The 144,179-nt window shown below is 37.1% G+C and overlaps 1 protein-coding gene across 2 annotated transcripts; it reads right to left on the bottom strand.

The window, feature by feature from the left end:
• Positions 1-23,795: 23,795 nt before the first annotated feature.
• On the bottom strand, positions 23,796-115,793 carry LOC131028947 (syntaxin-71). 2 transcript variants are annotated; one of them, XM_057959330.2, is made up of 9 exons: positions 115,284-115,793; positions 115,068-115,193; positions 98,108-98,276; positions 97,798-97,883; positions 96,638-96,706; positions 96,500-96,544; positions 96,333-96,395; positions 96,012-96,088; positions 23,796-24,060 (listed from the first exon to the last, which is right to left on the bottom strand). In XM_057959330.2, exons 1-9 carry the CDS (start codon positions 115,437-115,439, stop codon positions 24,045-24,047), a joined length of 807 nt encoding a protein of 268 aa, XP_057815313.2. In that variant the 5' UTR covers positions 115,440-115,793; the 3' UTR covers positions 23,796-24,044. The 2 variants fall into 2 exon arrangements, with proteins under 2 accessions (XP_057815313.2, XP_057815314.2); XM_057959331.2 differs by having other exon boundaries at positions 97,798-97,880; positions 115,284-115,789.
• Positions 115,794-144,179: the final 28,386 nt, after the last annotated feature.

The following is a 144,179-nucleotide window of genomic DNA, read 5'->3' as shown; positions in this document are numbered from 1 at the left end:
CATGGAAAGTGTTTGACAATATATCAACTAGTTGTATGAGTTAATTCCAGTCACTTATATGCATGTGAAAGGTCAAGAACAGATAGTGTATTATCTCTATTACATTGTCAATCTATCCTGCATCATTAGAAGCATTCAAAAATTCCATTTGCAGCATACAAACTCATCACAAGGCAAATGGAAACTAAAATCAGTAAGATCAAACATTGTGTGCAAAGTGTTTGGTGGTATTCATCGAGCCTCTAATAAAAAAACTTGGATCAAAATTAGCAGGGGATATCATAGTGGTGTCAGAGTGGTTTCCTGTCATCCTATTGGGGTTTGAATTAAATATTCAAAGAGCTCACATTGCACCATTTGAATGACCAATGCTCATAAGTTTTTAGTTATGCGTTATTATAGTATTGTAGGAAAATCAAGAGAAGAGATTAACTGTGATGCCATCAAGATAAGGGAAAGATGTGAACGAGAAGCTCTTTGACACTTTGAGGACTATCAAAGTTTGCCGGATAAATTTAAAGGACAATACGCTCTTCATGATTATCTGAACTTATTTGTCACCTGGAGGTCTGGAAAGATTGAGTTGGTAAAGTATATTAGGAGGGTGTATAAGGAGAAAATTTCATCTAAAGGGACACAATTCACTCATGGGCACAGTGTGAGTAGATATGGTAGAACTACTAAATCATCTTATGAGGATGGTTCTACATCTAAACTCAATGACTAGGTTACATGAACTCCCATCATGACAAAGAATGAAATGAGAAGACAAGGTCTATGCTTCACTTGTAAAATTTATCGAGGGCCTAACCACGAATGCACAGATAATGAGGTAAAGAAGCTCGAGGAAGACCTCGTTTTGACACATGGATGCATTGAAGAAGTGGCCACAAAGGAGGCAAATTTGGAGATGCACATGTTGCATGAAGATTTTGGGGTTCATGAGTCACATCATTTGGAGGGACAAAGAAGATACCATGATGAAGTCATTGAGATTAAGGAGATTTATACACATGCAGATTTACCTTGCAGCCATGGGGCAGAAACTATGGCACATGATATTGTAGACACCTAAAATTGTCATGTCTAATTAAATAAATATCTCTATTTATTTAATTACTTGAGCCTAATTCTTCTATTAATTAAATGACTATTTATTTATTTAATTAATTCATTTATCCTCTTCTAGCCTTATTTCTCATTTAAATAAATACTTTTATTTATTTAAATTTCCCTTTTCCTAAATTAAATAAATACTTTTATTTATTTAATTGATCCCACTTCTTCTATTAATTAATTAAATTTTTATTTATTTAATTAATTCATTAACCATTTCTACCTATGACACATGTCATTCATCTCTTAATTCCTACACTACCTACCCTCTCATTATTTTCTTATTTTCTCTACCTACCCTCTAATCATAGCCGACCATTTATATTTTACACCTCTTAATCTTATCCCTCCATTTCTTATTGTGTCTTCTATATAAGGAGATGCTTCCTTCATTATAAACCGGACTACTCTAGCATTTGAACTTTCATATGCGATCAAGCCTACCTGCAACCACATTTCCGTTCTTTGTTGAGCTCTTGTGCACACATAAAATCTGAGAGCAAATATATCAAGCAAGATCAATGGAGATAGAAAGAATGGAGATCCAAACCCTATTGGACATGTGATGGTATAATCTTTGTGATTTTATTTGATTTGCATTGTCTTAGGTAATCTTCATATGTTATGGTGGATCTTTGTTGTTGTTAGGCTAGGGTTTTGTGGTTTAATCTATTTAGTCTTTCAATATTGTTGTTTCCATTTTCACCATAAACATTTTGGCACGCCCGATGGGACATGGATTTTTGTTAGATATGTGTTTTTTGCAGGTTTTTCTAACCCTATATTGCTATTTTGTAAAACAATTTGGAGAATAACCTTGTGCAGCTAGGGTTTTGGATGCATGATCAAGATCTTGGAGAGATTTGATCCGATCTCACAAACAACTTGGAACATTTGCATCAATTTTTTTTTGCAGGTTTGGGACAGTATCAAGAGCTCACAATCCAAAATTCAGATTTTTTGGAGCACATTTGAATTTTCTATGAATTCTTTATGAATTTTCATTAAAAAATAATTTTGAGAGAAAATGAGTGAATTTTTTGGGTTTTCTTATATTTTTGGAAATCTCTCTGATTTATACACATGACCTGTTCTTTGTGATTTTAATTTTGATACAAAAATGTCCTAAAAAATTGGATTTTTAAAAATTAGGAGTTTTCATTATTTTGATCAGATCTCACAAACTGGTTTGAATTTTGACATAAAAAATGTTTTGCTGGTCAAAAACAGTATCATAAATTCTCAGTAAAAAAATCATATTTTTTGGAGCATATTTGAATTTTCTATGAATTTGTTATGATTTTTTGTAAAAAATTAATTTTGAGAGCAAATGAGAGAATGTTTCGGATTTTCTTACATTTTTGGAAATCTCTTAGAATTATACATAGTATATGTTCTTTGTGATTTTAATTTTGATGCAAAGTCATTCTTAAAAAATCAAATCTTTGAAAATTAGGTTTTTGCATTATTTTGCTCATATATCACAAACTGCTTGGAAATTTTGCAGGAAGTTTTTTACGCAGGTTGGGAAGTCTATCAGAAGTGACCAATAAAAATTTTAGATTTTTTGAATATTTTCTATGAATTTTTTATGATTTTTCATAAAAAAATAATTTTTGGAGCAAATTAGTAAATTTTTTTGATTTTCTTACATTTCTTGAAATGTCTTGAAATTTTACAGGTGGTATATTTTTTATGATGCAAAATAACGCATGGAAAATCAGATCTTTGAATCTATCAAAAAAACGTCTTGTCGAAGGCCCCTATTTCACAAAGTCTTTTGGATCTAAAATTTACCTAACTTGTGTGCTTGCAGGAAGGGGTAATCATTTGAAACAACCCAAACTACTAACAAATCTTTGTTGCGGAACCTTGGCAAGGGTTTTTTGATCTTCATTTGTGTGCCTTATTTTCATAGACTAGCAAACACTTCAATTGGTGCACTAAAATTGAACTAGTGCCTTTTGTGTCTTGAGCAATAGACTCTTTTTGTTTAATATCTAGAGGGCCTGTCTCCGCATGTGGTCATTAGGACTACTAGTGAGGAGAGAATGACCCAAGTGGTAGCGAAGAAAAGCTATCCTTTTTCGAACCACTATAAATAACTGTATCCTTGGTGAAAGCCATGGGTAACGTGTGGTGATTAGTTCATACCGACACTATGTCTCCCCATAAACCCGTTTGATCAAATTTATTTGATCAGTTGTAGGGTGTAACCCCTACCGGCTGGGAGCCTTCTGTATTTACAGAGCTGAAAGTGCCGCATGTATGGCCACATGAGTGGATGCCCTTACTAGCACCTTTTTGTTTTAGAAAGCCAAAATCCTTCTAGTTGTTGGGCAGGAGGTCAGACCTCTGGAGCGGCCCACACACATACAGTTCTCAGTAGAGATACAAAGTTCGCCACAGGGAGTTTTCGTGGGGACTAATGCTTGGCTGCCCCAGAGAAATGAGTGCCGAGGGTGGAGCCAGTGGGGTCAAGCATCTAAGTATCTGCTTTGAATAGCATAGCCTTGGGGGAAATCCCATGTGGGATCAACAACTACTGTCCTGGACAACCATAAGAATTGTGCTTGTCTTATTTTAAACAATCAAACATTCAAGATCAAACATAAAAACATTGTGTCTTTTGTGTCTTCAAGTGTATGCCAAACATTTTTACATCAAACAACACACTTTCTTTTGAGTCATTTTGAGTCTAAGCACTTACAAACATTGAGTCCTCATCAACATTGTGTCCTCTTGTCATGAAAAATAGTAAAAAAATCAGATTTGGTCACAACAAACAACTTCACAAATTGGAAAAATTTACAGTCCAACAAACAAGAGAAATCAGTTTCAGAATTCTTGAGCTTCCTAAGTTATTTCTCTAGATTTTCATCTAGCATTCAGCCTATTTTTGGGTCTCACAAAGTCCATCATTTCTTTACACCTTACATTGCATTCACATTGTTCTAAACTTGAGTCAAAAGGTCACTTTCTTGTCCTCATCTTACTCTGTCAACACACTACATACAACAACATTTTTCTAAGTGATCCCTCATCAAGGTCTATCACCTTTGGGTCTCATTTGGTCTTACTTAGAGTCAAGGCCAACTTACCTCATCAAGAGAAACTATCATCTCTTTGGAAGCCACACCTACTCTACTACATACATACTTGGTCTTACAATTTAGACATTGCAAGTACACCTCAGATTCATTTACATTACATCCAACTCATGGTCTTCCATACTCTTCCCATTTTCATCTAGTCTCACACATCTTGGTCAAGACCTAGTTCGTGGTTGAAACCCGTTCCCAAAAATCTAGGAGAGAAGCTAAAGAGGCTCAAGAGTCCGCAAACATGAGTGCCTATGAGTATGATAATGATGTCTTTTTCAATTATGATCATACCACATTACCTGACATGGAAGCCTATAGAAACATTCCAAATGTTGAGAACATGGACACTACAAACAACAATGATACACACAATGACAATATGGACAATTTTTCCGTACATTTGACAGAAGTAGAAGACTCTATTATGGATCCCTGTTTCAATAGATTGGTTGAGGAAATAATGAGGAGAGATAGACAATATTTCTTACAAGTGATGGCACAAAGTGGAGCCAAGATACCTCATGATTTTGATATGTCTCAAATAATGGAAAATCAACCTTTGCAACAACCTCACCTCAACATGGATCAAAGGAGGCCTAATAGTGGAGAAAATAGAGGACCACATCTTGTGCCTGAATCACCATCATCTTTATTTCAAAAACCTGAGGTCCCACATACACATGGTCAAGCATATGATACTCACCTTCATAGACCATTATAGAAGTCTTATGCAAAAAAATATACTCAATCACATACCAGTGCTAAGGACCAACCACAAAAGCAATTGTATATCCAAAGGCATGTTCAAAATTTGGACACAAGAAAACCCTGTGTCAAATTTTGGGGCAACACATTAGAAAAAACTCATGACATGCCTGTAGAGTATGGTATACATGGACAAAACAGATATTCCATTCCTCATCATGACTCTATACCAAGTGGTCCATATACACAACATCATTATAAACCTCCTCCATATGAACATGTGTATGATATGTATCATCCATGTATGCAACATGCTCCTCCTCCACCCGATGGCTCAGGGATGGGATATGGTCTAAGAAGTCGATCTCCACCTAAGAACAATTTGGAACAACAAATTAAGGACTTACAAAAAGAAAATGGAGGACATAAATACACCGAAGCCAACTTACACAATGAGAGACATATGTCCCTATCCATTTGACAAAAGCATTCCAATGCCTCCATTTCCTACACACTTTGTGACACCTAAGTTTGATAAGTACAAAGGCAAATGAGACCCTAAGGCACATATAAGACAATTTTTCACAGCTTACATTGAGGTAGCATCAGAAGAGACGTATTTGATGAGATTATTCCCACATAGCTTAGGTGATCAAGCTATGGAATGGTTCTCCCAACTCCCATTTGGAATTAAGTCATGGGGTGACTTAGCAGAGGCATTTATCCAACATTTCTCATACAACATAGAGACAGATATATCAGTCACTACTTTGTGCAAGACCAAACAAAAGGATGGAGAATCTTTTTCATCATTTTTACAAAGATGGAGGAATCTAGCCAGCAGATGCTCTTGTAAAATTCCACAAAAACAAATTGTAGAGATGTTCACCCCGAATGTCAACAAAGACATTGGTTATGACTTGAGGAAAGCTTGTTTGTCCACCTTCAAGGACATCATTGAAAAAGGATTAGCAATAGAGAAGGTCCTAATTGAGAAAGGCATTGTCAAAATATTCAAAGAAAACAAAGAGGACTTTAAAGGAAAAGACAAGCCAAGATTTTGGAATAAAAACAAAAATACAGTCAATGATGGTGTTGTTGATGCTAATACAGTATGACCCAAAATCATTTTTTCCGGATCAAGCTCTACAAACAATCAAGTGAATACTCAAACAACTTCAAAATCACGAAGGAAGTACACCCCATTGGGAGAACCACTAGAGTCGGTTTTCAAAAAACTAGTGGCAAACAAAATAATAACAATCCTAGATCTACCTCCATATGAGCCAAAGGTTAAACCAAATTGGTGGAATGATGATGAGTATTGTGAATTTCATAAGAGCAAGGGTCATAAAATAGGAAATTGTCATCGGCTGAAGAACATCATACAAGATCTTATTGATAGAGGGGACAAGAAATTTTAGGGAGGGCAGACTATAATGTCCCAATTTTTCGTGAGCATCAGAGTTTGAAGGATTAGCCTATCGTTTGACCTTTGTAGGCTAGTATGGTGGATTAGAGGGTCTAGTTTGGGTGTTATGGAGCTCTTCAAGTGGCAGATGGCAGTGCATTCCTCTCCAGATTGTCGGTATATTTTGAGGCTAGGCTATTCAGAGGTTTTTAGTTCCATTTTGAGGGACTTACTATTTATAGTAAGTCATTGGTTGTTGGAGAGGAATCCTTACAATTTTTAGTAAGGCAGTTGGATGCACAGTGGATATATTGGTTAACTCCCAGGTTAAGACGAAATTGGGAAATAATGATTAGTGATGAACTTCTTATGTTATAATTATTAAGTACATATCATTAATAAATTAAGTGGACTTTATTTAAAAAGGGAGTTATAAGTGAATAATAAAGTATACTTTATATTTTAATATTGTGCACCAAAAAGGAGGGAAAAGAAATGTAATTAAAGTTAATTAAAGGAGATGAAGACAAATGCAAATTAAACATTATAAAAGGGCATTTGGATTTCATTTCATTTATTTTTTGAATCATTTCAACATTTTTCTTTTCTGAAGAAGCTTTGGCTTTGAAGAAGAAACCTAGGGTTTCACTGTAAATTCAATCTTGGATAATGTAGCCTCTCTTCGATTGTGCAAATACTGGTGACTTTATTCAGAGGTCACGTTTGTGCATTATTGGTGAAGAAGTTCAGAAATTTATAAAGGTTTAATTGAAGATCGAAATATTAAAGAGTTAATCATTTGCATATCAAAATTTGTGCATGCTGCTACAGTGGCGTGAACAGTGTCGTGCTACAGTAAAAACTACAGTACTAAGGTATTTTAGTGGAGCTTATCATAAGAATTTACAAGGGTTTGATTTCATGAGCAAGTGGGCAATAATCTGCTACTACGCATTTCTAAGTGTAGATTCTTCATAAGAAAATCCTTACAGCTCTTGTTATTAGGTTCTCACTATCATAAATTCATATCTTATGTAATGTTTTCAATTTGATTCTAGTCGTAGCCATTAAGACAATACTCTATCATGTTAGGAGAGGCTATGCAATGAGTATCAGTTAATAATTTGAGAATTGTAATCTAATTTCTCAGAACTTGTAATCAGTCCATTACATATAAGTATTTCAGTTTGAATAAGAAGGTTTGAAACTAAGTTTGCATGCCAAGTGTTTACATTAATGCCTAGTTGTTGTGGGTGCACATTGACTATCTTAGGATGCATGGAAAGTGTTTGACAATATGTCAACTAGCTATACAAGTTAATTCCAGTCACTTATATACATGTGAAAGGTCAAGAACAATTAGCATGTTATCTCTATTACATTGTCAATCTATTTTACATCATTAGAAGCATTCAAAAACTCCATTTGCAGAATACAAACTCATAACAAGGCAAACGAAAACTCAAATCAGTAAGATCAGACATTCTGTGCAAAGTGTTTGATGATATTCCTCGAGCCTCTAATCAACAATCTTGGATTAGAATTAGCAAGGGATATCATAGTGTGGTGCAAGACCCAACATGAAAGAGAAGATCTGGAGACAGACATGTATAATGTACCAAAAGGCTAATCACACCTATTGAACCACTTTCTTTTCTCAACAATAGTTGTAGGCTCAACTTTTGTATCCATGGTCACTTTATATAACCCTCGTTTCTTCAGTTGAATCTTGATTTTATTTTTCAAACCATCGTATTTGAATGGAGTAAAGGGATAAATATGATTTGGATCCATGATAAACTATGAAAATAAGTATAAAAATGGATTGATATAACAATATATATCCTCTCAATGCCAAAAAATTCACTTGAATCACAAAAAAATCAATTAATTTGCATGTTTTCCAATAAGAGAACCCAAAAGGACAACATTGATATATTTGAGTATCTGATGAATATTATGCAAAAAAGGCCCTGATATTTAGATAGAAGACTCTGAGATCTTTTTGACGATATCCATTTTTTGAAAAACGAAGTCTAGATGTGCAAGATATGGCCCAGAAGCACAAAATTGAAGGTTGACTTTGGAGACCTGGTACAATAAATTGGTGAATAATTTGACAAAACCACCTACAGATTTGCAGCCGCTTCAGAAGTAGCTTCTTGATGTTATCTTGTTTGCGTGATTTCAAACACGTATGCTTAAGTTATGGCCAAAAAACCCATATCCCCTTTTTTGCAATTTTTTTTTAAACTTCCAAAAAACCTTTCAATTTTTGAAAAAAAAGTTTAATAAAAACTTTAGCAAACAATTTAGGGAAAATTAAAAAAAATCTACTTGATTTTTTTAAATTTGTTTTGCTGATTGTTTTTTGACATAGTGCTAGTACGACCATATGGATGTACGGATTTTTGTGCCTCATAAAGCATGGCAAAAGAAAATTTGCCCAACTCGGAATTTGACAATTTTGCATGTGTTTGTATGGTTTTTGGGCCTTTGTGTGTGATGGTGACCTCTATTTAATGCCAAAGTGCTAAGCTTTTTTAGCTAAACCTATATTTTGCCTCAATTGTTTTGCACTCAGCCAAATCGACCCAAAAATTTAACTGCTTAGATTTTGACAAAACGATAGTCGATCTTAAGGTTTTGAGACATTGCAAACACAATGGTAACCTCTATTTGAATCCAATGTGCACAAAAAAAATCACTCAAGGTTGGATCCCTCAAACATGTGGACAAGAAATTAACTAATCTGATGCCCTGATACCATGTAGAAGTTGATGATACAACCACAAGAGCCAAGAATCATCTCCAAGCAAAACACCTATTAGACAAGAGATCAAGCAAAGATAATATGCTCAATAACAACTTGAGAATTTTGCAATGTTTGCACACAATATTAGAGATACAATTATAATGAATGAATGAATCCTTATAAAAGGATGAATGAAACCTTAGTTGCAAAACCCTAATGAAAGATTAGATTAGCTAGTGCCAATTGTCACAATCATAATGAATGAGACAACTTAAGTTGTTATTAGCCTAATTAAATAAAAGGAAAAAGCAGCTAAATTTTTAGCTTAAGTGAAAAAATAATTAAATGACCTAATTAATTAAATAATTAGATAATTGTTCTAATTACTCTAACACCATTTTCATTCTAAAAGAATGTCCAATATCTTCATTAATACATAATACAAACTTTGAAAATCTGCCACTTTATAAATAGTTATCATTAAATAATCATTTTTTTATAGAAAAAGAAAGTGATCTCTATCGAATGACCATAATCTAACAAATCTTTAGATTAATTTTCTAGATGGATTGTACTACACTCTTATATGAAAAGTAGATAATATAATAATTCATTATACTTAAAACACTCCATGACATGTATTATAAATGTTAAGAAGTGTCCAATAAAAGAGCTTATGAGATCAAAATGATATTTGTAAGAGTATCAAACCTCAATGTGTCTCAAAAAAAAATTTGTACAATATTTTTTAGATACATTCTAGGTAATGATACTGAGTTCTTGATTACTGAGTTCTAATATTAAAACATATTTTTACATTAGGTGATACTCTAGTCTTAAATGACAATTGTTTAATTAAATCATTTATAGTATCAACTAAATTCCTATAGAATCGAGAAAGCCTACCACTAAAATACCACCATTTAAGTAAAACCATGTTTTCCTTAAAAATCAAAACATTGTTGAGAACTTACTATTGAGGTTGTTTTTAATCCTAGTTACTCTTTTATATTTATCCTTAGTAGTCTTTTTAATAGAAATGAGTAAATTTATAACATTAATTTCATCAAAATCAAATCAAATACTTTATTTATCTTAATATTTAATTTTTTAGTACGTCTCCTTCTGTTCATTTTAAGCAATCATACACAATTTTAGTAATTTTTAGTTAACTTTTTATGTACAAAGTGTTCATTGAAAGTTTTAAAATCTAGCAACTAAATAATATGCAATAACTATTTTGGGGGGTTTTTGTGTGTTTTGCAATTCCATTGGATTAATTCAAATATGATGGACATTGGCTAATTTTATTTTTGACAAAGGTTCTCCCTTATGTTGAAGTAGACCACCAAGATCAATAGATCTACAATACCAAATAACCTTCCCCTAATAAGAGAGAAGTAAGATCAAAATATATTATACCGGTCAAGAATACAATCATAAACACAATATACAAAAGATGCTCAAGATGCCTATTGTACACGAGAAGTCTTGCTTATAAAGGCAAGGTGAGACCTAGGAATGCATATGATTAAGACGAGTATCATGATCATATGCAATGAGACACAAAGAGATGAGTATGCCAAGTGTACTCTAAAAGATACCCAAGTAAACTTAAGAACTGTGTAAATAGGTCCTAGAAGTAAATTTGTTAGGGAATAACCCTTTTCACACTAACAATCCCTCTTAAGTGAAAATTAGGGAGGAAAGGAAAAGGAAAGAATATAAAAATTGGTCTTGACAACAAGGCCTATGAGGTACCCATGTACAAACAAACTCTCACATATAGAGAAAATGAGAAAAAGACTATGAAAAACAAAACCTCCAAAAGAGAGAGAACATGTAAACAAAACATGAAAAGTGAAAGATGACTCAAGAAGACTCCCTAAGGAAAATTTTCTTCACCCCAAGCATCAATCACAACTAAAAATAATTAGGTGATGCCAAAGGTTTAGTGAGGATGTCCACAAATCGCTCCTCAATGGACAAACAATTCAAGTTGAGCATGCAATCTTAGATGAGCTACACAATTAAGTACATATGGATCTTGATATGCTTAGTTTGTTGATGCTTTATTGGGTTCCATATTATATGAATTATACTAGGATCATATATCACTAGAGAGTAGCATAGGTTGATTAGGAGGAAATATAAACTCAAATATCAATTGATGAAGCCAAAGAATGTCCCGATTAGGCAAGATTACACCTTGATACTCAACCTTTGTTGATGAAAATGCAAAAGTTGTTTCTCATATGAAAGATCTTAAATATATCCATTATCTTTTCCCTAATATGGTACAAAGGCCATTTGATACATCATCATCTTCTAAATGCTCAAGATAAAGTAGCTTATTTTCCTAACCTGAAACTCATCTAACCAATTTTCTCATGTGTTTTGATCTTGATTTTGAGATCATTAAATTATCACCTCTTAGCAGGTGCATATACTAAGGATGGCATCATATAGAACACCTTTGATTCAATAATATTAATTAGTTGCTCATACAACTTGCCACTAATCAAGGACCAATCAATATGGTATTTTCTTACAAGAATCTTTACCACATAGTAGAACATCCATTTTTGATATTCTTAAGCATTATCCTACCTTATAACTATGTTTCAAAAATGTTATGATATCATTTGTTTCTATAAGAAACTCATTATTGTGAAGCTTCTTAGGGAGCCTTGTTGCAAATGTTCTAGACTTTTCAAAATCACTCTTAAAATAATATTTGTAAACTTATTGACATCTTCATCATAATACATTGTAAAGGAGGCCATGGTAATGTCTTTATATGCTTCCCTAATTGGGATATCCAACATTTTCCCTGTGTTGCAGTTGGATCTACAACAATGCATTACCATTTGTATTTCTAATCTCTCTTTTGTCTTTATTGAAAAAATAAGCGCAAGTCATATCAATTGATTGCAAGGAGATGTGAATGAAAACTACTTGAATTAGACTATTTACTTTCAAATCTCGTGTCATCATCAAATTTTTCCCATGAGCCTTATTCATCCTCTAATGGAACTCTTGCAATCCTATATCACCAAAGACTATCTATTATGTTAATTAATTCAATCACGATCTTTGATGTTGGAATGAAACCCTTGAATTTGTATTTCAATTTGGTTAGTAAATTCATATTTCTTTCAAATATTTGGCCAAAGATGAACAAAAATGGTTTAAAGTCTTATGAACATTCCAAAAGTTTTCAAAAACATTGCAAAATTTAACCTTTTCTATCAATACAATATTTCAAAGTTAAAACTATATTTTTTTTTATAATCCATTTTTTGAATAAATTTAGAGTTGTCGGTCAAAAAGCATACTTTCCAAGCATTCGTTGTTTGGCAAGTATGCAAATCAGGCTTAGAAGTTTGAAATGCATGTTTGCATATGTATGAAATTTGAGATATAAGTTCTACTTTACATGTATCTTGAGGTTCTAAGCCTTGAACAATCTTCAACTAAGATAAGTTGTTCAATTTATGTGCATCTCAAGGTTTGGGTTTCGATGAAAACTTTCATTAGAATAATATTTGAGTTCTAACTTATCTTATACTTTTCATGTGCGTGTAGTTTACGTTTACAGTCATGAAAAATATGAGATTTAGGATTTGAAATGGAACAATGCAATTTTATTCTTGTGATAGGAAATTTTGGACTTGTAAATTTTGGGTTTGCACTTCAATGACAACTTTTCAATAATGAAAATTTAGCTTGAAAGTCTAATTTAACAAAAAATTGAAGGTCAAAGCCTTAGTGTACATTTGCACACTCGTGAAACATGGACATGAATGTCTAGCATAAAAGAACTTTAGGTTTAAAATGTTAATTCAAATGGTCATTTATGTGATTTTATTTTAAGAACCCTAATTCAATATTACCTCAAGGTTTCAATGTCAACCAATATGTTCTTAGTATTCTATCAACTCACAAGTTTAAAGTGCCAATTATTTAAGATCTTCAAGGATGATTTATGTTTTTTCAAACATGCAAACAAGATTTGGACTCTTGATATTGATCTTACTACGAGAACAAGTTTATCCTTTCAACTAATCATGATTTTCTAGATGACCAAACATCACTAACCACTTATATATGCAAAACTATGGTTTTTGATGTCATCTAGTGCATAAAATAAATTTAATCTCTTATCTTAAACATGAAATTAGAAGATCTACTAGACGATCTAGTGCAATCAACAATTTCACAACCCCTTAGTGCAAGCATAGAAATAAAATAAAAGAAGTGTGCAAAGAGAATCTCAAAAAACCAAAGGAATAATTGTTCAAATTCCAAAAATACTCAAGTTCTTGACTCAAGTCAAAACCCCAAAGGTCACAATGAAGTCAAACATAATGTAATGAAGCTTCTAGACTTCAACTACTATGTATAAAAAAAATTCATCAATGCCTCAGATCATAGTGAATAATCTATCATTAGGACGAATTAATATTGTCACGTCAAACATACTCAAACAAATGCACACATGTATGCAAAAAAAAATTCCAAATGCAAAAGGAAAAGTGAAGGAATTTGAGGGATTGTATTGTTTTGAGCTATTTTGCATGTGCAAGCATTAATGCTACCAAACTCGGACTTCAAGATCTTGTTGCGGACTTGCATATGCATGCAAACTAAGGTAAGAAGTACAATTTGGATTCAAGGTACCATGTGCCTAATGTTCAACAGTCAAGGTACAAATATTTACATGTGCATGCAATTTGACAAACCACGTCCAACATAGTGGAACTTCAATGTATAGACCTCAATTGCATAAATGCTTGAGCATGCAAACTGATCAATAAATTCCAAGACATGCAATTCAAGTTTCAAACTCTATTTTATATTTTAACTCCAAAATTTCACACAAACAAATTTTGATCATTGAACTTTGGATAATTTGATCAAATTATGTATTTTCCACTAATTTTACAAATATTAAAGCATCTTAACAAAACCACTTTGACATACCTAGACAAATGATACTAACACCAATCAATACACCCCCAAAGTGTGCCCTCCTAGAACAAGAACACAAAAGTAAAAATGATTGATAAAATATAAATAAGAAACAAATAAGGTTCCCACTTTTGAGAAAACAGGGGCGCTTAATGGAGGCCACAACAAGACCACCTATGAGGAGCTTTTTCCATCCAAAACCCTTGGTATGTTGTCTAAGGTACCTACAACAAAATCCCATCCTAAAATCAACCTTTTTTAGTGAAGGTACAAGATCATATAGTACATACAATATAATAGTACAACAAAGTAATATGAATGTCATCACACAAATGCCACCTTTGTAGATTGGAAATTCCAACCTCAATTCCTCCTAATCTAGAATAGACAATAGTGTTGCATCTACATCAAACACAAAGTAAACTTCACCTTCTATCTTTTTTTCTTTGTTGCACATAGCATTTAAAAATCAAAGTTTTCTATTTTAAATTTACAACCATCTTAAATGACTTAACTCATGAATGTAATATCTACTTAGATTATTTTGAAATGACTTTAAATATACACTCATCAAACCCTTCTATTCACCCAACCAATCATATCAAAGAATTAAAAAAAAAAAGAGTGAATTTTCTATTGTTAATATTTATTTTTTATTTTACATAATTATATAAATATCATTTATCTTTCTTTTTATTTGTTACAATGTGTAGAATTCAATTTTTTATTTATTTTTATATTACATATTTCAATTCATATGTTAGGTGAAGCTAATTAAACATGTTGATTTCATAATTTTAAGAGAATATGGTCTGACAAAAGAATAGGCTATCACACAACTAAGTGTTGCGACATGTCAATCTTATGGCAAGAAATAGGGTTTGTTCACAATGAGGCACACATTCTAGAAGTATCAATCATCCCTATCCGTTGAGAAACAAGACATTACTTTTCATCATCTTTGTCATGTTGCTTTGATTTTTTTTTGTAAGTGTAATCCATCATGCTACTAAGCAATAAAGAGTAAAAAATCAATAGAACAAATGAATAACTATCATTTTAATAGATTGGATTATAATTTTTTTTCATAAAGGTGTGATTATAAGTTTGTTTTTTAATATATATATATATATATATATATATATATATATATATATATATATATATATATATATATATATATATATATATATATATATATATATAATGAGTGTATTATTCTAATGTTTGATTTAATAGTTAGATTTTATAAATTGATCACATTTAATTTTAACCTTTTTATTCTTAATATTTAAGAATTAGTTATGATATTAGTTTTTCATTATCGTGAATATTATTGTTTTTGTCGTTCCACCCACTTCAAATATATTAATTTTTCCCCTTAAATTTTGCACACATTAATATCAATATCATTATTTTCATCACCATTTTAAACCATTTCACATGATTATGTATATTTTTTACATATGTTTAATAAATAATTTTAAAGAAGTATTTTTTCTTTATTTTTCTTTCAAATTTTGTCTAACATTATTAGTTTTGACAACATTAATAATATTATCATCATTGTAAAAAATTTGATTAGTTCCTTAATTTGATTTCCAATTTTTTTTTTTGTATTAAGTATCATAGAACAACATTACAAACTCAAAGGTCTTGGCTAGAAAACACACAACCGTCTAACAGATAGGACTCATAGTATTAATAAAACCATGGCTGGAAAGCCCGTAGGCCATATCATGTGACCATTACATACAGGTTACAGATGAAGCATAGGAATAATACATATTATAACCCCAAATTTACAAAATTACAGAATTGGAAGTCCCATATACGCAGCATCTCATAAAAGAAACATCTTATCAACTAGCTAAAGAGGAAGGAGTCGTCAGGATCAATATTATCTCCCAAAGGGGGGAGCCATGCAGTCCATCCCAATTCGCCCTCGCACCACACCTGTACATGTCCCTCGATGAACTAGTCTCTATAGGGATGGGTAGGCAGTCCTTCCAGCTCCATCTGAATGAAGTCCTCTCTCTGTTGTCTTGCCTCCATTTCCTACATAAATTTCATTAGTGCCTGCTCAAAGTGTGTCTTATTACTTCCCATTCGGTCCCAGGTAAAGCCACATGACAACTCCCAAATGAAGACATATGTTGCGCCATCGTTCAACCATCTGTCAAATTTGCCCTCATCAAGACAGAGAACCATTGTGACCTGCATAGCAACAAGGTAAAGAATGAGTCTCCTAAGAGACTCAGTGAGGTATCTATCCTTGCCAACAAACACATCATCATTCCTAGATTTCCAAATGATCCAAAGAATTTCCAAGGAGAGAACATACCAAAAGAGATTAGCACATTTCTTGCCACCTTTAATATAACCAAGTACCACCTCATCAATAGTAAGACATTTAGTATCAATTGAAAGACCAAACAATTTCCACACCTCTTTGGCGAAATGACACTCAAAAAAATATGTAGCACAAATTCAAGGAGACGATACAATTTACACAATAGGGGGTTGCCATTATTGTCTTTAAGAGGGAGCTTGTGAAGCAGAAGTTTCCAGGCAAAGAACTTTTTTGGTTCAGTCGGAGCGAACCAGAATCTCAAGAGAGCAATATGCCACTTTTTAGAATCCCAGGTGAGGTTCCAAACATTATTGAAATGAGTTAGGATATCTTCGGAATTAGCAAGGGAGGAGTAGACAAGTTTGGCTTTCATTAGAGGGAGGGGAGAGCTGTCAACCCAACAAAGGGAAGAAATTGGGGAGAGCGCAGGAGGGGAAGATGAGGAGAGGATGGGATTGAGTGCATTCTTGAGGACATTGTAGGTTCTGGCTTGGGAGATGGGGAGGTTGAAGGCCGAACTAAGAGCATCTCAAGAAATCAGAGAACCGTCTTTCAAGATGTGTTCAAAAGTAACAAGACCTAAGTTGTGCCATTTCAAGGCAGAACACCCTTGAAGGCAGGCCAGTTGCTTCCCATTATACAGAATATTCCACCATATAGATTTGCCCAAGTTAAGAGTACCCTTATTATCAACAATGCCACTGTTACTGATGAATTGTTTGACATGGTTCCAAGCCCTCCATATGGACTTAAAGACCTCTGAGCCCGCAGGAGAGATCTCAAAATTGCCAGCAATCAAGTCCCACATGGGCAAGTACCTCCATTTCTTTGCCTTTTTAGGGAGGGAGCACTGTATATTGTGTCTAATCAGAATTTGCCAAGGTTCATTGCCATCAAGGGCTTTAAAAATCCACTTGGCAGCCAAGGCAATGCCCTGAATTTTGAGGTCTTTGAGGCCCATGCCCCCCTGCATCTTAGATCTAACACACCAATCCCATTTTATAGCATATTGTTTTGTGTTCCCCTTCCCATTTGACCATAGGAATTCCCTAATTTGTTTTTGAAGATAATTGAACTAGTAATTACTGAATAGCCAAGTTGAGGAGCAATAGATGTTGTATGAAGACAATATTTTTTGATAGACTTGAAATCACCTGCCAGGGAGAGGAAGTTTCTGTTCCATTTATTCAGTTTTTTATCCACCTTATTCCTGAACCACTCCCACATTTCTTTCAGATTCGGGGAGACAAAGAAAGGGATACCCAAATATCTAGTGATTAGGTTCGATCCCCCCCATTCCAAGTCAAATTTAGACAACCAGTTGGGTGGGAGTCAATCCATCCTAGCAAGGTTGATTTATGGAGAGCAATTTTGCTGCCTGAAGCCTTGCAAAAGATTTCAATGTTGTGCAACAGAGAGGATAGGTTCTCCTCTTCCAAGACAAGCAGGATAGCTGTATCATCAGCAAATTGAACATTGATAATTTCCTCTTTATTAGGGAGAGAGATGCCTTTGACCCTGGGGGTCATATTGTGATCCTTAAGAACATAGTACATAGCATCAACAACCAACACAAATAAGGTCGGGGCAAGTGGGCAACCCTGTCTTATTGACCTAGAAAGAACAATATTATCAGATTTGATTCCATTTACATCAACAACAACATTGGCCTCACAGAGTAAAGTTTGAACTATCCTACAGAACGTCTCTGAGAACCCCAGACTCACCAACATCTGAATTATGAAACTCCACTCTATCCTATCATATGCCTTTTCAAAATCAATCAACAACATGGCCCCGTTCTGCCCTGACTCCTTAGCCCACTTGAGTGATTCCCAACAGGCGATCAAATTTTCCAAGATATATCTATCTTTAACAAAGCCAGTTTGGGTAGGAATGATTATCTTTGGAAGGATTTTAACCAGCCTATTAGCCACCACTTTGGCCAAGATCTTATAGGAGACATTTAATAGTGTGATAGGCCTCCAGTTCTTTAGCAATGTCTTGAACCCTCCTTAGGGATGAGCTTGATCACCCCTTGGTTGATTTCTTTGCGCAGAGTTCCTTTACTAATAGCTTCCAGATATAGGCTATGTAGGTCGCCAACAATCCACCTGATATTCTTCTTGTAAAATTCCATCGACAAGTCATCCGATCCAAGGGATCTGTCATTGCCCATTGAGGAGATGGCCTTTTCAATTTCCTCTTTTGAGATGGGACTCCCTACAAACTCAATGTCCTCCTCAAGAAGCTTAGGTGGGATCAACTCCTTAATGAGCACCCTGGCAGCCCTATGTTCATCATTTACATTTGCTGCAGTGAATAAGTTTTGGTAGAACTGAGTGAAGCACTTAGGGATCTCCTTTGTGTCAGTAATGTGGGTATTGTTTTCCCAAATAGCATTGATGCTCTCTTTTGCCTCTTTGAAAAAAATTTGAGCCCTTGTCCCTCGAATCCAACCAATTCATTTTGGCCCTGGTTTTCAACCCTCTAACCTTCTCATTCTGAATTTTCCTCAGTTGGTTCTTGATTGACACCAAGGTGTTAGAAAGGCTTTCATCATTGGGTGAGTCCTGAAGATTCATCTTTGCATTACAAAGATCTTCCTGAAGAAGCCTCTCAACCCTCCTGGCATCCTTGGCTTTCTTTTTCCCTACTGTTTGGCAGAGGGTGGTCCAACTTTTAATGTTCAGATTCCATTTGTCAATATTAGATAGTCGGTGTTGCTCTTTCATGTTAAACAATCTGATGAAGGCCAGGGCAGGGCAGAGATCCTCATCCTCCAAGAGCCTAGTATTTAAAGTGAAGGAGACAAGTCTTGTAGAAGGAGGGCGACAAGAGGAGGAGAGATCAATACCGATTAGTATGGGATGATGGTCTGACAGTGTGTATGGGGAGACAGAGTATTGATCCCCATTAGATCCTTTGCCAATGTCAAAGTGATTTTTATTGAAGTAGAGTTTATCCAGCCTGCAATAGATTCTCTTATTCAGCTGCTCGTAGTTACACCAAGTATACCACACGGTGTTCAGATGGCCTTTCCTTCTAGCAATAGGGTCTACAAGATGTAGTTTATTAATCATTATGTCCCACTGCAACCTTTCCATACCCTTCCATTCAAACTTGTTGCCTCTTTTTTTGTCATTTGCATGTTCAATCATATTGAAATCACCCCCCACAATCCAAGGGATGTCCTCCAAACCTGCTAGCCAATTCCAAAGCTCCCCCCTCTCTCTATATTCATTAGGGGCATATACAGAGCAGATTCCAAACTTTTGGTCATCCAGCTGAATAGAAACCCAGATAGCCCTAGCATAGGGGGACTAATGCCAGTTAATCACTTTGTTAGCCCATCCAAGGCTAAGTAGTATGGTTGTACCACCTTTACCCTTGGAATGGTTAGTGCAAAAGGATGTAGCCTCCCTCCAAATACATTTGAGGCCGATTTGCAAAGTGAAGCCAACCGCCTTTAGCTCTTGAAGAAGGAGACAATCCCTGTCTTTATGTCCATTAAGGAATCTCTTAATGATATATTTCCTATCAGGAGCCTCAAGGCCCCTGATATTCCAAGAGATTGTTTTCAGCATGGCTGACTTTATTGGGAGGGGTCCATTTGGGATTTAAATCCCTCAAAGCATTTGGGTCATTCCTCTTTATTTGTGATATTGCTAGCATCAAATGCAATGGAGGAACAAGGTCTACCTCTCTTTTTCCTTGCCTCAGATATTTGTTCGGGGCCAAGGGATTCCTTCCTAGAGGAGCTATCTTTGCTATATTTGAGTGATCTCTTCCTTCTGGTCTTCCTGTATTTGACCATAGTGAACCCCTCTGGTGCTTCTACTGAGCCTTGCTCAAAATTGGTGCACCCAGGGGTAAGGGGATCCATGTTGATCTCATTGCCTCGTGCCACAGTTTGCTTTGCATTCAGGGCATCAATAGGGGTGCTAGAAGTACAATAGGTACTACTACCAGGGTCTCGCACAGAGGCCTCTGTCCCATTGGATGCACCTAAAGGATCTACCAAGATTTCACCCATAGTAGAATTGTATCCACAATCCTTCAAATCTAGGATAGGAGGATTAATCTCATCTATTTTAATTTCTTCAGTAGGTCCCCTACATGCAGCCAATTCTAGGCCCTGTCCAGAGGCACTGCTAGGGGTATCTAATATAGGTGATGCACCCCTATCCAAGCCCTCAAGGCCAAGCATCTGCCATGAGGAGGCTTCAATTTCCAATTTCTGCTTGTGAAGATCTTGCTCAAGAATCTTCCTAGCCTCAGCAGCTCTTCTCAATTTTTCCAACACAAGTTGTGCATTCTGGGATCTCGGGCCCGAGTGAAATTTGGGGTTATCAGCAAGCTCAGAGGGTTCAAAGGGGGGGATTGAGCAATGGATAGGGCATCTTTAATAGCATTACTATAATTCAGAATAGAAGCAGCCATCGAGGGAGCCGAAGAGGAAGGGGGGGGGATCATGAGGGTGGGGGATAGTCAGAGATGGGGGAGGAGTGGGGGGATGAGAGTGGGTAGAGGCAGTCGGAGGAGGTTCGAAGGGAGCATACGGGGGCTCGGAGGGTGGAGGACTAGAGGAGGCATTTTTGGCCCTGATATTTTTCTTAGAAAGTAATGGGCATTTGCTTCTGAAATGACCATTCACTTTACAATAATGGCAGACATTTATACCACCCATGTACTCAATTGGGCAACAAAAGGTTTTATTATCAAAGCAAATAGCAATTTCGGCGAGGTATACAAAGACCCGGTTCACATCTTGCAGCCATTTGTTCATATATTGATGAGATGGTAACTTATTTACATCAAACGTGGCAAAAAAAAAAGCTGAGTCCCTAAGCCTAAAAATCTCAGAGGAAATAGCAGAAAGCATTGAACCATTGGGTTTAATGATGATGTGATTGGAGGGAGAAACCTCGCCTTCTCGCGTGATATGGGTTGCATCTTCATGCTGTGTCGCGGCCTCAAATCTGGCATCAACAGGGAAAAGAAGTCATTTGCCCTCCACCACCTGACTGAAGGTCTTCCATTTCGAGTGCTCGTTCTCGGTGACATGAAGATTGTGGGGTGTATCATTGCTTTGGACTCCTTTATTCACCTCCATTAATTGTGGTAGGCCTGCAATTACTGCTCGAGGGCTGCCTAGCGAAGCCAAGGAGCCCTCGCATGCGGTGGCGGTCTGCAACCAACGACACCCTCGAAAAATGTGCCCTAGTTGCAGAGCGCTCTAATTTCCAAATTTTAAATTATTGCACACTAATATATACTAATGATATTTTCCACATGTTAAAATAATTTAGTATTCTAGCTAAGGAGAATTTACAAAAGAATCAAATTTAATATAATATAACAATTTTACTTTATTATTTTTGAATATTTATTTGTTCATCTTCAGCTCATTTTTTATGCAAATTTCTACAATGTCACTATATATTTCAAATTATTTTATTACTAATAATAATTCTAGATTTTTACATGAAAGTAAATGGGTTTTCTATCAAAAACATTCTTCTTTATACAAATATCTACAATGTCACAATATATTTCAAATTGTTTTATTACTAATAATAATTCTAGATTTTTACATAAAAGTAAATTGATTTTCTATCAAAAACAGCATACCAAATGCTTTTCTGATTTCTACTCTAAACTAACAACACTATGTTTGCTAAATTTTGAACCTTTAAAGTGTTTTAATTTTCCTTAAATATATTGAAAGTTTATTTTCAAAGAAAAAAACTATGTAATCATTGTTCATCAGTTGTTCTGGTCATCATATCTGTAATTAATGCTTGAGTTGTGTGTCTAATCATTTTCCACAGTACTCATGTATCCATGAACGAACAAAGCATTAGTGTCTCTCTGTATATATCAAGCACCATTACACTGCAGAGGCAAAAGGATGAACATATACTGTTGTAAGCCTTCAAATTTCTCACAGGGGTGGCATACACAGAGACATGTCCACTAGCCTTTTGGGCATCCACGTCCCCATAACATTTCAGTGACGCGGGACATCTCAAAACATTCCCTAGCACCATCTTTAACCCCCCAAGTCGGACCAAGTACATCCCGAAAATAGCTGGAGAAAGCGTAAAAACATCCAAGGGATGGTAGGATGACAAGTCATCCACAAACGTCTACAGCCCCAAAACAAAACAAAACGAAAAAAACAGAAAACTAATAACATCTTTGCAAGCGTTTTCTGTGATAGAAAACTGATAACCGTTAAAACATATTGGCTAAACAAACAATTGAACATCAAGAATTTCTTAGGTCTGAGTCATAAGATGATGCAACTTTATAAAGCGTAGTTCTGTACAATTGTGAAAGTTAATTGCATTTTGATTTCAAAAAAATGGCTTAAGTAATCAATAGAGACAAAAAAAATAATATAGAGCATTAAGCTATGGGGGGTTTATTGGCAAATTTTCAGCTTTAGGTCAAAGGATGAAGTTGATGAACTCTATCTAGCAATTACGTGCAGAACTAAAAACGCTGCATAATTGCTCTATCGCCAGCTTCTTAATTAACTTTCACCATCTTGTTAGGAATTGGCTCCTTAACGATATCTGCATATCATGGAAAATACAGAGGCACAAGCAAGGTATTATTAAAAATTTATGTTGCAGGAAATGTCATAGAGAGTTTCCCACTTCCCCATTTTTCTTTTTTAATTGAGCTTTTGTCTTATATAAATGTCAGATTGTCATAAAAATGTCCAGAAAATTTCAATACTTAAAATTTATTATACATCTTTTTCATGTGAATTTTAGGCATGTATTTATGTGCGTGCATATATTTGTACGTACAAAAACACATTATTTTGATTTTTCAGCCTTTGTGCATAAAAAAGATTTAAAAAACTATCGTGTTAGTTTGTATGTCAACTCTCAGTTTAGCTCTAGTATTATGTGATATGGTTATCTAATCAATATGGTAATTTCCTTATCATGTGAATGATTGAAATTTCCTATTTATTTTCAAAAATCTGTTTTTTTTAATTGTCATCTTCTATAATCCTCTAATCACCTGCCATCCCCGTCCCAGAAGCATTGTCAAACAAAGATAAATTCATATGCATTAATGAGACTAATTAATTGGGTTTCAAGAGTGCTTAAGAGAAATGCATGTACCAGCGCATATTAAACATAGTTAAGAAAAACAAAAAATATCTGGAAATACTCAGGTAGATGATCAATCAATCAATACAGGCAAATTTCAAAAAGAGGATTATATTTTCTGGACTCAGATCTATTAAGTCTTTGATATACAAAAACCGGTTCGCAGACACTATTAAAAGATATACATAACTTAAAAATGAAATTTGAGGAGCAATTGTAAGATTTGCATTTGCTCAGTAAAGAAAGAAAGATACAGTTTTCTATTTCATCTCAAACCTAACTGTTGGTAAATAAGCTCACTCAAGGTAAAATGTTGAAAACAGGAAAATGTCAGAATAAAAAAGGCCGTCAATACATATACAGAGACAGAAAATATAGGAGGAAATGAAAATCTCTGGATGCTATCAGTACAATTAAAACACCTTATGTCACAAGAAGTCTGATTGATACATGTATGCTCTCTCCAAATATCACTTACTGCATTCTGGCTCTACTTCTTCAAGACACTGCAAAAAATAAGCCAGTATTACTCCTATTTTTATGTGGATTGCTAATACGGTGAATAAATTGAATTTAATCTCAAAAAATTACCTAAAAATCACTAATAAACACTACAACTAAAAAGTGAATTTTCCATGCAGCCAGCAAATAACAATCCCAGAAAATAATCCATGAAGGAACTTCTTACTAGTGATCTTCGGAAATCTGTATAAGAATATTTCTAGAGCAATGAAGCAATGAACACAATTAATCCAAACACAATAATTATGGATATAAGCATTATCATAACTACACGGTTGCAAGATTTATCACCATTCTTGATTGAATCATTTTTAAGTTCTAAGGCTTGAATGTTTAAAGCTGATGACTGATTATTCTTAAATAGCAAAAGGCTTGATAATGCTACTTTCAAATGCTTGTGAAATTTCAATAACTAATATCTTTCAGTTTACCCAACAAGACATACAAGCATATATCAACGAGAAAATCATGCATGCTGAATTTGTTTAACAGAAAGAGCAGAATAAATCAAGTGGTCGTAAACTACTGAAGTGTAACTTATTTTGGGGAAAACAGTTGCTTTGAAAACATACATCTGTAATTGATTAGAAATCCTTGCAGGCCTGTTCGATACAAGTCATGGTAAAATTATTCAAGAAATATTTGAAAATGATCTATAGAAAGCGAGGGGAGATATTACTTACCTTCATAAGATATACAATTTTCTTGAAAAAAGAAAATATCTTCTTATGACTGATTTAAAATGATAGTAATATAACCAACTACTTAGGTTACATCTTTATGAAATAATCCTCGGATAGCATTAAACTTCAAATGTCATGGCTAAATCAAACCTTTCAGATCAATAATAATCAAGGTAATTTTGAACTTTTAACATCTGAAAACTCAATTTAACTCAATTTGTCGTTTTACTGACTCTATCCATTCTTTGTAAAAAAATATCACTCCCTTGTCAAAAAAATATCAAACAACCGATCCAATCATGTATTTTGTATTTGAGGCAACCTTTAAAGGCTTCCTCAAAGAAGTCCTTGGCACAGCCTTTTCTTCATCTCTTTCCTCAGTTTACGATAGGTTAATAGAGTTGTTGAACTCATCTACTCAAAACATGAATTTCTTTGGCCTTCACATATTCTTAACCTTTCTTACTGGGTCTCTCCAATCTCAAATTCAATGGTATACTTATTTCTTTCAAACTCCACATTACTAACTTGGAATTCATAGCTTCAAACTACTCTAATTAGGGCTTCATCTGTGGTTTCTCCTGGTAGGGGTAGGCCTCCAAAGAATCGAAAGACTCAATTGGAAATTGATGCTGGGATTCAGCAGACTTTGTCTCTTTCTCCTGGTGTTGGGAAAGGGAAGCATTCGGTTTCTCTTGGTGACGCTATGAAAGGAAGTGGTACTCCTAAGGGTAAGAGGAGTAAGAGGTCTATTATCAGTCCTCCTGTGACTAGGTCGGGGGCTGTGAAGTGTAATCTTCAAAGTAGTTTTGGAGAAGGGAAGTCTTCTCCGTCTAAAGGAAAGAGGGGAGCCTCGGTCTCCCCTCGAGAGCAATGAGAATTATATCTTGGAATGTTAGGGGCTTAAATGCCCCTAACAAGAGGCGCTTAATTAAGTCCCAGATGGACTTAGTTAAGTGTGATATTTTCATGTTGCAAGAGACAAAATTGTCAAAGGAGTCTGCTGATTTGGTTTTTTCTTCTTGGAGAAAGTGAGAATTCCTCTCCTCTCCAGCTTGTGGTGCATCAGGGGGTTTGGCATTGCTTTGGAATAACTATAACATTGACGTTGAGCTAGTTGCTTCTACTGTAAACTGGATGTTGGCCTTAGTTAAAAGCAAGCTTTCGAAGGTTAAGTTTTGGCTTTTTAATATTTATGCTCCTTCTGGTATTCAAAGGAAGACTAAATTATGGGGAGATCTTAAGAGAATTTCCTCCCCTTTAAGGCATGGTCCCTTTATAATCTTTGTGGGGGATTTTAATGCTATCACTGACTTGGGAGAAAAGAAAGGAGGTATTCTTCCTAATAAAAAAATTATGGAAGACTTTGGGATGTTCATTAAGGACATGGGTCTTTTTGATTGTCAGTTTCAGAATGGGATTTTCACATGGACAAATATGCGAAGAGATTTTTCTCAGATTGCGGAAAGGTTAGACCGGTTTTTGTTATCAGATGTTTGGATTGATTCAGAGTTCGAATTTTTTTCCTCTATTCTTCCAGTTTCGGGGTTAGATCATTTTCCAATTTCCCTATCAATTCTGGAAGATAAAGCTCCTTTTAAGTCACCCTTTAAATTTGAACCTGTGGTTTAGAGATTCTTCCTTTTTGCCTTTGCTCAAAAAATGGTGGAGTTCTGCTCCTTATTGCTCTGGATCCTGAATGTTTCAGATTGCTAAGAAGTTGAGATTTTTGAAATTTAATATTAGAGAATGGAATATCTTGCAATTTAAGAACATCTTTCAAGAAAAACAGAGGATTCAAGATATGATTGAATGTCTTAATTCACATGTGATTCAACATGGTATGGTGCTCGAAGAAGTTTTGTCCAGAGAAGAACTATATTGGAGACAGAAATCGAGGGAGATCTGACTTTCAGATGGTGATAGAAATACAAAAAAATTTCACTCTTCAACAAAAATTAAGAGAAGTAAAAATAGGATATCTTGTATTGAGTGTCCAAATGGCAGACTTTTAACAGAATAGGAGGATATTGCTTCAGAGGCAATTAGGTTTTTTAAGTCACTATTGTCTTCGGAGCATGGAGATCTTCATAATAACATTCTTCTAATATTCCTTCTTTGGCATCTTCGGAAGATAATAAAATGTTGATGTCTCCTTTTTCTTTGGATGAAGTTAAGAATGTTGTTTTTGCAATGAACCCTGATAAGGCTCCAGGACCGGATGGCTTTACTCTTTTATTTTTTTAGAAATGCTGGGATTTTGTAGGAAATGATGTTTTATTGGCCCTTGAGGAAGCTAGAAGGAATAGGTCTGTTTTGAAAGAGCTTAATAATACAATGATTGCAATTATTCCTAAAAAAGAGGTTACCAAGACATTTGCTGATTTTTGCCCTATTGCTTTATGTAATACTTTGTACAAGATTTTTACCAAAGCTATTTCTTTAAGGTTGGCTAAAATTTTACCTAAGATCATTTCTTTAGAACAAGGTGGCTTTGTTCCAGGAAGGGAGACGGTAGAGGGAGCTATAGTGGCACATGAGGTTCTGCATTCTATTTCTACTCAGAGAATCCCGGCCATGATCCTCAAATTAGATATGATGAAAGCATATGATAGAGTAGAATGGGGGGCGTTGTGTGTTGTTCTACTTAAATTGGGCTTTTCCAAGGCATGGGTCAAATGGATTCGTGCTTGTATTTCTTCTGCAAGTTTCTCGGTTCTAATTAATGGCTCCCCTTGTGGTTTTTTCTCCTCTTCTAGGGGTTTGAGGCAGGGGGATCCCCTGTCTCTTTTCTTGTTCATTCTTCTAGCTGAAACGTTCAATTGGGCTATAAGAGCCGCTACGCTGGGAGGGCTTTGGAAGGGAATTAGGATTCAGAATGTTCCACAAAGCATTTTGCATTGCTTGTTTGCAGATGATACCTTGTTATTTGGTCAGGCCTCTTTGGGTGAGGCAAGAGTGATAAAGGGGATAATACAGAATTATGCATCATTTTCTGGTCAGAGAATCAATGTTGATAAGTCAAAGATTTTTTTCCTTCATGCTTCAAAATTGGTTCAGGATAGATTGAATATTTTTTGGGGATTTGCATCTGTAAATCTTCCTTGTTCTTATCTTGGTATACCTTTCTTCATTAAGCAAGATAGAGTTGAGTTTTGGGATAAGATCATTTCAGTTATCTCTAGAAGGATCCTATCCTGGAATCATAGATGATTATCTTTGGCTGGTAAGATTGTTCTTATTAAGTCTGTCCTAAATGTTGTTCCTACTTATCTCATGTCTGTTTTGCAGTCTGCGAAAGCGGCTCTTGTTAGTTTGCAAGATACTCTTAGGTCCTTCCTTTGGAGTAATAATAAAGATGGTAAGAAGAAACTCCCTTTGGTAGCATGGGATAAAGTTTGTTTGCCTAAAAACCTTGGGGGCACAGGCATTAGGAGTCTGGAAAGTCAAAATTTAGCCTTAGGTGCTAAGTTGGTTTGGAAATTGTATGAGAGACCATTCTCCTTTTGGGCACAAATTATGTTTGCTAAATATTTAAATAACGGACCAAGAGAATATGTTTTTCAAGTTTCTAATTTACCATCTGGTTCAACTATTTGGAATTTTCTATGTAAATGTAGATTAGTGATTTTGCCTCATCTCTCATGGATTGTTCATAATGGTAGAAAGGTCAGGTTTTGGGAGGAAGTTTGGAATGGACATCCCCCTCTGGTGAACTCGAGGGATTAGTCTCCTTTAATTTCCACTCTTTCTTCCCTTTGGGGTGTCTTTGTGGCTGATTATTTTGAAATTGAGTATAGTGGGAATCTTAAGGTGGCAAAATGGAAATCAATGAGTTTTTAGATATTGATCAAAATGTGAAATTGGAATATGAAAAGATGTTGGCGGAGAGAGTGTTATCACTTGAACCTGCACCCCTGTTTGCTAAGCTATCAACTCAGCAGGCTTGTGACACATGGGAACCCTCCTAGGCCTGTGGGTTGCCTAAAAAATGGAGTGAACCTCCAGAGTAAGCTGGTTCTTTTCAGATTCTGCACCTAAACTAACAATTTCTTCAGGGAAAAGAGTAAGGAGGAGAACATGTAAAACTAAAATTTAAATCTAAGGTGATTGCACCAGATGATATTTTTGAAATCTAACTAAGCAAAAGACACACAGTACAACAGTGATAATAAACCTCTTTTACAGTAACCAACAACCCATGATCTTTGCATCAATGCTTCATAAGAAGGCTGGATAATCACAGTCCTAAGAGGAAAAATCCTTTTCACAACCTAAGACTATTAATCACTAAAACATAGCTTATGACCTGCAAGTAGTATATATGTTTCTGCATAAGGCATCAAAAGGAAATGTAAATTTTAAGGGGGGCAAAAGCCAACCACCAAAGAACTGACTAACCTTGAAGATGCAATAACAGAGAAAGATGAGAAGTAGAGAAGTAAACCAAGCTATTATCCTTGCCAAACAGGTATCACCAAGCTTTATAACTCCTGAAAATGTGTTACAAAGACATCCCTTCCTGCAGAGAGAACTAAAAAATTACAGTCTGCTCCAAGATGAATGAATCAGAACCCTTACCAAAATGAAGGCTTGCAGTATATATGCCTTTTTCCAAAGTTATCAAGAAGACTCCACCTCCTCATTTTAGGTCGAGCAAACTCAAAAAACCTACTTTTTGGGCCTCAAAAATATCTGAAAAGGGATAAACCTGAGCCAAAAGGTCAAGTCATCCATTCTGCAACCATAAAACCTCATAAATGCATCATAAATGACCCTGAAATGTCTCTGACAGGCCTGCAAGCCCTCATAAATGCAAAAATATCCCTCCCTTTGTCCAAACAAAATATCTGATAAAGTGATTTTTAAAAAAATTTATTATTATCTGGTCAGACATTTGTTTGATTTTATTTTTATTTTTATTTAAAGGTTTTAATAACATAAAAATAATAGAATTATTTTATCTAAAGTGATAAATAAAATAAATCACCTTAATAAGATAATTTTATTATTTTTATTTATTAAATAATAAAATGTAATAAAAATATATTTAATAAAAGTGTTTGATTTACACTTTAATAAATAAATTTTTTTATTATATTTTATTAATTTTTTAAATATAAAATAAAAATAAAGTAAAACCTATGTTTGATCAGATAATGATAAATAATAATAAAAAGAAAACTTTAAAAAAAATATTTGCTTACATTTATTGGAGGGCGTATTTTTGAGTTTTTAAAATTACTTGCTAAGCAATTTGCAAGTGGGGACATTAAGTGATATAAGATCACTTAGGAAGCAAAAAGAGTTACAAAATTTTAAAGTGATTTAAAATCACTTAGAAGACATGGCGAACTCTACCATGTGGCCTCCATACATCTTGCGTGGCATAGAAGAGAAGGGAATAGAAATGATTTTTTATGAAGACATTTTAAGGGAAACATAACCCTAAAAGCTCATTTTGCCTCTTCACTTTTGATATGCGACACTTCTGGAAACTTCGCTCTGCATCTGGGCGCCGCTAGGGTTCGAACTGGGCGTGGAAAGAAGAAAAATCTCGGTCTCTTCACTGTTCTGGGTGCCGAAATGAGTGCTGGGCCTCTGTTTCTCCTTACGGCCTGCTCTTTGTCTGCGTTTTTGCTAGTTTCGGGCCTATTTATGGAGCCGCCGTGGAAATTTTCCTGTGTTTTTGAGCATTTTCTGGGCGTTCGAACCTGGTTTCCTTGCTGGGCGCGATCTTTTCTCCCTGCATCCTTCATTCTTCACAGGTTCGCTATCTTTTACTGATTATGCTGTTTGAAAATCGCTTTTCTGGATATTACGAAAAACCTTGAAGAAATAGATAAACAATAAATGCATGCTGTTTGAGCTTCAAATTCAACCTTGTACCACCATACCCTGTGCAACAACATCAGTTGCAACTAGAACATTGATCTTGCCAGCAGAAAAAAGGTCTAAAGTCTTTTGCTGCTTTTTTCTACCCAATACTGGAGTTGCGCTAGATAAATAATCATTGATGACAAATGAGAGACAATCAATTTGCTGCATCAAACTTGACATTACTGCAGCCACAATCACTCGTTCCACAAAAATTATACAGTGCATCTCTTCAGCATTCTTATGTTGAAGAAGAAGTTGCACTAATCGTTGCACTTTCTGAGATAAAATCCTTCTTTCAACAGCAACAGTAATGCCTGCAGGCTCTTTAAATAATTTATCTACATCAGCTGGAAGTGCCTCCTCTAGAAGCTCCAAGACATCATATAGAAATGCATCCCTCGATTCTTGCACATTTTCTACTGCTATTATATCTATATCACATACATTGTGTCTGCTGTCTTTAGCAAGGTATAGTTGAGTAGCCTTATAAGCACCATACAATCCCAAATTCTCAAGACAATATTCAATATTTCCATGGAGATTCCAAATTCTTTTCCTCATTTTCTTCATAAAATTTTCTTCATCCTTGAACTGATAAGGAAACAATTCACTTTGAATATTCTTTTCTCTCAGAGAAGCCAGTTTTAGTCGCAGGGAATCATCCTACAAATGATGCTTACGATAAAATTTAGTTACTTGTTTTGGAGTGGGCACAAACAAATCAAGTTCGGCCCTATCCTTCAATGTATATACCTTTGAATCCAGGATGTCTTCAAGTCTAGCAATTTGGTCCTCACAATCCACACTTGAAGAAACACCCTTCCGCATGACAGGTGATGCAGTCATTCCAAATATTTTTGGTTTGTGCTGAGATCCATAATAAGACTCTTTCATTATTTTCGCATATGGATGGTGCCCACATGCATGATGGCACTCATCAAAGATTAGCAAGTGAACCATGTCTAGCTTTAATAAATTGAGACGCAGGCCATCCAATAAAATTTGAGGAGTCATCACAAGTACCTTGCAATCCAATCTGATATGTCCAATCATTTGTGGACAAGTCTATTGATCCATCTCGAAAGCCTTCTAATTTGACCTTGGAAATGCCTGCTCCCACAAAATCATAATGTGGTCCACCATTCTGTAAACCCACTGTCATGCTCAAGAAAACAATGTCAATTTTTCCTGCCCTTAAATGAATAGCTTTTTCATACTTGAATGTGATATCACCCCCATTCCCTGATGCACTTCCTATAAATTCATTATTGATGAAGAGGTGCATTGCATGTCCCCTCGACTCAACTATTAGCACTGGCAGCAACCCATTACTAAAAAATGGTTCCTTTTCATCAACCTGCAGACTTGTTGTGTACCACAAATAATCAGTGGTGTCTTTTGTTGTATTAATTTGGTCTATAAGAGTGTTAGTAGTAAAAACATCATTTCCCCAAACTCCAACTTTTTCCTTGAATGTCTCCCAATGTATTGCTGCATTTGGCTCTTCTTCTAGCAAGGAATTTGCGGACATCATATCTATAGACTGCATTTCTACAATAGAAGTCTGCACTCCAATCTTGCAATCCAATCTGATATGTCCGTTGCCACATTGAAAGATCTTGTGTACCACTTTTCAAGCCTTTCAAAGTAATTGGGCCTGTAATTCCTGCACCTTCTGTATCATAATATGGGCCAATATTCTTTAGGCCCACAGTCATACTTAATAGGTCCAATGTATTCTTTCTTGGTTTTACAAATATTGGCTTATACATTGTAAATTTTGGATCTGAATTACTACCAGTCCCAGTACCTATGTACTGTTTGTTGATAAAAATATGCAGTGCATGTCCCAATGTCTTGACATTTAGAAATGGCCAGGTGCCATCAGCAAGTTCATCGCTGGTAACTTCAAAACTTATTGAGTACCATAAGTAATCACTTGAGTCGCCTGTCATATTTATTTGGTCCACTAGACCATTTTTTGTAAATGCATTAGGCCTCCATATTCCTATAGGCTCTTTGTACCACTTCCATGTTGGGCCTACTGTCCCACTAGTGCTCTCCACAAATTCCAATTGTGCAGAAGTGGTGAATGTGGTAACCTTTGCTGTATTGAAGACAACATTTTTACAATCCGGAAGGATGCTCACAGACCATGCAGGCAAGCTATAAGTGTTTCCATTAAATGTTGTAGTTAAATCTTTTGTCTTATCGGTATTGGCAATGAATGCTGAACATGTTCCTGAGTCTGTGTAGTAAAGGTGTGCCTCTAAACCAGGTCCAAGATAGCGTTATTCAGGCTCTGAGCTTATCATAGCTGGTTCACAAAGTTTAATAGCTCTATGTAGATCTTTAATGTGCCCCCATTTTGGTTGCCTCGCCATTCTAAAAGCTGATTGCCATTGACACTCACAGCTGATTCAAGTACATCCTTGTTTGATTCTGGAACAACATCACTCCAAGATTCTGGGTACCTCATGTCCACTCGGACCAATTTATACCTTGGAGCATTTTTATTTGTCCGGAATGTGAACTCAGTATCATCATTTGCAACAAGGGCATATTCTGCTTCAAAATTATCAATGAGCTTCTGGAATGGAAGCATCTCCTCCTTGCCTTTGAAACTCTCAATACCTTGAGGAAGGGTATCGAGATCACAATAATAGAGCCTATTCACAGGATCACAACCCTCTGTAATATGTAAAAGAATATACTTTCCATCCTCAGATGCATCGGCCCCAACTAACCACTCAGGATTTTCTGGATCTTTCCAATCATAAAATATCTTCAGATTGCTCCGTACCCAAGAAATGATAAAACAATTGATAATTAAGGTTGACATTAATTTCTGTTCCTGCATCTAGCTCTCCATCTGGAACAAAACAAAATGGGTCAACAAGACTTGTCTGATCATGACCACTGTGTACTCCTTTGATAACTTCACTGCTGTGTGCATCTCTGAATGACTGTTTGGACTGAAAATGGTGAAAAACAACATTAAAAACCCTCCCTTTGTCATCTGCCACTTAATGCTGTGCATTAAAAATAGATATTTTACGAAAACTGTAGCTGCCATTTTAACATTATTCTCTTAAAATCTGAATATTATTTCCAAGGACGCAGCTGTCTTGAATTTGTCGAAATGTCTGATCAATCACGCTTGCGTTTTTGTTACTCTTCTTCCTTTTATCACCAGCTCTGACATGATTTGATTGTATGAAACCTTGCCATTCTTCACATGAGCTGGGCTCAACCCTTGTGGGAGCCGCATTTATCTCCACTCATCTTAGTGAACTTCACGACCAGCAAGCTTTCCTTTTTCCATTCCCTACACATGAAACAAACCTGTTAGCAAAATATGCATATGTATGGTGATTTTCCTTTGATCTGATATTTGCCTTTCGAGATTCCTTTGTGATTCGAGTTATATGCATCTGATGCATGTAGGGATCATATATATATATATATGCGTGCATTAGTACACATGTTAGAAATGCAGTCAGCCATTGCTTAGAACAAAATGTTCTAACGCATTGCTTGTTTCAACTTTTTTGCAGATATCAGAAGGAAAACATCAACGAACCAGGGTGGGGCAGCAAGACAAAGGCGACAACGAGCGTACCTCAACTGTTCCAGTCATTCAGGCAATGATTGGTTCCATTCTTGACATGCCTTTCCTCATTTTTATTTTTTTCTGTACTTGTGCATACATATATGTATATTTCCTTTCTGCACTGGATGCACGTAGCTAGTCCCACGGCTCTTTGTGTGGGACGCATGTTTGAATATGAATAAAATACTTCTCCTTTTCAATGAGATGTTTCTCTCTTTGTTGTTACAGACTAGAAGTACTTAGAAATACCATCTTTAAAACACAAAAATAGAGAATTAGTATACACTAGCTTTCTTTTGTTCATGCTAGCCTCTCTTAACCTATTTTTCAGCCAGGAGCGAAAAATAGGTAACAGAGAGTAATAATTCTTTCTGATGCTGACGATGAGTTAAGGATGGCTATCTCTCTTGGTTGCTAAAGATTTATCTACTTGGCCATACAAGCTGTTTTGGCATATGGCTTGCCTCCCAAAGGTTGGTGCTTTTGCTTGGTTAGCAGTGCAGGACAGGGTCCTTACAAGAATGAGGTTGGACAGGTTGGGTATTACTGCAGTATTTTCTTGTGTCTTTTGTAATAAAAATTTAGAATCCTCTGCACACTTGTTTCTTCACTGTGATTTTGCCTATGCTTGCTGGCAGTGGTTATTTGAAAAGCTTAATCTTTCCTTTGTTATTGGTAACGATCTCCTTTCCCACTTTAGAGCCTGGCCTCTCCTGTTTGCCTCATCTTTCTATGCATGTCTTTGGATTATTTCTCCATCTATTGTGATTTGGAATATTTGGTTAGAGCGTAATAATAGGATTTTTAAACAAACAAGTTCTTCCTTGGCTGAGGTTTTATTGAGGATTGAATCTTCCATCTCTGAAGTTGCTTTGTCTTTTATCTATAAGAATTTGGAAACCTTTACCTCTTTTTCTCATTGGGATGGTAGGGTAACTCGAGTTTGGAGAATGTTATCAATCTTACCTTCTCATGGATCTATTTTAAATAAGACTAATGCTATAAGTAAGAAATTTTGCTTGCTGGAAACCTCCTCCACAAGGGCACTTTAAATTGAATTTTGATGGTGCTTCTCGTGGGAACCCTGGCCTGGCAGGGCCAGGTATGGTAATTTATGATCATAAGGTAAGATTTATTCAGGCTCATTGTCATGCGATTGGTTTCAAGTCTAACAATTGTGCAGAATTCTTTGCTTTGTCTTTTGGTTTGGATATTGCTATATCTTGGGGAATTAAGGACTTGATAATTGAGGGTGATTCTATGGTTATTATTCAAAGTGTCATGAAAAAGAAGTCGAATTGTTGGCAATTATAATATATACTTGATCATATTTTACAAAAATTAGACCTTTTTGATTCCTTCTTGATTTCTCACTGTTATAGGGAAGTGAATAAGATTGCAAATTTCTTCGCTAATTTAGCCATTGACAGTGATGCTAATATGCAGGAGGTAAGTGTGGATGAGATTCCTTCCTCGGTTTTGGAATGTTTGAAGTAAAGAAGGGCATAGTTGTTGTCTTCATCAACCTCCTTATTTGGTGTGGCTTTTCTTTGGTGTGGGTTCTGCTATGCTTGATCACAATTTTGACAGGGTGTCTGATTATGGTTTCATTTCTGCTATGTGGTATCATTCTAAATAGTGGTTGGAGAATTGTGTTTCATAGACAGAGGTGGTTCAAACTGGTGTTTTTTGGCAGCAATAGATATGCATCCTTCAGTGATCATACTTTAATCTTCCTTCTATATGCTTCTATTGACGGCTTCCTTTATATCTAATGCGACTTATGTAATTGGGATGGGTTTTTTTGATGTATTATGCCAATGGGCATTTGGTATTGGGTAGAATAGGCTTGTGTTACTTAAGCAATACTAAAGGGTTTCCTTATTGGTTCTTTCCCTTCAGTGTTTTTTGAACCAGACACTGTAAAAACACTTTTAAAATTTAATATAGTTCAGTGGTTCTATCCACTTTTATCAAAAAAAAATAAATATTACAAACTAAACCTTTAGAAAGAAAGAAAAGATTTACAAGACAACAGTAGACTATAGTACAACTTCAAAGAATCAAAATCAGTTCCTAGGGTAAAGTAGTGATACAAGAGATATTCTAAAAACACTGCCCTTAAGGACCCACTGAAATTGATCATGTATAAATATTCCCTGCAAACCAAACAATATGGCTTCTTTGCCTTTCATAAGACTCTACCCTAACATTATGAATCACTTTCAAAAAATTGACATATGAAGAGATAAAGTGAAGTTATAGGGTTCATGTTCCATGCATGCCTACTTAGTCAAGTAAGGGAATATGTGATCATGTTCCATGCATGCCTACTTAGTCAAGTAAGGGAATATGTGATTATGTACTGCATTGTTTAGACACTATACTATGTCTTCACCTTCCAGAAAAACAACCATCCAACCCTCCTCTAATGATCAGCGTCACACGATCCATTTCATCACATATTTATGTGCATAGATGACCATTTATCACACTACTCAAAAACATGAATTTTCTATGGACTTTATATGTTAACTTTTCTTACTGGGCCTCTCCAATCTCAAATTCAATGGTGTCCTTGTTTCTTTCAATTTCCACATTACTAACTTGGAATTAATAGCTTCAGTATGGGAAATTTGCCAACAAGTCAAACTAATAAATTACAAACTAATCCTTTAGAAAGAAAGAAAAGATTCATAAGACAATAGTAGACTTTAGTAGAACTTCCAAGAATCAATATCAGTTCCTAGGGTAAGGTAGTGATACAAGAGAAATTCTAAAAAACGCTGCACTTGAGGACCTACTGAAATTGATCATGGATAAATATCCCCTGCAAACCCAACAACATGGCTTCTTGTCTTTAATAAGGCTCTACCCTAACATTATGAATCATTTTAAAAAATCTGACATATGAAGAGATAAATTCAAGTTATAGGGTTCATGTTCCATGCATGCCTACTAAGACAAGCAAGGGAATATGTGATTATTTACTGCATTGTTTAGAAACTATACTATGCCTTCATCTTCCAGACAAACAACCATCCAACCCTCCTCTAATGATCAGTGTCACACAATCAATTCCATCACATATTTATGTGCATAGATGACCATTGATCATGCTACTCAAAAGCATGAATTTTCTTTGGACTTAACACGTTCTTAACTTTTCTTACTGGGCCTCTCCAATCTCAAATTCAATGGTATCCTCATTTCTTTCAATTTTCACATTACTAACTTGAAATTCATAGCTTCAGTATGGGAAATTTGCCGGCCATTCAAATTAATATTACAAACCAATCCTTTAGAAAGAAAGAAAAAATTCACAAGACAACAGTAGACTTTATTACAACTTCAAAGAATCAAAATCAGTTCCTAGTGTAAAGTAGTAATACAAGAGAAATTCTAAAAACACTGCACTTAAGGACCCACTGAAATTGATCATGTATAAATATCCCCTGCAAACCCAACAATATGGCTTCTTGCCTTCATAAAGCTCTACCCTAACATCATGAATCACTTTGTAATGTCCCCTATTAGGAGACTACCTGTTTCCCATTAATTAACATACATCATTAAGCATTAGTCTGTCTTAAATTAGGTTATTGGGGTTAGAAATTGTAATATCCACAATCAAGACCTAAACTAGGTCATGGGTAAATCGCAAAAGCAACAAGAGTTGATAAACAATTAAATAAGTTTTAATTAAAGATTTAAACTCATGATGACAGTGCTTGATGAAGCGATGATAGCTGTTCACGTTAATAAGATATGCAATGATTAAGAGTACAAAAGAAACAGTAAGTACGTGAAAGATCAACAGAAGACTTTGATGTTAACTATCCTTTATCAACAACCAAGTTTATTCAAAAGACAAAGCAATCATGAGTGAAATACAACGATTTATTACAGTCACTAATGTGCAACGATAAGTAAATGAAGTTGGCCAAACTTAAAGAAAGATAAAGCAGCGATTCATTGTATTATAAAACAAATTAATGTTAAGTAGTTTGTGTCATGATAAAGTAGTGGTTTGCATTTACATAGTGGCTAAAGGAGATGATTTTATGTCAATACAATCAAACAATAAGTATATCACAGGTTAAAGCAATGTCATGGTTGCCAATCAGTGTCAAAGACTAAGGTGACTTGTTAAGTATGGATCATTAAAGACTTGGATCAAATTAATAGGATTGGATCTAGGTTACCGGGTTCAGTCCCCTAGACCCCTACTACTGGTTCGGACAGGGTTTGTGGTTCACAAGCCTGGTTTGGACCAGGTCGAACCCAAGAGGACCCAAGGTCGAACCCAAGAGAACCCAAGTCGAACCCGAGGGTCTGATGGCCCAAAAATGGTGTTTTGTTTTGCAAAATTTAATTTCTTTTGAAATCCACCACATAAAAAAATTAAAATATAACCCTAAAAGTGAGTGTTAAACATTAACTTGGCTCATTTCAAACAAGCAACATGACTACAAGCAAGGGGAAATGAAGATGTTGGATATAGAGCCAAAGCATACTGATTTGGGTGCTTTCACTTCTCAGCTTGTTGCATTTGATGACTCAGATAGCGAGCAAACTTATAGAGCAAGTGCAAGTGCAAGTGCAAGTGTAAGTGGCATTGGCATTGGTTCATCTAATGTCAATGTCAATGATGAGGAGGAGAATGAGGATGATGAATTAGAGAATCCATTTGATGATTAAAATTTAAATTGTTAAAAGTTGAAACAATGATACTTGAATATTTTGTCATTTTGATATTAAAATTGATGTAAATGATGTTGTTATGGTATGATCATGATGCTATGATTACAAGTTTATGTTGCTTTTGTTGTTTATATGATGCTATGTGACATGCTAATCTTAATTCATGCTTATAGTCTATATATATAAAAAAATTACATGTTTTTGTACTAACGAACCCAAACCCCTTTTCAAAATTTTGCCGTACCAATGTACCGGTTCTTCGAACCCGAACCGGTGCCCGAACCCGAACCGGCAAGCTAGGATTGGATTAATCAGTAATGAGCAGTGAGTAATAACAATCTAGACAATGATACTTAAAGAAAGGGTGCAATTTGATTAAATAAACCGATCTGTTTAGATTATGAAGAGACGTGTAACTTCCAAAAGATGTTACCCTTTAACCTTGCAAGATATATATAATGGATATCGGTCTTCATTCCAGAATGTTGAGGAATTTGTTTGTTTTCTTATTTGTATCCTAATTGGATCTGCTCATTCGAGCATTCTTTGCCTTTGGCATAAGAGGTTGCATACTTCAAAGTTTACATCAGAAATAGCACCAAGACAATTGCATATTTATCAAATATAAATCTGAGAGAGCAATTCATCCTTCATCAATATAGGTGAAAGGGAAAGTTTATTAGCATAATACCATTGTCAAATCAGACACAGCTTGCAAACATTATTGCTAATTTGCTATGATTCAAGAAGGAGATTCAAAGCATATATTCAACAATTGCCATACCAGAAAGAGCAGAAATCTCATCTAAATCTGCAGATTGAAATATCTAAATTACAGCATATTCTACACTGTCATATCAGATATAGCGGAGTTGCAGATCAGTCATCACAGATCATCCTTGCATAAGTATCATCAAACATATTAAGAGGAGCAGAGATAATCCATCTACACATAACATTGGTTGCATTGCACCTAGTGCATATATATATATATGATCAAGATCATTTTGCATAGGCCTAATTGTCAAATCAGAAATAGCAGTGATATTGACTTCATATCATCATATTACTAGTGGAAATCATTGTGTATCAAATCATTCTTGCATTGATTATCATTATTTATAAGTAATAAGTATCAAGAGTGAGATTGAGGAAAGAAGCCTCTTGCAATTGATTCTTATAAGTTAAATGTTCCTACTTCATGAATACTAAAATAGTAGGACATTACAAGTCGTAGCAGAGCATTGCATTTTGTGGTTATGTTACATTGTTCCTAAAACAGGACATTAAAAAAATATATATAATGCAATAAATAGCTAATTAAATTTAGGGTTTGCCCTCACTTCTTCCCTAACTCTAACAGAAGAAGGTGAAATTACTGTGCTAGGGCGCATGAAACAGTCTACAAGCAGGCTCCCTCAAGGTTTCTTAGGAACCTATGTATCCATGACCCATCTTGGGAACATCCCCTCAAGGTTTCAGGAATACATGACCTTACCCATCTTGTGACCAAATTACTCTGCCTCTCCCTACACAAACCCCCTATCCCAGTGTAGGCATTAGCATAAGACTAAGGACTGGGCTATATATGATAGTCTTTAATGTACTATGAATGTATATGAAATTAAGTATGACTCATACATATTGCAGTCTATATTAATATTACTATTAAATTCTGCATACATATTAAAAACATCCCCATGCATACCACCAAGAACAAGGATGTTACCGTCTGTAACTTAATAACAGTTTAGAACTGATCTGATCGATAGTGATGTCACTGGATGCTTTTGATTCCTATCCTTTATATCTCTCAATGTGAGGGAGAGGTCACACCTCTTCATCATGTATGCCCTTTGGCAAGAGACACACTCGTTCACTGTTGGCACCCTTTGAAAGAGTACAACTCCTCATTATTTCTGCCCTTTGAAAGAGTACAACTCCTCATTATTTCTGCCCTTTGAAAGGGACATGTTGACGTGTTTTTTAGGACAGCGTCTAACACAGAATAAAGTTCCCCGACGGTCACTTCACTCTCTCTTGATCAAAGTTAAACTGTATGCTAAGATTGCAATAAGATCAAACAGCTAGCTCCAAGGTTCCTTTGTGCAACGGATGTGACTTAGTCGATAGATGTGATATATTGGTAATCCAAGGGGCCTTACGTATTCTCAAAGAAGATTTGACAGTTTTGCAATTTCAAAGAATTGACCCGTGAATGATTTAACTTTGAATGGCTCGTTTTTTAGATTTTTTGGGTTTAAAATGCAGAAAGTAAAGAGGAAGGGTTAAGAGATGCTATTCTAATCTAATCTAAACCTACGAACAAGGACACATGGATTTGCTTAGGTGAAACCCAAATCACACTCTGCTTCGCCACTAGGAGACAACTACACAGAGGCAGTGCAATCTTCAAAGTTTGTGAAATAGTTTTTCATATCACTAGTGAAAGCCATCAATTCGAACAACATTCACCCAATGATCGAAGTTAAGTATCCACGTAGAAAAGCTCAGACTAACCTTGCACAGTTGATAACAATCAGCTACCAACCAAAGGTATGACCAAGGTCATGCACCATAAACAATCTCATCAATCCTGTTCATCTAATGACTCGAAAGCAAATCTAATCTAATGAAGAGAGTGAGACCATGCAAGTCTTAAAACAAGACAAGAATAAACCAACAACTTGAAAGATGTATTAAGTGGGTTGCTTCAAAACTTATAGCAACAATCTTTGAATACAATCTCTCCTCCTTTTACAAATGAGGGGGGTCACCCCTTTATATAGGCCTCAAACCAAGAAGGCATGCAAACCCTAATTAGGGTTTTCCCCCAAAAGATTCCCCACACATGATGCAACAAGGTGGGAATCTACAATAAATGCCCATGAAACCCATGTACAATCAATTGAAACATGCCCAAAATGGCATCCATTTGTGCATTAAATGCACCACTTTATCAAGCTTGTCCATCATACAATGAATATTCCCCGTTCATAAATGTCCACCATTCCATGTGACAGCAACATACAAAAAGGAATATGTCATAAAATCATAAATATGGCGGCTACATGCAAAGGATGCTCCATAAATTCACCATGCATTGACTGGACCACCACTTGGTCAAAATACTCTTGTAATAAGTGCGCCACCACTATTCGGTCAAAAGATTCTTGTCCAGGAATGGACGACCATTGTAGCGCTCATTAATTGCATACGTGATGAATTTGAAGATGACGGCTTCCAATTCACCCACATCGACACTTTGCGCAATCTCAATCTGGGATTCCATCAAGGTGATTTCCTCTTCGCTTTTGGAGAAAAAGTTCTCCCATTCCACCATCGTTTCCTACGTCTTCTTCATTGTGCTGGAAAATGAAGAAACATTTCCAAAATTTTCCTTGGAAAATGATCCTACAAAGAAGAATTCATGCAACTAGGACCTCAGGAAGTTCAATGTCACTCCATTCTCATTCAACTTCATTGAGAATAAAGCTTCAATTGTGCTGATAATCTCTTCTTGTACCCTTCTAATTGAGTCTTTTAAAGTTAAAGACTCCATGTTGAATCGTTCAAATATATCCTTTCCAAAGCAAACAGCAAAACCACCACGGGAAGTCGTAAATTTCATTTTTCCTAGATTATCTTCCTATCAATCAATGTCTGCTTCGGAATTTTCATCAAAGCTCTAAGTTGCGGAATGGTCAGGTCTTGGTAAATGTGAACATCCTCCTAGAGACCATCCGCTACTTCTAATCTGTTCAGAAGGGTAACAAGCTTGGAATGAAGATGAGCCAAGTCATCAATGAATTTCCCAGTCGTAGCAAAGACATCTTCCACCCATTCTTTAGCATCTTGGGCTATTCTCTTGATTGTTTCAGCTTCATCAACATCCTCTTGAGGAAGAAAGGAGGAATGAATGAAGGATCAACTTCCCTGAGCGGATGCTTAAAGCTCTTGACATAGTTGCTCGAGGCCTTGTTTTCACCTTTCAACTTTTTGCATTTTTCCTTCAGTTTCTACATTTTCTCCCTGATTGCCAAGGAAGACCCTTCGAAATCCTCCACAACCTGCATCGTGGAAGCGCGCCCCAAATAGATTTCCTTGATCACATAATCACTCGACGCGATTTCATTCCTATCTTTATCTGCCACGGGCTTAGCTAAATGTAGAGTCCTGGATCCGAACTCATTCCTCGTGACTATGGAAAATTTCCGAGAAGCCTTCTTCTCTATTGGCTGATCCATCCTCTTTAGGAGTTTCTCCAGTTCTCGTGCTGGATCAGTTTCTCTTTCTGTTTCCTTCCTCAGCCTATCCATCAGCCAATCTGGAGTAGTTGCCGGTGGATCCTGTATTTTCATATACACGTGCTCCTGTGTAAACATTTCCACCTCCTGCACACTGAAAGAGCTAACCGTAGATTGAGTCTCTTCCACTCTTGTCCTCTTCTGTGGTGGCTCTTCTTGCTGGACCTCCTGCTGAATTTTCGGCTGGGTATCATTTTTCCTTATTGTTCTTGGCCTTTTTGGAGAACTCTTTCCTTTACTAGGCTAAACTTCTTTTTGTCGAACTTCTCCTTCCTTAGCCTAAGCCTGTGAAGATCCTTCAATAGCTTCACTATGGGAATCTAGACTTCCCATCAGCTGGTAGGTCAGGTGGACATTTCCTTCTCTCAAACTCCCGATATGCCGATCTACCCAATGTTTGGTGAATTTCAGAACCAGTCTGGCCAAAATGTCTAGATCATCAATTTCTGGTTCCGACCAATCTGGAAGCTAGATGGGTTGATCCTTCACCTTTTCAAATTCAAGTTGCACTAAGTCTGAATCCTCCTTTACTTGATCTGGCACCTGCATTATTTCACCTATCCTGATCGTATCAAGGGGCAGTCCGGAGAACATTTTCTTTCTGACCTCAAGGTCATCCTTGGCACCTGCCCAATAGTCTTCTAGGTGAAACTTGTGTACAAATTTCAATCCAGCAACCTTTCTGATCTTACGATATGGATCATAGTGAGATCTGGATGTGTAGAACGCTAGGCGGTAGAATGCCAATTCCTCTGCTGCCTTCTCAGTTGTTGCTAGGTTCGAGCACACTTCCATATAATCACCAAGGACAACTGGGAATTCTATAGATAGCTTTCTTTTCTTCTTCTGCATTTGATCATACGTCGTCAATTGTCTCATGAGTTCCAGCAACACCAATTTGTCGAACGGATACCTTGGCAATTTATATGCCTAGTACGAGAATCCCTACATCCTAATATAAGTGAACTTTGGAAATTGCAGGAACATGGCCCCAAATTTCTGAACCAAAGCCTTAGCACCTGTGGTGACACTCTTGTGTGGAGCTCATTCTGCACAAGTCTAGTCAAGTACATGGTAAAAGTATCATTCACCAGTTTGAAAGAATTAGTGTTGTAGAGGTGCAGTTGAGGATAACATTCATGAACTTTTAGCTATGCTGGTCCGTAGCCCATAACTCCTTTTCTCAGAAAACCGTTGAAGCCACCCATCCTTGCAAGTGAATAAATCATGTAAGAGCTCATATAAAAGGATTGGGTCTTTTTCTCCTTCAAATCTTTCAACTGTTCATGAACATAATGGCTGATTAGCGAGGCCCAGTCCACTAATCCATTGGCATTGATGACTTCACCAATGTAGAAAAATATCCATGGTTTGAAATTTATGGCATGTGGACATCCCATTATTCTGCTTAACATCATGATCAGATCCACATATTCCTTCTTGAATTCAAAAATGGTGAGCGTCTTAGGCATTTTGGAGATGTGCGGCCTAGGCTTCTGCAACCAGCTCTTGTTGATGATCTTCGCACATCTGTCGGGACCTGCATCGTATACTTCTTTAGCTCCATTCATAGTCCTGTAGGTCATGGAATGGTGTGAAGGAATTCCAAAGGTTTCTCCAATAGTCTCCAGAGTCAAGTTGGCCAAAAGCTGGCCACTTGTTGTCAAAATAGCTCCTCTCCGGGTTGTAATGTTTTGTGCACTCCAGGATCAACTCTGGATGTTGAATTGAAGGGGGAAAACCAGCTGCCACAACAATTCCACTTCTGACAATCCTAGCAGCGACAAGTGATGGATTATGCCCTGTTATACCAAACATCCTGATTTGGAAGGCAGCCATGTTGAATGTTCCTAAATTTGTATCACTGATCTCCTTCCACCTAGATACCATCTTTGACTCCTTTGTAGTTGAGTTCTAAAATGGAACTTTCTCTTAATGTCGTGAGTTAAGGGTCATGATTTGGAATATTCTCTCATCAACTTACCATTTTTTGAATTTTGGAGGGATTTTGGAAGATTCACTTTATCCATCCACTTGGCGCAAAAACCCTAGGAGAGAGAATCTTTGCCTCCGGAGGAATTTTCTCTAAGTTTTTTAACTTTCCTTGCCCTGGAGGAAATTTTCAATAATTTTTTACCATCTTCTATTTTTTAGAAACTTTCCTAAAATTAAGGTCCCGGGTCTAGGAGAAAAATGGATTTTTTTTAAAAATTCACGAGGGGATTTCCTGCTTTTTCATTCCATTCCTAACCCTCAATTTTCTCTTTGCCTTGGAAAATTTCCAACCTTGGGCGTGGAGTCCACTAAGTGGTGGAATTCAATCGTTTCCATGCCTTAACCATCTCAATACCTTTTCCTTGTCAGGGGTGTTGTTTCCTTCTTGTTATGGAATTTAATCCTTTGACGAATTTTCCTTAGGTTCTTGGTTTTGGCGCAGGGCTCCACACCTGGGTGCTATTTTTCTCTTGTGAAGGAATTTTCACTTTTTCTCATTTTTCCATGGCAGTGTCATTTTAGCGCCAGACTCCTCTGTTGGGGCACCAAATCCACTTCATCAAGGAATCTTATCATTCAGGAACTTTCCATGGAGACCTCCATTTAGCGCCCACCTGACTGCCTTGGGTGCTAAATCCACTTGGAGGAGGAATTTTCAACTTTGAGCATTTTCCATGCCTCCCTTCATTTGGCGCCACAACTTTGACTTGGAAAAGAAATTTCAATCCTTGACTTGGGCGTGGATTTCACTTGATGAAGGAATTTGATTGATTTTCCTTGACATTCTCACTTTGGCGCCAGATTCCTTCCTTGGGCGTTGATTTGACTAGGTGGTGGAATTTCATCTTTTAAGCATTTTCCCTGACCACCTTGTTTTGGCACCCTTCCTAGCACTTTGGGCGCTAAAGTTACTATGCCATGGAATTTGACTTTTTGAACATTTTCCATGACTTAAGCATTTTGGCGCCCTTCACCATCCCTGGGCGTTGTTTTCACTTCCTCTTGGAATTTTGCATTTTTTGAGTTTTCCATGGCATTTCCTTTCTAGCGCCTTCTCCTTCACCTAGGAGCCATTTCATGCTGAGCAAGGAATTTGATGGTCTTGGAGATTTTCCATGGCATGCTTGATTTAGAGCCCTTCACCATCCCTAGGCGTTGTTTTCACTTCCTCTTGGAATTTTGCATTTTTTGAGTTTTCCATGACATTGCCTTTCTAGTACCTTCTCCTTCACCTGGGAGCCATTTCATGCTGAGCAAGGAATTTGATGGTCTTGGAGATTTTCCATGGCATGCTTGATTTAGCGCCCTACTCCATCCTTAGATTTCACATTTTTGTCCTTTTCCATGGAGACTTGGATTTGGCGCCCTACCCTGGACATGAGCGCCATTTTCACTTGGTGGAATTTTAGCATTTCGAGTGCCTTTCCAGACTTAGACATTTGATTGTTTCCAGATTAAGGATGCCATTTCAGGAATAGAGGTGGATTTTCCAGGCTTAGAATATTTTCACGTTATCCACTTCTGGAATGAATGGTCATACTTAGCCATTTTTTATCAACTTTGCATGCTTTTGGACTTTCCGGATTTAAATGAATCTTCAGGAATGCTCAATATTTAGTGTTTGCCTGTGAGAAACCTGTCAGAATTGACTTTCCAAAAATTGAAAGTGTTTTAGAATGTCAGCGTTAGGGCAACAGGACACAGGGGGGCTTACTAAAAATAGTAAGTTTGATTTTCAGTGAAATTAGACCAATCCGGGAGGCACTGGAATACCTAAAAAAGAGGAACTTTCTAAAAATAGAAATTTGCTCAAAATTCTCTCAAATTTCCTCAAAGGGTCCTCATTACAATGCAACGTTCAATTTTTTAAAACCCTAATATCTATGACTGAAGGAAAAAACCCTAAAACTGACAAAACGAGCCCTAGACTTAGCCAAAATTGCCCAAACAAAAGCAAACTTGATCAGTTTAACCCCACTCACTTGCAAAGTCAGAGGGATCGAAGAGACTGCTGCCAAAAGACCCAAAAACCAAAACCAAAAGACAGAGAGGCTCCAAAAAGTAGGGGGTCCCCATTTTGAATGAGGTGATGTGTGATTACGTCACAACAAGACACAACCTTTCACAATCAGATCTAGACTTCTGATTCCCCAAATTATTCCCACCTTCAAATGAATTCTTTTCTACCTTTTATAACTCATATTCGGGGGAGTCACAACTTATCATTTCATATTTGACCATTCATTAACTTTGATCAAATTAATATTTAATTTTTATTTTATTCTTTTTTATTTAAATTTTATTATTAAATTATATTTCAAAGTGGGGACATTACACACTTTCAAAAATCTGACATATAAAGAGATAAATTGAAGTTATAGGGTTCATGTTCCATGGATGCCTCCTTAGTCAAGTAAGGGAAATATGTGATTATGTACTGCATTTTTTAGACACTACTATGTCTTCACCTTCCAGACAAACAACCATCCAACCCTCCTCTAATGATCAGCGTCACAAGATCCATTCCATCACATATTTATGTGCATAGATGACCATTTATCACGCTACTCAAAAACGTGAATTTTCTTTGGACTTTACATGTTCTTAACTTTTCTTACTGGACCTCTCTAATCTCAAATTCAATGATATCCTTATTTCTTTCAATTTCCACATTACTAACTTGGATCCCATAGCTTTAGTATGGGAAATTTGCCAACCATTCAAACTAATATTACTAACTAATCCATTAGAAAAAAAGAAAAGATTCACAAGAAAACGACAACTTCAAAGAATCAAAATCAGTTACTAGGGTAAAGTAGTGATACAAAAGAAATTCTAAAAACATTGCCCTTAAAAACCCACTGATATTGATCATGTATTAATATCGCCTGCAAACCCAACAATATGGCATCGAAGGAGTCTTGAATCTTAAGACAAACACCATTCCCAAAGGTATGGTGCAGTTAGAAAGGATCTTCGACTGGGACCAGCTCAAATCTCGCAAAGAAGGTACTTCCAAAGGACACACCTGCGATAAGATCAACATTGGCACACAAGGGAATCAAAAGAATGCGTGGATTGGCAAGGTATGTACATCTCAGGAAAGAGACGGAATTCTCAAGAACATGAGAGAATTCCCAGATATAATCGCTTGGGGGTACGAGGATCTTAAGACTTATGACACTTCAGTAATAACCCATACTATACCCCTGAAGCCAGACTCAAAGCCTTTTCGACAAAGACAGCGATCGATGAATGCCCTCCTCGAGCCTTTGATCTATCAAGAAGTAAAAAAATTGTTGGCCGCTCGCATTATCTTTCCAGTGCGACATTCTACCTCGGTCGCTAACTTAGTTCCTGTGAGGAAAAAGAGCAATGAAATCAGATTGTGTGTCAACTTCCGCAATTTGAACAGAGCATCAGAAAAGGATAACTACCCGCTACCTTCACTTGATGAAGTCTTGCAGATGGTCAATGGATCTCAGATGATGTCTTTTCTAGATGGGTATTCCGAGTACAACCAGGTAATGGTCGAATATGAAGATCGGCAGAAGACCGCATTCACCACCAAGTGGGGAGTGTTTGCTTATAGAAGGATGCCCTTTGGTTTGATCAACGTAGGAGCCACATTTCAGCGCGCCATGGACATCGCCTTTAAGGACCTTCTAGGCCGATGCATTATCATCTATATGGATGACTTGACTTGACAGTTTTTTCCAAGCAAAGAGAAGACCATGTGAATGATCTGCGAAAAGTTTTTCAGCGCTGTTGCTAGTTGGGGATATCTCTAAATCCCAAGAAGTGTATGTTTGGCGTGACCGAAGGCAAGCTTCTCGGTCATGTTATTTCAAAAAAGGGGATCTCAATCGACCCCGATAGAATCAGAGCCATATTGCAAATCAATCTCCCCGCAAGCAAAAAGGAACTTAAGTCATACTTCGGGAAGATAAATTTTGTCAGAAAATTTATAACTGGATTTGCTGAAATAGTTCGCCCACTCAACGACATGCTCAAGAAAGATGCTAAGATAGAGTGGACCCCGATAACTAGAAAGGCGTTTGAGGAGATCAAACAAGCCATTGTCCAGGCACCGGTTTTGGTAAGCCCAGACTACCTAAGGCCATTCTACATATATTCTTTCGCTTCTGAACACACCTGTGCAGCAATTTTGACTCTGCGAAAGAAGGAAGAAGGAGAACACCCAATAGCATTCATGAGCACTCCACTGAAAGACGCTGAGTCGAGATACCCGAATATTGAGAAGCAAGCTTATGCACTAGTCAAAGCTATTAGGAAATTCCGGCATTATATACTAAGAAGTAAGGTATATGCCATAGTGTTGGATGTTGCAGTAAAGACATTGTTGATGCAGAACGAGCTAGGTGAAAGGAGAGGTAAATGGGTGACCATCATCCAAGAGTATGACATTGAAATTCAGCCCATGAAACTAGTACGAGGTCAGGCTTTGACGCAGACTCTCGCATCTGAATGCTCAGGAATCATACATCAGCAATACCTGATTGAACAAGTCTCGCCAAACGAGTGGTATGATGACATAACATTTTATCTCCTTAATCAAAAATGTCCATCACACCTTAATCCAATGCAGAAAAGGGCTTTGAGAATGAAGAGCAGTCATTTCATGCTACAAGGTGTTGTCTTGTATCAAAGAAACCACGAAGGCATCTACCTAAGATGTGTGAATAGAGATGAAGCACGCCAAATCATAGGGCAGTTCCATACTAAGTTTGGAACAGGTCATGGGTCAGGCTTAGCAACAGCCCACCAAATCCTCAGGGCAGGCTATTATTGGCCTACCTTATTCAGGGACACCCATGAACATGTGAGGACCTGCCATATCTGCCAGGTAGCCGCAACTAAGGAGCGAACCCCAACCATGCCACTCCGACCAGTCATAGATGTAAAACCATTCGGCCAGTGGGCTCTCGACTTCATAGGTACTATCAATTTGCCCTCCTTTGCGCAGCACAGGCACATTCTGACCACTTCTAACTATTGTACGAGGTGGTCTGAAGCTCAATCTTTAAAGCAATGCAATGCTGATGCTGTTATTAAATTTTTAGAAGAAAACATTATTACACGCTTTGGTTGTCCTCATGATTTAGTCTGTGATAACGGTTCTGCATTTGCATCATTAAAATTTTCTAATTGGGCCTTTGATTACGGGATTACGTTAAAGTTTTCATCTAACTACTATCCCCAAAGTAACGGTTTGGCAGAGTCCAGTAACAAAAACCTGCTGCAAGTAATTAAGAAACTTCTGGAAAAGAATCCGAAAGATTGGCACACCCAACTCCGATTTGCCCTTTGGGCAGACTGTACTAGATGTAAGTCCGCCATCGGAACTTCACCATAACATTTGGTATATGGCCTCGAACCCATCTTTCCCATACAATTGAGAATACCAACCCTACAATTCATGAAGGAATATCTGGGAATCGACAACACTGTAGAGGCCAGGTTGTCCCAGCTGTTGTATTTGGAAGAAACGAGAGACAACGCTATAGACAATTTTGCTAAACACCAAGAAGTGGTCAAGCGTTGGTTTGACAGAAGGGCAAAAGTAAAAGCCTTCCACATTTCTGACCTTGTCCTTTGTTGGGACAAGGCGCATGAGCGGAAAGGAGAGCATGACAAGTTTGATAATCTGTGGCTCGGTCCTTTCCTGATTTCTGAAATTTTGGGAGAAAATGCATTCCGACTCAGGACCCTAACAGGTGAGGACATCCCCTTGCCTGTAAACGGTCAATTCCTCAAGCATTATTTCCAGCCTTAGGTTTCTCTGAAGCCTTTCCCCTTGTATATAATAGGGTACTTTTTTCCTGATTTAGTTTAGTTTCCTGTTTTCTTGTTTCGTTTTGGGACCCCTGTTAATTTTGGAAGGAAGCCTGTGTGATGTGCAACTATGGTGCGATGCTAGATTTTTGTAACCTTCTACTTCTAGGATCTAAGTTTGGGGAGGACTCTTGATTGTTGGAGCACCCCATGATGAGGTCGGATTGATCTAGAATCCCTTTCTCTGCAAGATCTTGTTTTTGTCAAAAACCTATCCCCGACATCGTGATTACTGCACAAACACATTTTAAAAAAATGGCATACAATTAGTTGTTAATCAAAGGGACACTACGTCGATGATAAGGTCTGAAGCTGTACTTCAGCGACCACTGTTACGCTCAATCCTGCGTAGGCTTCACTGCCTACTATGCCAAATAAAAGAAAGACAAGAAAAGAAAGAAGAAAAAGAATCAAGAGTAAAGACGCTTTGAAATCAACTTGATATCAAGCATAAAATTGGCAAATAGGAATGCAGGCATCTCTGTCGGTATAGAGCAAAAGTAAAACATTCTTACCGGAAACAGAGCAATCTCTATGAGCTAATAGGCGATAACTCCGTCGAGGCTATGAACGCTTGCTGGTAGCGGGGCTCTATCCAGGTTGCTTTTGAAGTATTAGCTCACTGGACATCTTGACATTGTGAAACATTGATGCCCCAACTTTTTCTAGGCTGGAATGAACTCCACTCGCACACACTAGTTAATCCGATTTGCGTGTGATTCAATTTGACCCTTAACATTATCTCGTTTTGAAAGGCCTTTTCTCCTTTTTTCGTCTAATTTGTGCTGGTTAACCAAGATTCTGGGTTCGATCCGGACTTGCGTCCCCGAAATGACTGGGAGCATTTCTCCAGTTGAGTCGCCATTTGTTGTGCGTTGCACACGCTCCCTGTCATCGACAGAGTCCCCTTTCCTTTTTTTGGGCCTTTTCGTCTTTGCCCTGTTGAGGTCCGCGCAGAGTGTCTCGCGTCCTTTTGAGCGAGCCCGTAATCAGTCCATGAGATGATTGGAATCAATTCGTGAGATGATTGTGTTGAACGGAGGAGCTTGTGAATCCATGAGGTCAGTTGAGCCTTCGGGCATGAATTCCAAGAGATTGTCTAAGCTTGTAAAATCGCCTGAGATAGGCATGAAGACTGGCGAAATCCGCCAAGTAAAGAGATAAAACGTCTGAAGATCGCATGAAGACCCCAAGGTGCCAATTTTCATTAGAGGATAGAGGAGAGATAAAAGGATGCAAATGTCAAAGTTTCAAAACCTCCCAGGATCCTGAAATTCGCACTAAGGGGAGAAATTACATGAGTTTCTAAGAGTTTGCAGAATGGGCCAAAATGGCGAAGTTCGCCAGCATTGGACCAAATTCAAGAAGTGAAAACTTGCAAAAGCTCTCCAAGTGCCGAAATTGACAAAATGGGTTAAAACCCCGAAAATGGCAATAAGATGCGGAAAACTATAATATGTCTTCACCTTCTAGACAAACAACCATCCAACCCTCCTCTAATGATCAGTGTCGCACAATACATTCTATCACATATTTATGTGCATAGATGACCATTGATTGCGCTACTAAAAAATTACATGTTCTTAACTTTTCTCAATGGGCCTCTACAATCTCAAATTCAATGGTATCCTTATTTTTTTCAATTTCCACATTACTAAATTGAAATTCATAGCTTCAGTATGGGAAATTTGCCAAACATTCAAACTAATATTAAAAACTAATCCTTTAGAAAAAAAGAAAAGATTCACAAGACAACAGTAGACTTTAGTACAACTTCAAAGAATCCAAATCAGTTCCTAGGGTCAAGTAGTTATACAAGAGAAATTCTATAAGTATAGCCCTTAAGGACCCATTGAAACTGATCATGTATTAAAATCCCCTGAAAACCCAACAATATGGCTTCTTGCCCTTCATAAGGCTCTACCCTAACATTATGAATCACTTTCAAAAATATGACATACGAAGAGATAAATTGAAGTTATAAGGTTCATGTTCCATGCATGCCTACTTAATCAAGTAAGGGAATATGTGATTATGTAGTGCATTGTTTAGACACTATACTATGTCTTTACCTTCCAAACAAACAACCATTCAACCCTTCTCTAATGATCATTGTCACATGATCCATTCCATCACATATTTATGTGCATAGATGACCCGTTCTCACGCTTGCTTCAAAGCACCAAACCCACAAGGAATACGATAGTAGGGTTCATGCATAGAGGTACAACTCGTTTGTCCAATTGAAAGTTTTCTCCTTCCATAGATTGTTGAAAAGCGATCTAAAGAATAGAACCAAATACCAGATTTATATGAACAGAATGATATGCTTTGAAAACCTGGACTAAACTTACATGTGAGTTTTCTTCTACCTTCACTAAGACCCTTGATGTACAATTGAAAATATTAGTAATAAACAAGTAATGATCTTAAAACATTTAAATCCACACCACACACTCTTATGTCCCTACACTACATTGAAAAGGTTATAGTGTTCATAGCATGTCTTATAATGGCATGATATGGGTGAAAAGTACAAATTATGAAGATAAAGTTATTAAATAATAATAAATGCCTATTTATTAATATGAATCACCTTTGATTTAATAATTGACCTCTATAGTCCCTTCATTAAATAAATTAAAATAACAATAAAAAATCTTTAATTTCACTTTATTAACTTATAACTTATCATTATTTTAATTTAGAGTCATTGGGCTATACCAAAAGTCAAGATGATCATCAAAACTAAACCCACCAACAATACTAAAAAAATAGCAAACATGCCAACTGACTCTATAGGTACCCATAACTGACTTACTAAAATTAGTAAGTGTGGAAGAATGAACCCGAAAAGGCTCCAGAAAAGAGTGTTACGCTCATCCAACTGTCAAAATATGAAACACACCAAATATTGCCTCCAAGATTCGCTAACCCCAATCATTAGCCCATGGAATCAATTGAATAGGCTAACAACTCCACCATGTTGAACTAGCTTAGGAAGGGGACATTACAATTTTCCTCCTCACAAATCAAAGGAATGAACAAGTTCAATCTAGACAAAATCTCAGTTGCATATTGTTGTGCGTTGCACACGCTCCCTGTCGTCAACAGAGTCCCCTTTCCTTTTTTTGGGCCTTTTCGTCTTCGCCCTGTTGAGGTCCGCGCAGAGTGTCTTGCGTCCTTTTGAGTGAGCCCGTAATCAGTCCGTGAGATGATTGTAATCAGTTCGTGAGATGATTGTGTTGAATGGAGGAGCTTGCGATCCATGAGGTCAGTTGAGCCTTCGGGCATGAATTCCAAGAGATTGTCTAAGCTTGTAAAATCGCCTGAGATAGGCATGAAGACTGGCGAAATCCTCCAAGTAAAGAGATAAAGCGTCTGAAGGTCACATGAAGACCCCAAGGTGCCGATTTTCGTCAAAGGATAGAGGAGAGATAAAAGGATGCAAATGTCGAAGTTTCAAAACCTCCCAAGATCCTGAAATTCGCACTTAAGGGGAGAAATTACCTAAATTTCTAAGAGTTTGCAGAATGGGCCAGAATGCCGAAGTTCGCCAGCATTGGACCAAATTCAAGAAGTGAAAACTTGCAAAAGCTTTCCAAGTGCCGAAATTGACAAAATGGGTTAAAACCCCCAAAATGGCATTAAGATGCAGAAAACTAAAGTTCCCAAAGGCCCCATAGGGCCCGAAATTTGCACTTTTTAGTAGAAGCACAAAAACGTCAAAAGTTTGCAAAACGAGTGAAAGGTCTGAAATTTGCAAAAAGAGTAAAAGGTCCGAAATTTGCAAAAAGAGTAAAAGTGCCGAAGTTTGCACTTTAAGTGAAGACGAAAGCTCAAAGTTTTAAAAGCCTCCATATCCCCGAAAATCGCAATTTGGAGGAAAAGCGCGAGGAAAGTAAAGTTTGAAAGTTTGCAAAAGCACTTAAAACGCCGAAATTGGCAAAAGGTTTAAAAAGTCCGAAGTTTGCAAAGTAAAAGGTCCGAAGTTTGCAAACACACCCAAACCGCGGAAGTTCGCATTTTTAAGTTAAAATGTAAAAGGGGAGTGAAAAGTAAAGTTTTCAAAAACCTCAGAAATGCCGAAGTTGACAATCCACCCCAAAGCACCGAACTTCACGTGATCAAGGTAAATCGCAAGGATTTAAAAGGTTGAAAAGTAACCTCAAAACACCGAAGTTTTGAAGACCCCACCCAAATGCCAAAATCGCGATTTTCGCAAACCTCCGAAGTCACCAAAATCGCGTGAATGGGAAATGGCGTAGGGCTTGGAGGGTAAACCCAAAGATCACAGTTTGCACTATGGGCGAAAATCGCGATTTTTACAAACCTTGCAAAGTCCGTAAACCCCGTAATAGCTTGTCGTAGGGCAAAATCGTGAAGTTCAAGGTTTGAAAACCCTCTCCACTTGCTGAGGATCGCGTAAGGTAAAATCACGAAGTTTTATGAGCCTTGTAAAGTAAAACACCATAAACACCATTCTTAGCGCCATAGAAATAATGAAGTTAGAATTTGGAAGGACGCCAAGGTAAAAAACGTTGTCTAAATGTTTAAATCTGCATTTTCTTTCCAAACGATAGGCGCAAAAATTTGAATAGGGAGTTAACCGTTAAAATTCAAATCACAGACTCCCCCATCCAAAATTTGGAATTCATTCTTGCAAGGCCGATTGTGCGAATTCGCGTCATTCATTTCGCTAGGTAAGTGTGCTTCACCTCTCTTGAAATCATTCGAAACATTTGCAAAATCATATAGATGCATATGCAAAACAAATTAAACTGATGAAATCTAAAATCGCATCTCTTTCTGTTTATAAGACGTTAGGGGCAATTAAATCAAAATTTACTCTAAGAATCAGCTAGAAAACGCATTTTCAGACTTAGGAGAATTTTAAAGCATCGTCCATTTTGAAATTTGATCCTAAAATGCCCGAGTATAAATTCGCAATCGAAAAGCTTCATAAATATTCATGTTTAAATCAATCAAGCTTTTAGCTAAGATGTCATGTTGTTCTTTCAATTCGGTTTTTGAATTGATCCTATTATGCTGGCATATCCTTTATCTAACCCGCTTTACTTCCTTTATATCACCTCGTAATCCACATCCGGATGTGCAGGATAAATGGCTAAATCAGCGGTAGAATCATCAAAGACACCTGTTGCAGCCGAGACATCACGAGCATCCAAATCAGATATCCCTCGCAGAGTCGAAAGGATGAAGTATCAGTATCAGAGAGGGGGACTGAGGGAATCAAAGGTTCATAGTGTCTGAAGAATGTCGGTGATACTGACCTGGGCCATATTGATATTCAAGATTTCAGAAACCGAGTCTTCTCCCCTAATGCCTATGGCAGGCCTATGCGAATGATGGAAAGTGGCATTGCTCAGGCAGCAGGATTTCCCCCAGTAGTGCAAAACTATGAGCTAGTGGTAGAGGTCGCTCGGCACTACCAGCCAAGCTCCAGATTGGTGCTCCTCGAGGACATGGTCCTCGCTAACTTCACTCCTGAAACCATTGCCGACGCATTTGACATTCCCTTCCCGAACAACCCCACAGCCACGACTATAGATGAAGCGCAGGGGGCGTATGATATGAACCCCGCCAGATGCAGAACACTAATAAATGAAGAGTGGTACAAGGAGAGAAGACCTCCAAGCATCAAGATTGGGAAAAAGACCCCTAGAAGCGACTTCCACAACGAACATGGGGACATGGTCACATTGCTCAGCAGGATTATGGGACTTCCCCAATCCAATTACTTTGAAGAATGGATGTTTTACTTCACAGAACAGGTCTTCATTGGGAAATCCAAGTTTGACTGGGCTCAGATCATAAGCGACAACATCCACACTTAGCTGATCGAACTTGAGACAAAGAAGTACTTCACTATGACCTCCTATTTGGTCTACATGTTCGCCAGGAACTAGCCACTGCCAGGTTTGATCATGAAAGGTGAAATTGGGAATGGACCTGATCAGGTGAAGGCATACGATTGTTATCCACAGCTACACTATCAGGACATAGCTCAAAGGGAAAAGAATAGCCCTGCCTATGCAGTTGGTCAGTATGAGCACGTCAATGACGCCTTCACAATGCGCTTGGTTAGGCTGATGCAGGGAGGACTACACATAAGGCTCTCAGAGCAAGCTACTATTCTAGTACAGAGGTATGGGGCCTGGTTCATCCAGTTCCCAAGGTTCTCCTACATCCAGATAGCTGGCTTTGAGGGTACTCCTTTCCGACTTCCGCGGTACCCAACCGACAAGATAGTTCTCTTGGAGGTCGCAAGGCAGTTACGTCCGATAGGCAGCTTACTCAGGGATAGGAAGCAATCTGGATTCGCATTCCCTATGATTATAGGCAACCAAGATGTCCATCTAAAGAACCCATCCCAGGCGAAGGAATCCTTTGCAGAGCTGGCCTCCTATGGCCTACAAGAGCATTTTCCAAGGAAATGCTTTGATCATGACAATCTGGCAACGAGGGCCTATGGCAGGCGATACAGAGCAAAAGAATCAGTTGAAGATTATTGGAAGAATCGCTCTGATGACTATGAGGTCCGAAGGCACAAATATTCAAGGTTGAGTGTGCAGCAAATGTGACTTTTTGAATACCGTTGGGTCCCAGATCAACTCACAGATTCAGGAAATTGCCTGCACGTCCGAGAATTTGAGGCAGTAAGGCATCTTTTGCCAGGCATTGATTGGTCGCAAGACCCGATCACTGATTTCGAGGCGGTTATGGCAGCCGCAGGAAGATATACTGACCAATGGTTGCACCAGCAGATTGAGCGACTAATTCATGAGGGAGTCCAGTTCACCTACCACTTGATGGGTAACCTTGATTCTCAGTCCTCTAAAGATGAGGGAACTTCCAGTGCACCTAAGGAAGAGATTGAAAAGCCTCAAAAAAGGAAGAAGGCTAAGGCCAGCAAAGGAACTCGGACATCCAAAAGAACAAGAAGAGAAAAGATCCTCATTAGGAGACCAGAGGTCACTTCATCATCAAAAGACCCTAGTTTGTCCGATGATGTAGTTGAACTGGATTATATACCTGCTCCGCCTTCCTAGAGTGATATTGACGCATTTGGGGCTAATGATCGTCCTGCACCCGACATGCTGGATGCCAAGCTAAGAGCCATTGAATCAGCCGAACCTGATAACCAAATTGAGGAAGGAGAGATTCCATCCACTCAGGGGATTGAATTTCATGAACCCACCCAACAGAGCTGCCATGAATTGCTGCTCCATAATACTACCAAGGATGACTCCACTGTTGAAGGAGAGCAAAGGACAGATGAGACCCAAGCCTGAAAAAGACTGAAGAACAACCATCACACAAAGGTACCAGGCAAGTGTTCAGTGAAGTGGGAGAAAATTCGGCTACGAGTAAGGAACTTGACACTTCCTCTACTGCTCCTGTAACGGAACATCTGCAAATTTGTGATGAGACGGCTGAGAACATCAAAGAATAGGGTGCCAATTTAACCATAGCATCAGCCCAGACTGTACCCCAAGAATGGCTAATTGCTCGAGCTCAACGCAAGGCCGCCACAAAGCCACCCATCGATTTGAAGGACATCTTCTCATGCATAGACCAAGCTAAAGCCAAGGGGAAGAAAAAGACCAAGGCATATTCCAGAATAACCAAAGATGAGCAAAGGAACCGTACTCTTCACATCGCCACCCCACCTGTAGACAAGCCAGCAGATTAGATTACACTGGCTGATTATAGCATCACGACTGTCCCCATCGGACGAACCACTAAGGAACAAGAAAAGGAGGAATTCAGGGATTTAGTACAAAACATATTCAGGCAACTTGAAGAGATAACAGCTGAAAAGAACATGTATCAAGCTCGTGCTAAGCAGGCCGAGGGGTACATTGATCAACTCCTGAGACCATTGCACAATGCTTCCACATCCCACATTCCCCCGACGGCATTGGCACAGAGAACCACAACAGAATTTGAAGGAGTACGGGACACTGCAAGGGCCGTCAAGGAATGGATGCAGGGCATTAAAGAAAGAGGGGAGCGAATCTTCAAGGACTTGCACAAAATGGCCCTCCATAGGGAAGCCATTATTATCAAAATGTGTAAGCTGAAGAAAGAATGCTATAACATTCATGAGGCAATGGCTAAGACATTGCCCCTCATTAGGGCTCTATTTTGGACCTGTTCTCAGATCCCTGCTGCTGATACTATCCTAAATCCTTATAGTGTCAGTACCTTCAAAGACTGGTATTGGACCCTCAGCATGAAGGACGACATGAGGGATAATATCAATAAAATGCATGATAAGTGCGATGACACTTTATCAAATATGAAGGACCTTGGTGAGAGGATCCTCAAATCCATGGTTCCTGGTTGGAAAAATGGTATGGAGGATAGTGAGGTGCAACCGCAGTGGGAGGACCGGCTCAATCCCAAGGTCGCATACTCCATAGAGGATCTAGATTTTGCTTCTGAGCTTCAAGCAGACATATCCTATTTTGTAAATCACAAGTCATACTGGAGAGAGGAGCTGGAGAATTTAGATAGCCTCCTACAAGGTATCCATTACAAAATGTTCAATCCACCTATGCCACCGATGACCGAATTGTTCAAGTTATGCCTGAGATTTCAGGACTACATTCGGGTAGAACGTGTAGCTGATCGGGATATCTAGGGAGAGTATCTGCACGACGAAGTCGAGTTCATCACCGAGGAATCTAGAGCTGGAGAAGAGAAAGTGCTTTCCTAAAAGTGCTTTTTTCTTTTGAATTTTGAAAAGTGCACTTTTTTGACCCATAGTTTTAAAACTCATGGACTCGCCACGTACTCGCGAGTCCATGGGAGCCACGAGTCGACTCGCCAAGGACTCGCGAGGCGAGTCCTGGCAAGTCCATCTGAAAGACTCGGGAGTCTTTTGCAAGGACTCTTGTGAGTCTTTTGCATGGACTCGCGAGTCTTTCAGATGGACTCGCGCGACCCAGAAAAAAAGTCATGCAAGCTTTAAAATTGAGTTTTTAAAAAAAAAAATTGCCTTCATTTGGCATAGGGGGAAATTGCGCCGATGGAAGTAGGGAAAATTTAACCTTTGAGTCTGATTAGGCTCAATATAAAAGCATAATTAGCATTAAAGAAATCTTGGTATTATACATTTTAGAGTTGAAAGTTTGAAACTATGAGTATGTGACGTGTAATGTTTCAATTATGGCTCTTATGTTCTCTAAATGCATTAATTTCTTTACGTTTTTTTGTATAACTATGGTTTTTTTTTTTGCCGAGTCTTTCACGAGTCTTTCACGAGTCTGAGTCCGAGTCCAAATTTTTGGTTTGCCGAGTCCGTGGCGAGTCCGAGTTTTTCAACTATGTTTTGACCAAAGGGTCATATTTGACTTCCAAGTCAAATATAAATGTAAACTTTATGTGTGTGCACCTTTTTGATTTATTTTGGATAAGTTTTAATTACCTTTTTGGGTAGTTATTGCTCCCTTTGGGGTAGTTGCTGATATTTACCCTCCATTTATGGGTATGGGTAACTCTTTTGTAAGGATGAATCTGGGCCACTTGTCTAGATTAGATCTTGGCCATTCATCCATTTTTGAAGCCTATTTAAGGGGGGTAGTTTTCCCTCATTTTGTAAGAAGTTTATGGATTGTTGCTGAAGCTCTGACAAAATTTACAGGATTTAATGCAAAGTTAAGACTGTTTAAAGTTTCTTTGTGAGTGCATGGTCTCCTTCTTCATTAATTTGAAATTTTTAGTTATGTTTCTTTCATTTATATAGCATTTTCTAGATAAACATCTGATAGAATCCTCGTTGTTCATACCATTAGGGAATGACTGATTGTCTTTCCTTCTGCATGGTTAATCTGAACCTTTCATATGCTTAGTTCGGTTATTGAATACTCACTGAATGAATGTTAAAGTTCTGATGTTGTATTTGATAGCATGAAAACTCAATTTTCCCTTGAAGATCGCACTAGATTCATACAAGTATTGTGCTTAAATAGCTGGTAATGTTTAATCTAGTTATTTGGAGGTGTCTGTCTGTTTTCCGAATATGCTATCTTAGTTAAATAATTTAGACTTTCTGTACCTCTCTTTTCCTATCCCTCTTTTTCCCCTTTTTACCAAGAAAAATCCGCAGTCCTGCTGAAAATAGTATCAACCCAATTGAAACCAATCGATAACGAGACTGTCAAAGTTTTAGGGAACCCATCCAGCAATTGCCTATATTATCATAAGTCCCCTTGTGTTCCCAGCAAATCAAATCGACCACTAAAAATCAAATCGACCACTAAGTAATCCCGCAGTCAAGACCTGACAATCAAAACCTTGAGGTCGTCCCCTTTGATCAAACGGAAAACAGCATTAGGGATTTCCTTATCTCAAGAGAGGATGGAATACTCAGCGAGTACATTCTATTCTGCGTTGGCCGGATGAAGTCGCAGGTTTAGCGATTTTAGCCACGTCAACACATCAAATCCAAGCATAATACAATTGAGCTCCAAAAACTACCTTACAAAGGATTGGAAAAGGCCATACCCCACTAACAAATTTTCACTTTTAATTTTAATTAAATATTTCCTTGTCTCCTCACTTACGTGCCCACTACAAAAAAACATTTATATTTTTATTTGAGTCACCTTATATTACCTTGGGTGCCCACTTAGTTACTTTATTAAATTAAATAACACTAAAGTTAAATCTTTAATTTAACTTTAATATTTTAACATTATTTAAATTAATTGCTCTAGACCACATTAACTGCCAAGATATCAATATCAGATGCATTTATTGGCATTCCCAAAATAGAAATATTGCCAATTGACCACGTTGATGTCCAACCTATCACTTACTAAAAATAGTAAATATTGGTAAATTGCCTGAATCTACTGTAAAAAAGGTCATAATGCAAAACTCAACCGACTAAACTCAACGCAACACCTATCGTCGCCAAATAAATTGGATTGAACAGTCACCACGAGTCCCCTAAAAAGAACCCACTAAATAGGCCAACAATCACCATGTTGATAGTACTTAAGAAGGGGGCATTATAGTTTACCATCCCCAAAATTGCTTGTCCCCAAGCAATTCCAAGTCCAAATGCTACAATATTTGTTCATTTTCTCATGTTGCATCCTCTATCAAGCAAATTCTTCCACTTGACCAAGTACTCTTTGATCTTCCATAGAGTATGCTCCATGTAGTCAATAATGGCCTCTGGAATTAAGATTAACTTCCCTTCCTCATCTAAGGTGGCAACTCTAATGAAGGAACAACATTATGCCCTAGTGCCATTTTGAGCCTACACATGAAATACATTTGTACTCTGCTTCTAGCCGGTAGCTCGAGCTCATAAGTTACTTCTCCAATCCTTTTGGAGACTCTGAAAGGATCATAAAACTAGGGCTTGAGCTTCTCTAACCCACTCTTCTTGAGAGTGGATTGTCTATATGGCTGGAGCCTCAAGTAAACCATGTCACCCAACTCAAAACTGCGCTCCATACGATGCTGATCAGCATACAAATTCTGCTATTTTGTGCCCGTTGCAAGTTTTCCTTCAATGATTTCATAACATCCCAACTCTCTTGTATCAAATCTCTCACCTTAGGTACTCTACTATCCCCAAAGATAAAATCAACAAAGTTAGGTGCTTTGTACCCATACAATGCCACAAATGGTGACATCTTGATTGACATATATAGCAATACTCTCCAAGGTGCACCCACTTAACCATGCTCTCTATTGAACCAAAATATTATTCCTGAGATACCCCTCCTATTGTTCACTCTCTATTTGCCCATCTAATTGTGGGTGATAACCAATCTTGGGAGTGAGTTCATTCTCACTCAATTTAAAAAGTTCCTGCCAAACATTAGGTAGTCTAGTAATGAAGTCCATAGAGATGTATTCCCATTATTGATTGGGAATGGGAAGGGGTTGAAGCAAACCAACTAGATAAGTATGCACATTTTTGTTCTGCTGGCAAGTGGGGCACTCCTTGACCTACATAAGGGCTTTACTTTTTTGTTCTCTCCATGTGAACCTCTCCTAGATCTGCCTATAATTCTATAAGTAGTCGATTCAAGTACGGGAGTAGGTACGAGATATAGGTGCAAATATGGCAGTATGACAATTTTTTCCCTTGTGTACATAATATATATATATGATAGTTGAAAAAATCGGACTCGACAAAAACTCAGCAAACCTAAAATTTCTAAAAACTCGAGACTCGACAAAAAATCAGGGAAAAACTTAGCAATAACTCACCAAATTTATCGAACCTTTGAAAATATATAATTTTTTAAAATATTCTTCAAAAACACACATATATATTGAATTTGTAGAACATATTACTGATTTTCATGACATATAAATCAAAATTTGAGTTTAGTACATATCATAGACCAAAAAAGTTATTGCATTGTCTATTTAGTCGTCACCATAGATGGATGGATGGACTCGTACGATAAGATGATAATATTTAAGATCTATATGACATAATATATTATTAAGCGTTTAGTTTCTTTAAACTATATCATTTATAATATCGATTGTTTAGTTCTAATATTATTAGTTATATGCTTTTGATTAATCTTTTAAATTATTTTATAAGTATATTTAGTTGTATATAAATAATATAATATATGAAAAATATATAATATAATATATAACTATTATCTTAAATTATTTATTATATATTTATAATCTAAACGATCGATGCTTTCTCTTTTATTTGCTCTCCTAGATCAACCTACGCGTTTTTTGAAAATTTCGTCACGATTTCTGCAAGACAACAAGTGTGAATCACAAATTATCACTTGGTCATCACTACAATGCTCATGCGTCAAGAAAAAAACTATGAAAACAGTGTACCATGGGGACGCGTCCCCCCCCTTTTTGGGCGCATCCCCCCGTCAGAAACGTCTCGGGGACGGGGGGACGGGGACGCGACGTCCCCCACCGTCCCGCCACCACCACTCAAGCGCCGCCGAGACGTGGAGACGTCTCCACGTCTCCCGCATTCCCACGTCAAAGCAAACCAAAAAAAGCATTTTTAAAAAACATGTGACTTTTGGGGGGGTTACGGGGTAACCCTAATTGGACGTGGGCCCCACCCTACCCCCCAAAACAACATAAAAGTATGTTTCTTTTAGATTTCACTCTCATTTTGGAAAACTGATTTTTTTTCTAGCAAGCTGAAGAGGAGGAAAAACTTCAAGAAGACTGATTGAAGGGGTGAGAAAAGTGATTGCAAGCGTGATAGGAGCTAGAAGAAGCAAGAAGAAGAGGAAGAAGAAGATTCTTCTACATTTTGGAGAGATTTTTCAAGCACAAGGTAGGGTTTTTCAACTTTTTCTTGTTTTTTTTTTGTTTTTTTTTTCTGATTTTCATTGTTCTAGGTCATTTTTGGATTTTTTTTCCCTATTCATCTCAAGACTCAAAATGAGATTTGATGTTGAATCTTGAGGGCAAAATGATGAATCATTCATCATTTTGCCCTCAAGATTCAACATCAAATCTCATTTTGAGATGAATAGGAAAAAAATTTTAAAAATATATTGTTAAACTAGGCTGATTTTATTTTTATTTTGTGAAATGTAGTGTCAATTTCACAATGAGCTCCCAAGGCATGAGTGAAGATGACATGGAAATCCATTCTCATAGTGAGAATGATTCAGAATATGAACCTGAAAATGAGGGGGGTGACCATGGGGCTGATCCTGGAGCCCAATCTAGTTCTATGGCGAGTGCACCAGCTAGTACAAGTTGCCCTTCAGAGTTGTTGGCACCATATGCTAGGGGTCATTTTGATCCTAAGTCTCCTCTAAAACAGTTTGCTTCACGAATATCAATACAAGGCACATCACATTCAAGTGGGGGGAACAAGGAATTGGAAGTGCAATATTTGTGACACAGAATGGTTCGGTAGCATTAGTAGGGTGAATGCACACTTTCTTTTTTGGAGAGGAAAAGGCGTGAAACATTGTAAGTTTTTGGAGGAAGCCAAAAATATACAGTACAAAATTGAGTTTAACAGGCTTTGGGGGGTTCCAGATGACACAAATATTTCAATGCCTACTACTTTGTCTGCCAGGGCAGCACTTCAGGGCAACCAGAATGTGCCACATACTTCTCATGCTTCACAAACGGGAGGAATGATGTTTGGATCTCCATCCACTTCCACTTCTACTGCCACCAGGGCTGGGAAACATAGGTTGCAGACACCACAGAGCAACCCCATTGCTGATATGTTTAATGTGCAGCTGAGAGATGAGATAGATGAATCCATTGGCAAGTTCTTCTTTGTCAATGGCATTCCATTTCATGTTACACGGTCTCCTTATTATAGGGAGACGATGGCTATGGTGGCCAAGGGAGGACCATCTTATGTGCCACCAGGGGAGACGAAAATGAGGACCTCGATCTTGGATAAATGCTATTCCAAGATCAATATTTTGATGGAGAAGATGAAGGCATGTTGGGTGGCATCAGAGTGCAGCATAGTTATGGATGGGTGGACGGACATGAGCCATCGTCCACTCATCAACGTCATGGTCACATGTGCAGAGGGCCCATACTTCCTTAGAGCAGTTGATTGTACAGGGCATCGTAAAGATGCTGATTTCCAGTTTTAGGTCCTCAGGGAGGCTATTGAGGAGGTTGGGCCACAAAATGTGGTCCAAGTAGTGACAGATGCAGCCCATGTGTGTAGAGCAATAGGGAGACTCATTGAGGCAGCCTATAGACACATTTGGTGGACCCCATGTTGTGTGCATGCCATGAACAATGCACTCAAGGACATGGGGAAGATAGACTGGATTAGAGGAGTGGTCATTGATGCAAGAGATGTGCAGATGTTTATCTGCAACCACCACACTTCACATGCACTCTTCAGGACCTTTGCGAAGAAGGAGTTCTTGAAATCAGTTGAGACTAGATATGCATCCTATTTCATTCTCTTGGAGAGAATGATTGAGTTGCAAGAGGCATTGCAACTCATGGTTATGACTAATGAGTGGAATAGGTGGGCTGAGGCCAAGACAGAGTAGGCGAGAAGGGTGAAGGAGATAGTGAAGAGTGATGTGTTTTGGACTGATGCGAAATACATTGTCTCCATCATTTCCCCAGTATTCCAAGTGATCAGATATGGGGATGGGGATGCACCTAACCTTGGAGAGGTGTATGAGTGCATTGACTCTATGCTTGACCAGATGAGGGCTACTGTGCGAGTGAAGGACCCCTCTTTAGCATTCTACAATGAGCAAATCCGGCCTATCATTCAGCGTAGATGGGACAAGTTGAACACTCCTTTGCATATGGCTGCCTTTGCCTTGAATCCTAAGTGGTACAAGGCTAGACCGGGTAGACTGACACCGATTCAGGATGATGAGGTGAAGGCGGGTTTCTTTAGGTGCATAGAGAAGATGTTTGATTCCAGAGATGTCGGCACAATGCGCACTGAGTGGGGAAGATTTGCCACTCTTAGAGGTTATTCAGATGCGGCAAAGATGGATATAGACACTATGGCACAGGAGGACCCACTTTTGTGGTGGAATTGTCATGGCCCAAAATCTTTGACCACCGCTCTAGCCATCCGTCTGCTTTCCCAGGTTTCCAATTCTTCAGCTGCTGAGAGGAACTGGTCTATATATAGCTTCATCCACTCTCTTAAGAGGAACAGACTTACCTCTAAGAGAGCAGAGAAGCTTGTGGCTGTACACAGTGCTTTGCATCTCATGGACCGCAAGACACTTGTGTACAAGGAGAGTCCAGCGGCACGATGGGATGTAGAGCCAGAGGAGCCTTCACAGATTGATGAGGATGATCCTACCACTTCAGATGCAGGGCTAGTTGGTGTGAGCTTGAGGGATCTTGATCTTCAGGAGTCCAACAATTCCAGTGAGCAGGAGTTCGCAGATGATTAGAGGCCTCCATTAGCTACATTTTGAGTTTTGTCATTTTGTCTTTGACTCTAGTCTCTTTTGTAATGCTATTGCTACACATATTTGTATTTGGCTACTCATTGTAATGATGAATCATGTAATCATCTTTATTATTATAGACTTTGCAATGGCATCAGATATTCGTATTTTCGTTTTCCTTTTTCGATATTCATATGATAGAAATGAGAAATCTCCAATTTGACAATTTCATTTGTCAAATTTTATTTAGCATTTAGCAATTAGTATTACTAATCTAAGTAATCTTGGTATTTCCTATAGTTTCATTTGAAATCTAATTCTTATACTGTTATACTATTATACATCTTTTCAAAACTAGTTTTTCAAGTACTGTATGTATATGTATAAGTATATGAGCACCACCACCCCGCCACCCCCCGCCGCCGTCCCCAAGTTTAGGCCCTTGGTCCCCCCGTCCCGAAAACGCGTCCCCTTGTCCCCCCGTCCCCAACGCCCGTGGAACACTCTATGAAAACCTAAGTCAAATCACTTTGCGACAACTTTATGGTTTTCATCGCATAATTTCCCAAGTTTTAGGGGTGTAAAGTCGACATGAGTTATGCAAAACGTGTGGTTGAGTTTCTCTACAAGTAACTTGAGAAGATATTTTGGGCACGAGTACTTGTGAGTAGTTGCCAAGTCTTGCAAGCTATATATATATATATATATATTCGCTAAATTATAAATTATTTTTTGTGTATATATTGTATATTAATTATAAATATAAATAACATATTTTTTAAAAATAAAAGGCATATAGCCTATACTTTATATTAATATATATGTATATGCGTATAAGAATACATTAGAGAATCAGAATCAGAAGGGCCTACATACACAAGGCCGAGAAGTTTGAGGAGAGTCTCAACTCAAAACATTAATAACATTAAAGTCAAACAGTCTATGTCTGACATTTCCAACTACTAGTTCATATATGAAAGATTACATCATTTCACAAGATTTACAAAAAAACATTTAAAGGCCCTAGAAAGAACTCAAAATGGGCAATTACTAAACATGATTCCAGCAAAAGCTCTGCTTCAACCAAAATTTCACCTGACTACTCCAAGAGAGAGGATGACTGGATATTGAAGATGATATAGAAGGATACAAAGAAAACTTTGATGATTCTGGCTGCAAGACACTCGCTGAGATCCTTCAAATTAAGTCCAATAGTTCTCATTCTGAAATTCTTCTGCTAATTTGAAGGTGCGAAAAAACAAACTGGCAAGAGAGATTCTGAAAACATGAGCAAAGAGAATATATTGGAGTTCACTGAAAGATGGTAAGACCAAAAAGAAGACCCAATACTTGTGAGTGGGGATCCAATGATATATTTTGGGAAGCAAAATACGGCCAAGAACTACCAATTCCAGAGAAAGACAAAAACTAGAATCCACTTTGACAAGGCATATTACAAAAAGACCAAAACAAGGCAAGATGGAAAGGACCTAACAAATTAGACTAATGAAAAGCCTTCATTTGGGCCCAATGAGGTGTGATGGCGCTTGTGACAGTGCTCGGCTAGATGGTGCTTGAGGAAGAAAACAGCCCTAAAAACTTGCACCACTTTATCACACAACAAAACTCTAATTTCTTCTTTTTGTGTTTTAATGACGAAGGCAACAATTTCCTCTGTCTTCATAAATTGCCAATTTTAAAGTAGTACAAACCCTATAATATCAAGATTTCTTTTTCAAATCAAAATGAGAAAAAAGCCCACCAACTATTACCTTACATTTATGCAAATCATATTGCTTAGAGGCTTCCAAATTTCTTTTGCAAATCAAAATGATCCTGACGGAGAGTTCAAAAAGTCAAATTTCGCTCCTGACCCTTCCAGAGGGTCCAAAGCGAATCTCGCCCCTGACCCTTCTAGAGGGCCCAATGAGGTGTGATGGCACTTGTGACAGTGCTCGGCTAGATGGTGCTTGAGGAAGAAAACAGCCCTAAAAACTTGCACCACTTTATCACACAACAAAACTCTAATTTCTTCTTTTTGTGTTTTAATGGCAAAGGCAACAATTTCCTCTGTCTTCATAAATTGCCAATTTTAAAGTAGTACAAACCCTATAATATCAAGATTTCTTTTTCAGATCAAAATGAGAAAAAAGCCCACCAACTATTACCTTACATTTATGCAAATCATATTGCTTAGAGGCTTCATCAAGTGTAAGACCCAAGATTAAATTGTCCTTTACAAAATTGAAATCGAACTGAGCTATTGGGCCATAGACTTGAATTAAATCCATTGCATTTGATAGGAAACAAGAGACTAACTAGGAAATGAACATGAACCTTGGCGATGAAGTATGTAGCAGGTCTTCACCAATGACCACACAAATTGCTCTCTCAACCTTCTCACAATGCACTTTGAACACTGTTTTCAACATCTAGGATGTAATTATCCCGGCTCAAGGAATTCAGCCTTCATGAAGGGAATTGGCATTCTTTTGTTTGAAGCCTAACACGCTCCATGACTAATACTAGGCAAGAATTTAAAAGCAACACTAGCGAACATAAGCAGGGAGCTTGATGAAAAGTTGTGAGCAAGCAAGCAACCAACAAAAAAATGAAAGCAAAGAAGTTAATCTAGAATATAAATAGGTGGGGCAACTTGTCCACATAATTGAAAATAATGTTTTAAGTGCCATCAAATCCCTTTCACGCACTACAATTGTACCGTTGACTTGATTTTGACACAACATAAAAGGAAATGATGGTGGTGCAGTCGGATGCCAAGTGTTATGTTTGCATGAATAGATTGCAACCTTGGTCACGTCGCACGTACTTCAAAAGCTAGACATACAACTGCATCAATACTCCAACATAAATGTGATTTAAAATATTACACTAGCCCTGCAAAACAAACCACAAAGTGTGAAAAATGCTTATTTTAATCAACTTTGATCCTCCTTTTGAGTTTGGGGAAGTGATTGGGGATATAGTCTGACAATTGAATTGCCCCGTAAAGGAATTGGCAACCTATGTTTGCCAGCTCATCGGCCACAAAGTTTCCTTCCCAACAGTAGTGGCTAAGTTGGAAATACTCAAAACTTTTTTGAAGGATTGATTTAGTATATAGTGAAGAGCCCAGCTTGGAGACTATAGTTTTTTACAAGCATTAATAGTGTTCATAGAATCCCCTTCAATGAGAATTTTTTTAAATTCCCAACTGCATCACTAGATTCGACCTTGCAAGAAGAGCTTGAGCTTCAACTTGGTTGTTTGTTCCAAGAAGAAAGTTGAAGGCAAGAGCTTTGATATTTCGACTTGTATGAAGGTGCAACTTGCCAAAAACAACAAACTAGACTTAATCTAAGTGCATGCAAGTGCCAAATTTGGCCATAGAATCAGAGCAAAAAATTTTGATAGAAAAACTATGAACTTTCAAAACAAATTGCACCAAAAAATGTTGTCGTAGGAGCAAGAACAAAGACTCAAAGTTTCCAAAACAAGAGTTACTTGACAACACTTCTAAGAATCTTTAATTTCTAGTAAAACTAGACATCAAAATAAAAATTCAATTGCACCCCTACCCCTAGGGAGAGAACAAAATTTTGCTCCAAATCAGAAAAAAAAATTGCAAAAAATAGGTTAGGTCACTAAGTTATGAACCTTTGAAGTTGGACTTCAAAATGAAACCGACCAATAGAGAGGAGAGGCCAAGTTTGGGGTTGGCATGTTGACATAACCCTAACATAGTGTGGACGTCAATGGTCAAACTAATGATGTTAAGGGCCGAGATGATGACATCATCACAAATTCAACAAAATATTCTCTACTCTCAAAATATTCTTCAACCAATCATTTGAGACCTCAATATTATTTTCAGTCAAAATATTTTGGGCTCGGCCATAATATTATTTCTTGTCTCGGTATAGTCTCTTGCCGAATTATTTTTGCAACGTCGATGTTGTGGGGTTAACTATGCTTGCAACGGCTTGCAAAAAGTCATTGTTTACTCCCTTCCGAGAATGATTCAACTTACAGAGTAAATAGAGATATAACAATGATCATATTCAACACAGTAACTCAAGAAAAACACATCAATATGGCCGAAAGATATACCTTTATTATTAACATGTAATGTGTATAGTAATAGAGAGTCCCATTTCCCAGTACAATCCTAAACTATATAGCACTCGAAGGTTGGTTAAGAGTGCCAATTGCCGACAACTAACAACTACCTGAGAACTACAAACCATTACATTGCCATATATTAAACAAAACATTTATTTATTCCTATTGGCAAAACTACCGCCAACATCAACCCCCCCAAAAAAGAAGTCTTCTAGAGGACCGAACAAAAATGGAGCTGATGAACTATAACATCTAAGACTAGGAAGCAAGGTGAGAGGACGTCTCTGGAGTGGCTGAGGACGTTGCCCTGGGTGCACCATGAAGGAGCCATAAATCCCGCTTTGCTACCTTCTACCTCTCCCATGCTACTCGTACCATTTGTACAACCTCCATTAAGTCCTTCTTGGTACTCCCGAGATCTCCAGTCACTGCTGACAAAAATTCCTCCATCTCGTTGAGTTGTACCTCCTTCCCTACACTGACTGCCTTCTCCTGCTCCAAAAAGCCTTCTTGTGTGGCTTTCTCAACCATGGGTGTTGTACCTTCAACTGTAGGTGTACCGGCTACTAACACGACTAGGGTCGTCTCCTGAACTCCCTATGATGTGCAGATGCGCAGTGTGTTGGGTGCCTACATGTGCTCCGAAGGGGACAACTCCCATACTCCGTGTGGCGTCACTAGGTGTGTTGTAGGGGACAACTGTGGTGGTGCAAACACAACTCTCCTTGTTGTAGCTCTCTTTGATCCCCACTCAGCCACTACAACCCTTGATGTTGGTATGGTCCCCTTGGCTACCGTCACTTCCACAGCTGACTCCTCACCTTCACCTTCAACAACTCGTGCCTCCTCCATTTCTTCCCTGCCACTTGCTCTCCACGGTGTTCCATCCTAAACTCGTCCCCACTCTCACCCTTGAAGGATGACACCTCCACTGTTTCCTCTACCTCAAGGTTGTCTTCTTCCTCTTCGCTTAGCTCTATCCTGCCCTCTTTTCTTTCGGAATGGTTGGATGTGCTCCCCTTTGACCGTGTGTCCAAATGGTTCCAATAGAACATGGCCAATTTGTTGGGATCCACTTGGTTGGCCGGTGTAAACCTCCCCCACTGGTCGGCTGGTAGTTGGGTTCTCAGTGCCTCAAGAAAAAGTGCTATGGCATGGTGGCACATGTAAAAAGTCTTATGTTTGAGAGTTAGAAACTCCCTAATGCGTTCTGATAATAGCTCTACCCGGTTATAGACTTTTCCTATCATGATGCCATTCATGAGTTTCAACATCCGTACAACTATATCCGAAGACATGTTGGCTCCAATGAGTCGGCTCTTTACCAGGTCAAGAATGCACCTCCATTCTGTGTTTGCGATGAAATATTTTTTCCCCCCTAGACTATTGCTGCTACTCCATAGACTATCCCACTATTTCGGCAAGAGGTCGCTTCAGCATACCAGCCTGAGCAACTTGTCTTTCTCCTCCATGGGCATCCTAGTCGAGGGCTTGGCCACTTTGAAACTGCTGGATGAGATACCGAAAACCCTTGTGAACTCCTTCAGCTCAAATGATATCACAACTAAATTTCCTTGGAACTGCGCAATGGACTTGTGTGAGTCTAAATCATATGTTGCCACCACAGTCCGCAGTACTAACTCAAACTCTCATATGTTAAACACAGCCATCAAAATGGCTTTGTCTACCTTTGCCTTCCTAAGCGATATTTTCACTGGGTGGTCGTCTGCAGTGCTATCCCACCATGTGCGACAATTGCTACCAGTGACACTCGAATGTCATGGTATCCACTGTCACCTTCTCATCCTTTTTCACCCTCGGTCCTATTTTCTTCATTCCAATATTGCTTGCCATGGCTACGTAATGTGACATCTTTCCTTTGGCTTCTTCGGCTTTATCCTTTGTCAGATAACTGCCTCTACTAAGATTCCCGTAACTAACTTTGACCATTTCCTTCTATAGATATCTTCCTTCGGCCGCATGGATGTCACCTCCAGCGGTACCAATTTCACCTTCAGCTGTATAGTTCACCTCTGGCTCCTCTGCAATTGTCGTATAGTCAAGATGAGTTACGAATTGGAAGTGATCAAGGAAGGCGTGATCTTTCCGTTGAATATAAATTGAAGATTTTCATGAGCACGGAAATGCCTCCAGGGGTCAAGTTCGCTCCTGTCCCTCAGTGAAGGACCGGAGCTACAAATCAAATTTTGCTTTGTCCTTGCAAGATTTTGACGAATTGACAATTTGAAGAGGTCCAAGGGAAGATGTTTTATCAAATGAATATAACTTGAAGAGAAAACGTGAAGAAAAATGGTCCAGAATGCCAAAATCGCTCCTGTCCCTCAGGAAGGGACCAGGGCGAAATACATTGTAGCTCCTGTCCCTCTCCAAGGGACCAGAGCGATATTTTTCATGAGGCGAGATTCAGGCAAAGATCAGGTCAAGTTTGTGTTTGAAGGCAAGAAAGACGGTGAAATGAATTCATTGAATACAAATTGAAGATTTTGAAACGTCAACAAGGGTCCCAAAATGCCTAGTTCGCTCCTGTCCCTCAGGAAGGGACCAGAGCGATTTTTGTTACAGATGATTTTCTTGCCAAGTTTCAATCGATCTCAAGGCATGGATGGATGGAATGGAACATTGCGAATCCGTTGAATATAAACTTTGAAGGTGATAAAGTGAAGTGAAGCCCACAAGGGCAAGATCGCTCCTGTCCCTCTCCAAGGGACCAGGGCGATATAATGGTTATATTGTCGTCCCTTCAAAATTCAAGACACTCCAAGACAAGGAACGAGGTGGCGAGGGCATTTCAAGGCATTTCGATCAAGCACAAGGTTACAAAGGTCGCCACGTTGAGGGAATTTGCACTAAGACTCCCAGTTCGCTCCTGTCCCTCAGGAAGGGACCAGAGCGAAAGTTGCATAAAGGCATAGATTTCAAAAGTTAAGCAAGTTTCAAGCGACCAAGGGGAATCAAGGGACTTTATTTCACGCGTTGAAGATAATTGCAAGTTGATCAAAACAAGAACAAGCTCAAAATGTTGGAGATCGCTCCTGTCCCTCAGGGAGGGACCAGAGCGATGTTGAAGGTATTGACCGATTCATGCAAAAATCATGTTAAGACAAGGCTTCACAAGGTCATACAAGGTTCAAGGCGTCTTTTGAAAGTGATATATCAAAGTTTGGAACGTCCAAATGTTATCAATTAAGCTAAGGAGTCTATATCGCTCCTGTCCTTTGGACAAGGACCAAAGCGATTTCATCAAAAACACTCATGCTCCTTCAAAATCAAGACAATGCAAGGATTGGCGAAGCTAAGGACGTCCTTTGGAAGACAATGAACGAAGAACAAAGGTTAAATGTTTACAAATTTGAGCCAGGACATGGAGATCGCTCCTGTCCCTCTCCAAGGGACCAGGGCGATATTTGCCAAAACACATGATATCCTTTGAAGATCACGTTAAGATAAAGTCGCACATGGTTTTAAACATCATTTGGAAGGCGATGCAAAGGGAAATGGACGTTAAATATCACCGATTTGAGCTTAAAATGGAGAAAAGACAAGGATCGCTCCTGTCCCTCTCCAAGGGACAAGGGCGATGATCCTTTAAACATCAAAACGTCTTGTGAAAAGCAAGTGGGACGAGCATGGAATGAACAAGCAAAGTTATTATTCACCATACAAGGAAAAGTTGATGTCAAAATGGAGAATTTCAAGTGAAAACATTAGGATCGCTCCTGTCCCTCTCCAAGGGACCAGGGCGATATTACATTCAAGGGCATCCCTTCACGCATGCAAGTCAATCAAACTCGAAGGACCCGACAAAAATGATGATTTGAACGTAGAAATGCAGAGGTTGAACGTCAAAAATGGAAGAATCATGACCAAAATAGTGGATCGCTCCTGTCCCTCTCCAAGGGACCAGGGCGATAAGGTTAGTATCTTCTATTTTCAAAATTTTGGCGCTAAATAAACATTTTTGAATTTATTTAAATGCTAGCAAAATCGATATTTAATTAAAAATGGCATTTAAATATTGCGTTTGGCATTTATTAATTATTTTGCCTTGTTAAAAATCAAAATTTATTAATTAAAAATAAAAGGCATTTAATAATTAATTAATTAATCAATTAAAAATCGAATGGAGCGCTTGGTTAAGTCGGCCTTTTTTTTTTTTTTAATTAAAAAATCGTTTTAATTGCCATATTTTTTATAAAAGTCGGCCTTGGGGGTGAATGGTGAGGTGAGCGCTATAAAGGGAGAGTGAAATCTTCATTTTCACATCATCATTTTACCTATCTCATATGCGATCAAAGGGAGAAGTGCGAATTTGTATCCAAGGAAGTGCGAATTGTGTTTGGAGAAGTGCGAATTTCATTCCAAGAGAGGTAGTGCGAACTATCATCCAAGGTGACGCTAACATCATCCAAAGGTGGTGTGAGACTTGGAGATTTATTTGTGCGGACTTGAAAATCACGTTAAAAGGGGAATTTGAAGATCACGTCAAGGACACAAAAGGTGGCTAAATTATTATCTTGAGGAGATCACGTTGAAGACTATCTATACCTCAATTTTGCCTAGGCGAATTTTGTTCTTTTTGCATTCTAGAGTTAGCTCTCTATTGAGGTATGGCGATTTGATTTTATTGTTTTATTTATTCATCGTCATATTTTAAATTTTGAATTATTTTGAATTTTGAATTCCTAGCTCAATCGTTTTATTTTAGGAAATGATAACTCAAAGACTTATCATGAAGTTTCCTAAAATTTATCCTCTAATCTATGTTATTTATTGCAAAATCTAGCTTCTCATTGTGAAATGTTGTGTAGGTATGGCGACCCCGAAGGCGGGAGCATCCACCAGTCGCTCAGCTCTCATGAAAGAAGATCAGAAGACCGAAGAAGTGGAGACCAAGATCATGTCGAAGTGGAACAACATTGGAGATACCAACTTGGGGAACTTCAGCACGAAGAAGTTTCGAGAGGTCCCTTACATTGGCAAGCCATCACCTGTCGCCCGGAGAATAATCGAGAGTGGTATCATTAAGGCGGCCGGCTTTCCTCCAGCTGTTCAGTGCCACGAGTTGATGATCGAGTGTGCTCGTCACTATGATCCACAGTCTAGGACGATCGTGTCCAATGAGGGAAACACTTTGGCGTACCTTTCAGAGGAAGCTATAAGTGAAGCTTTCCATCTTCCAGAGCACAGGGACATGATATACAAGAGCATAGAGGGAGCCAGATCAATGTACGAAGATGATCCAGATGCTTGTCTAAGCATTATCAATAAGAACTGGCTACTCAAAAGCCGTCCCCGTCTGAGCAAGGTCCCGAACACACCGCACAGGATTGATTTCCAGGAGGAGTACAGAGATTTAATTACCATGCTCAACCGAGTTACAGGAGCCCCTCATGCCTTCTATTTTGAGAAGTGGATGTTTTACTTCATCCAGGTGATTGTTCAAGGGAAAGGTACGATACATTGGGCTAGGATGATTAGCCATTGCTTGGACGTACAGTTGAGGAGACTCAAGGCTACTAAGTCCTTCCACATGAGTTCATATGTCATCTATGCCTTGATCAGGAGTGTTGAATACGCAGGACTACCTCACAGAGGAGTGATTGGAAGAGGACCCGGCGAGGTCAGAGCTTGTGATTCCTACGCCTACTTGCATCATCCGCCAGGGAGCAACTATAAGTTGGTTAACGATACTTTCACGATGAACCTCACCAGGACGATGCAAGGTGGAATTCACAACAGATTATCTCAGGATGCACAAGAATTCATAAAGAGGTACGGTGCTTGGTTCATTCAGTTTCCCAAGTTCACTTATATTAGAGTGCATGGATGTCCTTTACCTCCATACATGTTGCCGAGATATCCGACAGACAGAATTGTGTTACTTGAAGTAACAAGACAGTTGGCACCATATGTGAAGGCATTCAGACACAGACATCAGAATGGAGTTCCAGTACCTATCATTTTGGGTAATTCAGTTGAGGTATGTCCTAATGCTTTAGCTATGGATGACGCAGAGAAGGAGTTAGCCTTGTATTCTTTTTCATCTTTTGCTTTGAGAGAAAGCTTTGATCCACATGGACATTTAGAGGAGACAGTCGGTAGGAAGTTTAGACATGAGTACCAGATTGAAGATTTTATGATGAATCTCTTAGATGATCTTGAAGTGAAACGGAAAATGCATTCTAGATTGCCTTTGGATTTCATCAGGAAATGCAGGATTTACAGAGTGGCCGACCAAGCTCAGGACAGTGGCAGACATATCCAGTCTTCCTATGATAGAGAAAGCAAATCAATAAGGTTGGATTGGAATGAGCCCGAGATCGTGGATTTAGATACTTTGATGGCACCAGTCTTGTCTTGTACTCGCAGATGGGTTGACATTCAGCATCAGAAGTTGAGAGAACAAGGCATATCTATGTCTTTCACTTTGGAAGAGAAACCTGCTGAAGGTGGAGCTAGTGTGAGTGAAGGCAATCCTAATCCTAGAAATTCAGGTGAAGGAAACCTTCGATGTGCCAGTGAGGGCAATCTCCATCCAAGAGGTTCGAAGAGGAAAGAGAGACCTGGAAAGAGAGAGTCTTCCAAGAAGAAACAAGAGGCTAACAGAGATCGATCATCCGGTACTTCTTCTAGACCTGAGAAGAGAACAATTCAAATTGAAGAATCCATGGAGTCGATGGTACAGAACGATAGGCAGGAGGAAGGACAGGCACAGCATGGTTTATCAGATGGATCTCTCCAAGACTATGAGTTAGATGAAGACAAAGAAGACAATGAAATAACATCTCCTCCCAGACAAGAAGAAATAGTGCATAAAGAGATTCAAGTTCAAGAAACCAGATCGATTATCCCAGATTGGTTGAAGGAAAGATTAACCAAGGTGATCGTAGTAGAGGACGAGGACAATGCAATTGATTTAGAGAGCCTTGTTGGACGCTCACATGAAGTAACAGAAAAGAAGAAGGCTACCAAGATGTCCAAGATGATTCGAGATGAGACTGGATCCAGAAAACTGCAGATAGCTACACCGGCAGCAGACAAATATGAAGGTGAGATCCTAGCAGAGGAATATGATATACAGACTTTTGAGTTAGGACCATCCACAGCAGAGCAGACTTTAGATGATGCTACCGATTCATTTGAAGCATTGAAAGACAAGCTTAGAGAAGAAATGGAGAAGAATAGAAAGCTTGAGAGAGAGGTCGGTGCATGGAGGACATATTTCAGTCACATCAATGAACCTTTGGGACGTCAGGATCCAGTTAGATCACCAGTGCAAGCATTGCCGCTTCAATCAATCAATGAAGCAGAAAGATTCAGGAACATGGTCCAACGTACAAGTAATTGGATGGATAGATCCCATACAGTGGCTATAGAGTTTGTAACAAGGATGATGAAGATTATTCATCAAGCTATCCAGGTTCTTGAGATGATCCACAATTTGATGATAACAGTAGCTGCATTCGCCCATACCAAGGACGTTATCATTCCTGTCTTGAAAGTTATTAGACACACATCAAGGAAGATTTTAGCGCAGGAGAAGATCTTGGATGGAGAACCTCACAGTTTGTTTCATTGGTCAACCTTACTCCATATGAAGAATGTTTTCTTCGAAGACATCAGTACTAGATGTGGCCAAGTTGAGGAGGTGATCAATCCGATCCAGGACAGAGTATTTGAGGTACTTCGTACCATTCTTGGCAGAAGGATCGAGGTCGAGACAGATGTGGATATGCAGGAACTAGAGGATAGAATCAAGATCATCTTTTGCAAGGACGCAAATGTTACAGATGAGCAGTATGATCAGATGTTTGCCACCATGCTCTTGATTGAAAGAACAAAGGAACTTGAATCTACTTGGGACGCAGCTCTTCTAGATGCATTCGATCAGGTCATCCACTTAGAAGAGAGTATGAAGAATCTTCCCGAGATTCCAATCGCAGAAATCGAAGGAATCGTTTCAAGATTCATTGCATATGCTAAGAAAGAGAATTGGAAAGGGAATAAGATTCTAGATGAAAGGTTGTTACAGATGACATGACATCTTATTTCTCATTGGTTTATGTCTCCTAGGGTTTTGTGCCAAATTTAATATTTGGCTATGCATTTAATATTGTTCAGTAAAAAGGAGGCCATTTGTAACAAACCCTAATTAGGGTTTAGGTGTCATGATCTTGACCGTTGATCTACTTTCGATCTGGACCTTTCATTGTAACTGGGGATGCTATTTATACCCCCATCTTTCATTTCATTTAGTAATAGTTAATAGTGTAATAGTCAATAGTTGATGTAATAGAGAAGAGAGATTAGAGTTAGAAGCAATTTTATTTTGTAGCAAGATTGAGTTTGAAGAGAGAAATTCAAGCAATTGTTGTACATGATGATTTGGAAATCAATGAAATATTGAAGTTATGGTGTTTCGTTGCAACTTTCTTAAGTTATCTTCATGGTTGTTTAACTTACTTGAATCATGCTCAATCAAAGTAGCTTGTTAGTTTGAAGGACATTGTGTGAGACTTGATCTTTGGTAGGATTCGTAATCCAAACCACTAGCTTCTTGCTGATTGTAGGAATGCCTTGCGTGGTCGACTGGAAAATACTTTGAATCCCCTAATCTTCAATCATTATTGTGTCTTGGATATGTACCTTCGTGGTAGTGTCTTTGATCTTTGATGCATTGAATATCATTTTATTACCTTAGAAGATCGCACTAATTTCAATTGAGTTGTTATCTTATGGCAAAATTGAAGTTGGTTGAATCTTGCCAAGTCTTGTCCATACTAAGTCATTCATAGGGTTAGATTAGATTAGACCTCTTTCAAACCCTACTCTTTTGTTATTTTTGAAAAGTTTCTTAGTTTAGTAAAATCTTGAGCTTTCGAAATACGTAAGGCCCCTTGGAGGAAACAGCAAATCACATCATACCGCTGGAAGCTTGTCCACACGTAGAGACCCTACTAAAAGAACCTTGGAGTCTACCTAACTGATCCTTTACGCGAATCTTCAGCAGTTAGAGACTATTTTCTCAAGAGAGGATAAGATGCCTATTGGTATTTTATTCTGTGTATGATTGTGTATAAAATACACGTCAACACATCTATGTACCTCCCGCCATACTATTGGTACCATGTTGCTTCGTCCCCGTCAATTGTTGGTGTTCCTGCTGGGTTTGGAATTACCTTCCATAATAAATTAAAAGTAGGTAAGGTTGAGGGTTCTCTCCCTTCATCCACACATCTCTGAATGATATGCTCATTATGTCTTGTTGTGACCTTCTTCACACATCGCCCCATTGCAAATGGGGACCCTCCCTTTTTCCTGCTTTCTAGGGGTTTTGTTAGAGCCTGGTGACCTTCCTGCTTCAATATTGTCAAGTTTGTCAGTTTTGAGCATTATGAGTCAGTGTGTGCAAGCCACGGTTGGAACAGAGTCTAGACGTTGTCATTGTGTCTAGAAAACCCAAGGGACGAAGATCACAATTGATTTGAGCTAATTTGGACAACTTTCTATTTTTGGAAAGTTTTGCTTTTTGCTTTTTCCTATTTTTTAGGAAGTTTTGTTTTTGGAATTTTGAGCACGATCCCCAAAATGGCTATTTTTGGAAAGTTTTTCCTATTTTTTAGGGAACTTTTCTTTTTCTATTTTTAGAAAGTGGATCTAGGGTTTGCACTGTTCACACTGAGATGCACTAAAATGATCGACAAATTCCTTCTAAAATCCAAGTTTTGACCCAAAAAGCCAATTCCCTAAATTTTAGGAACCTTGAGGAATTTGATAGATGAATGAAGTATGGTTTTCAAATTTCATGATAATCCGGTAAAATTTGCACAAGTTATGGAGATTTCAGGTTTTGATCATGTGGTTCTTGAAGTTCATGAAGTCCGCCGTGAAAATGATGAAGGGGTCCCTGACATCAAGAAAGTCCACCCTTGGTTAAGATTGTGGTTCCTGAGATCCACCAAGTCCACCTCGATGTTGGTGCACAAAGTTGGTAAAGTCTGCCTTGTCATGAGTGGAAGTGCAAGCAAGGGTTGAAGTCCGCCTTGCCTTGAGTGAAAGAAAGTCCACCTTGATGTATGGTGCCTAAACTTAATAAAGTCCGCCCACTATGCATTGAGTGGTGGATGAAATGAGCAAAGTCCGCCCTAGGAGGATGACATATGAAGTGCACATTGGAAGTGAAGTCCGAAAAGAAAGAGCCAAAGAAATCCGCTTTGAGGAGAGGGAAATAACAAGGTTGAAAGGTTCTCAAGTGTCCCCAAGTCCACCCTCCTTCAAATCAAGGTACATGACATCAAGAAAGTCCGCCTAACCTGCAGGTCTATGGTGCCTAACTTCAGCAAAGTCCGCCCCATGATGAAGAAAGGTGCACAAGCTCCATGAAGTCCGCCCTCCAAGGTTCCCAAATTGAACAAAGTCTGCCCTTGATCAACATCAATGGTGCCCAAGTCATAGAAAGTCCGCCTTGCCTTAAATGAGAAGAAGTCCGCCTTGATGTTGTTGCACAAGTTTGTTCAAGTCTGCCTTGGGAAAGGTTCCCAACTCTCTCCAAGTCTGCCTTGTCTTTGATGGAGGTTGAAACGAGTCAAACAAAGTCCGCCCAAGGGAAATGCTTGCCAAAATTTGAAAGTTAAAGAATATTCCTCAACGATGTCATCACAATCTCCATGAAGTTCGAACTTGAGCCAAAAATAGAAAGTTTCTTTGAAGGATATGCTGTAGATCAGTTTGAGTTTGAGACTGAAAATCGAATTAGAAAGTTGCATTTGAAGTTGCAAGATAAGATTTCGATTTTAGGAATGATGACCAAGCAACTAAGCATGAAAATAGAAACACGCAAATACTGAAATGAGATTAGAAACAGATTTGTGGAGAAGATATTGTGTTTCCAAATATGAAATTCAAACTCTTATACAAATACCTTATTCATTCTCTCATTTTTACACATAAAGTTCGAACTTTCTGAGCAAGTTGAGAGTGAATTTGAAAGGCTTCTGCAGGTTGAGAGTAAATTTTGAAGGAATTTTTGCAGGTTGGAAGTGTTTTGAAGAAGATTTCAATTATATTTCTGAGTTATCAACCATTTTTCAACAAATTTCAACTCAGATTGTTGAAGAGTTTTGACTGTTTGGAGAATAAACCCATTGATTTTCTGTGATTAACTTCTGATTTTCCCATTCTTCTTCATTCTTCAAAGGTGAAAGTTGATTTCATAGGCAGAATATTAAGGTTTCAACCTGATTTTTCTTCAAAGTTCTAAAGAGAAGGAATGAAAAGAAACAGATTTCCCTTCTTCTCTTTCTTATTTTCTGCTTTTCAAAAGAGTTTGAATGGATTTAATGAAATACTCTTGGACTTAAATTATCCCAAGTTCTGATTTCGAAGTCAAAATCAGACCTTAAGTTTCCTGAGTATTGTGATTTTCAAGAGATTTTCAAAATAATCAAGTATGGAAAATCCCATTTGGTGACTAAGTGTTGAAAAGAAAGTAAAAACCACATATTACTTAACCACCAAACTCACAAACTACGCCTAAAAGTATAGAATTTGACTTAAGTTTGTTTGATTGTTTTGCAGATATCTCGCAGCCAAGATGAAGTTTCAGGTGGATAAAGATTCCCCTTTGGAATCCAAGATGAGGTCTAAGTGGAAGCTGGTTGGAGACACTAACTTGGGACATATCAACCTAAGGGAATTCAAGAAGCGAATGTATGGCCTAGACATCTTGATGCCTACAGCGACTTCCAGAAAGATGATGAGGAATGGAATCGTACAGGCTGCTGGTTTCCTTCCAGCAATGCTGTGTACTGAGTTGGTGGTAGAATGCTCCAAACACTACAATCCTATAGACCGAGAGATCATAGCACCTGACGGGAGAGTCTTGGCGAGCATTAGTGATGCTGCTGTCATGGAAGCTTTCCACATCCCTGAGTATCATAACCCTATTTACATGACCAAGGAGGAAGAAACACGACCATACCAAGATAATATTGAAGAATATGAGGCCAATATCAACCATTCGTGGTTGGATAAGCCAAGGAAGGGTGCTTCCAAGTCACCCAAGGATTTTGTGAGAGCCTATTTCAAGGAAGATATTGGAGACCGAATAGTTTTGTTAAACAGAGTCATGGGTAGTCCACAAGGCGTGCCATTTGAGCCTTGGATGTACTACTTCATCAACGAGATAACTAGCGGAGCAAAGATGATTGATTGGGCAAAGATAACAAGTAATAATCTTGATGACCAACTGAAGAACTTAGAGGAGAACAGGACATTTTATATGAGTTCCTATTTAGTGTACTCTCTTGCTCGAACCTACAGATATAGAGGACTCACCTGTAGAGGAGAAGTGGGAAATAAGAAAAATCAGTTTGCAGTTTATGATTGCTACCCATAACTGCACTTGGAGGAAAAATTTTACTTCAAGAGAGTCAACAATACATTCTTGATGCATATTACTAGGACACTCCAAGGTGGTCTTCATCAAAGGCTCTCTGAGGAATCTAAGGATTTTATCAGCAGATTCGGGCATTGGTACATTTAGTACCCTAGATTTACTTATCTGAGAATTCAGGGATTCTCTGATTCTCCTTACAAGTTACCTATGTATCCCACCAACAGGGTCATTGCTTGAAGTTGTTAGGTAGCTTGAAAATTATATGATTGTCCAAAGAGAGAAGCAAAAGAAGGTAGGAACATCTTCTCTCACTATTGGAAATGGATTGGAGACATGTCCATCATCACAGGCTGCCGCTAGTGTTGAAAAGGAGCTTGCTTGGTACCCATTCATCCAGTATAAGGCCACAAAACATTTTGACCCTTTTCACTAGATGAAAAAGGTTGATGGAGAGATATTCGAGCATAGACCTGATCTTGAAGACTATTGGGCTAATGCAGCTGATAGTTTTGAAATCAGAAGGAGATTGTGGTCCAGACTTCCCAAGAATTTGATTAGAGTAACAGAAGTGTTTCGAGTGGCAGATCAGCTTGAAGATGATCCTAAGTTTGAGCAACCTCACTTTGATAAACTGAGAAATGAGCCCCTTACCTTGGTCGATTGGTCGGATTCTGAGAGGTCTGATTTGAGCGACCTCGTGAGACCAGTGATTGAGTATTCAAAATGGTGGGCAACAGAGAAGACAAAGGGTCTTAAATCCAAAGGTATTAATCTCACATATGATCTCATGGGAACCAACGAATCGATGTCTTCAAACCATGGTGTTTCGTCAAGTGTTGGATCCAGAAAAAGGAAAGAACCCACTGAAAATTCTTTGAGGGGTAAAGGAAAGAAAATACTTGGAGATGCAAACAGAAAGTATAAAACTGATGAGGGTCATTCGACCTTAAGTGCTGCATCCATTGCTCCAGTTAGGGCTACAGCTAATAAACAGAGGATAAATGCTGATATAGGGGGTAATGAAGAAAGAGCTCCTTCCCCTTCAGTGGAAGAGATAAAGGAACTACCAGCTCAAGAGCCAAATTCTGCTAGGAATGTAGAAGTTGAAGAACCTGAACCGCCAAGGGAATTCCTAGATGGTATAGTTACAGGACCAAAAGGAACAGAGGATAAGTTTGACGAAAGTGGCATGGAGCAGTCAACCATTCCAGATTGGTTGAGGGAAAGAATAAAGGCTAAGGCTCCTGAGGAAGCTTATTCAGAAGAGAACACAGCGGCATTCCTAGCTATGGTGAGTAAACCAGTTGAGGTAAGACCACCCAAACTAGCTAAGAGGTTCTCTTTAATTCAAAGAGATAGTGCAAGATATAGAACAGTTCAGGTGGCAGTACCTAAGGCAGGGAAAACTCGGGATAACATCACTCTTGAGGATTATAAAATCACTACTGTGAATTTGGGTAAGCCTACTTAGGCCCAAGAGATCCAAGATTTTGATGATTCTTGCAACGCTCTCAAGGCAAGACTAGCTAAGGAAAAAGAAAAAAGAAAGAAGGTTGAAGATGAAAATGAGCAATGGAAGAGATATGTCCAACATTTGACAAAACCTATAGATCGAGAGGAGGTACATGTTACTCCGCCCATACCTCTTCCACAAGAATCATTAAAGGATTATGAGGACATGAAGGCAACTTTCAGAGAAGCTAGGGAATGGACAATTGATGCCTCAGAACATGCTGACATACTTATTGAAAATCTGATATCAGCACATGACTCTACATCTTCCTTATTGAGTAGAATTCAAGACACAGCCGAAGTTTGGGAGGATATTGAGGATATTCAGAGAAGAATCATTCCATGTCTGAAAGTAATCAGAGGACTTTCTCAGCAGGATCTTATAGACAGAAAAGTCATCCAGCCCGATGACCTATATGATTTCAATTCTTGGTACTTTGCCTTGGTTACAAGGGTCGAATCTTTGAGAAAATCCAAGGCTAAGTGTTCAGAAATTGAAAAGACCATCAGAGATATTCAAGACAAGGTCTTCTTTGTGGCTACTGAGATATTGCAACAGGATGAGGTGCGAGAGAAGCATCTGCGTGCAGAGAATTTGAGGGCCAAAGTTCAAGGAAGCTTCTTCAAAGTTTAAGGGCCAATTCTAAAAGAATTGCTCTCTAGAGTTTCGAGCTTCATGCGCATAGATGAAAATTTCTTGGGAAGACACTCTCGCCACCTGTTCTGATGACGTGGATATGGTCGACTTCCAAATTAGCAACTTGCCAAGCGTCACCATAGAGGACGTGCGACTTCTTATGTCCAGGTACATCAAATCTACAAAGAAGGAAACTGGACACTCACCTCAGTGAGAATAGCAACTGCGCCACTTGTCTTCTTCTTGTCCATTTTAACTGTTAGAGTTTGGGGAAACCCTAATCAGCGTTTTTGAACTTTTAATATGAGCCCTTGATCATTGTTCGATCTCGGCCGTTCAAAAATTTTGGACTCCTATATAAGGTTGCCTCCTCTCATTTGGAGAGTGAGGTTTCTGAAATATTGTTGCATGAAGGTCATTTTTCAGATAATATATTACACGTGTGCTTTCTCTTTAGGCTTTGTAATCCCTATCGTTTGAGTGATTAAGCAAGGTTTTCAATTTCTTCCACCAAATAGTTAAAATTTATTTCATGTTATTAGATTGAATGAAAGATCTGATAAGTATTGCTTTATGGTGTATCTCCGCTCATAGTTTTGGTGAATGGATGATTTTCATTTACTGTGCAAAGTTAGTCTGAGCTTTTCATTTTGTGTAGGCTTAAACTTTCGATCATAAGCACATCCCTTAAAGATTGCATCCACTTTGTGTGGTTGTCCTAAGTGAGGCGAAGCAAAGTGTGGTTACTGAGTTCACCAAATCAATGCCATCTCTTGAATTCCTAGGATTAGAGTAGATCTCTCAACCCTTATCTCTTTTACCTTTTTTTGAAGTCTTAAATCTCGAAAAATCCAAAAAGACAGAGAGCTTTAATTGACAAATCCATCTAAATCCCAAAATTGTTGACAATCCGTCCAAGCATAAGTCCCTTTGTGTATTACCAGCAAATCACAACGCCCATTGAGCTTATCCACACGTCAAGACCTGACTAAAGAAACCTTAGAATCGCCATATGAACTTCTAGCAATCTTAGCATACGCGGTGATTTTTCAAGAGAGGATAAATTATCTTTGGGTACTTTATTCTAATGTTTGGTAGGTGATAAAACAGACACCAACATGTCTGTTACAAACAAATCATCTAACCACCATTTTGAGACAAGGCCTGAGAGTAGCTCCATACTCCTCCAGGTCTATCTCCTCTTCCCCCTTCTCAGCTTGCTCTTCCTTGTGTTTCCTCCCGGCCAATTCATCAATGTCGTAGGACACATATCCTTGGCGCCTCCCCTCATATGGTGCCTTCCACTTCCAGTAGCCGTTCATCCACACCCATAGTGCGGGTGTGCCAAACAGTGCATGGGTAAGGCGTTTGTGAAATCTTGGAACAGCGACGTAATCCACATTCTTCCTTGCTAGCCTTAACTCTGGTGCCATCATTGGCTTTGCCCAATCTAGGTATGGCCTGTATAACTCTTCGGTTATTAAAGGGTCTTCTCCGAGTTCGTCACTTCATCCAATTGTTCAGTCTCTATTTGTCATCTACCCCAACATATTTATTGCCACAATCAGTCTCTCCCTCTCTCTGTAGATTTTCAACTTCGATCCATTTACAAGATCTTGGATAAGGTTGTTGTCCAGAGTTGATAATTTAATTACCCCGTTCAAGCAAACTTCCCTGACTTTATACGGCCCCAACCAACAAACTCTAAACTTCCCAGTTCGAAGTTCATTATGGTCGTTACATTTTAGCACCAATTGTCCTGATTGAAATTTCATTCGTCGGAGATGCTTGACGTGCCAAAACTTTCATCACCATTAGGCCACCTCTGTTGCCCACTGCGTCGTCATCCTTCGTTCGTCCAACTTAGTCAGACTTAAAAGATGTTCGTTCAAGCTCTCCGCATCACCCAGATGGTTTCCCACTACAATCCTTAGGATCGATACAGTCTACTCTACTAGCACCACTGCTTCCTGGCCATACATTAGCCGAAATAGGGTATGTCCCGTTGTCGCCTTGTACGTGGTGCGGTATGCCCATAGTATGACCATGAGTCTTTCTTCCCAATCCTCTTGCTCCACTCTACATGACTTGTAAATGATTGACACTAGCACCTTATTTGTAGACTCCGCCTCTCCGTTGGCTCGGGGGTAGTACGGACTCAACACATTATGGAATATCTTGAACTCCGCCGTCATTGTCTAAATGACATGATTCACAAAGTGTACACACCCCCCGATCACTTGTGATTTGGATGGGGATGCCAAACAGCGTTACTGAGGTATTGTCTGACAGTGCCCTTGCCTCCGACCACTTCATAAGGTATTATGTCGCCACTAAGATGTATCGACACCGGTGCAAACTACTCAGTTTCAATGGCCCAACAAAGTTAAGACCCCATCTCTCAAACAGAATATGCAGCTGCAAAGGGAATAGGGGCATGAAATCCCTCTTTAGTGGCTTACTGACCCTCTGGCATGTGTCGAACTCGAGTACCCACTATCGAGGGTTTGTGTGTAGGGTCGGCCACCACAATCTTGTCGATATCACTTTCTGTACGGTGGCATCCAATCCCATGTGGCCTCCAGCTAACCCTTCGTGTGACTCCTTTAACACTCTCGGGATCTCCTCCATCACACATCTTCGTAGGACTTGATCCAACCCCATCTTATACAACAACTCGTTGATGAGCTGAAAGGTTTTACTCTTAAGGGCCAACTTCCTTCGTTCGCTTGGCATCATGTAATGTCCCCTACTAGGGTTTGGTCTATTTTAACCATAATTAATCATTTCAAATTACTTATGGCTTAAACTAACTTGATTAAGTGCCAAGACTACCTTAGCATGAATCAAATCTGTAATGTTCTATCCTTCTATACTCTATCAAGTACTTACTATCTTATCATAATAAATAATTAATCTTGCTCAGATCCATTTACAAAGCCTTAGCGTATTTATTAATTACTAATTATATGAATTATTACTAATTTCTAAAAATATTATTATAATTATTATATTAATATTTATTATTATCCATATCTATATTTACAATCCTTATTTTATCTCGTACTCTGATTTGAGTCTATATATATATATATATATAGTGTAATATTACCAATTGTTTATGTATCAGCTAAATCCTTTTATATAATTTACTGATATTATTACAAATTAAAACAATCCTAGTTAGTAATTTGTTTACTGGCTGGTAATGGCAGACAGATCTGACGCAAGTCAGATCTGGTCTGCCACTGTCATGTTATTGGGTATCCTTATATTGCACTCTATGTTAATATTTCTATTAATATTAAATTCTGCATAGAAACATTATCAAACTTCATATATATAAAACATACATTCCCATGTATACCATCACGGTCAAGGATGCTACTACCTGAAACTTAATAGTTCTAATATGATCGATGGCTCTCCCATCATATATATATATATTCTTCTTTTCAATCCGCTCTTGATTCACCATCTGTTTTTCATCTCTCCCCCTTATAAATGATCTTCCTCTCAGTGTTCTCCTTTAATACTTTATTGAACGGTATCCTTCTTCAGTCACACCATTCCATGTAAATCTCTTCTATTCATTAAGCATCCTTATTCCTTAATCGGACAGCTTCTTAAAACCAAGTGTAGTTTATAAACTAAGCACACTTATTTATTACTTCTTAGTTATGAAGCGCATTTCCAAATAATATACGAATGGTGTCTCTTCACGATTAAGAATTTATATGAAGTCTTAACTAATAATTCTACTACATTTGTTATTTCATCCTTAGTCGATATTCCTTGATGGATATCTATTTAGTTCTACTCGATTAGTCTTATAGATAAAGTCACTAATCTTTAACATTAATCGATGATGACTTATTGATCGTTCTATTCCTTTCCCAACGATGTGATGACTGGATTATAGACGTTTCAATAACTTGGATATGTACCATCATTTTCGATAAACATGCTCCATTCCCTTTAACGGATTTGGGGAGATTGATCTTAAGCACCTCCCTTAACATGTATGATATTTTGGCTTCTTTACGAAGTATTAATAATTTATACCCTTTGTGATTATGGTGTTTATTTGTATTTGACAACTTCTTTAGACTTGGTCAATCTGTTCTTCTCAGTATTATCGTAATATATTGTATTGTTCCCTTACGATGTTACATATTTCACCATGATGAATGCGCTCAACAATTATATTTGGTCAGTTATCATCCCTAATTTTCACAGTTATATATTTATTATTTTAAATATATGAATTGTATTTACAATTAAGAATACTTAAATTATGTTTATAATATAATATTAATTCTTCTTTTTTTATTTGAATATTTAAAAAATATTATTATTAGTAAAAATATCAATTAAATAATAATATCTAATAAATAAATAAATTTCAAATAATCATTCGTTGATAGTTATTATATTAGTTAATAATAATAATTGCTTCATTTAGTATATATATAACGATCAAGGGAGGGACATGACACAGCATGTCCCTCGGGAATGTGGAGGTAGACAAATACTCATCAATGCTTCCGTACCAAGGTGGTAATGCGGCAATCTGGAACAGAGGGGCATCGGGGAAGTCTTCATTCACCCTTTCTGAAGGCTCCCTAGACCCGATCCTTGAGAGTTGGTCTACTATGACATGGCTCTTTCCAGGTCGTACCACAATGATGAAGGTGAACTCTTGCAGTAGGAGTAACCACCTACTCACCCTCCCTTGGATGATTGGTTTGTTCACTAGGTACATCAGCGCCAGGTGGTTTACGTAGAAGGTGAAAGGTGTCGCCAACAGGAAGTGTTGAAACTTCTGCATAGAGTATACCATGACAATGCCTCCCTCTCCATTGTGCTATAGTTTCGTTTGACATTAGAGCGTAGGCGGCTGGCGAAAAAAATGGGGTGGTCTAAACCTTTCGTGCCTGCTTGTGCCAGTGTGGCACCGATGGCATAGTGGAAAGCATCTACACGTATGTGAAACTCCTTTTCCCAGTCAATGTGTCCAACGGATATGAAATTTGTGAGAAGCTCTTGATGAACCTTCGGCAATAGCCCACATGTACGAGAAAGGATTTCACTCCTATCATATCCTCCGGACTCATCATCTTAACGATGACCCCTACCTTGTCGAGGTTCGTCTTCAATCTCTCCTTACAAACTATGTGAACAAACAATTTGCCTTGTGATACCATGAACCAACATTTCTTCAGGTTGAGAGCCCACCATGCTTTCCAACACCTCTCCATACATTCCCTCAGTGCAGTGAGGTGGGTCTCCTGTCCACTGTAAATAGACCAATCATCCAGAAAAGCCTTGAAGTTGCCCACAGACAATTTGTTGAAGATATGCAATATTATTCTCTGGAAGGTGGCTGGGGTATTGCATTGATCGAATGGCATCTGATTGTACACGTACACTCCATCCTCCACCATGAACGTGGTCTTCAGTTTGTCTTCCTCAACAATGTTGATCTGGTTGTACCTAGAAAACCCGTCCATGAATGAATATATCCCATGGCCTACTACCTCCTCTAGTATGTTATCAATGAACAGGATCAAGGGATCTTTGATTGTGACCGTGTTAAGACACCGAAATTCCACACAGATCCGAATTTGATTTGCTTCCTTTTTCAGGGATATCACAATCGGTGAGACCTACTCACTTGTCTCCACTTTGAAAATGATACCAGCTTCCAACATCTTCTCAATCTCCTCCTACACTTTCACTGCGTAGTTTTTGTTCATTTTGTATGGCCTCTTCCACACAGGTTGTGCACCTGGTACGAGAAGGATCCTATGTAAGCACAGCTCCGAAGGTAACCCTTTAAGGTCCTTGTACGTCCATGGGAAGACATTCTTGTATTCCATGAAGATTCTGAATGTTGTTGCCTTGAGTACAGGGTTCTAGTCATCTACTATCAATATCACATTCGACTTGTCCTATTCCCCTAGGTCGACCTTCTTTATGTTCAGTTCCTCATACTTTATCATTTTAGCCCTCTTGAACGGTTGAGCAGGTCTATCATCTACTCTCGCCACTTCCTCCTTGTACTCTTCGTATTCCTGAGGGAAGGTGGCATTCTCTGTACCAACTTCTTCAATCTCCCCAATCTGCAACATGTTACACTTGGGGTGGAAAACTTCGTAGTCCTCCATCTGCCAATGGAACAACCCGTTCAGAGAGATTGTCTCATCCTCTGAGTAACTTCCAAGTTCCAACACCCCTTCATCGTTGGGTTCCATCGTCCTTCCTTCCTCATTTCGAACTCTTCATTCTCAGATTTGAGTTTGATGCCAAATCCTAGCTTACTGCCCAGCTCCGTAGGTTGATGATGTACTTTTGTCACTCTCGATGGAGAGTCTATTCTTCTTCCAAATGTGGTTCGCCTTCGTTGTGATCAGCTAACCCCTCCAAGGAGGGTGTTGTACGCCTTCTTCACCAATGGGATGACGACAAAGTCCAGAAAGAAATGTTGAGTGCCAATGGTGACCTTTTGTGCCATGAGCATCCCAAGTGGTTTGATGTTGTGCTGGTCAGCACCCACCAGATGGAAGGATGGTGGCCAGAGTGTTGGCTTGCCAAGCCCCTTCCATGTCTTCTCCAGTAGTACGTTCATGCCAGAGCCTCCGTCAACGATTGTGTTTGTCAACTTACATCCCATTATCTTCATCTCAAAGACAGTCAACTTCCTTCTAATGCCCACCACTAGCAACATCGGATCAATGGCCAGGGTACTTGTTGGCTTCTCTGTTGGCTTGTCATGCTCCTGGTTGATTGCGTCGTCACCAACTACGTTGGTAATGGCCATCTTCAGTTGTGGCATGATTTGCACAAGGTCAAATACCCTTATGGGTACAATGGCTTGCAACATATGTCTCATGATAGTTTTCTCCGACTCCGACCACAGTGGAGTACTAGCGGCCTCATTCAAAACCCTTCTCTCCTCCGCCATCACCCGTTCAACGTCAACCTTAGCTTCCTGAAGTCTTTCCATCTATGTACGGGGGTCGAGATATACTGCCTTCTTAGTCTAGAGACTGGTGATCGCTAGTACTTCCTCATCTAGCTCCTTTACGTCCAACATGTTCACCCCTTTCTGTTTTGGATAGTCGATGTCTTCATGGTTTATGGGTCCATGCCATTTGCATAGCAACCCCGCATTGTTACTTTGGCCACTCTGGAAATCCCACACGAAGTGACCCCATTCATTGCAACCTTGGCACTAGATCATGGGTCTACCCTTCACGTCATACTGTATTCTCCTTTGTGGGCTATTGTTATTATCGTTACCATTCCCTCACCTATTATTTTGATACCCTCCAAGAGATGCATTAAATTTGACCTTCGTCTTCACACAAGAAAGGTGCAAGACCAACCATACAAACTCATTGATTTGGGTGATATTGATCCCTACGGTGATTCGACCGTGCAGGATGATGAGGTATTTTTGTTTACCGAGGATGAGATTGCTAATTTTGAGAGGCAAGCTATGGAGGATTTGGCTATAGCAGAAGCAAGGGAGATTGGATTGGATGACATTGATATGGTGGAGGAGGAGCCACTACCAACTACTAGCATGGTGGAGCTACAGACACAAACTTCTACACCAATCAAGGAGCCAAATTCAAGTGCAAGGACCATATCCTCTACCTCCCATCATTTCTCTAGGGTGGGGAAGAGGAAGATGTAAAAACTTGTAATGTCTAAGTTGCCTAGATATGAAATTTATGATGATGATTTTCAAATACAATCATCATAAATCCATAATAGTTATTACTTAGTAGCTAGCTATGGTATCCAATTCCACTATCCAACTTCGTATGATGATGCCATTTTTTAATCCATATGTATTCAACAATCAAATTTAATAGAAAACACTTCATCATGGTTTTTAGACTCATTTGATATATTTTGTAATTCAATTTTGCAAAATAACAAGTGGTTTTATAAGAAATTTTATTACTTTTTAAGTTGCCAATATTTCGCCTTTGCTGAGTCAAAAAATTTGGGCTTCCCGAGTACTCTTTGAGTCCAAGTATGCAATTTGTGCAACCCGTAACCAGCCTCCATAACTGCCAACGCACATGTATTTGGAAACTAATCATCTCAATTACAAAACATAAAACATTATTTATCTAGCCAACTATAACAAAATATACTTTTGCCGGCTACAACTTCATTCGCATACTTTAATTTTTCCCTTCCTTGATGCTTTGAAGGTTGCCTCCCTTTTTGATGGCTTGTCTTCAATCCTCATTTCACAAGCAATAAGAATCCCATGCAACTCATCCTTTGTCAAATTGTCTAGATATTTCATTTCTTCAATCTCCAAAACTTTGTAATCAAATTTTAAAGGCAAGGACCTTAATACCTTTTCTACAATCACAACTTCTTCAACGTTCTCACCAAGGCCTTTTATTGTGTTCATGATCTCATCAACAAGAAGCAAATAGGAGGCTATGTTCTCTTCTTTCATCTTAAGTCTTTCGAATTGTTTTTGATGGGTTTGAAGCCTTGCCTTCTTTACTTTATCATCTCCCATAGCTATTCTTCAAATTATCCCACATGTCCTTAGCTAATTTGCAATACATAACTTTTACAAACTCCCATTCAGATAATCCACACAAAATCACATTCTTGGCTTTCGCCTTGTTTTCACTTTCCTTCTTTCCTACCTTATCCGGTGGGGTAGTTGCAAGGGCTATGTAGCCATTTTCAACTGATTGCCAAATATCATACCCTAGAGCATTCAAATAGGTTTCCATCCTTATGCTCCAAAAGGCATAATTTTTGCATCAAACAAGGCACCCCTCTCTGAATATAGCAACAACATCTTTGCATGCACTTCCAATTGTCATAAGTGTAAATTTTATACTATAACTGCCATTAAAGCGATGACTAGTCAATGCAATACCAAACAGCTTTGTTCTCCTAAAGGGCATTTGTAATTGAAGCTTCACTACACTTTAGGTTTGTGATTATTGCCATTAACATCCTCTGCTATGTTAAGGAGTATAAAGGTAGATATCTCAGGCCCATTCATAAATACATATTTATTGTTTATCTTTGTTTGCAAATCAAGTCTATGATTTGAGCTCTTCATGTAAATGTATGATTGTAAAGATTGTATTGTGGGTTTATTGTCAACATAGGAGTGTTTTGTACATTATTAGTTGTATTAGAGTTGATTTGTTAATTAGGGTTTTGTTGTTATAGGATTAAATTTAGGAAACCTAAAGCATACTTTAGGGTGGATAATATTGCTGTGTGAATATATATATTTTCTAGGGTTTATAATGTTATGGCTGTGAGTAAGCATTGTTATGCATTACCATTTGATATTTTAAATTGTTAATTTATTTGCCCTAAATCTAGCACAAGAAATAGTGAAATACCTAGGCTAATTCTTTATCTATTGACTAATGGATATTTTATATTTATTTTACAACTCACTCCATATTTGTGGTGGTTACAATTTCTTTATAGGTAACTTCTAATCTCTTTGAAGGGATTTCCAATAAATTACACTTTTACCAATCTATGGTGGTTACAATTTCTTTATAGGTAACTTCTAATCTCTTTGAAGGGATTTCCAATAAATTACACTTTTACCAATCTATTTTTTCTATCTGTGAGCATGATTTGCTGAGACACTATAGTTTTCACTAGTTTCACTCTTAGTAATTGATACATGTTCTCCTTTCAGTGCATTTTGGATGCTTCCATTCATCTCAAATCAATACCCATACCATATTGTAAATAATGTTTAGTATCAGTGTTAGTTTAGAAACGAACATGGAATCCATTCATCTTGACTTTTGGCAACCACTAAAGTCGAGATAGCCAAAATAACTGAACACTTTACTCTGCAGCACCACATCTACCCTATTTCTCTTCATTTTATAAAAGTATTTAAAAAGATCATTTGCAGGTAAAACAGATTAAGACCCAAAGCCACTATCTATCTAGGCTCTTAATCGCAAATGACCCTATTTTAAACATTTAAAGTCAAATTAAACTTAAATGATTAATCATAGTAATGTTTTACAATGTCCTTTGCATGATTGACACATGTTTTGACAGCATTTCAATTAACAAGCAATTACACTTAACTTTTTAATGAAAGAAACCAAGAAATGAGGAAAAATAGGTGGAAGGAGATAACCTAATAAAGAGAAGAACATTGCTTTTACTTGGACACAAAAAAATTATTTTCAACATTGAATAATCAACTAGTTAATATGGAAATGATTTGAAGGATGAAGATGATTACTTATATAAATATGCAGCGATTCCAAGTATTATGCAAAGAAGGATAATATCAATACAAAAATTGCGACTCGAGCGCAGCTGCACACAAAAATCAAATAACAGTGTTAAAAAACCTCCTTCGAATGAAGTTACCATCATTCAAACTCATCATCCTTTCAGCCCTTTTATATTGTCTCTCCCCTTATCAGCATATCTTTACACAAATTCATGCACCACATGTAATATTATCAATTACATGTAAACAACTAAAGATAGACTGCATAAACTAATATAGGGAAAAATATCATATTATTATTGACAATTGGAAATAGTAAAGAGATACCTTTGTGACTGTTTCTTTCAACCTGACATTTGTGCTCTTGAGGCTACTGGTTGCTTGGTCAACCTGATTCATAATGGAAGGAAACATGTTAAGTTTGTAATGAATCAACAAAGGGGACTGAGTTCCACATCCAACTTAAATTCAGAACAGTGGAGAAACTTTGATACCTTTGAATCTATCTCATCCATCAAAGGAACCTGCCTGTCTATTTCCTGAGTACAACAGTAACATGTTAGCAAGAGGAAAAGGCTTCTTTGAAGAACTTCATTTTCACAGTTGAAATTAAAAGTTGAAAAAGAATCAACCTCATTTATATCTTCTGCCATGTTTTTCAAAGTATCAAGCCCCTCTCCAATCACATCCAAGTCTTGGTCCTGCAGTCACCAGCAACATAAAGATGATGACCTAATTGGTTTAACCATGTAACATACTCGTGACCTGGCATTCAATTTCAAAATAGCTACACAAGAGACTTTGTTTCAATATATCTTGCATTAACCACTCAGCCATGACAGATTCCCAATTTGTGCAAAATATTTGTCAATCCTACCAAACAAGAGAGGGTATATTGATATTTTGACTAGACATAATAATGTCATTGAAAGATTGGTCAACAGTTTTAGAGAAAGCAGCAATGGGATTAACAATTCCCTTCAATGTATCTAATCTCGCAAAGTTTTTCCATTGTTTAATGGAATTAGTCTTCAAAGTCATGAACAACACAATCAAAGGTTCTCCAAATTCTTAAAGATAGAATAGCACTATCAATGATAGTTCTCATGACAACTAGCAGCAACTGTTCTGACCCAATTTTGAATCAACTATTCCAGACTTTTTAAATTAATCAATCAAAGCGAATCAAGAGCGACTATTTGTCAATGACCAAAGGCACAACTGGCAATGATTCAACAATTTATTATCCTTAAAAGTTAAAAGGCTAAAAGTTACAACAATTTGGTAATGACCAGAGAAAACATCAACTCCAGCTATGCTTTGAGGTCAAAGCATTTTGAAGGGGATGGCGTATCGTAAATTATAATAAACACAATAGTCATAATATTAAGGTTAATCAAAATAACACACTAATATATGATTGCATCTACTCATTGAAGATGTATGATGTTTTTACCTCAATTAGGAATCTTGCTCTTATCCTTTGATGTTTACTTCCTTGCAAAAAAGTAAGAAGCAAACACAGAAAATGCATATGGTATAGATTTTGAATACAGATTCTTCAGTCTTCACATGACTGTCTGGGTTGAGCCTAGCCTTAAAATCATTCTCATCTATTTGTATCTTTGTGCAACAAACAACTAACCATTTGGTATCACCCACTGATTGTGTATAAAAGCTAAAGCCAATTTTCATTTTATATTTTGCCACTTAGTTTGTGCTGACATTTGGTTATATATCTCTTAAATTCCTTGGATTGCCAAACCAACAAAACAACTGCTGCTTAAATTACCTGTTTTGCTTTTCGCACATCATATTCCTGCCTGAATTGCTTGGCTTCCTCAGTCATTTCATAATATTCACTTCGCATATCACCTACTTCAAAAGATCATACGATTGGAAAAGGAAATCAATTTGACAATTTGAAGCATTAAAAATATGCAATAAAAGATTTCCAGCTGATCCTTTTGTAAAAAGTGCTTAAATAAACCTTTATAGATACAACTATCATAAGTAGAACTTGCCCCATGCAAGTTGTGCCTCATCTGACTAATCAGATGAAAAATGTGAATATGCTCCACAATGAGAGTTGTCAGTATCACCTGTAGGTGAAGAATCAATCTTAATTTCCATTCGAGTATTTGAGGTCCTCCAGTTTCCTGTCTGTCTTCCACCTGTCCCCATTCCATCTGGAACTGACTCAATCCTCTCTGCCAATGCCAGGACTAGATCACTTCGTGCATCAAGCTCATCACTAGGCAGACCTTTAACCTGTTATCAAACACCAAAAAATTTGAAACATTTTTGGATATTACTAAATAATGACAATGGTTAGAGTTAAATATCCAAACAAGTACAAGGAAGTTAAAACAGCCATAACTGCATCGTATCATGGTATTATAATTCATATCCATTACTCTAAGAAAGCAAACATTGGTTGAAAGGAAAAAGTCACTGTACAAACAAGACAAGCTGCAAAGAAGAAAAGCAAGGCCAGATTAAAAATGCAATTACTCTGTAATCCAAGAAAAGCCAATAACACAAACAATGGAAGCCAAGAAAGGAAATCAAAAGTGTACGGATGAACCCAAAAGCAGGGAAATTTTTATGACCACTTAAATATTTTATTTTATTTTATTTTGAAAAATCATGTATCTTTTGAACTTGTGTGTTATGCCTCCCAGATTTTTGAGCCTTATTTCATTACTACTTGGTTTACATTTATCTAAATTTGATACTCGATTTCGACAATAATTGTCTTGGAATTTGATGAAGTATTTTAAATTGAGAAATATTTAACCAAATGACTAGATAAGTCCTATAATAGTTTGATTCATATACGTTGAGTTATCATATGAACATATGGTGTCAATTTGTCTATTTAAGTCATTAAATTATATAGTTCGACTTATGTGTTAATTTGATTAGTTGACTTTTATTGCTCAGTGATTTGTTCAAAACATGATATCAGATGTGTAAATTGTGAGACTAGCCACAAAGATTTAAATAAAGGTTTGTAAAGCTTAGGAAGCTTTTTTTAAATTATAGCTTTGATTTGACTTTAGTTAAGAGAAAATGATATAATAATAATCAATTTATGCTTTCCATGATATGCATTCTAGTTGATTGGAACTAAATTTTTAACATCAACCCATAGTCAAACACATGCAAAACTTACGAATTACAATGTTTTTGTGAAAGGACTTTGAGCCTGCCCTTGAATAAATGTGACGTTGGGTCTTAATGGTCAAGAGGTTGCCGAAGCCTGAATCATCAAGCTAAGTTCATTTAGATTATAGCAACTATCAAATCCTTTTGGGTGCTACAAATTGCAGAGGATGTAGAAGCACATCTTCATAACCACATTTGACCTTGTAAAATTGTAATGGTTACCCCTGATTTTTTTGTTTCTGAAGGTAGTTTTGCCACGCAATAACTTGCCAACACAAACTGAAAATACTTGCAAAATTAAGTCTGATTTGATTTCTTAAGTCATTCAAACCACAATACATATCCTTGGAAACAAGATTATCATAAACCCAAATTGAAATACCAGCACCAAAAATCAATTAAATTTAATTTCAGACATTACATCATGAAATGCCTCAAATAGGCAGCCAATGAAGTCATTACATGTTTGTTGCCAAGTACAGATTTCTAACAGTAATTATCAGCATTGCGTCATATTTTTCATTTCTTTATCAACGTCATTCTGCAATTTCTTAAGCAGCTCTAGCTCATTCTCAGAGTTATCTCCTTAACCTCTTCCCTCATTTGTTGAATTCAAATAAAAATGTTTTGAATTCTGATGAATTTACAAAAGAATCATCCGAAATAAATCTGACTTGCCAATTGCCTTACATCATCAGATAGTTGATCTGAAGGTTCAAATGTAATTACATTTCTATCTGGTGGAGGATTGTACTCTTCAATAACAGGCTTGATAATTTGATCACATTCAAAGTTATCTCCACTCTCATCTGTATTTGATTCAGTATCATCAATGGAAAAACTAACTTTTGGGGTAGGGCTCGGGAGAAATGTGACGAATTGGAAGCACAATCTGAACTTCCACCATTTGGATACCCTTCCCCCAAGGTTTATTGCTTCTTCTCCTAAATACATAAGATGGCACACCCTTAGTTAATTCTGCTTCATGTGATAATCTCAATTCTCTTCATTTGGTCTTCTACTTCAGCAAAGGCATCGGGATATGATGGATAATGTCCTGCTCTCCAAGCTTCTGCTGCCATCACTCTATTGTATGTATTCATTCTTTCAGCAGCATGACTTTCATCCATATTCATGATCAAATCATCGTGTATGAAAGGCAGATTTTTTATATCCCTTCAACTTCTATTTTAATTTGGCACCATTAATGAAAGCTTCAAGGTCAAACCCTAACATTTCATCACCTTTTGACAAATTTTAATATTCCAATTTTGTTTCTATGAGGTCATATCCCTCTATAGCAGCAACAGTGAAGTCTCCAAAACACAGTGTACTAGGCAAAAGAGATTGCTTTTGATATGACCTAAGATGCATGAAATCAGATTAAGATAGCTGCATCACAATTTCTAGCTATGCCACCCTCTTAGGAACTATCCTAGGCAAAAGATATGGAGACCCTTCAAAAACATATACCCGAATCTTTGTACAGTCCTCAAAGGCATACAATACCAGTGACCCCAATTGTGATCAACCTTCTATTGTGGCGTATTCACACATCGCCCAATTGCAAATGGGGACCCCTGCTTTTTTCGCTTTGTGGGGTTTGCTTTCTAGGTCTTTTAGAGTTTTGTCTGTTAGCCTTTGCTTTTCGAGTGTCGCCAGGGGGATCACCTGGATAGCAGGCTCTGCTTGAGCTAGGTTGAGTCTTTGGGGCCCCAGCATTAGGGTTTCTTTGGGAGTCTTCCTTAGGGCCTAGTTTTGCTCTTGTTGCTAATTGTGTCTTGCTTGGTGAGTGAGTATCATTCTTGAAGGTCCGAGCTAGGTCAAGTTGGTGAGTGATGAAGTCTGGAATGTCATCCTGATCTTCAAATGCCCTGAAATTTGGCTAAGTCTGGAATGTCTTGATCCTGAAATTTGGCTAAATCTGGAATGTCTTGATCCTGAAATTTGGCTAAGTCTGGAATGTCCTGATCCTGAAATTTGACCAAGTCTGGAAAACTGAGGAATCCTCCAAAAACTAGAATTTGCATTATAACTCCTGGAGGTCCGAAACCACTTTCAAACATCCTGACAGTATATATGGAATATAACTTAAAGTATAAGACTTATACTTAAATGTTATATTCCATAAAACGATCCTGACAGAGAGACCAAAATGTCAAATTTCGCTCTTGACCCTTCCAAAGGGTCCAGAGCGAAATTCTCCATAAGACATTCTACTTTGACCAAAACCTAGAACTAATGCATTCCTAGGCTTGAATGAAGGTAAAAATGCTTGTTTGAATGAGGAAATGTGAATATGAAGTCAGGATTTGAGCCCAAGGATGATTTTCGCTCCTGACCCTTCCAAAGGGTCCAGAGCAAAATTCACTATAAACCTCTTTTGCTACCTTGTTTGGGATCCAATCCTCGTTCCTTAGGTGGAAAATGATCTAAGTTTGCTTCTTGAGGTAGTTTGGAGTTGGAAAAGTGAGTGACAGGGATAGCCGTTTTCCGAATACCTTTTGGATGGAGTTATTTTGGTTGGCAGGAACCGAGTTGTCACCCAGCACGAGCTACCATCCACAAACAGACGGACAGACCGAGATTGTGAACAAATGGCTGGAGGGTTATCTCAAGAACTACGTCTCAACTCAACAGAAGGCTTGGGTTCGCTGGTTATAGTTGGGTGAACACTGTTACAACACCACTTATCACATGTCGATAGGCATGCCACCTTTCAAAGCACTGTACAGTTATGAACCTTCTTCATTTGTTGACCTGGCATTGGGAGACAATCATGCACCGATGGCCAAAGATTGGCTTCGGGAGAATTTAGACATCCTGACATCTCTCAAAGACAACCTGCAGAGGGCTCAGAACCAACAAAAGATGTATGCTGACCGACACTGGATTGAGCGGAATTTTGAGGTTCAACCGCACAGACAATCCTCCTTGAAGACAAGTGGTAAGGAGAAGCTGAAGCCGCATTTCTATGGACCCTTGTTGTGACCATTTCACACATCGCCCCATCGCAAATGGGGACCCCCTCTTTTTGCTCGTTTTTTCCTCGTTTTTCGCCTTCGTTTTTAGGATTTTGTTAGTCAGTTAGTTGTCTGGATTTAGGGTCAAGCCTTAGGGTTTTTATTTTTGTCTTTTCAGGCCAAAATCCAGTCGTTTTTGAGAGCTTTTGAGCTTCCTTTTCTAGGATGCAAATTTTGAATGCAATGAATTCGCCAGAATGGTCTAATGTTCAATTGGAATGTTGATGCAGAGCTTAAATTTGTCTAAGTGTTGAGAGTGAAGTGTGAATTTTTGTCCGATTGAATATTTTGACTAAATTTTGACTTTTTTGATTTTTGATCCTGGGCATTGGAAATGATTTGTTTTTGCCTTGTGAAGTGTTAAAATGTGAAAAATCATGTTATTTTGGCCTGTAGGAGCAAAATCGCTCCTGTCCCTCAGTGAAGGACGGGAGCTCATTTTCAAATATCTCACTATTCCTGCAGAGTCAAGACGAATTTCAAATTGGAAGTGATGGAGAACGGCGAGATCTTTCCATTGAATATAAATTGAAGATTTTCATGAGCACCGAAACGCCTCCAGGAGGAAAATCGCTCCTGTCCCTCAGTGAAGGACCGGAGCTACAAATCAAATTTTGCCTTGTCCTTGCGAGATTTCGTTGACTTGATGATTTGAAGAGGTCCAAAGGAAGATGCTTTACCAAATGAATATAATTTGAAGTGCTAACACAAAGGAGAATGGTCCAGAATGCAAAGTTCGCTCCTGTCCCTCTCCAAAGGACCAGGGCGAAGTACCTTATAGCCCCCATCCCTCTCCCAGGGACCAGAGCGATGTCCTTCATTGGGCAAAATCCAGGCAAAAATCAAGACAAGTTTACGTCCAAAGGCAAGGAAGAGCGTGAGATGAACTCATTGAATACAAATTGAAGATTTTTAAACATCCACAAGGGTCCCAAAATGCCCAGTTCGCTCCTGTCCCTCAGGAAGGGACCAGAGCGATTTTGTTATAATTAATTTTCTTGCCAAGTTGCAGACGATATCCAGGCATGGATGAATGGAGTAGAGCATGACGAATCCGTTGAATATAAATTTGGAGCCTGACAAAATGAAATGAAGGCCACAAGAGATGGATCGCTCCTGTCCCTTTCCAAGGGACCAGGGCGATACAATGGTTATATTGCCTTTTACTTAAGTTTGAAATCGATCTAAGTCAAGACGAAGGGTGGTAAGAACATCTTAAGGCATCTTCATCGAGCACAAGCACTTAAAGGTCATCACAATGAAGAAATTTGCACCCTAAGACCTAGTTCGCTCCTGTCCTTTGGACAAGGACCAGGGCGATGTTGGATATATTGGCCATTTCATGCAAGATTTACGTAAGATCAAGGGTTTGCAAGGTCTTAGAGGGTCCATGGTGCCTTTGAAGGTGATACACAAAGATTTTGAACGTAAAATGATCACCAAGATGTACATAGGGACCATATCGCTCCTGTCCCTCTCCAAGGGACCAGGGCGATTTGCCTTGGACTCTTCGTTTTGTTTCGAGTTCATGCCAGGTCAAATACTCCACAAGATCATACAAGGTTCGAGACATCGTTTGAAGATCACATGCAAGAGTCTTGAACGTCCAAACATCGTCAAACATGCTAAAAAGCTCACATCGCTCTTGTCCTTTGGACAAGGACCAAGGCGATCCCATCAAAAACACTCATACTCCTTCGAAATTAAGTTAAGGCAAGGGTGGGCAAGATAAAGGACGGCGTTTGGAAGACATCACAACGAAGATTGAAGTTTAAAGTTGCTAAGATTATGGAGAAAGACATGGATCGCTCCTGTCCCTCTCCAAGGGACAAGGGCGATGATCCCTCTAAATGTCCAAACACCACATGCAAACAAATGGAACGAGCATAGAAGGAACGAAGAAAGATGTTATTCGCTCTACAATGAAGGATCGAAGATCAAAAATGCGAGGTCTACGTGAAAACATGGAGATCGCTCCTGTCCTTTGGACAAGGACCAGGGCGATGAACACCCAAAGGCACTTATGCGCACATGCAAGGCAATCAAATTCGAAGGACCCATCAAAATGATCGATATTGAACGTGGAAAGGAAGGAGATGAACGTTGAAAACATGACAAAATCATGGATCGCTCCTGTCCCTCTCCAAGGGACCAGGGCGATGAGGTACGTCCCTTTCGTTTTCATAATTTTGGCGCCAAATAAACATTTCAAATTTTCCTTAAATGCTAAGTTCGATAAAATTGAAAATCCTATTTAAATTAGCATTTAATATGGCGTTGATCATTTATTAATTATTTTGCCTTTATTAAAAAAATCGAAATTTATAAATTAAAACGAAAGGCATTTAATTAATCATTAATTAATTAATAAAAAATCGAATTGGAGCGCTCATATATGGAGGTCGGCCTTGCTATTTAATTAAAAAATCATTTTAAAAAATTGTTTTATCTCCAAGTCGGCCTAAGGGCATGGAGAGGTGCAAGCGCTATATATGGAGGGTGAAAACTATTGTTTTCACATCATTATTTTTATCCCTCTACATGCGAATTAAGGAGAAGGAAGGAAGTGCGAAGTGTGGGGTGCGAATTCCATTCAAATCCAAAGGTGGCGAAGTTGATCTTTTGAGGAGATAACTTTGAAGATCATTTATACATCAATTTCGCCTAGGCGATCTTTTGTCTTTTTGCATTCTAGAGCTAGCTCTCTATTGAGGTATGGCGATTTGATTTTATTGCTTTATTTGTTGATCGTCATATTTTAAATTTTGGAGTTTTGAATTTTGAATCTCTTAGCTCAATCATCGTTGTTTTTTTAGGAAATGATAACTCTAGAGACTTATCATGACGTTTCCTAAAAAATTCTCTCTCTAATCTATGTTATTTATTGCAAAATCTAGTCCTTATAATGAAATGTTGTGTAGGTATGGCGACCCCGAAGGCGGGAGCATCCACCAGCCGCTCAGCTCTCATGAAAGAAGATCAGAAGACCGAAGAAGTGGAGACCAAGATCGTGTCGAAGTGGAGCAACATTGGAGATACAAACTTGGGAAACTTTAGCACGAAGAAGTTTCGAGAGGTCCCTTACATTGGCAAGCCATCACTTGTCGCCCGGAGAATAATAGAGAGTGGCATCATCAAGGCGGCCGGTTTTTCTCCAGCTATTCAGTGCCACGAGTTGATGATCGAGTGTGCCCGTCACTACAATCCACAGTCCAGGACAATTGTGTCCAATGAGGGAAACACTTTGGCGTACCTTTCAGAGGAAGCTATAAGTGAAGCTTTCCATCTTCCAGAGCACAGGGACATGATATATAAGAGCATTGAAGGAGCCAGATCAGTGTACGATGATGATCCAGATGCTTGCCTAAGCATAATCAACAAGAACTGGCTACTCAAGAGTCGTCCCCGTCTAGGCAAGGTACCGAACACACCGCACCGGATTGATTTCCAGGAGGAGTACAGAGATTTGATTACTATGCTCAACCGAGTTACAGGAGCACCTCATGCCTTCTATTTTGAGAAGTGGATGTTTTACTTCATCCAGGTGATTGTTCAAGGAAAGGGTACGATACATTGGGCTAGGATAATTAGCCATTGCTTAGACGTACAGTTGAGGAGACTCAGGGCTACTAAGTCCTTCCACATGAGTTCATACGTCGTCTATGCTTTGATCAGGAGTGTTGAGTACGCAGGACTACCTCACAGAGGAATGATTGGAAGAGGACCCGGTGAGGTCAGAGCTTGTGAATCCTATGCCTACTTGCATCATCCGCCAGGGAAAAACTACAAGTTAGTTAATGATACTTTCACGATGAACATCACAAGGACGTTGCAAGGAGGGATTCACAACAGACTATCCCAGGATGCCCAGGAATTCATAAAGAGGTACGGTGCTTGGTTCATTCAGTTTCCCAAATTCACTTACATTAGAGTGCATGGATGTCCTTTACCTCCATACATGTTGCCGAGGTATCCGACAGACAGAATTGTGTTACTTGAAGTAACAAGACAGTTGGCAGCATATGCAAAGGCATTCGGGCACAGACATCAGAATGGAGTCCAAGTACCTATTATTTTGGGTAATTCAGTTGAGGTATGTCCTAATGTTTTAGCCATGGATGATGCAGAGAAGGAGTTAGCCTTGTATTCTTTTTCATCTTTTGCTTGGAGAAATAGTTTTGATCCACATGGACATTTAGAGGAGACGGTCGGTAGAAGATTTAAACATGAGCACCAAATTGAAGATTTTATGATGAACCTCCTAGATGATCTTGAAGTGAAACGAAAGATACATTCTAGATTGCCTTTGGATTTCATCAGGAAATGCAGGATTTACAGAGTGGCCGACCAAGCTCAAGACAATGGCAGGCACATCCAGTCTTCCTATGATAGAGAAAGCAAAACAATAAGTTTGAATTGGAATGAGCCCGAGGTCGTGGATTTAGATGCTTTGATGGCACCAATCTTGTCTTGTACTCGCAGATGGGTAGACGTTCAGCATCAGAAGTTGAGAGAACAAGGCATAGCTATGTCTTTTACTTTGGAAGAGAAACCAGCCGAAGGTGGAGCAAGTGTGAGTGAAGGCAATCCTAATCCTAGGAATTCAGGTGAAGGTAACCTTCGATGTGCCAGTGAGGGCAATCTCCATCCAAGAGGTTCGAGGAGAAAGGAAAGGTCAGAAAAGAAAGAGTCTTCCAAGAGAAAGCAAGGGGCCAACAAAGATCAAGCACCAGGTACTTCTTCTAGATCAGAGAATAGAACAATTCAAGTAGAAGAGTCCATGGAGTCTATGGTACAGAATGACAGGCAGGGGGAAGGACTGGCAGAGCATGTTTCGTCAGATGGATCTCTCCAAGACTATGAGTTAGAAGAAGATAATGAAATAACATCTCCTCCCAGACAACAAGAAATGGTGCATAAAGAGATTCAAGTTCAAGAGACAAGATCAATTATCCCAGATTGGTTGAAGGAAAGATTGACTAAGGTGATTGTAGTAGAGGACGAGGACAATGCAATTGATTTAGAGAGCCTTGTTGGACGTTCACATGTGATAACAGAGAAGAAGAAGGCTACAAAGATGTCCAAGATGATTCGAGATGAGACTGGATCCAGAAAACTGCAGATAGCTACACCGGCAGCAGACAAATATGAGGGTGAGATCCTAGCAGAGGATTATGATATACAGACTATTGAGTTAGGACCATCCACAGCAGAGCAGACAATGGATGATGCTACCGACACATTTGAGGCATTGAAGGACAAGCTTAGAGAAGAAATGGAGAAGAATAGAAAGCTTGAGAGAGAGAGAGGTGCATGGAGGACATATTTCAGTCACATCAATGAACCTTTGGGACGTCAGGATCCAGTTAGATCACCAGTGCAGGCATTGCCCCTTTAATCGATCAATGAAGCAGAAAGATTCAGGAACCTGGTCCAGCGTACATGTAGTTGGATGGATAGATCTCATACAGTGGCCATAGAGTTTGTTACAAGGATGACGAAGATTATTCATCAGGCTATCCAAGTTCTTGAGATAATCCACAGATTGATGGTAACAGTAGCTGCATTTGCCCATACCAAGGACGTTATCATCCCTGTCTTGAAAGTAATAAGACATACATCCAGAAGAATTTTAGCGCAGGAGAGGATCTTGGAAGGTGATTCTCACAGTTTATTTCAGTGGTCAACCTTACTCCATATAAAGAGTGTTCTCTTCGAGGACATCAGTGTTAGATGTGGTCAAGTTGAGGAGGTGATCAATCCGATCCAAGACAGAGTATTTGAGGTACTTCGTACCATTCTTGGCAGAGGGATCGAGGTCGAGACAGATGTGGATATGCAGGAATTTGAGGATAGAATCAAGATCATCTTTTGCAAGGACGCAGATGTTACAGATGAACAGTATGATCAGATGTATGCCACCATGCTCCTGATTGATAGAACGAAGGAACTTGAACCTACTTGGGACGCAGCTCTTCTAGATGCATTCGATCAGGTCATCCACTTAGAAGAGAGTATCAAGAATCTTCCCGAGATTCCAATCACAGAAATCGAAGGAATCGTGACAAAATTCATTGCATATGCTAAGAAAGAGAATTGGAAAGGGAATAAGATTCTAGATGAAAGGTTGTTACAGATGACATGACATCTTATTTCTCATTGGTTGATACCTGCTAGGTTTTTGTGCCGAATTTAATATTTGGCTATGTATTTAATATTGTTCAGTAAAAAGGAGGTCATTTGTAACAAACCCTAATTAGGGTTTAGGTGTCATGATCTTGTCCGTTGATTTACTTTCAATCTAGACCTTTCATTGTAACTGGGGATGCTATATATACCCCCATTTTTCATTTCATTTGTAATAGATAATAGTGTAATAGATAATAGAGTAATAGTCAGATAATAGTCAATAGTTGATGTAAGAGAGATTAGAGTTAGAAGCAATTTTATTTTGTAGCAAGATTGAGTCTTGAAGAGAGAAATTCAAGCAATTGTTGTACATGATGACTTGGAAATCAATAAAATATTGAAGTTATGGTGTTTTGTTGCAAATTTCTTGAGTTATCTTCATGGTTGTTTGATACACTTGAATCGTGCTCAATCGAAGTAGTTTGTTAATTTGAAGGACAAAGTGTGAAGATTTGATATTTGGTAGGATTCGTAATCCAAACCACTAGCTTCTTGCTGATTGTAGGAACGCCTTGCGTGGTCGACTGGAGAATACTTTGAGTCCCTTAATCTTCAATCATTATTGTATCTTGGATATGTACCTTCGTAGTAGTGTCCTTGATCTTTGATGCATTGAGTATCATTTTATTACCTTAGAAGATCGCACTAATTTCAATTGAGTTGTTATCTTATGGCAAAATTGAAGTTGGTTGAGTCTTGCCAAATCTCGTCCATACTAAGTCATTCATAGGGTTAGGCTAGATTAGACCTCTTTAAACCCTATCTTTTTGCTATTTTTTGAAAGTTCCTTTTAGTTTAGTAAAATCTTCGAGCTTTAGAATGCGTAAGACCCCTTGGAGGAAACAGCAAATCACATCATACCACTAAAAAAGCTTGTCCACATGTAGAGACCCTACTAAAAGAACCTTGGAGTCTACCTAACTGATCCTTTTTGCAGATCTTCAGCAGTTAGAGACTATTTTCTCAAGAGAGGATAAGATGCCTATTGGTATTTTATTCTGTGTATGATTGTGTATAAAATACACGTCAACAACCCTACAGGGTGGTTCGGAGAGTGGGTGAAGTTGCTTGCGAGTTGGATCTTCCTAAGGGGAGTCAGATTCATAATGTTTTTCACGTGTCATGTCTGAAGAAGGTCGTCGGGCAGCGCGTCACAGTATCCAAGGATCTGCCACCCATCGATGAAGAAGGGAAACTAATTCTGGAGCCAGCGGAGATCATCAATGTCAGAGAAAAGAGGTTGAGAACACGCACAATCAAGGAGTTCCTTGTACACTGGAAGAATCTACCCATCGAGGATGCCACCTGGGAAGGCAAGCAAATTCTGGAGCATCCAAGCCTGCAATTGCTTGAGGGCAAGCAATTTTTGGCCCACGAGGACTATGATGTCCCCAATATAATTAAATAATAAATCTAATTACTTTATTGTAAGGCCCCAAATTTAATAACAAATCTTTCGGGCCCTTTTTTTAATTAGATTAGGCAAGTTTTGGTTGGTCGTGTCGGCCCGTTTGTAACCCTTCGGGAAGTTTCCCGGAGCCCATATATATGGCCACGTTAGTCATTGTTGTAGGTATGCGAATTTTGGTATTTTTCTCTATTGTGTGAATTCTTGTTGGAGTTTTGTTATCTGCCATTTTGGAGGTGAAAGACCCTCCCTATTTGGTATTTGTAGTTCCGGTGAGATTCACCTCTCACCCTATTTTGTCTTTGTACTCGTTCCGGATCTGGCAAATCTTGAATTTCATCATTGTTTACTTTCTCCAGTTACGTATATGTTAATCTGGTATACATGCATAAGGGGAATTCCTAATATTCAGAATACATTACTCATGGGAGATCACCGCACAACCGTTGAAGCTCACCATACGGATATTCCACCATACCTCTGCACCTTCACCGTACGGTCTCACATCGTATTGCTACCCCTCCTCTTCTCACCACCATACAGCTTGCTTTGACTCCACCGTACGGCCTGCCTTGACTCCACTGTATGGCCTGTTTCACCCCATCGTACAACCCTTACACCGTACAACTCCTCTCCCATCGTACGGTCTATCCACCGTACAACTTTTCCCCTGCCAATTCCATAATCTCTTCGCCTTTGACAGTTATACCATATGGTCAGGGAACATTACACACACCTTACCAGTTTCTCCTTCAACACACAGTCACTTCAGATATTTCTTATTTTTCCCTCAACACAATCTTTTTCCACTCTCTTTTATTCACCAGCATCATACCATATCAGTCTGAGGTCGGCATCTTTTAAACTTGAGGCTTCCTGCCAAAAACTAATTCAAACTTAGGACAGTTAGGGTTTCCCTCCTTCAATCGAATCAGTATCCAATCTGATTCAATCTGCCTTGGATCGCTCACCTGCTTTGGGGAGATGCATCTGTACACGTTTTTATTCATCCAATGCATGTTTTCTAAAGATAGCAAACTTAACCCTACTTTTCGGCCTTGTTCTTTGTCAACCCCATTTATAATCCAGTTGTTTCTTTTTCGAGGTCAATCTGCAATTGGATTTTGTGCTTCGATCACAATTCCTCAACTATCTGATCATTCTTTATCGTCCATTCTTCCTCAAGCCGCATCAGTCTGTCATCAACCCATGATTTGCGGTTTTATCATTTAAGGACCACCTACTACATAGACAACCATGTCGATGAACATTTCACCGACCTTTGCATGTTTTCGACCTCAGCACCACGGGGCACACATCAGCATACATTCAACTCACCGACACAGAGTCGGTTCAACCTAAAACATCTCTATCGGTACAAACCCTTACCGGTATGTCCAACACACTGAACAATCACTCTTACCGGCAACACATTTCCTGACAATTCATCTTGCCTTCCGGTATGTCTTCATGCCATTCTTTCTGTTCTGCTTCACCGAGTGTTGTTGTGATCCATCTAACATTCTGCCTCTTCATCACAAACAAACAGCCAGCCATCATACCGGTTTATGCCTTACCGGTTATTGCTCAAGCATGCCAACACACTCCTGCATCTCACCTCGTACCGGTGATATCATCTGTCAACTCAGAATACTTCTCTTCTTTATGCCGGTTCAATCTTCCTCATAACAGCGAACACACTCTACCGGTAACCTGCAATAGTTGACATCAATGACAACTCAATGCCTTTGTTTGTTCTCATCACTCCATAATGGCCTTCAATTCATTTACTTGATTTTCCTCAAGGTCACCAATTTGATTACCTCGAGTAGCGTCTAGTTTTCTCCTTTCTCTTACCAAGGCTCTTTGAGCTCTTTGGCTTAATTACATATACTTTTTTTTATCCTCATACTGGCAAGATCAAAACTCTAATACCAATTGTAAAGTCCCTTCTTGGGATATTCCTGATTTTTGCCTTAAAACAACAAATCCAACTTAAGATGAGAATCGCAATATACTTATAAATATAATTTTATCAGAACTGAAGACATTTCATTATAGATTTATAATATTCAACTTAAAATTCTAAGAATAATTCAAAAGATAGAACTTCTCTTGATTTTCTGCAATAACTCTCCTTTGGCCTGTCTTATTGAAGATCAATAGATCATAGCAACATTAATATTAGGATCAATACATCATACCATATTCCTCATAGCAAATCATATTGTGAATTTCTCAGAAAAACTTGCAAATACAATATCAAGGTGGGTCATCCTCAATTTTGCCAAGAATATGTAAGGGGGGCCATCCTTACAAATTCCAGTCCACCTACCTTGGAGGGAGGCCATCCTCCTTGATCAAGCCCAAGAGCATGGAAGGTGGGCCATTCATTCCACCCTCTTGGCCCACGAGCATGGAAGACTAGTCACCCATTCCATCTCTGGGTGGTGTACTTGATAAGAGTATGAGAGGTGGGCCATTCTCTCATCTCTCATGGACTTGGAGGGGGGCCATCCTTCCTATTTGCAAGACACTTCCTTAAATTCAAAACTGACTGCTCAAGGAGTTTTCTAGCGCATTGTTGATTGCTTGATTTCTCTTTATCATCATTTTTTGAATGATTGATGAGTAAATGCTTAAATGATACTTAAATCGATTTATGCCTAAACAATTGATGCTTTAATGATTGATATTTGAATTATTTGACGCTTGAATAGTTGATGTTTGAATGATGAATGTTCTCATGATGGATGTTTGAATAATTGATATTAGAATAATTGAATTGATAGAAGAATCGATTGCTGGTTTCTTTGCTTGATTCCTTTATTCCCAATTGAAGATTTATGGATGATTGAATTATTTCCTTTGATTTGATGATTTGATATATTTGTGAATGATGATTGAATAAATGTTGAATTCATAGAATGAAGAGCGATGATTGAGTGCATTCTGATTTGATGTATTGGTGTGCAATGACTAATAAGTGATCCTTGTATGTTTGGAATGGTTTCTCCTTTATACTTATTAGTGAAAGAGTCACCACCTTTCATAAGGCTTGAGTCACCACCCTCCATTGCTGCCTTTTGAGAATAATAAATTATTTTCCAAATTTATTTGTCTTGCATGTCCTCCTCAAGTGAAACCTTCTTCCCTTTATATCTTCCAATGTGAGGGAGAAATCACACCTCTTCATCATATCTACCCTCTGCAAGAGTCATAACCTTTCACAATTACCTCCCTTTGAAAGAGTACAATCTTTCATAATTTCTGCTCTTTGAAGAAATAATCACTTCCTTATTTCCTTCGCATTCCTTTCTATCAATCCTTCCTTGATTCATATGCTCCATTGTTTCTTCCTTTAATACCTTTAATCCTTCCAAAATCATTAATATTTATTTCATGCCTTTTGACCATTCATTAAAACTAATTGAATTTTAATTATATTATATTATATTTTTATATTTTTATTTTTTATATTTTTATATTTTTATTTTTTATATTTTAATTTATTATTATTATTTATTATTAAATCCCATTTCGAAATGGGGACATTACACACATGCATTGGTTGCAAAATATTCCCCGAAGATACACAAGGCAGCAGGTTGTTCAAAGAAGAGACAAAAGACTTATACACCTTTTCTACCAATCCAAAGGTGGATATACCAAACAGAAAAGGGGGGCTCAAATGTGGATATTGTAAGAGAAAGCATAATGAAGTCAAGGGTATGAAAAAACAAATAGATTTGTTGATTAATGTAATCAAGAAGAATAAACTAATTCTTCTTGGTTACTTATAATCTTCTTCTTCATTATATTCTAAGCATCGTAAAGGGAGATAAAACATTGATATGGGAGAAAAAACATTCAATAACCAGATGTTTGTGGAAAAGGGTCTATTGATATGGGAGATAAAACATTCAATAATGTTCTTTTGTTCCTTGTCTAACTACAAATATTCTTTCAATATATAATATTACTCACACTGGTTGAGGCAAGAGGGAATAATTCGTTCTAGATACAGAAGCTTTTCAGTAACTAGAAGATGATTACTGCACACCCATTGAAAAGGTGAATTAAAAGTGTAGATTGTATTCTTTCTCACACTTTGTGCGAGATTCGCCTTCCACTCTTCTCCTTACTCACGCTGACAACATGAATAAACTTTGACATGAGTCGTTTGCCCATCTCAACTACCACTAACTTTAGCAATTAAAAAAACAGGATATAATTACGGATCTTCCTACAATCAACTTTTCAAATGGAGGTTGCCAGGGATGCATCATACGAAATGCCAGAGTAACACTTCACTTAACCAGAAATTTGCATTTTAAGTTGAAAAGCAACCAATCAGAACATGAAAATGGATAAATAAGATAAAAGACAAACGAAATAGAACCAAAATTATGTTAAATTTTGACCATGATACTGGAGTAATGATTTAATTCTAACAATAATTTACATACATAGCAAAAGTGTACAGTCAGTGTATGTACTACAAGAAAATAAAAGATGAACCAAAATTATTTAAAATTCTGACCCCAAAACCTGAGTAATGCATCAATTTAACTGTAAATTACAATTTATTTCACAAAGTATAAACTACAAGCAACTAATGTAATTTACATATATTGCAAAAGCGTACAGTCAGTGTATTTACAAGAAAATAAAAGACAAACCAAAATTATTTAAAATTCTGACAGTAAAACCTGAGCAATGCATCAATTTAACTGTAATTTACACTTTACTTCACAGAGTATAAACTAGAAGCAACTAATCCGAGTACACTATGAAAATTTTTGCCCGCAATACCAGATTAGCGCTTCTCTTTAATAGCAATTTACACTTGATTATGCAAAAGCAACTAACCAGGGTATCATCACCGGAGAAACTAGATAAAGACAAAAAGAAATTATATAAAGTTCTGACCCCAGTTGTTACCATAATCAGAAAAATCACTTAAAAGACCAAAGAACCAAATTAAGTAAAATTCTGACCGCAATACCAGAGCAACACTTTAAGTTTACGGTAATTTACATGTTCTTAAGCAAAAACTACCTCTCGTGGTACCGTAATCAGATAAACTGGAAAATAAAACTATTTAAAAGAAAAAAGGCAAGACAAATGAAGCCAAACCAGAGCAATGCTTTAATATAAAAGTTATTGGCATTTTACAATAAAAACGGCAAATCAGAAGCAACTAATCTGAGTGGGATCAAAGAAATTAGATAAAAAAACGACTGAATTAAAATTATGGAAAATTTTGACCCTTTTCTGCGCAAGCCTCTGTAATTTTGGTATTTCCTCCCTTAATCTGGCTTTCGTCCTTCGTATTTCCGCATTTATAGTTACAACCGCTGCCCTGTTCTTCTCGTTTGCTGCATCGTTTGCTTTCTGAAACCCCACAAAAACAAAGTACAGCAACTAAGCAAAAAAAGTTGGCTAAAATACAAACCAAAAAATAGAACTCGTTTAGTGACAAACTTGAAGAGCCGCATCGACATCCCTGTCAACAACGGAGTAAAGCCTGGAGAAGGCATCGCCTCCAGAAATTTGCTGCTCTTTGTGTTTTTCTATGTCATATTTGTCGTATTTTTGGCAAATTGCGTCCACGCGAGTTAAGATGTCTATGACGCTCATCTTCACCTGGATTCGAACCCAGTACCTGAACTGCACACTATTTGAACGAAATGTTTTGCGCGAGTGACAAAATTGGTATAATTGTAGTTTTGTTTTCAAACCTACTTTCTGTCGGAAGACGAGAGAAGAAAGGCAGAGTTTGAGGGGGACAGCATGCAGGTGAGGTGTAAATTTACAGCAATTAACGTTGCTGAAATTCTGTATGACAAGGAATGGTGAAGGCCATTCCGGAAAGAGACGTTAGGGTAATTCCGTCATATAGTTTGGTATTTTACCTCGTACAGTCCGAAACGCTGCAGAGAATGTCGCGTGCCCATTTAAAATATACTGCTGATTCGGCGTTTTTGTTTTTAGCCGCGTATGGGGCGGATTTATTATTTAAACATTTCTTTATTCCTACGCGTAACGGATCTATGCTTTTTCTAAAATTTGAACGTCCTCAATCTAGACCGAAGCTAACCTAAAAGCAAGCAACTTTACCTACCTACTGATTGAATGGCTTTCCATCCATTAAGAATCTTCAATCGGTAGAACCCCTATCCCCAGCCAATGGTTCTCCACCCTCCGATTGGAAAAAAAAGATTTATTGAATATAAAATTAGAGGTTGTTAATTCGTCTAGATGTATCTATGGGTCGTTCCCTATCGTCTGGGTGTAAGGCTCGGTTGAGTCCCAACTAGCCACCCTTTACACCCCCTCTCAATAGTCGAATGAAAGCATGCTCATTGATTAACCAACAAGAAAGTTAGGGATCGTTTGTTCATTTCTCCTTTTCTAGCATTCTTCATTTTGATGATGCATCACGTAGTGTGATTCAAAATATTGATGGAAAAAATTCACACAATCTAACCTAGATACAAAAATAAAAAGATTAATTTCGGATAAATTTATTTTTCAACGGTAAAAATTGCATATCTATATTTAGGCTCTGACTTTATTTAGTGATTAAAACTTTGTTACCCAACAAAAACAATTTAAATTGTTGCTAATTAAATTGTGAAGATTTCAAATTGAAACATACTCTGAGATTAACTAGGGAGAATTTTGGTGGCCTATTATTGACCTCTATTAATGGGTGTAGAATGTCACGAGAGAAACGTGAGTTTTGAAGCAAGAGAATGCACAGCATACGATGTGTTTGTCAATGTCTTACAAGGATTTTTATTAATATCATTGACAACAATTGATTTAAAAGTGAGGGTTACGAGCTTAGGGTATTATGGAAGTTGCTTATTTGCCAGTTTTCACATTGTGCAAGAGTACAAAGCTTTCCAAGTTAGAGAAGGAGATTTCAAAGCGAATGACCACACAAACCTCTACACACAGTTTCAAAGACCAATTGGTTAGGAAAACAGGTTTGTCAAACCGTTAGCAATTAGGGCTTTTGTATTTGCTGCATGTTGGTGAAAGGTGGATGACTTTTGCAACTAGAGTTACTCTCTTTGCCACCAACATTCTCATTGTCACAAATTGATGTGCTCACCTCCTCAAAAAACTTTCTTTCTTTCTCAATAAGTTTGCACAAGTAATTTACAGTTAATGGCAACCAAAAACTTTTGAAGCTTTAATTACTTTCTTTTCTTTTTTGAAAAACATGAAGAGTTGGTTGAAACAATCTGCTAGTGTAACGCCCCGCCAAGAAACCTTAGAGGAATTAACTAACATTTTAGAAAAAGAGTGAAAATATATTTTTTTAAATTGTTAAATGAACGTTTTACAACATTTGAAGGATAAAATAAAACCATAAAGCACAAGGGGAAGACATCTACTAACTTTTCCCCTAAGGTTTCTCAACGTTGTTACAAATCTATACATACAACATTTAAGGAATTGAAACTAAATAAAGATAACATTGATACATAACACAAGCATATTCCAAAATAGCAGATAAAGTCATCTCTTAAAACAAATTGTGAAACCATACATTTCCAAAGCATAATATAAATATTTCCTATTAAAGCTACTTCATGGTTTAATCACTTACAATAATATATTCATCGTACAAAGTAATGGATAGTGAACATAAACACATTAAGATCAATATTTCCATTAGCTGATATAAACCCTACCACCTAAGTCTCATCCACTTACATAGATTATATCATCAATACATCATTTGCCACGTGGGCATGTATATACATAATTACATCTGATAAACATGAGTACAATATGACAAATGCATAAAATCGCCATCTGACTCACTGAGCTAAATGAAACCAAGAGCAGCGATCTGGAAAATGAACGGAGCCAATCCATGCAAAGACAGGTTCAAAATCCCCAATGGAAGAAGGCAACTACCACCCGACTATGTGGGTCCAAAAGGTCCACCCCCCTATGCTAGGAGATAACATAAAGCCCTCAAGCATACAAACAAAGAAACACAACACATTGTCTAAACACAATTCCACCGGGTAAAGACACAATCCAGACATACAAAAGTAAAACTCCAAACAGAAATACTCCAGAGGCTACAATCATTGAGACAAAACACTAGTGCTCACAAGGGGAGAGTGTCATCGCATAACTTGATATGGGTTATCTTGGGTCTCCATAGGTCTCGACCCCCATCCTAGGTTATCTTGGCAACCTCTCCCGACCCCAACCCCCATTCAAGTCTCATGTGGAACCAACATACCTTTTAAGAGGACAAGGTAGTCAATCACGCTATTCCAAGCCTTCCCACCTCATCTTGAGCCTAAATGAGTATTCAAACCATGAGCGGGGCACACTTAATCTTGTTTAATGTGTTTAACTATCAAACCCCTTAATTTATTAATTAGGTTATCACTTATTAAACTCAACTTCCAATGGGTTATCCTGGAAACCACTTTGGGGCATGGCCCCCACTTGGAAGTCATTCCCTCTTATGACACTAAGCCTACCCAAACCAACCATCAACAATTGAATCATCATAAAATAATCTCATAAGTCTCATAAAAGGATCAAAAGCACCATAGACCATATAATGAGTTCCAACTAAGTCTGGAATTGCATCGCATCTCAATAACATAAACATCAATTACAAAACCTTCCAACAAGAGCACAACGTGGCTCAATCCCATAAGGAGAGTAATGTTATAATACCAAGAGACTAATAAGCCACCATAGCCTTTCATAAGTAAAGCCCACGTAGAGATAAGAGCATCATATTACTGACAATAAAGATATAGCTCACAGACCAACCTCTGGAGCCTCAAAGATAAACAGGCCAAAACAACATAAAAGATACAAAACCCTGACACCCATTGTTTTAGGTTACTAAAACATTAAAGGTCGAAGGTTTGGTTTAATTAAACATCAAAACAATACCAAAGTCAAAAATATTAATCAAGGCATAAAGTAACTTTGGCCAATTAACTTCTCAAAAAGCTTCAATACCAAAGACCGCCATAAAACACTAAGCCACATTCATTCCCTTCTCAGGTATAACACACAAGAGGTAACAACAATGACTAATATAAGACATCTCAAGTTTACAGATCCACTGATGGGAAATTATGAGTGCTAACATAGACTAAACAACGAATACTGACAAGTAAGCAAGCATCATTATCAAAAGCATCCTCACAAAAATTAATACAATTTTATTTCATTAAAGTCATAACTTAATTTAATAAAACATTTGGAACACAAAAACACATACATTCTATTAAACACATTATTCCCATACAACCAATAAATAGATAATTTAACCAAAATATCCATAACCCAATATTTAGAAATTTTCATCTTAATAATTCACAAAATTACAAATAAACTTAAGCTAAATTTAGGAAGCTAAACTTAGGAAATCATTATTATTAATTATTAATTTTTTTTAGGGTTTATGTTTTTAGGTTTGATCTCCTTTTATAAGGATTGATCCATTTGTAATCCTAACCAATCTGATTATTATTATTGCATGTTCTTGCTCTAGGTTTTCAAAGCAATCTTTGTGGTTTGTGAATCTTTCATTGTTGTGATGGGTTATTTGCATACAGGTGTTCATTGGGTTCTGTGAGGTTGTATTCTACAACTTTAACATGGTATCAGAGCTTCAGACCTGAGGCTTTCATGTTCTTCAGATTGGGAGATTCTACCTATAGCAGGTCTTCTGTGTAATTTGGGTTGATTTGGACCTCACCATTGAATCCCGCACGTGTCAAATAGTCAAGATTGACCTTTTGTTTGTCAATTTTTTATTCACGAGGCTAGATCTGTGAGGGTTTTAAGACTGCTTTTTTTTTTTATCCCTAGGGGGGCACCTATTTTTGGAGCAATTTGGGCAAAAAAAGACGTCACGGTTGGCTTCCGGAGGCCGATTCCATGAATTTTGATCTATAATTTGCCTATTTTCGGTGACAGGGGCATTTGGGACATAATTTTTTATTGGCACATTTTTCAAGGCATGAAAATCCATACGGTTGTACCTGCACATACGTCAAAAATATTTTCAAAAAAAATCAACTGGCTAGTAAAAAAAAAAATTGATTGTTGGGTTTTTTTATTTTTAAATTCAAGTTGGTGCATGTTGTTAAAAGATTATTTTTTTTAATTAAAAAAAAAGTCAACCCTTTGCAACAAAAGTACATTGCATCAGTGCTGACGTCAGTGGTATAGTCAACAGTATGTATAGCATGCATGGCCCCTATGACCCTCTTTATGCCCTAAAAGAGGGTTGTTTTTTTTCTTTTGGCCATAACTTGGGCATATAATATCGTTTTTTGGCAAACGAGATATCGTCGAAAAGTTAGTTTCATCTACTTTCCAGATTTGTGGTTTTCATCACCTGTTTTTGCTACTAGTACATTCTATAGCCATTTGAAATTAGAAGTGTTGTTTTCAGTCCCTAGCTCATAACTTTTCACTAGTTTTTTTTTTTCGCGATTCCAACAGCGTTGGGACGGTGTTTTAGAGCTCTTCACAACCATCCATGCACTTTTTCCAGATTTTACTCCAAGTACATTTTATTCAGTTTTTTGTGTTTCCACACTCTAGTGAATTACTTGGACATAACACGTCATGGAAACTTCTTGTTTGCGTGGGATGACTTGTTTTTGGCTATTCTTCATGTTTTCCAATACTATGTCTTTTTTTTGACATTATGAGCTTTCATTGTAAGCACTTATGATTTTGTAATCACACTGAGATAAAGTGCCTTTGTATTGCACATGTATTATGGGATCTTGCACATCAGTTTTGTGTCTTATGATACTCGCACTATGATATAAAGTGCCATGGGGGTGTGATGTTTGCCTTTGTTTGCCTTTGTTTGCCTTCATACCTCTCCCTTGTCAGCATTATGGGGAGGTTTCTATTGTCGGTGCTAATGCTTCCTTGGTTTCGTATTGGAGTGAGCTATGTATTTAGTATTTGTTCCTATGTACTAGGCGGATGCAGCGGCTGGTTACCCATGCATTTCGGTGACATGGAATACTTACCATATGAACACTCTTGCATTCCTATTTATGGAGGTGACCTACCATTTTTTCATTTGATTAGCTCTTCAGATTGTTAGTACTCGTGCCATTTGTATCTTTGGATTTCAGATGTTTTGCCCATGTTTGCCATCTGATTCGGATTCGAGTAGTGTCATTGAGGGTACTCATGCAGATTCATGTCTTCTTGATCCTAGTCATCTTTTGTTTCAGAGGAGGTTCTTATTTCAGCATCATAGTAGTCATTTGATGACAGTGTTTGCAACTTCTTCATGCTTTAGTGATTCTTCATACTCCTCTTTTGTTCCTATCTTTTGAAACATTCTTGTTTAGAGGCTTCTTAGTCCTTCACTTGAGCTTTCATCTCTTCTTGGAGATGAGTTTTGTTCTCACAAGGTTTTCTCCTTTTTTCTCCACTTTACAGAGATTTCATTGTACTTGGGTACCTCATCAAGCCTTATTGTCGGGACCCATTTTGGCTTTCATGCATCTAGTCCTTAGTTGTTTTTAGCTTCTCCCTAACTTCATCTTAAGGGGGGGTGTTAAAGTAAAGGTATTAGTTTACTTAATTAATTAAATCACATAATAAGTCACCTTTTCTCTATTTCACTTAAGCTAAATTTAGGAAGCTAAACTTAGCAATTAATAATTAATATTCATTATTAATTATTAATTGCTTTTAGAGTTTATGTTTTTAGGTTTGATCTCCTTTTATAAGGATTGATCCCTTTGTAATCCTAACCAATCTGATTATTATTATTGCATGTTCTTGCTCTGGGTTTTCAAAGCAATATTTGTGTTTTGTGAATCTTCCATTGTTGTGACAGATTATTTGTATACAGGTGTTCATTGGGTTTTGTGAGGTTGTATTCTACAACTTTAGCATATATATATATATATATATATATATATATATATATATATATATGTATGTATGTATGTATGTATGTATGTATGTATGTATGTATGTATGTATGTATGTATGTATGTATGTATGTAATTTTTAAAAAAATATAAAAAATTAAAAAATTAAAAAAAAACTGATTTAAAACTTAAGTCTGTGATAAGGCAGACCGGGTAAGCTCCCCACATCGTGGGAGAGCCCCCCACGGATGTGGGTTGAGCACCCACAGTGTGGGTACTTCCCATGTCGTGGGAGAGCCGCCCACAGTTGTCGGTTTCCCAACGCTATGGGTTGAGCCCCCACAGCCATGGGCACTCCCCATCACCTCGTGGGTTGAGCCACCACATTTATGGTTCGGCTCCCCACTCACAGACAAAACAAACAAACAAAAAAATTAATTAAATAAAATTTGATTTCTCACCCAACAGTTTTATAACTCCCAATCATTAAAGGAAAATTAAGAAATTTGATTAAACTAGAATAATTTCATGAATCAAAATTAATTAAACGCAAACAACATATAAATAAACTAAAATTTTATAAATTTTACACCCAAAAGGAAAAAAAATAATTAGGAACAGGGAAGAGCCAAAACAACACCAAAGTTATAAAATTGAAACCCTCATTTACAGAATAAGAATCTTTGCACATAAGACAATAAATTGAAACTGATTTCCAGGAATTCCCCTTAATAAATATTATTCTTTTTATTCTTTCAAAATAATTACCTGAAAACCAAATAAACACAAAGTCTAATTTTTTTTAAAGAAATACACACAACAAAGGGATTTTAAACCCCTACCTTAAATCACACTCCTAGTAAGGAACCTGTAGGCGAAGCCTCAAGATCCAACACCCGACAACATATAGCAACCCAAAAAGCAAACCCAAACCTCAACCTCTGTAAAATTTCCTTGTTGATAACTTCCTCCAAAAATCCAAGAATGAAACAACAACCCCTTATTCTGGAAATTTTCCAAAATATAAAGGGTTTTCCCCAAAATCATCTCGGGGGAATGGAAGTTTCCCCAAACACATACACACACAGAAACTACAAAAACATTCCTCTTTGAAAGCTTTAAATTAAATTTATTTAAAGTTTCTAATAAATTTATTCCAACATTAAAATACAACTCATTTAATTAATAAATAAAGCTTTTTATTTAATTTATTTAAACAAAACATTAATATTAATTTATTTATTTACAACCTTAATATTGATTATTAATTAATGACAAGATATTATTATTACTTTAATACCTTTATACATATATACATATACATCAATTATTTATTACTCATAAGTAAAATAATTAATTAAATAAATCTCAAATATAAACAAAACTTTTAATAAATTAACAATTAAATTCTACCAACACAATAAAACAATAAAACCCGCATGAACACCAACATAGACACAAACACTGTGTACCAAGGATATCAGAATTTTTCCTAAGTGGCAATCCAATTAGGTAAACACTTGACATACGACTTTTCTCTAAAATCGAGCAAGGCTAAGGTTAAGAATATCGGACCTTATGCTATTTCCTACAACTTCCATCGGGATTATGTAGGCATGCTCAGACCTAAGAACCAGGTGGAGTCGATGCCTTGTACCTGCAACCCTGCATTACTGAGAAGAGCATATATAAAAACATACATATAACCAACAATTACATAGACATCAATAAAGGGGAATCGTGACATTTTGTGTCTCTCCGAAGTGAGTGACGGAAGATCATCCCCTCGCACCCCATACAAAATCAAACACATAACATGAAATCCACACATGATACATCTCATAAGTTAAGCAAATATGTCAGTCCATGAATTAGTACCATAAATAAAATCTAACATCTAATCATCCATAAGGATAAAGTGCATAACCAACATATATCAAATCAAAACATCATAAAATATCTCAATCAAAAGGAATTCAATCATCAATAAGGGAGTCAAAAGCACACATGAGATTTATTAGCATCTAACATTACTATCATAAGAATGATTCCTGGAGGGGCATTACATCCTCCCCCCCAGGGTTCGACTTACTCCTGGAAGTCGCAAGGCTAAGATGGGAAAACAAGAACATGTCAGTCATAATAGTTATATTAAATAATACTAATACCATCATTCCAACAAGTATTCTTACAGGACATAAATTCTGTACTGAATTCCTTATCCAAAAGTAAAAATGATAGATATACATCTAATATAACATCCTACACATATACTCCTTACATTACTAGGGCAAACACAACAAACTCTTAGATTGAGTTCTCAAATTCAGCCATAACTAATGTATCATACATCATTTAAGGTTCATTATCCATACACATTGGATGAAAACGATTCATAGTATATAAATCTTATCAAAATTAACACCAATCATAAAGTACAATACAATCTCAATCCAAGAGGGGAAGTGAATATAATTGCATACATCAACTATCCAATGCCAACTTAACTCAAATAGAATCCATGCAAACATCCCCATACACTCGCCAAAATAATAAGTCCAAGCAGATCATTAATATTTATCTAATGCATATCACACATACCACTAAATCCAGTTCACACTTTTTTCTAATATATCTTATGATCCAAATTGTTACAAATGAATTTCATCAAAGAAAACACACTTGTATTGCCTTAAACTAATATCAATACTATTTGATTACCCAACATGCCTAGATCCACTCTTTGTGGTGTTCTCCCTTGATACACTATCAAAGGTTAAAGCGAACATGATAGAAACAACACTAAACACATAACTAGGGCTAGCTAAATCAAACATTCAAAATGACCACCAGAAGCTTCAAACGAGAATAATCCGAGAGGTAAAATTGTCAAGTTCAACATTAAATAATGGAAAAATGCCAACAACTTCGACAACCAACAATACCAAAACATGGCAAGGTCATAAGCTCAATGGAAAGAAAAGAGAATTTAATGGTCACTCCTTTCATAAGAAATTTCAAAAGGACAATGCTAGCCCCATTATCACAAACACAATTCATAAGTCAGTCAAAACAAACACTGTCACAACAAAATCTCAAAATGAGGTGACCAATTTCAGCCACATATAGTCTAAAGTAATACACATATAGTCTAAAAATAAATATAAATAAAATGAATTAAAACAATAAATTAAATAAGATTAATAAATATCCCAATGAAAAATGTAAAAATATAAGTAAAAAGAGATTAAATAATAAGCAAATGAAAAAATTATAAAAAAATAAGTTAAATAACATATAAATAAATATGTTGCAAACCACCTAGCTAAAGCCATGGGAGCCTTTCAAATGTTGCAAATTGCTAGTCAACTAAATTGCAGGAAGGTTTGGATTGAGGGTGATTCGAATAATATAATTCAATGCCTAAAAGGGAAAAGTAGAGCCTCATGGACTATTGAGAATTTAATCAAAGCTTCTATTAGTATTATTAGAACCTTTGATAAATCCTTTATTTCACATGCTTATAGGAAAGTGAATTTTGTGGCTGATTATTTTTCTAATGTGGGGGTTAAGGTTGAGGCAAGAAAGATATGGTATAATGAGGACACGTTGGATGTTGAGGTCAGATCCCTTCTTATGTGTGATCAAACACATGGTAGATTTGATGCAATATCTACTAATCTTGATGATGAGGGTAATTAAAGTTGCTATTATTACTTGGTTGGCTCTCTATCAGAGCACGTTCCTTTTCTCATTATTATCAGATGCCATCACACATTTTATGGGTGGTTCTTGCTTGGGAAGCTGGTGTTGGGTCTTTTGTTAGTTTCTTTGATTCCATCAGGTTCTCTGTGAATTTGTTTAAGATTGATACAATGGGGGGTAAGAGACGCAGAGTTGAGCCGGCTAGTTGTGATACTTGGAGGAAGAATGTTACTATTTGGTGTCATCTGCAACAAGGGGGAGTTATGCCCTTCCTGGAGAAATTGCATGGACACAATCCGAATATCACCAAGTAGTTTGTTAAGGGATGGAAGAATGGTAAAGTGAACTTGTTTAGTAGGGTTACGGTTGTTGATGAGGGGCTTATTGCGGAAGTGTCAAGTCTTTCCCCGGAGGGCATCAAATTCTATAGAGATAGGAAGATTTCGGGCGTTGCCGTCAAGAAATTCCCGAAGAAGGACAAGGAGAAAGCCAAGTTGGGTAAGGTAAATAAAACCCACTACAAGCCTCATCAGATTTAGTTGATTTGGAGGGAGATTTTGAGGGCGATGATGGAGTTCTTTACCTTGGACACTAAAATTTACGAGTATCATTTTGTGTTGTTGAACCATTTTCGCTACAATGATAAAATTTATTTCTTGTTCTATTTGTTGTCTTCTTTGAGTTCTAGTATTTCTAATTATAAGGAGAACTCTCACATTAACCCAATGTTGCACCAAGGGTTAATTATACTCATTTATGAGCACCTCAAAGCTAGGGCTTCTAAGAATCCTAGTAAACCCCCTTCCATTTCTGTGGAAGATGTGGTTGATAGTGAGGAGTCGGATTCTGAGGGTTGGGAGACTGATAATGAAGATGAAGATTTTTCCCCTTCTTCTAGCAAAAAGGCTAAGAAAGAGCTTAAGTTGGTTGCCTCTAGTACTAGTATGGATGTTAATTCACATGATATTGGTGGCGAGGGATCTAGTAAACGACTGAAGGGGAGGGATAAAAAGGCTACTTTTGTTGTATCAGATAGCTCCCATGAGTAGGACTCCCTTGTTCGGCCACCACAGATTGAGGCTTCTTCCTCATCTCATGGGACATGATGTAATTCCCAGGATTTTGTTAATTTTGTTTCCCAAGACTTTCACCCTAAACATGAAATCCCATTTGATGTTCTAAACATTGCCAAGAATAATTTGTTGGAGGTCTTTTGACTTCTCAAACAATGGTCCCTCTCCTCTAAGTTGGATGTTGTTCAAGTCAATGTGGATGCGGGGGAAAAGATACAGATGGGTGGTGATGATAAGCCTATGGACGTTGGGAAGGAGGTTCTTGAAGGCTCTGCGGTTGGTGCTCTGATGCAAGATAGGGAGGGGGAATTGTCAAATCGTGGATAAAACCCAAGTTGCCAATTGTTCAACCAAATTGAATTCATACAACAACATATATGTACATGAAACAGAAGAACTACAGAAAAATGATCCTTCAATACAATGCCAATGATTGCAAAATTTTGAAACTATGTTGCAGAATCAAATTCAGAAATTCAAATTCTCATATTACTCCTTCTGAATCCATTTTCCAACGTTGCTATACAATTTATACCAAATTTGTATTTTTCCGCCATGATCGTTGGACTGCATGACTGTTCGACTACCAGATTTTAAAAATCAAATTTTAACACAGACATCGGAATAACAATTCCGAACTGACTAAGCACTATTGGATACCGACGTCAGGATAGCAATCCTAAACGAAAGTCTTTTTCCACCCATCGGAATAACTAATATCGGTGGGGTAACATTTTGTGTAATTTTGATAACTTAAACTTACCCCAATGACCCCATGTCGGCATAGCTATATCGAATGAGGTGATTGGACAATTGTCGACATAACCTTCTATAGCCGGTTAAACAATATTTGTCGATCTCGATAGAAGAAACTATCTTGATGACCCTTTTATCGAGATAACTATCTAGATGACCATTTTGACAACTTTTTACAACAATGACACTTTATCAGGATACCTATCCCAATGACAACATTTGACAACTTTTTACAACAATGATACTTTATCGGGATAACTATCTCAATGACAACATTTGACAATTTTTTTCAACCTTGCAAAATATGACTCCAACTCTGACATACAAACCTGAAAACATGAAATGACATTACAAATGGTCTCCATAGACCTTATTGAATCATAATGACATGACCCCTGACTCCCAAGACTCAAACACCTAATTGACATAGTAACTAGACTCTAGGTGCTCCTACACCATACACCCAGAGAGGAAAATTTTCATGCTCCTGATGAAATGAGGTCTGCAACATTGTCTTGAATTTCAATACTCTGATGATCCTCCTCAAGCATGCAACTGCTCTCATTTGTCTTCATCTTCACCTTGGTCTTGGCTTTTCCCAAGTAACTTAGCGCTCCTCTTGACTGATCATCTTGGATTTGCACCTCCATGCCTTAGCTTGATCGTACCTTCTTCCTCCAACTACTGCCAACAGATCTTTTGGTCTCATTCTTCTCTAAACATCCCATACTTTGTCCTTCCTCTTCCTTTGGCTTAACTTCTACCATCATGATCATCACATCAATGAAGCAACAAGCTACTTTGTTTCCTCTTTATCTCTGATTTCTTTTCTTCACTCTCACCTTTAGGTTCCTTATGCTTAGAACCACTGTCATACTGGCATTTAAATGGCTTCTTATCAGATCTAGCAACCAAGGACATCCTATTGTCTTAACCATAGTACTAACTCTTTTCTCCACTTCCCTTGGAGAATTCACATACATAGTGTCTTTGGCCTTCTCTTGGCCTGCCACTTGCTTAGTCCCTTCCACCTTTGAGACTCTCTACAAACTCTTCTTCTTCTCATCTTCTTCACCTCTTGGGTGACTAATTCTTTCCATGCTCCTTGGCTTACCATTTCTTTGTTTTGCTTCTCACATTGCTCTACACCTTGTACATGGTGTTCTTCCTCTTTGATATCTGTATCTTTAGACTGATAAACTTTTGTTTTAGCAGTGCTTGACTACCCTACAACTTCTCTTTCCCTCAAGGGACACACTGCCATTCCCATCGTGACTTCCTCAAGCCTTTCTTGGATTTCCTCTTCCTTCATCATCTCAACCTTGGAGACCTCTTTATTATCTGATTCCTCATTCCCTTTGTCAACCTTCATCTACTGCCTTTCACATTTTTGTCCAATCAGTGGACAATACTCTTCCTCCTCTGTGGCCTGGCTAGGCCTTTCTTGCCTTTCATTAGGCATTTCTCCTACCTCCTTCTTCTCCTACTCCCCTCTTGCCTTATAGGTTCCCTTTTTCCCTACATAAGTACTCTTCTAACCCTGCCTTGTCCTTGATTTTCTTCTACCAATGGAGTTAAATCAAAACAAATGCCATCTTTCTTAATCTTATAACTATTGTGTCTCCCATCATACAAAGCATCCCTATTACCTACCCATGGCAATCCCAACAACAAATGACATGTATTTAGAGGTATAACATCACACAAAATCTTGTCCTTATATGGGCCTATTTTAAAATCAACCCGAGTTTGTTCCTTCACAATCAAAGTATGCTCACTATTCAAGCAAGAAATATAGTTAGGTTCTTCACGAGGAAAACATTTTAAGTGCAACTTATCCACCATTTCCTGAGATACCAAATTATCCAAATTGCATGAATCAACCATCACGTTGCATACCTTGCCTTGATAGTAACATCTGGTCTTGAAGATGACATTATTTTGTAGCATCTCTTCCTCCATGGATTTTTTTATTTCCATGATACCCTTTCACCTTCCAACAGATCTAATCCTTGTAGCTTTGATACCACTTTGATGCGAGATAGGGAGGGATAATTGTCGAATCATGGATACAACCCAATTTGACAATTGTTCAACCAAATTGAATTCATACAATAACATATATGTACATGAAACAAAAAAATTGTAGAAAAATGATCCTTCAATACGATGCCAGTGATTGCAAAATTTTGAAACTATGTTGCAAAATCAAATTCAGAAATTCAAATTCTCATATTACTCCTTCTGAATCCATTTTCCAACATTGCTATACAATTTATACCAAATTTGTACTTTCCTACCATGACCATTGGACTACATGATTGTTCGACTACCAGATTTGAAAAAATAAATTTTAACATAAACATCGGAATAACAATTCCGAACTGACTAAACAAAATTGGATATCGACGTCAGGATAGCAATCCTGAACTGAAGTCTTTTTCCACCCATCGAAATAACTATTATCGGTGGGGTAATCTTTTTGTGCAATTCCGATAACGTAAACTTACCCCGATGACCCCATGTCAACATAGCTATACCGAACGAGGCAATTGGACAACTATTGACATAACCTTCCAGAGTCGGTTAAACAATATTTACCAATTCCGATAGAAGAAACTATCCCGATGACCCTTTTATCGGGATAACTATCCCGGTGACCACTTTGACAGATTTTTACAACAATGACACTTTATTGGGATACCTATCCCAATGACAATATTTGACAACTTTTTAGAGCAATGATACTTTATCGGGATAACTATCTCGATGACAACATTTGACAGTTTTTTTCATCGTTGCAAAATATGACTCCAACTCTGACATGCAGACCTGAAAATATGAAATGACATTACAAATGGTCTCCATAGACCTTATTGAATTAGAATGACATGACCCCTAACTCCCAAGACTCAAACACCTAATTGACACAGTAACTAGACTCTAGGTGCTCTTGCACCATGCTCTCTGGACTGAGAGTGAAAAAAAGGTTATGGCTGACTGTTTGGCCAAAAATATGGAAGCTACCCAAAAAATTAAGAAGATCTATGACAAGAAATTCACTGATACTGAGGAGAGGCCTAGAAAGTGTGAGTCCACTCTCCATAACATCATGGAGAGAAGCCATAACATTCTCAAAGCTACTGCGGAGAATATGTCCACTATGGTTGCTAAATTGGAAAAGATTCATATGGAGAAGAATATTGTAAATTTGGACAAGGATAACGTTGTTGGGCTTGATGATTCGGCCCCCCCTGGAAAGTATGAAGAAGAAAGTCTCGGGTGTGCCTAAAGACATCATGGACCTGAAGGATGCTGCTAAAAAGATGCATCTGCTCAAGGCTGAAGCTACTGAAACCCTGAAGAATCTAGGTTAAGTTCTTTGTTTGTGTTTTTGTTTCTTTGCTGGCAGTCTGCTAGCTTTTAGTTGAATGGTTGGTTTGGGGTGTCTTTTTGTTGTATCTATTGTCTCTCAGCCCTATGGTGCTCTTTTGGTTGGTCTGTTTTTTGTTGGGCTTTCTATGATACATCTTTTGTAATCTTTTTGTAAAGGGTTTCAGGTCCCTTCAAACCTTGCTTTTACCGTAATAAAAAACATATAAATAAATTTACATTTTTATATTTATTAATCTTATTTTACTTATATTTTTACATTTTTCATTTAGATATTTATTAATCTTATTACCAAATATATTAGTATATGTTTTATAGACTATAAATGCAAAAAAGCCTATATGCATACACCTAAAGTAAATACCAAACAAATAAATGCTCAAAAATGAAAAAAAAAACAATAAATTCTTTCGCCAAATGACATTATATTTTTATAATTCTTTATACTATCAAATAGCCTTGACACTTTTTCCTATGACTTATTATCAAAAATTTGAATCCTAAAATTCAATCACTCAAATGTCAATCTTAATGTCAATTTTAATCCTTAAGTTATAGTTCTATGGTTCTATTCAATTTACTATTCAAAGTAAATTGTAACTCTAAAACTTGACTATTCAAATGTTAATGTTAATGCAAATTTTCTTTTGTTTTCATGGGTTCCTTACATAAATGTCGAGACATGTAGACACCAATTACATTCAGAAGCACCAAAATTGTGAATAGTAGTCGGATAATATATTGACTATGTAAAAATTATTTCAAAAAAATGAAACTCTATTTGTGTACTTTAATATTGACTCCATGAATTTGTATATATGTTTCAGCAAACCACAATTGCTTAAATATTGTCCAAATGCAATATCACGATGTATGATATTTAGATTGATGTTTTTCTATAGAAATTATACAAATTCAAAATTAACAAAACTAATAGTTGAGTAAAATATGTACTTTGTAAGCTACATGTTGTCTCCTATGCTAATAGAAACTTCATTTCAACATTGAAGTATGTTTTACTAAAATGACCTACCATCATTAATTTTGTAATAACAATTTCTAAAATCAATTTAAACTACCTCTCTTAATCATTCATTTTTTTACTTTTATTACAAAAAAATTATTCGATGATATGATATATGTTTACTTTCAAAAATAATAAAAAATAATAAACAATTATACATTTAATATATTAACTTTAATTACATATACATATTTATGTAACTATGAAACAACTATAAGCATAAAGTTATTATTACTCTCTCTCTCTCTCTCTCTCTCTCTCTCTCTCTCTCTCTCTCTCTCTATATATATATATATATATATATATATATATATATAAAATATATTTATTCAGAACTTAAATCAAACATCATATATTATCAATAAAAATTCATTATATACAAATACTTAAATTTATAGTAGATTAATCATTAATTTACATGTTCTAAATATAAATTAAATTAATATTAATTTATTTTTCTTGAATATTAAAATTATAAATCCTATTAGCTTTCTTAACTTTAATCTATATAATGTACACCAAGAGTATCGGGACATTTTTTTTCCTTCTTATATGCAAAAAAAGTCGTGATACTCTTGGCGTACATTATATAAAGCTATGAGATTTCCACAATCCATTCTAATATTCATTTGTTACTTCCAGATTCGATTGTGTTAGCCAATTTTTATCATCAACATTTCGAATCACACTCTGTGATTCATCATTGGGATGAAGAAGAATTCTAAAGAGATGAAAGATAGTGAGTTGCAGATGTGAGGAAGAATAAAAAGATGGAGGGAAGGAAAGGGCACAAAGAACAAGGAAGAAAAATAAAAACTAAACAATTAACTAATAGAAAATAGCTAAAATACTACAAGGTACTAAAAGAAGAAAAGACAAAGTTGAAGAAAATTAAAGACACCAAGAGGACAATGCAAAAGGAACCGAATAAAATGAAATTTCATACATACATACACACACACATACATGTATGTATCTATATCTATATGTATATATACATATATACATATACATATACATATATATATACATATATACATACATATACATATACATATATACATATGTATATGTATATATGTATATGTATATGTATGTATATATGTATATATATATATATGTATATGTATATGTATATATATACATATATATACATATACATATATATACATATACATATACATATACATATACATAAACATATATGTTTATGTATATGTACATATATGTATATATATGTATACATATGTATACATATATGTATATATGTATACTGTTGGATTTTGCCAAGATCAAGAGCTCAATGAAATGTACAAAATAGAGACACAATATGGGACAAGAATAAACTGTATTCTCATCAATAGAAAATGATCAATAATCAAGATTCAATAGTTCAAAGTTCTTACATACAATGTAGATGAGCCTGCTTATATAGGCAAGGCTAGGGATATGTATGAGCACACAAGCATGACATGTGGCTCAATGAGAAACAAGGGTAGGTAGGAAATAGGTGTGGGTAGGTAGGAGAAATAATATAATATTCCACATGAGGTGGATCACCCACCGAAGGTGGAATTATCACTCCACAATAAGTGGATATGATAGTGTAATAACAAGATCAACACCATAAAAGGTGGAATTTCTCCTACACACACTATCCCAATGTGGCACAAACACCCAAGTGTCTCATATCCAAACTACTATGAAATGCATTATCCTAAGTAAACTTAAGTAAGTGTAATAATATCCAAGGCGAATAATTATTTACACCAACATATACATATGTATACATATGTACATGTATACATATATGTATACATGTATAGACACACACACACACACACACACACACATATGTATGTATATATGTATATATGCATGCATATATATATATATATATATATATATATATATATATATATATATATATATCTGTCTGTGTGTGTGTGTGTGTGTGTGTGTGTGTGTGTGTGTGTGTGTGTGTGTGTGTACACATACATACATATATGTACACACACACACACAAATTGAAAAATATACATATAGTCTAAAGTAATACACATATAGTCTAAAAAATATATAAAAATGAAAAGAATTAAAAAAATAAGTTTCACAAGTGCCACGTAGTGGTGAGTACTTGCTGTCATAGTATTGTAAGAAATATATTTATTCTAATTTTTAATATAATTTTGAATTGTAATAAAAATATGTTTCTAATTGCCCGTTAATGGGCTTCATAGGGTTGATCCTAAAGAAATGCAGAGGCATAACATAAAATGGATTCCTCTAGGTGAAGGGTGGGTCGAGGTGAATTTTGACGGAGAAACTAGGGGCAACCCGAGTCAATCGAGGGCAAGTTGTGTGGCTCGAAACCATGAGGGAACGATTTTGGCAAAGTGCGGACTAGGTATGGGAATCACAACCAATAACTTGGTAGAAGCTAATGCGGCCTTGTTAGCAGTCCAAATGGCTAAAAGGCTTAATGTAAGATATCTACATTTGGAGGTTGGTTCAAAGATTATTACACAAGCAATAGTGAAAGGGGAGGCAATCCATTGGCAAATTGATAAGATTATTAGGATGATCATTAATCTACTAAAAGATTTCCCACAATTCAAAATTTCCCACACATTAAGGGAAGGTAATTTAATGATGCAAACCTCAAGAAAAAGAGGCAATGGATTATCAACAAAATAAAATTAGGTGGTCTAAAAATGGGAGATTGGCATAAACGTAGAATTGAACCAGGTGGGATATCACGGAATATAGCTAAATCAATTAGTCATACTCAACCCAAGTGTGTGCAATGATATCTTGCATTTAAGATTGGTGTATGAAAGAGGTGGGAGAATATGTTGTGATAAGATTTGTATCATGAAAGGAGGAATTTGGCGGCGATTAGAGGTGACCAACCAAAGGTGTTGTGATTTCACAGTAATGAAACCCGAACATCAAAAAATTCCCAGCTTGTTGTCATATCTAAGTGCGTGGGAGATTTTGCCATTTCATATCTCAATACCAAATTGGAAGGGGCATTTATGGCGATGGATAGGTGAGCAGATTATAAACCATACATGAGGCAACAAAATCATCTAGATGCCAAAGGTGGAGTTGCAGAGCATAGGGGCTAGTATGGAGGCAAATTTTTCTATGTAGACAAGCAAACAACAAGTGGCATTCTAGGGTTGAATTATTGATGATAGATTGGCAAAGATCTTTGTGTATGAGGAGCGAACTTTCATTAACAAAGTGAAGATTGTGTTTGGGGTGGAGTATCTAGAAGGGTGATTCAGGTACCACACCAACGTAGACATTGCCTCGTTGTTTATGGCATGGTGCTTAGAGATGGAACCATGTCGATTGATGGCAGAGATAATGCGTAGGTGTGTGAAGAAAGAGTGGTTGGATGGGTTAGAGGAATTATTGGCCGTGGTGTGGGACATGGAGAGTTTTGAAAGTCTGGGTGGAAGATGGCTACATGTGAGTGAATATGCTCCTCCACTCCGACCTTTCCTGGTATGGAGTGCAGCATGTAACAAGGAAGTGAGGAGGGCAACGACATAGATTGGGTTGTGATGTGTGAAACAATACATCTCACCAATTATTATTGAGGAAACACGACTGGAAGTGGCCAAGTGAGGACCCTATGAGGATTACGGAACCCTCAAGTCTTAACTAGCACCCCTAAGAAGGAAGCGCAGACAACCAACATGAAGGGGGTAGTCTAGAATGAGTCGGGTATTATTGCTTGGTGAAAGCTTAGATGGTAGTGAGGAACCAGAGGACATGTTGCAGATGGAGTTGCGAGCAGTGGCAAGAGATGAGAAATGAAAGAAGGTGGTGGAGGAGGTGTAGGAGATGGCGGGCAACACTAAATTTTGTTTTTGGTTATTGTAAATATCGTCTTCCCATTGTAATTGTTGGGTTCGGGTGGTAAACTTTTTTGCATTATGGATGTAATGTAAGGGAGTTTTGGGTTTTTGATGGTGCCCGTTTTGCAAATATGGGCTTGAAATTTTGATATGTACATCTTTTTCAAATTAATAAAATGCATGATTTACCGATAAAAAAAATGTGTCTAATTTTTAATTATTATAATTTTGAATATTGTTATTTTAAAATAATATTAGTATACATATATTAATGTAATATTAATTATAACTCTTATTTTAATAAAATAATTATAATATGATACAAATTTTAAAATGAAAATATGTATTTTTTTAATCCTAATTTAATTTAAATTTTTTTATATAATTATAATAATAATAATAATCTCAAATTTAATTAATAATTCGTAGTGTAATATTATATTATTTTTCATGTTTATGTAATATTAATTATAATTAGTCTTAATTAAATAACTATTAATAATTATCAAAGTGAAAATACACATTTTTTGAATAACTTAATGAAAACTATTCAAATTTATGATTAAAAGTTATTATATTATTTTGTATATATTAAAATGATTAAAAATTTATGATTTTCAACAAGTATTAAAAAATAGATGATTTCAAATATATATATAAAATACAATTATAAATAATATATATAATAATTAAGTTTTTAAATAAAAATACTTGTATTTAATTTTTCATTTAATTTAATTTAAACTAAATCAAATCCTTATAATTAGTTTTATTATTTATCTTTTGAGATAAAAAAGAATTATTAAAATTTATATATCTATTTAGAAAAAAAATTTATTTACAATATTATAAATAATAAAAAATGAAAAAAGCTATTTAAAATAGACATTTCTTTTTTAAAAACACAAAGGAAATCTAAAAAAAACCTAAAAAATCTATCATTTCTAAAAATTTGCTCCTATAACACCATTTTTTTTTAAACCAATCATAGCGTAGATAAATAATTTTTACAATATCTTAAATTTAAAAATATAAATCTCAACTTTACAAAAACCAAGTTTATTTTGAAAGAAAAACTAATAATCACATTTGATGGACTTCATTGCTTCATTGTGCAATAGTATTGCCTACTGCAAGTACTAATAATATTATTAAATATCCCAATGAAAAATGTAAAAATATAAGTAAAAAGAGATTAATAAATATACAAATGAAAAAATGTAAAAAAAAAAAGTTAAATAACATATATTTTTTATATTTATTAATCTTATTTTACTTATATTTTATATTTTTCATTTGTATATTTATTAATCTTGCTACTAAATATATTAGTATATATTTTATAAACTATAAATGCAAAAAACCTATATGCATACACCTAAAGTAAATACCAAACAGATAAATGCTCAAAAATGAAAAAAATAACAATAAACTAATATTTATTAATTTGTTTCATTTTTTTATTTTTGAGCATTTATCTGTGTCAAGGCTATTTGATAATATAAATAATTATTAAAATATATTGTCATTTGGAGATATAATTTTCAATAATATAGTAATATTTAAATAAATGGAAAATAGGTGTATTTTTTTATGCATTGAAGCATGTCTTCTTCTCTTTTTCGACTGGAAACTTGTTTGCCTTTCTCTAATTTCTCACATCTATCATATATGAATGGTGGCATGTGATATGTAGTCCTTGTAAGCATATTACATGAGAGATTGCCACAAATGTTAGATTTGTTTATTTTGTTGGTCCTATATCAATAGTAGTTTTTTGAAGAGTCAATCCTTGAGATTTGTGTATCGTTAGTGCCCAACTCAATTGTGTATCGTATTTGTGTAGAACCACCTTTTTCAATTGTTGGAATTGGAAATTGTAGATGGATGAAGATCATCAAATCGTAGTCCAGAGTAACTGATGAGCCTATAAATTGACCATATTATTTCATGTTTTATGATACTTTAGCTCATGTTTATAATGTCCTTCCAATTCATTTCCAAACATTACCTTGGTTTTGTGAAGTATTAACTATGATTAATGGTGTTTGATATGCATATGTGTGTCTAGCTAGTTGATGCTAAATAAATGTAACAAATTATAATAAATGGTTATTATTGAATGTAAAGTACTTAAGAAGGATTAACATGTTATTTTTGAGTGTTTTGAGTTGTTCATATAGCTAGAAGAAAGGAGGAGCAAGTTGGCAATTGACAGATATAGCAATTGATTGAAAGTGCAAAAAATGTCAAAAGACTAGTTTTAGTAAAACGGGCATATCTCATTCATTTCTTTTAGAAATTCAAATTTTCAAAATGATATATAAAGATTAAAAGAATATCTTAAATGGGTTTAAACCGTTTGAGCTGATTCACAATATTTAATGAGAATCATTCACCAGAAGTTGACTAAGACAAACTAGCAGATTTTCAGGCAACAGTTAAGGACTGAGTTCTAATTCAACTTGGACTCTTCTACCTCTTCATGAGTTCATGTATTTGGAGTTATTGAAGTCAAGGAACATTGAAGAATCTTGTGAAAATAATATTTCATGATTCATAAATTATTATAACATGTTTTGTACCCATGTTCAACCATGAGTGCATTTAATGGTTGTAGAGTTCGAAGAGGATTGGAACTCTCTCTAGTTTAATCTTTATTATAAGTCATGAGTAGAATAAGTCATTTCTTTGTTTTCACAGGAGAAATGGCATTTGTAATAAGTTTTTGAGTTTGTAATTACTCCAACTCACAAGCCTCAAGCATAAATTTGAGATTTTGTTGAGTTGTAAAAAAGTAGTGTTATAGTAGTGTTAAGAATAGTGTAGAGAGTATCCAGTTAGTGTTGAGTCTTGTTAGTAGTGTCCATATTCAATCAACAAGTCTGATACATGTCCATATAATATTTGATTTTCAATAAGAAGATTATTTGAGCATTGAAGCTTGTCTATTGAAGATGGAATGCTAATGACATATTGAAGCAACTCAAACAAGGGCCACTTGAGGAACTGTGATTTCATCATAGTTTAGATTTTTATTCATTATGTTTTACTTTAATTAGTGAGTTGGTTATGTTAGGTTTTTCTTTCAGCATATTTGATTTCACTAGTTTTAGAACAGTCATCCTGTAGCCATTGTTGTTGCAAATAACCAGTCTTCCCACAACCACTGTTGTGTAGTTAGTTTTATTTCCAGCATTGTCATGTTTTCAATTCAGTTTATCATTCTGAGTTTATTTTTTGTACACAACTGATTCAATAGCTTAGAAGGCTTCCATAGTGCATATAAAGTGTTGTCTCATTTCAAGTTCATGTCCCTAGGTTGATAATTAAATGTAGCTTCTAGTTCATGAAGGGTTGCTTAGTGTGGATATAAATCCTTGAGTTGTGAATTAATATTCCAAGCTTGATTGCAATTAAAAAGCTTAATAGTAACTGCCAAAATTAACTAATACGTATGCTGGTGGTTGAAGTTCCGCACTTCCGGGCTTGTATACAATTTTTTCAATATTTCCTAAAGCTCCATTTACAAGTCTTGTTTATGTCCATAGATTTGATGTCAACATTACTCTGGCATTTTTATTTAATAATAATTCTACATCTAGCTCATCATTTGTTGCACTTTCATTGCCAGTAAGTATTCCAATTCTTGTTGCAATGGTTTGTGGAACTGGATTTTGTAATGATTGTAATTTTTTTCTATTGTGATAGTGAATATTATCATTTATTAAAAATAAATAAACACAATTATCAAATTCTTGGTTGCTTGTTGCATCAATTATCATATAATACCTTGTCATTAGCAACATGCAATCATCTAATGTAGATTTTGCAATCTCTTATGTTCATTAAGAGTTCACAAAATTGTTGTTGGTCACTATTTTGTCCATCCTGTCAGAAAATATGATCCAAAGTAATAATAGTCTTGAGATGTTCCCATAATTGTTTAGCTCATCTTCTAGTTTCATATCGTGGTTTATCATTCATTGGAGGTAATTGTCCAAGATCACCAACTAGAATCATAGATATTCCTAAACGTTTGTATTAATGAGTAATTATGTTAATTTGTATGTATCATAACTCTTAAATTCAAATATTTTTACTATAAATTTGAACTAAAATTAAATTGAAATTTGACAAGTTGAGTAGAAGACATACTTGCAAAATGCTCATTTTCATTTGTAGGAAAAGCTTGGCATGGACATGCATCTATGTTCTCCACTAATCTTTCATCAATCAAACTCATTTCATCAATCAAGATATATCTAACATGTGCCATTTCCTCTTGGAAGGTTGTTAGTCTTGTTTCCTGAAGCTCTTTGAAATATCTTATTGGTATTCTCAATCTTGAATGAATAGTGAATGCTCCTATATTGAAGGTTGCAACTCCAGTTGGTGCAAGTACAAGTAGAGGAGATCAATTTGCATGGAAGCATTTTAAATTGCTTCATTTATAGCACCCATTAAATGTGATTTGCATGTTCTTGTTGTATCTTGAATTATCATAAATAGAGGAGGTTTTATCCCATCTGTGAGGCAGTGTGAAATGATAATATTAACTACTTCTCCTTGTTTATTACTAAGGTGGTGTTGTATATTATCATGGATAAGAGAACCAATACTTTTTATGATGACAATGAAATTGATAGCCTTATTAGTATATTCTTCACCTTGATAATCATTTGACCAATTTGTCTCTTTATCTATATCTCTTCTGCTAAGCATATCTATCTTTGAATTTTGAATTATTTGGTCATGGTGAAGCCTAGACATAATCTCCCATTCATTTTTTGTTGTTTCTTCTTGTCTAGTATCATTTTCTTCAATTTTAGAGTCTTATATGTTTTCATCATTTTTTATATCTATTCTTCATTGCATGCCACTCATTATAATTGAAGTTACCCAATTTGTCTCTATTGCATCATTGTTATGCCCAATGACCCTTTTGATGTCATGAAAAGGTTTGTATAGCAGTAATTTTGAAAAAAAAGAAGTTTATCCATTTCTCTGAGCCACGTGTTGTGTCACAACCCTCTTTTATCACTTTTTGATTTGATACAATTCTATTATATAATTTTTGGTTGAGCTATTGGAAATGATTGAATAAATAATATAAAAGAATAAAAATGGACACACACACACACACACTTGGAGAATATAATTCAAAAGGCTTTATTTATTTATTTATTTTAATTCTCAATTATGACACATGTTGTAGGAGGAATTAGAAGCTTCTAGAGCAATCTTCAATGCCTTGCATGTAACTCCCCCACTAGGTTTTTTAATCAATTTGCATGAGTCCAATATTGGAAAAGAATACCACTCTTAATTAATTTCTCTAGATAGTGGAATTAAGAGATTTTTCTTATAAAATTGTATGCAAGTTTCAAAGAAGGGAGTTGATTATGTGTTGAAGAAAATTTTCCAAGTTTCCTTGTTGTTAGTAGTAGGATCTTCTTTGGTAGACTCATTTTCATTGTAGGTTTGCTAAGTTGTTCTTGAAGATTTTTCTCAAGTTGCAAGGAAGGATAAAAAATGATAGCTAGAGGATTCAACATCAAGCTTCGATAAGCCAGGTTCTCTTCTTTGTCATCTCCCATTTACATATGAGAAATTTATATTATAAAAAAAAATAGCTTCTAGATCTTCTTTTATAAAAGAAAAAAGTTATTAGATTGTAAATCTTTTTCTTCTTATTTAAGGATAAATATTGATAAAAGTATTTTCATAAATTGCATGCAAAAGATAACTTTATTATTTATTTCTCTTTAGAAAATAGATATCACATCTTGCTTTTGCTTTTCCAAAAGATTTCTTTCTTTTATCTGTGCAAAAAAAAAAAATCATATTCTCCTTATTTAATTTTTTTTTTTTTTTTCTGAGATTAAAACTCTTCTTTATGTGATTAAATGATATGAATCTTAACCTTTATTATTCTTCTCTCGAATTCTATTCTCTGGCTCTTCGAATGGAAATCTGAAAGAAAATCCCATTCTTTAATCCCTCTCTGTGAATGCAAAAATAAACTCTCTCCCTGTGAATGTAGAAATAAACTCTCTCCCTGTGAATGTAGAAATTAACTCTCTCTCTCTCTCTCTCTCTCTCTCTCTCTCTCTCTCTCTCTCTCTCTCTCTCTCTCTCTCTCTCTGTGAATATTAATCTCCTGTTTACTGTAAAATCAATTTAAAACAATTATCTATCCCTGTGATATCTTGATTATCTATTCTATTCTTGTTCTTATTTTCATAAATACTCTTTTTTATATACCTTTAAATAATCTGGAAATTTAAACCATATATATATATATATATATATATATATATATATATATATATATATATTTCATACGAAAATGAATCTATTCAATATTGCAAGTAATTTTAATATGAAAATTATGTCCTTCGAAATTTATTTTGGGTATCAGGCGGTGTGTAGGGTAGTGGAGGTGGTTATTGTAACCGTCGAGGAAGTGGTACCCTCCACTTCCCTTGCGGTCACTATCACAGCAATGGCCGCAGGGTAGTGGAGGGGACCACGGGGTCCCCTCATCATTGTGGGCCTGCTTCCGCAGACCCGCAGTGGTGATGGGACCCGTGGGTCCCACTCCCACTTGCTCCCCTTTCTTTTTTTTAAAAAAAAACACCACTATAAATTTGGACATTGTTAAACTTTTCAAAAAAAATCCAAATTTTAGTTTAATAAAAATTTAAACTTAGGTAATTTCAAAATGTATTTATTTTTCGCAATTTTCCAATTGTAAATTAAATTGAATAATTGTCCTTAGTAAAATTTATAATAATTAATTTCTTTTTAGCAATTTTCAAATTAAATTATATTAAATTTTATAATTGGAATTTTATAAAAACTACTTAAAATTCGTTGGGTTACTTAGTTGGTATTTGGACTCATTAAAAGCAATTATTGTATATTAATATGATTTGAATCAAATATCTAAACTAATCGCTATTTTTGGAACCTATGACCACAATTAATTATTCCTGTAATAGGAATCATGCATTGTTTAATCTTGCACGCAAGTTACACTATTCTCGTATCATGCAAATTACTTACACATTAATTACATTTATTGGCGTTTTCATCTCCATGCAAGTTACACATTTAATTATTAATATGCAAGTTTCATAATTGTCATTTTTACGCAAGTTATATTTCAAGTTTTGAATAATTTAGTTATGGTTTTTATTCTATGTGGTTCATCAAGTAGTTATCTCAATTAATTAAATTATACACGTTCAATTCGTAATTGTTTTCAAGTATGATGTTTTTCATAGCTCTTAGTTAGAAAACTAAATAAAGGAAGATGGAAACCAAAACCTAGCAGCGTTCGGTATATACAGTGCCTCTGGGTCACGCTTACGGGTAATGCCGTTGTGTTGAACTACTGCACTTAACGCCTAATAAAGCTGCATCAACGACGTCTGTGGCATCGTCCCTATAAATCGTCGGGGAGTAATAAGGGACACTTGGAAGTTAAAATCCAAGGGGCGGGTAATCTCCCTTGGATCGATACTTTAATAAGATAAACCTTAAATGATTTTTCATCTGTTGAGTTAAACTGTAGTAAACCCCCTTAAGGTTGTTTGAGTGAAATGCTTTTATGAAATTGATTTAATTTTGAAGAATTGTTGTCAATTGACAATTGGTCAAGGGTGACACTTATGATAGGCATTAGGAGCCAGTTATTTTAGGCCACAAGCAATAGGCCATCTCAAGCCTTTGCTTAAGTGCTACCACCATGGGTAGCAACTGCAGAGAAACTATATGGGACATTGACCCTAGAAAGGGTTGTGTACCCACCAATTAGTTTACATCAAACCATAGAGTAGAAAATAGAACTACATACTTTACACTTTGATCCCGTGCCAAAACGGGTATGTAGGCAATCTTGGGGCAGAGTTGTCCCTAGTACTCAGGCGTTCGTGGGTGGGGTCTAGGTTGGTAAGAAGGATTGAGTAGAATCCTAAATTGAAAGATAAGTATCATAAAAAGGAAAAAGTAATTCAATGCATACTCGGAAGGAATCCCGTATGGATTCACTTGACTTCCCGAGGCAGAATTCAAGCTTGTATTATGTTATTTAATTACTCCTAAGGACGGCGACCTTGGTGCACTCCTATTAGAAGAGTGTAGTACTTAGTGAGTGGCTCAGGACTCGAATGGTCCCGATGAGTCTAAGTCTCTAGCCAGAGCACCTCCTATCTCGATTGGATAGATGCCTACCTCGTATGGGTAGATGCCTATCCCGTATTGGATAGATGAAATCTTATGTCCCGTATGGACAGATGCCTAACCCATATGGTTAGATGCTCATCCCAGATGGATGAATGCCTAATCCAAATGGATGGATGCCCAGAGTATGCGATTGAATCAAATAGAATGATTAAGTTAAACAAAAATAATAAAGAATGGTCAATTTTGTTGGGTTAATCAAGGTGGGTTCTTACATGTGGTATCAAAGCAAAGGTTCAAATCTAGGCCTTGTGCTCACTTCAATTTACACAACTAAGGGAATATTTTGCAATGGTAGAAACTAAATTTTAAAAATCTTAAACCAATAACTAACTGCATAATTTAACTTTCAGGTAAAACCCTAAAATGGCTAGCGGAAGAGGAAG

Source organism: Cryptomeria japonica, chromosome 7 (genome assembly GCF_030272615.1).
Source record: "Cryptomeria japonica chromosome 7, Sugi_1.0, whole genome shotgun sequence".
NCBI classification, from domain to species: domain Eukaryota; kingdom Viridiplantae; phylum Streptophyta; class Pinopsida; order Cupressales; family Cupressaceae; genus Cryptomeria; species Cryptomeria japonica.
Note: the sequence above shows the minus strand (reverse complement) of the source record. Positions and strands in the feature narration are given on the sequence as shown.

Coding starts and splice junctions, on each gene's coding strand:
- LOC131028947 (XM_057959330.2), bottom strand. CDS start 115,439: ATGAGCGTCATAGACATCTTAACTCGCGTGGACGCAATTTGCCAAAAA. Junction 98,277..115,067: donor AGAGGCTTGCGCAGAAAAGG/GTCAAAATTTTC, acceptor GTTTGATAACAG/GTTAAAGGTCTGCCTAGTGA. Junction 96,707..97,797: donor ATGTGCGAAAAGCAAAACAG/GTAATTTAAGCA, acceptor TGGTGACTGCAG/GACCAAGACTTGGATGTGAT.